The sequence below is a fragment of the Salmo salar genome, chromosome 11, assembly GCF_965601325.2.
Source record: "Salmo salar chromosome 11, fSalSal1, whole genome shotgun sequence".
NCBI lineage: Eukaryota > Metazoa > Chordata > Actinopteri > Salmoniformes > Salmonidae > Salmo > Salmo salar.
Genome location: NC_138301.1, coordinates 93671141 through 93815319, shown reverse-complemented (window position 1 = coordinate 93815319; position 144179 = coordinate 93671141). Strand labels below are relative to the sequence as shown.

The window sequence follows — 144179 nt, the reverse complement described above, 5'->3', positions numbered from 1 at the left end:
CGTGTTGACCAATTTGACCAAAGGTAATTTATCACCTTCACAAGTGCAGTTTTATTATGTTCAACATAGGAGGGCCAAGCACAGGAAGCAGCTCTTTCAGTAGTTTAGTTGGAATAGGGTCCAGTATGCAGCTTGAAGGTTAAGAGGCCATAATTATTTTCATCAACGTGTCAAGAGATAAAGCATTAAAAAACTTGAATGTCTCCCTTGATCCTAGGTCCTGGCAGTGTTGTGCAGACTCAGGACTTTGGAGGAATACGTAGATTTAAAGAGGAGTCCAAAATTTGCTTTCTTATGATCATGATCTTTTCATCAAAGAAGTTCATGAATTTATCCCTGCTGAAGTGAAAGCCATCCTCTCTTGGGGAATGCTGCTTTTTAGTTATCTTTGCGACAGTATTAAAAATAAATTTGGGATTGTTCTTATTTTCCTCAATTAAGTTGGAAAAATAGGATGATCGAGCAGCAGTGAGGGCTCTTCGGTACTGTCTTTCCAAGTTAGTCAGAAGACTTCCAGTTTGGTGTAGCGCCATTTCCGTTCCAATTTTCTGGAAGCTTGCTCTGCTATTTTCTGTATAACAGGGAGCAAGTTTCTTATGACAAATGTTTTTTTGTTTTTAGGGGTGTGACTGCATCTAGGGTATTACGCAAGGTTAAATTGAGTTCCTCAGTTAGGTGGTTAACTGATTTTTGTACTCTGACGTCCTTGGGTAAGTGGAGGGAGTCTGGAAGGGCATCTAGGAATCTTTGGGTTATCCGAGAATTTATAGCACGGCTTTTGATGATCCTTGGTTGGGGTCTGAGCAGGTTTGTTGCGATTGCAAACGTCATAAAATGATGGTCTGATAGTCCAGGAATATGAGGAATAACATTAAGATCCACAACATTTATTCTACGGGACAAAACTAGGTCCAGAGTATGACTGTGGCAGTCAGTAGGTCAGACAAAACCCACTGAGTCGATGATGGCTCCGAAAGCCTTTTGGAGTGGGTCTGTGGACTTTTCCGTGTGAATATTAAAGTCACCAAAAATGTGTCATCTGTAGTCATCTGCCATGACTACAAGGTCCTTTAGGAATTCAGGAAACTCAGTGAGGAACGCTGTATATGGCCCAGGAGGCCTGTAAACAGTAGCTATAAAAAGTGATTGAGTTGGCTGCATAGATTTCATGGCTAAAGCTCAAAAGACGAAAACGCAGTCGTTTTTTTTTTTGTAAATTGAAATTTGCTATCGTAAATGTTAGCAACACCTCCGCCTTTGCGGGATGCGTGGGGGATATGGGCACTAGTGTAACCAGGAGGTGAGGCCTCATATAACAGTACATTCATCAAGAATATGATAAGTGATTAGTTCATTGACTATAACTGCCTGGGAAGTGAGGGATCTAACATTAAGTAGTCCTATTTTGAGATGTGAGATATCACAATCTCTTTCCATAATGACAGGAATGTAGGAGGTTTTTATCCAGTGAGATTGCTAAGGCAAACACCGCCATGTTTAGTTTTGCCCAACCTAGATCGAGACACAGACATGGTCTCAATGGGGATAGGTGAGCTGACTACACTGACTGTGCAAGTGGCAGACTCCACTAAGCTGGCAGGCTGGCTAACGTTATTCTTTAAAAGAGCTTTCCTCACCATCTTAAATAAACATGCCCTATTAAAAAAAAAATGAACCAGGAACAGATATAGCCCTTGGTTCACTCCAGACCTGACTGCCCTTGACCAGCACAAAAACATCCTGTGGCGTACTGCATTAGCATCGTATAGCCCCCGCAATATGCAACTTTTCAGGGAAGTTAGGAACCAATATACACAGGCAGTTAGGAAGGCAAAGGCTAGCTTTTCCAAACAGAAATTTGCATCCTGTACCTCTAACTCCAAAAAGTTCTGGGACACTGTAACGTCCATGGAGAATAAGAGCACCTCCTCCCAGCTGCCCACTGCACTGAGGCTAGGAAACACTGTCACCACCAATAAATCCACAATAATTGAGAATTTCAATAAGCATTTTTTCTACGGCTGGCCATGCTTTCCACCTGGCTACCCCTACCCCGGTAGACAGCCATGCACTCCCCACAGCAACTTGCCCAAACCTCCCCCATTTCTCCTTAACCCAAATCCAGATAGCTGATGTTCTGAAAGAGTTGCAAAATCTGACCCTCTCTTTCTAAAATTATCCACCGCAATTGTTGCAACCCCTATTACTAGCCTGTTCAACCTCTCTTTCGTATCGTCTGAGATCCTCAAAGATTGGAAAGCTGCCACAGTCATCCCCCTCTTCAAAGGGGGAGACACTCTAGACCCAAACTGTTACAGACCTATATCTATTTTACCCTGCCTTTCCAAGGTCTTCGAAAGCCAAGTTAACAAACAGATCACCGACCATTTCGAATCCCACTTCTCCACTATGCAATCTGGATTCCGATCTGGTCATGGGTGCACCTCAGCCACGCTCAAGGTCCTAAATGATATCATAACCGCCATCGATAAAAGACAATACTGTGCAGCTGTATTCATCGACCTGGCCAAGGCTTTCGACTCTGTCAATCACCACATTCTTATCGGCAGACTCAACAGCCTTTGTTTCTCAAATGACCACCTCGCCTAGTTCACCAACTACTTCTCAGACAGAGTTCAGTGTGTCAAATTGGAGGGCCTGTTGTCCGGACCTCTGGCAGTCTCTATGGGGGTGCCACAGGGTTCAATTCTCTGGCCGACCCTTTTAATCTCTATACATCAATGATGTTGCTCTTGCTGCTGGTGATTCTCTGATCCACCTCGACGCAGACGACACCATTCTGTATACTTCTGGCCCTTCTTTGGACACTGTGTTAACTAACCTCCAGACGAGCTTCAATGCCATACAACTCTCTTCCGTGGCCTCCAACTGCTCTTAAATGCAAGTAAAACTAAATGCATGCTCTTCAACCGATCGCTGCCCGCACCTGCCCTCCCGTCCAGCATCACTACTCTGGACGGTTCTGACTTAGAATATGTGGACAATTACAAATACCTAGGCGTCTGGTTAGACTGTAAACTCTCCTTCCAGACTCACATTAAGCATCTCCAATCCAATATTAAATCTAGAATTGGCTTCCTACTTCGCAACAAAGCATCCTTCACTCATGCTGCCAAACATACCCTCGTAAAACTGACTATCCTACCGATCCTCAACTTCAGCGATGTCATTTATAAAATAGCCTCCAACACTCTACTCAGCAAATTGAATGCAGTCTATCACAGTGCCATCTGTTTTGTCACCAAAGCCCCATATACTACCCACCGCTGCGACCTGTATGCTCTCGTTTGCTGGACCACGCTTCATATTTGTCGCCAAACCCACTGGCTCCAGGTCATCTATAAGTCTTTGCTAGGTAATGCCCCGCCTTATCTCAGCTCACTGGTCACCGTAGCAGCACCCACCTGTAGCACACGCTCCAACAGGTATATTTCACTGGTCACCCCCAAAGCTTATTCCTCCTTTGGCCGCCTTTCCATCCAGTTCTCTGCTGCCAATGACTGGAACGAATTGCAAAAATCACTGAAGCTGGAGACTCATATCTCCCTCACTAACTTTAAGCATCAGCTGTCAGAGCAGCTCACAGATCATTGCACCTGTACATAGCTCATATGTAAATAGCCCATCCAACTACCCCATCCCCTTCTTGTTATTTTTTTATTTTCAATTTTTTTTGCTCCTTTGCACACCAGTATCTCTACTTGCACATTCATCTTCTGCACATCTATCACTCCAGTGTTTAATTGCTAAATTGTAATTACTTCGCCATTACGGCCTATTTATTGCCTTCCCTCCCTAATCTTACATAATTTGCAAACACTGTATATAGATTTTTTTTTCTATTGTGTTATTGACTGTACGTTTGTTTATTTCATGTGTAACTCTGTGTTGTTGTTTGTGTCGCACTGCTTTGCTTTATCTTGGCTAGGTGGCAGTTGTAAATGAGAACTTGTTCTCAACTGGCCTACCTGGTTAAAAAAAGGTGAAATAAAAAATGTATTTATAAAATGCTTTAAAATATGAAGAGTGGTACTCAGTGATGTGCTGTGTTGGATTTGCCCCAAACATAAAGTTCATTTCTTTGCAGCATTTTTTGCAATTTACTTTAGTGCCTTATTGCAAACAGGAGGCATGTTTTTGAATATTTTTTTTCTGTACAGGGTTTCTTCTTTTCACACAGTCATTTAGGTTAGTATTGTGGAGTAACTACAATGTTGTTGATCCATCCTCAGTTTTCTCCTATCACAACCATTAAACGCTGTAACTGTTTTAAAGTCACCATTGGCCTCATGGTGAAATCCCTGAACGGTTTCCTTTCTCTCCGGCAACTGAGTTAGGGAGGATGCCTGTATCTTTGTAGTGACTGGGTATATTGATACACCATCCAAAGTGTAATTAATAACTTCACCATGCTCAAAGGGATATTCAATGGCTGCTTTTTTATTTTTACCCATCTACCAATAGGTGCTCTTATTTGCGATTCATTGGAAAACCTCCCTGGTCTTTGTGGTTGAATCTGTGTTTAAAATTCACTGCTCGACTGAGGGACCTTACAATTATATGTATCTGTGGTGTACAGAGATGAGGTAGTCATTCAGAAATCATGTTAAACACTATTATTGCACACAGAATCAGTCCATGCAACTTATTATGTAACTTGTAAAGCAAATATTTACCCCTGAACTTATTTAGACTTGCCATAACAAAGCGGTTGAATAGACTCAAGACATTTCAGCTTTTCATTTTTAAAGGTGCACTAGGCAGAAATCACTCCGACATTTCCAGGTTGCAAAAGTTCTAATAGTTCGCCTAATTTCAGTTTCTGTGACAAAATAAGCAAGTATAATGTAGAGAATCATTGTACCATCCAAACCATTGTGGAAATATATTTTCCTTAAACAAAAATATTGCATGTTCAGCGGTTTGAAGCTTGTGTACAAACTGAAAGTAAAAGATGCAACACCGGTGTCGAGGTAATTGAGGTAATATGTACTGTACATGTAGGTAGAGTTATTAAAGTGACTATGCATAGATAATAACAGAGAGTAGCAGCAGGGTAGAATAGTGTGGGGGGGGGGGGGGGGCAATGCAAATAGTCTGGGTAGCCATATGATTAGCTATTCAGGAGTCTTATGGCTTGGGGGTAAAAGCTGTTGAGAACCCTCTTTGACCTAGACTTGGTGCTCGGTACTGCTCGCCGTGCGGTAGCAGAGAGAACAGTCTATGACTAAGGTGGCTGGAGTCTTTGACAATTTTTATGGCCTTCCTCTAACACGGCCTGGTATAGAGCTGGAAGTTTGGCAGGAAGTTTGGCCCCAGTGATGTACTGGTCCATACGCACTACCCTCTGTAGTGCCTTGCGGTCGGAGGCCGAGCAGTTGCCATACCAGGCAGTGATGCAACCAGTCAGGATGCTCTCGATGGTGCAGCTGTAGAACCTTTTGAGGACCCATGCCAAATATTTTCAGTCTCTTGAGGGGGAATAGGTTTTGTCGTGCCCTCTTCACGACTGTCTTGGTGTGCTTGGACCATGTTAGTTTGTTGCTGATGTGGACACCAATCCAGTCATTACATTTTTGCACCCGTTACTGAAATGGTTGTTCCAGTTTGAATGGCTTAGGTAGTTTCCTCACACTGTTCATTACCCTGGCAGTCATTAGGAATGCAGGTTGCAGGTGAATACAAATGTCAACTGTTGGATAGCGTAATACTGGCTAGATTCCAATAGGAATTATACATCCCTTTGCAAGCCAGCATAATGTGATTTAAAGTTAGGGTTGCAAAATTCTGGTACGTTTTCCAGAAATCCTGGTTGTAAGATTACTGGAACATTTTGGGGGAAAGTTTGTGGAATTTTGCAACCCTACTTGCAGGCCTGATGTTGCCTGTAAACTATGAGTTTCAGGCCACTGTATGAAGCCTTATGATATGTAATGGTGTCTGAGGTCCTGAAGTGCGGCCTACGGTAGCGGCATCTCGCACCGGTGCAGCAATCTTGTGCACGCCACGGTGATGGTAGCTGCCTACTGGGCACACCACGTCATTTCAATGTGGAAATTTGGGTACTTTTTGATCAATGATATTTCAACCTCTATTCACCCATGTTAAAAAGGCAGCCAGAAGTCTCTTGAATTCCCAATGTGTTATTACTATGCCTTCAACCATTTAAAGCACAACCAAATTCCAATGGAAAACAATGTCTGACTTTTGGTTTAGTTGTCATCTAAATGTGTTATCACTGAACTTTCAAACATTCAAAAGCACAACAAAGTTCAAATGGGAATGCAATGTAAAATATTTTGTATTTATGCAACACCTTAATGTGTTATCACTTTGCTTCATCTAATAGCACAACCGAATAACCTGGAATGTAGTTGAGATTACATTAAAAGTACATAGTGCAAGTGATCAATGCTGTTTGAGATTCTGCACAGATATTTAAATTGTAAACTTCTCCACAGACCTGCAACCTTTGCATGCTACTGTATCTTGAACATGCATGCTTCTATGATTAGATAATATTACTTTTGTAGTTACAGTAACCTCAAAATGTGGACGTGGATGTGTTAGGCTTACTTTGAATAAAAACTGTTACCTTTGTTTGTAATATAGCGGGGCAGCAGGAAGCCTGGTGGTTAGATTGTTGGGCCAGTAACCGAAAAGATCTGTCGTTCTGCCCCTGAACAAGGCAGTTAACCCACTGTTCCCCGGTAGGCCGTCATTGTAAATATGAATGTGTTCTTAACTCACTTGCCTAGTTAAATAAAGGTACAAAAATTAAAATAGCCTGAACTTTAGACTATTGACTGTATTACAAAAGCCATGTTGAGTTGAGCAAGGTTTACAACACAACCAAATATCTACATTTAAAGGAGATGTGTCTAATGCTTGGATAGATTCATCTGAGCAACTTGGTTTTGTTGGAGACGTGAATCCAACATATAATTTGTTAACGTGTCGACAAGTTAATAGACTATTTACTGTATTGCAAAAGTGGTATTGAATTGGGTTTGGTTGTCAACGCAACCAAATATCAACATTTGAAGGAGATGCATACATTATTTTGTGCCATTGACTTAGTCTGACTTTAGTTCCAGTTTGTCTACAAATTAATAATTGATATGTTGGATTAACATACCGATCTCAACCAATATTCAAAGTTAAAGAATAAGACTAAATCAAATAAAATGTTCAATGCACTTTATATGAAGTGTGATTTGATTTAGTCCTATTCTTTAACATAGATTTTTGGTTGAATGGAGAATGTTGATGATCAGTTACAAGAGAAAGAGACCAAGTCAAGACGCTGGACCGGGTGGATTCAGTTTATAGTAAGGCAGTTTATTATGAGACAAAGATATTTGGCAAAGCGGCACGGACTCGTTCGTTTAGCTCATAGGGAACTAGCAGAAGAGAGCCCCGAAACATAGTGTGCGTTTAATTTATACAATGAAATAACAGTGTGTTGACGTAGGTTGAGTCTAGTCGGTCCGCTCTCCTGACTGGTCGATGAGTGGAGGGACGGTCCATTCTCCGGGTGATGTCAACTTCCCATTGGCTCTTGGCAATGTCCTCTGTCCTCGGAGTCCAGCACCCATAAATGGGTGTGTGTGTGTGTGTCTTTGTGTTTCTGCTAAGTCGTGTCTGTGTGGTTGCGATAGTCATGGGATGTTGTTTTCGACACCAGTGGTCAGTGCGTGTGTCTAGGGCGCTTCCTTTTTTGACATGTTGTGTGAGTGCTTAAGTCAGCCATCTGTTTCTGGGTGCGCTCGTGATTGGTATCAGTTGGTTGCTCAATGTGTCTCTGGAGTTTTGTTGTGTGCTGTTGTGAAGCATGTTGTGCAAATGCCCTCCTTATATATCATTAGGTAAAACGTTAGATTATCTTTATTACAAATACCAACATAACTTGAAGATTAAATTTGACATCAACCAAAGCTTGAAACCCTAGCGATCCGTGTACAGTTTGTTCAATCAATATCCGAACTTCAACAACTAAGACAGATAATAATTTAGACGCCATGAATTACTTTCTTACGTTGTCCACAAGATTGAATTAATGAACAGAGACAGTGTGGACGTAGAGAAGAGGGGCTGTGTAAGGGGTGCGTACTGGCGGCAGAGAAGTCAGACGCAGGAGAGCAAAAACTGTGTTTCCAAACGGCACAGTTTAATAACAAAAAAAAAACACCGGAAAACAGAACAATCAAATAATGGGTACATAACCCAATGCACACCAGGAACAGACGTGCACAAGCACTTACAATAAACAATCACCGACAAGGACATGAAGGGGAACAGAGGGTTAAATACACAACATGTAATTGATGGGATTGTTACCAGGTGTGATGGAAGACAAGACAAAACCAAAGGAAAATTAAAAGAGGATCAGCGATGGCTAGAAGGTCGGTGACTTCGACCGTCGAACGCCGCCCGAACAAGGAGAGGGACCAACTTCGGCGGAAGTCGTGACAGGCTGCAACAGGATACGTGTTCGATCTGTTTTCAAAGTAAAAGCTGTGTGACTATCTGACGTTACCTGACCATCGTTCCAGCTAGCTTTCACCAGGTTAGTTATAAATAAGGGCCATCAACAAGTAACGTTAGTTAGCTAGCTAACTAGCTATCTGTCTTCCTTCAATGCTTGGTGGCTTTACTCACCGACAAGACAGGGAACTTATATTAAAAGCAGTGGCGGTCAGTGCTGTTTATGATGAGGAGGGACAATACATTTTTTCATGAGCATGGCCTTATTTCTATTACAGCCTGATGGATTACTGTCATTCATATTCCATTCACCCAGTTCAATGTAACATCAATAGGTTTAGGCTACTACATGATACTCAAATTTTCCCTATACCCATCATGAGGTCTCTACAACCTAGCCTGTGAATGAAAGTTTACAACGTAGATGCACACAGGTCGAGAGAGAAATTTGAGATGACAGACAGTGACACATGGACAGAGAGTGACACATTTAATACTGCCTTGCACACTCTTGCCTGCATCTACCTTATCTATGGTGCAATCATTAGTCCAACAGTTACAAACGAGAGTCTCTATTGGACAAATTCAGGTATTTTTATACCCGTTTTGTTTGCTTCGGTTTAAGAAACGTCTTTCAACAGACTTGGAGTAATGAATACACCCCTGATCACCCATAAACACAGTTCACTTTCATACGTAGCAGCTACATTGTATTCATTCTAGCCTATATGTACTCTCCTCTCACCTTTTCCCTTCGGTTGAGGACTCTCTCTCTCTCTCTCTCTCTCTCTCTCTCTCTCTCTCTTGCTTCTCCTTCATTTTTGAAGAAATGAATTTGTTAAAAACTGTTCAGCTATTGTCTTTCTCTTTGAGTCAACTACTCACCACATTTTATGCACTGCAGTGCTAGCTAGCTGTAGTTTACACGTTCAGTACTAGATTCATGATCTGATCCTTTGATTGGGTGGACAACATGTCAGTTCATGCTGCAAGAGCTCTGATAGGTTGGAGGATGTCCTCCGGAAGTAGTTATAATTACTGTGTAAGTCTATGTAAGGGGGTGAGAACCATGAGCCTCCTAGGTTTTGTATTGAAGTTAATGTACCAAGAAGAGGACGGAAGCTAGTTGTCCCCAGGCTACCCCTTGGTGCTACCCTACAGAGTGTTGTTGAGGCTTTAATCAATTATTTGGTGACATGTAAATATAGTTTTATCTAAAAAGGCTAACTTTTTCAGTGATTTAGAATTTTTTTTTTCATGAAATTCACTGAGGAGGATTGTCCTCCACTTCCTCCTCTGAGAAGCCTCCACTGATTAAACGTCACCAAGCATCGAGCTAAAGGCTAAAGCTAGCTAGCAATCATACCAAACAGATGTGTGTGTGTGTCTGTCTGTACACTGTAAAAGGATTGTTCAAGACTATCCAGCCCCAGCTAACACGGCTTGACATACTAAGTTTTGACCATCAACTTCTCTCTGCCATAAGGTGAGTATGCATTTATTATCAACAATTGTCTATATGGTGTAGGTAGCTAGCTATAGGTGGTCATTCCCTCCACCTAATAATGTGAGAGATGAAAGGAATTAAGATGGATCACTCAATTGTTCAATCAGTAAATTATTCTCAATGATATCTGTAGAGAAATAGGTGGGAATACTGAGTATGCCTGCGTATGGCCATCACTACACCTGCATCACTGGGTAAGATTGAAGCTGGCAGTGTTGACAGTGGGACTACACTTCTGCCATTTCCTGCCTTACATGTTATGGCTTTGTATGTACAGTACAATAGCCCTCAAACTTCACTCTAGACCTCGAAGCCAGTTCCACTGCATTTTTTCATTGTTCCCATCTAATCAGGGACTGATTTAGGTGGGTGCAATTAATTTCCAGCAGGCTCCGGACCTAGTAGGGTAGGAGTTGAATACCCCTGTACTAGAGTATAATGACATACAGTATTTCTCTCTGTTTTCTACAGGGATGGGGACAGTATGTAATGTGCAATTAACTAAATTGACTTTGTATTTCACTCTGTGTGTATAATCCTCATTCTCCATAGAGACACTGGATGCAGAATTACAGTCCATTACAATCCCTCACATCCAACAGAAAATCCATAGACATGGAGCTGCTGCAGCAACAAGAACACTTCCTACAAGTAACACACACACACGAATGGATGAGCAGGCACACTCATAATTTCCACATAGAAAGGCTTAAAGTCTGCACCAAGTATCTTATGAGATTTATTTCTGTTTATTTGTGTGTGTGGCATATGTAAGGGGGCATATGTAAGGGGGCAGAGTGAGTGTTTCCCTGTGCTCTGTTAGAATTTATTTAACCTTTATTTAACTAGGCAAGTCAGTTAAGAACAAATTATTATATACAATGACGGCCTACCAAACCCTAACACGGATGACGCTGGGCCAATTGTGCGCCACCCTATGGGGCTCCCGATCCCGGCCGGTTGTGATACAGCCTGGAATCGAACTAGGGTGTCTGTAGTGACGCGTCTAGCACTGAGATGCAGTGCCTGAGACCATGGCACCACTTAGGAGCCTGAAGGAACGCATCTAAAGGCTCTAACCTGTGTCTGTCTGTCTGTCTGTCTGTCTGTCTGTCTGTCTGTCTGTCTGTCTGTCTGTCTGTCTGTCTGTCTGTCTGTCTGTCTGTCTGTCTGTCTGTCTGTCTGTCTGTCTGTCTGTCTGTCTGTGTGTGCTCTCTGTCTGTGTGTCTCTCTGTCTCTCTGTGTGTCAGTTGCTTTAGTCTGCCCTACTTATAAAAGTGTGTTTTTTGTGAGAGTTACTACGAAAACCGAGTGACGTCTTCGCGAGGACTTTATCTCCCTTCGCCAAAGCAAAGTAGCAGTTACTGAAATTATCACACTCGAGGATAAAGTTCTCCACAGAAAAAGCATGGAAAATATACAAGACATGAAATAGATTATTTTATTCACACCAACTGGCATCACTGTAACTCTTGTGATTGACATATCAAAGGAGTTTATTGGAATTTGTTTCAGTGCATCTCATACAAACAAAACAGTAGAACAGTAAAAACTATCACAAAACAGGATATGACATCACACAGGGAGAAAGATGGCAGGAGCAGTTGTCCCCTGTATGTCCCGGGTTCCCCTGGTCTAGGCCGGGTTACTGTAAAAGCACTTCGTGACAACTGCTGATGTAAAAAAAAAAAAAAAAGGCCATATATAATTTTGCTTGATTGATTGATTGTATAAGTGATGTCCACTTACACGTCAGGTAGGAAGTAGCAGTACCGACACTGCCAAGTGTCTGGGATGTCCTCCACTGAGTCAACCGTCCTCTCCCCCCAAACACCTCCACCACTTCCACTCTCACCGTCTGCCGTCAGCCGTCTGCACCCCAGCTCCTTCTGACCACAGTTTGAAGCGTTGGCCCACCAGCCTCCTCACATTTGGGCGGAAGTGTCTGGGAACAAGATTAAATCAAACATCTGAGAACACACATCAACTTCATAGAACAGTGAACACACTCTTATTGCTAAAAAAGCACACACTTTAATCAGTGTTATTAGTAGGGCGGTATAAAACAGCTTTTTTTTGGGACGTTATTCATCAGAGGGAGCAGCATCAGAAGCAGCAGGCTAGAGTCCCCACACTAACCCCTTCAGAGAGGACAGAGGGTATGACACAGTCTCCACATACTCCATTGTGCTGTAGAAGTAAGGATGTACTTTTTAGGCCATTTAATTATTTAATCGAAAAACAGTACTGGCCTAGAGTAGGCTAATAAAGAAAACTCATCACTTATGAAGAGGAGCAGCACAGCTTACCTGCTTTAGTTCATGAATCTGTGGGTCAGCAGGCTGTCACAAGGAATGTTGTTGACACCCCTCCTCCAGCTGACCTTAAAATTCGGAGTTAATTAACTAGTTACAGCAAGCGCCTAATTATGGTTCAGCAGGCAGAGTAAAATGATACCTCCATAAACTAATTAATCATCCTACATGCAAGATCAAAATAGGCATTAGCTAGATCTTTATCATGATCTAAGAAGCCAATAAATGCAGGTAGCCTGTGAAAATGGTTTGTCAATTTGCCAGAACCACTGCATTACCACTAAGGCCTGCTTTTGTTCAGTCTTAAAGATGCACTCTTGAACCAAAACTGGTCCCTATTTTTATGTACTAAAGGCATCTTTAAATATCTGTAGTTGTGCTGCACCAATCTGTGACGTTTGTGCTTGTTTTCAAATATTGCCACCCCTACCTCATCAGGTAAATTGCCGAACCTGGCGTTATGGCTTGGAAATGCCAGTACCCCAGTTTTTACATGATGAAAACGCAAACTAATGTACATTAGCACTTTCTTACCACCAGCTGAAAATATAGCCCTCTATCTCAATGCAACCACTACCATATGACGAATAACACATTATTTGTTATTTCACTTATATTTTTATATTAACTCACCGTATATTTTTGTATTCAGATATCATGTCTGTGTTGTGTGCTGTGTATTATAGGTTTTCTGTCTGTCTGTCAAGCCAAACAATGTTTGCAGTCTAAGCAGTTGACAGACATGATCCCTCAAGGACACAAGCTAAGTGTGCATTCCATAACCAGATGCCATTTTGGCTCAAGAGAAAAAAACACAAGCTTCTATCCACATTTGACTCAAGGACTTTAAGATGTGACGGCATCCTCTGCAGGGAGAGATCGTGGGAGAGGTATTGGCTGAGGCTGAGGTTGTTGACAGGTGCGAAACATTCATCTGGAGCTCAACCCACATTTTCAACACGAGGAACAAAGATATCAATTCACCACATGCTATTCTGTGAAAATCTCCCAGACAATACAGCATTTTCACACACACCTCTCATCTTTTACCTTACAAAGTGGTTTCTGGCTGCTTCAGCCACACAACATGCTAATCCTATGGCTTACAGAGACCTGCATCGGTGCAGCAGGGAAAGATCTTCTCTAAATTGACAGGGTGAATGGATTTAAAACAGCATTTGGGAGAATGGCAGGCTGTAAAATTGGATGTGTCACCTCCCCTCATGGCTTAACTCTGGCTCTGTGAGGAAGTGTAGCAGAGACGAGCAGCAGTTATTCATGCAACTCCAAATCTGGACATAGTGACAGCCTGAACAGGAAAGGTTCAGCTACGTGAAATGTGTGGAGTACAGAGACAGGCAATATACTGACGAGCCAAAACAGAATTAAACTGTTCAGCCAGTTTGGTCCATATGCTTCTCTATAGGGTATCACCGTTAAGCTGATCCATGACATACAGTGCTCACTGTCATAGTCAACAGCTGTTAACTTCAAATACACGATCACACAACAGACCTTAAAGCACCACATTCACGAGTCTCATGACTATTCCAACAAGAACTTAAAAAGATCAAACTCTCGCTAGTATGAGATGGCCTGCAGCCCGGAACCTCCTGAGACGGCCTGCAGCCCGGAACCTCCAGCGGCGGTCTGCAGCATGGAGCCTCCGGCGATGATCTACAGTCCGATTCCTCTGACGACGATCCACGGTCCGGTGGTACTGAAGCAGAGGGATCAGCGGGTGGAGCGGGGGGTTAAGCACCGAACCGGAGCCACCTCCTCTGCTGGAGGATAAGGTTATGTGGACTGCACTATAGCCGCCATAGACAGGAGTTACCCACCCTACCCTCACTTTAGTTTTTTTTGGGGGGGGGGTTTGTTGTTGTGTTTCGGTGCAGTCGGAGTCCGCACCTTTGGGGGGGGGGGGGGGGGGGGGGGGGGGGTGTGTACTGTCACGTCCTGACCATAGTAAGATGTTATTTTCGTTGGTAGAGTAGGTCAGGGCGTGACAGGGGGTGTTTTGTGTTTTTCTACGTTTTCTATTTCTATGTTCTTAGGTTGTAGTTTTTGTATTTCTATGTTGGTTTGTTTGGGTCCTCGTTGTCTCTAATTGGAGATCATACTTAAGTAGGGGTTTTTCTTCCTGGGTTTTGTGGGTGATTATTTTTGAGTAGTGTTTGTTTCTCCTCTGCGTTACGGTTTGTTGTTTTGTCGATTCAGTTTATTTATGTATTGCGAAGTTTCACAGATTAAATAAAATGTGGAACTACACACACGCTGCACTTTGGTCCTCTACTCCTTTCGACAGCCGTGACAGCGATTAACTGAAATGTAGTCTATTTTTTGGTGAGCTCAATACACTCATTGCACAGTTTCTCTCAAGAGATAGATCAGATAAAGCACGAACTATACAAGTACTAGAGAGTTGTAGTTTCCAACAGGTCAATACTCTATATAGTTGAGCACAGAAAACATGGTAATTAACTAAAATGACCATAATCCATTGCGTGCCTATATATCCGGTCTGTGTTTCTTTTATGCTTGCTACGTAAAAGAGAGCAGAATGCGCGAGCGAAAGAGATAGAGAGCAGTTGCTTCTTGAGGTATCTCTACCTGAAAATACATTATCTAAGTGATTCATGGTGATTCATCAGTCATAAAAGTATGCCTTATTTACTTTGAAGAACTAGTAAAATAGTGATTTTGTCAGGCAGCATAGGCAGCAGTTCCATAGAGATGAGATGATGACTTGGAATGAAATATTAAAGTCATCAAATAAAACAAATGTAATAAACACAACTGAAATATTTATTGTGAATAATGTGAATAAATGATGGTTAATAAGTAATAAACAATAATGGCAGTCAATACCATCATGGGACTTTTTAAATGGTTGTATTATGTGTTGTTACAGCATTCAACCCACATAATGCATAATGTCTTTTTTTTTTTCTTTTTTTTTTTTTGCGAAACCGAAATGGAAAACCGTGATAATTATTTTCATAATCTAACCCGAAACCAAACCGACCTCAAAAAGCACTACCTGATACCAGCACTATTTACCTGATACCAGCTATTAACCACCTTTGGGTCCTTGAAAAGCACTATATACAGTAAGTCCCATGTATTATTATTACTACATATTTCATAAAGACAGATCACTCTTTCCCACACAACATGGGAAAACTCCTTGCAGTGCTAGTACTCAGCATTCAGTTGAACAGATTAGCCTTTAAACCCCACGTAATGAAGCGTTAACATTTGCATCCTGACATCCTTTTCATTCTTAAATACCATCACATCCCTGTGAGAACCTGGACATGCAAATTCAGAACATTTTCTGACAGGGTGAAATAGGCTTTGAGTAACCATGGAAACATTGGAGGGAGGGTACATGTCTCCTTAAAAGACATGAAAAGCAACGTTCAGAATCTAGGCTAAGTGGGAGAGAAGAGAGTAATACTGGGATGAGATTACATGTAATATGTAGTTCTAAAGAAACATACAGGTAACTGCCAAAATAATGGAAACACTTGAGTAAATGAGGGATGCAAAGTGTATTGAAAGCAGGTGCTTCCACACAGGTATGCTTTCTGAGTTAATTAAGCAATTACCATCTCATCATGTTTAGGACAATGTATAAAAATGCTGGGCAGGCCATTATTTTGGCTACCATTCCTATGCCCCCATAGGATGGCAATTCCCCCATCCACATGGCACGGGTGATCACTGAAAGGTTTGATGAGCAAGAAAACTATGTAAACCATACGCCATGGCCATCTCAGTTACCAGATCTCAACCCAATTGAACACTTATGGCAGATTCTGCGGTGGCGCCTGAGAGCGTTTTCCACCACCATCAACAAAACACCAAATGATGGAATTTCTGGTGGAAGAATGGTGTCGCATCCCTCAAATAGAGTTCCAGACACTTGTAGAGTCTATGCCAGGGTGCATTGAAGCTGTTCTGGCTCGTGGTGGCCCAACGCCCTATTAAGACACTTTATGTTGGTGTTTCCTTTATTTTGGCACTTATCTGTATGTTAGAAATATTATTAGGCCATTTAAGAGCATTTAACCGTAGGATGGGCTGATGGCTGTGGGTGTGACAGCAACACTGTAGGTGGTATGAATGTGTCAAGACTATAGCCACACAGTCAGCCTAAAGACATAAGCACAGTACTGAGCTACCATAGCTACCATAACAACAAGGTCAGGTACCGTGGTCTCACATGGAAAGGAGACTATGAGAAGCAAGAGCACTGGAGAAAAGGAGCCGGTGCAAGTGAGTGCGATGCATTCAATTGTGCCCTGCGATGTAAAGAGCAACAGCTGGAAAAAACCCTAGAGATGGAAGATGGATCCTGCCCCCAGCAGTCACTTAGGGCTTGCAGCAGACTAGATTACATACATTTACTGACAACCAGGAGAATCTTCACACAGTTAATGACCACTGTAAATCAGTGAACAGAGAGAACCTCCAAATGAACCTGTAAATCTTCAGCACCACAGACAGCACCCACATTGTACTATACATCTCTCAGTGTGGTACGTTCATATAATGACCCAAGTTAGCTTTCCTCATGGATATTGGGCTGCAAGGAGAGAGGAAAATCAGTATACATTGTGTAGGGCTATAACCAAATAGTATGTTTTAACCCTGTAGTATGTTAACCATATAGTCTACCATATAGATTGCACCCTCTGTGCCTTTCTGCCCTTGTGAGTTATCCAGTTTATTGGAAGCACTCCATTCGGCCCTCTGGAAGCGAGGGGCCTTTTTGCCATTGGAGCCTGTTAGCCCCCCCCCCCCCACATAAGACAAGGGATGTCTGGTTAACGTATATGTTGGGGTGATTTATGCTCCTGTTTAGACAAAGATCTCACAGGATGTGAGAGGGAGAGCCTATCCAGAAATATGAAGACAATGTACTGATAAAGGCTAGTTGAACTTGTGCTTGTAAATGCTCTTTTCCACGACTGGTCATTATTAAAGGCCCAGTCAAAAATTGATATATATTTTCACACTATGGAGGTTGGAATAATACTGTGAAATTGGGAAAATTGAAAAGACAACCTGGAATTTCAGCCTGTTTTGGAGGGATGGAGTTTTGGCCTGCCTAATAGACCAATACGAAAGAGAGTTCCAAACCACTTTGCCAATAACAGCTAGGTTTCAGTTTTCCACTCCTCACTCAGACCACTACCAGACAATCCTAGAAAAATTCTTGCTTGAGAAACCGCTCTTTGCTAAGGTGCTATTTTTGTTTATTTTTAACCATTTTAATTGAAAACAATCACAGTAAGGTGCTTAACTGTTACCCAGAAATGATTTGATATTGAGATAAAATGGCTGCATTGAACCTTAAAATATTCTAAACTTGGATTCAAGTCTCTGTAGTTTTGTTTTAAACTAACTTCAAACCATATCAACTGTTAGAACCCTTCAAATCGACAGACAGGCAGATTAAGATCAATTAAAAAGGAAGGTTGATTATGAGGATTCAAGAGGGAGGTTTGACACCTTATTAAGAAATGCTAGATGAATGTCTCATCATCAGGACAGAATAAAGATTGCTATGGAGAGTACAGAGCAAAGCATAAAGTACTCCCTAAAACAATACAATGAAATCAACACGTTGTATAGGATGGATTGACAGCACAACAAAAAATGTATGGCCCCATATTGTCAATTGATCTATCTTTCTTTGTAAATTATAGAGGAAGGAGAGTGTACAACAAAAATGTTAACTGAAACTGTTATATACCTGGAGACTTTCCATTGATCCAAAAGTGCAGTCTGGGGATTGATTCAGAGGCTCATGCGTATTTTGTGGGTTTCTAGATAATATTTCTTTATGTTGGTAGGTGACAGGGTGGAACAGTTTGTTCCTTTGTCTTGTCTGGGAAGATTCTGCAGATGTTTCTGAAAGACAGAGATATGCCATCTCACCACCTCTAGCACTGGTATAATTAACACTCCAAGCTCAAGTTTGGGGGTAATTTTTGTTATTAGTCCAAACACCCCAAAAATACCCTAAAACACCACAGAATACCACAAACTACTTCAAAATGACCCTAACTACCATAAGCTACCTGAAAATGTCCCAGACCAAAAAAAAAAAAAAAAAAAAAAATACATGAATGACTTTGAGTGAGTGACATTCTGTAAGTGGCTGAAAAAGACAAAGTGATATCATTGTGAAATGCTGTCTGTGTCCTGGTGAGGAAAGCGAAACTCATTTTCCCCTGAGATGAGAAAGCAACAAGAGAATGATGACTTATATCTCGTTCATTGTGGTGTAATACAAATTGTTGAAGCTTCAGTGAGCTCTGATGAGTTTGAAGAGCTGCCAGACTGCAATGGCTGCCAGTTGACTGCGATGGCCACAATGGACAGTGATCACTGATGATTCTTGTCAGTCTGATTGCAGTGCTTTTCTGGTGGAACATCCACAGGCACTCACCTACTCTTATCATTACACTGCCTGATAATTAGGCTGTCATCACAACCGACAGCACCTGTCACTGATCTGAGACTGACAATCATTACGCCTGTATCTATACACACACACACACACACACACACACACACACACACACACACACACACACACACACACACACACACACACACACACACACACACCACCAAATTAGTAAAAAAAAAATACAACATAAAAATGACATTTGCATGAATCAGGCTGTGCCTTTTATTAATCTCTCTAAAATGATGAACACTACATATCCCAATAGTATACAGTCACAGTGACTTTGCAAAAACACAGCTGGCAGCTGCAGGCGTTCACTTGTAACACACACACTTCCACCGTATACTCTTCCTCCTCTTCCTCCACCAAAGAGATAGTGCCAAAAGCACCTTTGTCCTCAGACTAAACTCTCACCCCCTGGCTGTCCATCTTGCTGACACATGCCAGCCATCATCTTCAAAACCCTACTGAAAACCCTACTGAAAACCCTACTGAACTAGTGCTGACTTCTCCAGACAACTATCCTTTCTTTACACTTTACTATCATAACATTCTTGTTCTCATTACTTTTATCTTCAGATATGTTATAACAAAACGCAGGAGCAAAGCTGTTTCCGTTAGCAGATAAACCCAGGTAAATGCTCATTTGAGAGATAAGAGTCGGGGAGCTCACCCACACACCACACAGCACTATAGCTGCAATCAGGAGAAGGAGGAAGAGGAGACTGAAGAGGCTGATTGTTGTTTTGGTTATGGCCATTTACTGCTCGCCAACACTGATTGAGTCTACTTGGAAGATACTGAAATGATAGTGTTCTGAGATAATGTGTGTGTGTGTGTGTGTGTGTGTGTGTGTGTGTGTGTGTGTGTGTGTGTGTGTGTGTGTGTGTGTGTGTGTGTGTGTGTGTGTGTGTGGTGTGTGTTTGTGTGTTTGTGTGTGTGTGTGTGTGTGTGTAAGAGTGAGAGAAAGGGGTGGGGGGGTGGGAGCGTGTTTTGTAAACTCATAAAATGTTAAAACAATCCCCCACAGCTTCATCACTGAGCAAATGCGCATTACATCAATACCCAACAGTAACAAATCTACAATCTGTTACCTCAATTAAATCAATGTGTGAAACATCATGCTCCATTTTCACCCAATAATTAGTTTTTATTTGTCCACACCACACTCTCATCTCTGTGACAGTGAGAGACAGAGAGATGGGGAAGCATGTAGACTCATTGTTCTATTTTAGAAAGGCACTGCAGAGCTGGGAAAATATTCTCTTTGACTGCTGACTGAAAGTGGATCATGGTATACACAAGTTGTGACATGCCTTTGGCAGCGGAGCATATTGTGAGAAACTTCTCTGGCATCAGGAGCTGTCAACATGGAGAAGATCGCAAGCACTTCAGCACGCTGCTGGCAAAGCTTCGACGCTGTTAAATATTAATTTGACATGTGAAGAGACTTGATCGGCATTATACTACAATCGTTAGCAGAGTTGCATAATGAAGACTAAAATAAAAAAAATGTGGCTTTGCTAAGCACCTATCAGTATATACAGTATACACTGAGTGTACAAAACATTAAGAACACCTGCTCTTTCCATGACAGACTGACCAGGTGAATCCAGGTGAAAGCTATGATCCCTTATTGATGTAAATTGTTAAATCCACTTCAATCTGTGTAGATGAAGGGGAGGAGACAGGTTAAATAATGATTTTTAAGCCTTGAGACAATTGAGACATGGATTGTGTATGTGTGCCATTGAGAGCGTAAATGGACAAGACAAAATATTTAAGTGTTTGAACGGGGTATGGTAGTAGATGCCAGGCACACCGGTTTGTGTCAAGAACTGCAACACTGCTGGGTTTTTCACACTCAAACAGTTTCCCGTGTGTATCAAGAATGGTCCACCACCCAAAGGACATCCAGCCAACTTGACACAACTGTGGGAAGCATTGGAGTTAACATGGGCCAGCATCCCTGTGGTACGCCTTCGACACATTGTAGAGTCCATGTCCCGACTCTACAATGTTTGGGGTTACCACTCAATATTAGGAAGGTGTTCCTAATGTTTGTTGTTATAAACTGGGTGGTTCGAGCCCTGAATGCTGATTGGCTGACAGCCATGGTAAATCAGACCGTACCACAGGTATGACAAACATTTATTTTTACTGCTCTAATTACGTTGGTAACCAGTTTATTATAGCAATAAGGCACCTCTGGGGCTTGTGGTATATATAGACAATGCAATCTCTTTTCATATTCCTTTCCCAGTGGTAGTGGTCAAAGCAGACTGAACCTGTTCAAACACCCAGACCAAGTTGTCACCAGGCAGATTGTCGATCACCTTGACTTAGACTGACAGACACCTTGAAACATCAGTTCCTAATATTGACCATATTAAAAGTCTAATGAAATGTCTCACCAATGGGTTGTATTGATACTGTTGAATTTATTTGATTTGATTTATTTCACCTTTATTTAACCAGGTAGGCAAGTTGAGAACAAGTTCTCATTTACAATTGCGACCTGGCCAAGATAAAGCAAAGCAGTTTGACACATACAACAACAGAGTTACACATGGAGTAAAACAAACATACAGTCAATAACACAGTACAAAAATAAGTCTATATACAATGTAGGCAAATGAGGTGAGATAAGGGAGGTAAAGGCAAAAAATGCCATGGTGGCGAAGTACATACAATATAGCAAGTAAAACACTGGAATGGTAGATTTGCAGTGGAAGAAAGTGCAAAGTAGAAATAGAAATAATGGGGTGCAAAGGAGCAAAATAAATAAATACAGTAGGGGAAGAGGTAGTTGTTTGGGCTAAATTATAGATGGGCTATGTACAGGTGCAGTAATCTGTGAGCTGCTCTGACAGCTGGTGCTTAAAGCTAGTGAGGGAGGTAAGTGTTTCCAGCTTCAGAGATTTTTGTAGTTCATTCCAGTCATTGGCAGCAGAGAACTGGAAGGAGAGGCGGCCGAAGGAGGAATTGGCTTTGGGGTTGACCAGTGAGATATACCTGCTGGAGCACGTGCTACAGGTGGGTGCTGCTATGGTGACCAGCGAGCTAAGATAAGGGGGGACTTTACCTAGCAGGATCTTGTAGATGACCTGGAGCCAGTGGGTTTGCGACAAGTATAAAGCGAGGGCCAGCCAACGAGAGCGTACAGGTCGCAGTGGTGGGTAGTATATGGGGCTTTGGTGACAAAACAGATGGCACTGTGATAGACTGCATCCAATTTATTGAGTAGGGTATTGGAGGCTATTTTGTAAATGACATCGCCGAAGTCGAGGATCGGTAGGATGGTCAGTTTTACGAGGGTATGTTTGGCAGCATGAGTGAAGGATGCTTTGTTGCGAAATAGGAAGCCAATTCTAGATGTAACTTTAGATTGGAGATGTTTGATGTGAGTCTGGAAGGAGAGTTTACAGTCTAACCAGACACCTAGGTATTTGTAGTTGTCCACATATTCTAAGTCAGAACCGTCCAGAGTAGTGATGCTGGACAGGCAGGCAGGTGCAGGCAGCGATCGGTTGAAGAGCATGCATTTAGTTTTACTTGTATTTAAGAGCAGTTGGAGGCCACGGAAGGAGAGTTGTATGGCGTTGAAGCTCGTCTGGAGGGTTGTTAGCACAGTGTCCAAAGAAGGGCCAGAAGTATACAGAATGATGTCATCTGCGTAGAGGTGGATCAGAGACTCACCAGCAGCAAGAGCGACATCATTGATGTATACAGAGAAGAGAGTCAACCCAAGAATTGAACCCTGTGGCACCCCCATAGAGACTGCCAGTGGTCCGGACAACAGGCCCTCTGATTTGACACACTGAACTCTATCAGAGAAGTAGTTGGTGAACCAGGCGAGGCAATCATTTGAGAAACCAAGACTATTGAGTCTGCCGATGAGAATGTGGTGATTGACAGAGTCGAAAGCCTGGGCCAGGTCAATGAATACGGCTGCACAGTATTGTCTCTTATCGATGGAACCTGCAGATACTGTTGAAATTGCCTTCTTGAAAGATGTCAGCAATCATGGAACACTTAACAATAGTCATATCCTAACTAATTACAGCAAATGGATTTGAGTCGCATTCGATATGTAAGCAATTAACAAAGCCTATGAGGATAGGAATAGAGTACAGACAATCACTTAACTCAGTGAATGGAGATACACAAAGAGAGATATAGCAGGCTCAAGACAGAGTGAATGGGGACATTGGGAACTGTACAGCCGAGCGTCAACCAAACCCAAGGTCAGTGGTTTGTCTGACAGGCAACCGCTAGGATGAGGGACAAAGGCCAACTTTCTTTGAAAGTAGTACTTTTTACATTCAGTGTGTCTAATTCAGATTTTTTTGGGGTCCTCCAGATACATTTGGACAGGACATTTTCTCCACGCTTCCCTCTCAAAGTCGCCCAAGTCACTTGACAGTTCTCCTCTGCTTGGGATATGGAAATGAAGGGGTGTTTGAATAATTGTATACACTCACTAGCAATCCTAAAACATTTTACAGGTCTGTGGAGATAATAATGCATTTAAAACACTGAAAAATACACCAGTTATGTGTGTGCTCATTGCCCACACAACAGCCTCTAGGTCTGTATCCCCACAGTACCTGCCTCTTTTTAACTGCATGTTTTAAGTAATTATTATCAGGCTTGCCATCAATTAGATAAGAAACCCATGAGATGACACAAACAATGAGATGACAATCAAAAATTGAGTGAAAATAATATTTATATCCTCACTCTACTGGAATTGTGTCATGATGTGTTGCCACAGCGGCTGGTCATTGTATTGAGGAACAAAGCTCTATGGGGATCTCACTGTCACACACCCACACACACAACAACGGGGCTGTAGTGGAGCAGGTCGAGAGCTTCAAGTTCCTCAGAATTATCATGGTCCACACATACCAACACAGTCGTGAAGAGGGCACAACAACGCCTCAACGCCTCTTCTCTCTCATGAGCCCTCAGATCCTCAAAATGTTCTACAACTACACTATTAAGAGCATCTGGACTGTCTGCATCATCGCTTGGTATGGCAACTGCTTGGCGTCCGACCGCAAGGCCCTACAGAGGGTAATGGGCACAGCCCAGTACATCACTGGGGCTGAGCTCCGTGCCATCCAGGACCACTATACCGGTGTCAAAGGAAGGCCCTAAAAAGTGTCAATACTCCAGCCACTCAAGTCATAAACTGTTATTTCTCCTACCGCACAGCAAGCGGTACCGATGCTGTCTGGAACCAATAGGACCCTGAACAGCTTCTACCCCCAGGCCATAAGACTGCTAAATAGTTAGTCCAGGTAGCTTATTGGTTAACTATTTAACTATCTGCATTGACCCTCACTGTGATTATTATTATCTGACCCTGCTGGTCATCCATGAACATTTGAACATCTTGGCCATGTTCTGTTATAATCTCCACCCGGCACAGCCAGAAGAGGACTGGCCACCCCTCATAGCCTGGTTCCTCTCTAGGTTTCTTCCTAGGTTCCGGCCTTCTAGGGAGTTTTTCCTAGCCACCATGCTTCTACACCTGCATTGCTTGCTGTTTAGTGTTTTAGGTTGAGTTTCTGTACAGCACTTTGTGACATCAGCTGATGTAAGAAGGGCTATATAAATACGTTTGATTGATTGATTGATTTTTGCACTAACTATTTTGACTCATCACATACGCTGCTGATACTGTTAAGTATCTATCCCGTTGCCTAGCCACTTTATCCCTATCTATATGGAAGACACATTTCAGTTGAATACGTCTAGTTGGACAACTGACTAGGTATCCCCCTTTCTCTTTCCCTTTATATGTACATGTCATCTACCTCCATTACCTCGTACCCCTGCACATCAACTTGGTACTTGTAGCCCGTGTATATTGCCAAGTTATCGTTACTCATTGTGTATTTTTCCCACGCGCTATTATTTTTCTATTATTTCTCTTGTTTTCTCTCTGCATTGTTTGGAAGAGCCTGTAAATAAGCATTTCTCTATTAGTTTACACCTGTTGTTTACGAAGCATGTGACAAATAACATTTGATTTGACACACACACACACATTTGCTGATATGTATTGAAAATGTTCAAAAGGGACTGTTTTTTTTCCCAGACGGAAGTTTCTCCATTTGGGATGGGTAGTGTTGGAATAAAAGGCAGCTATCTTTGATCTTGAAATAGGCTGGGTCCTTTCATCTTTGGAAGCTCGGAGGAAGGTACAACTTTAGTATTATATGTTTGCCCCATCAACACTTCAAATGGCACTCAAACACCTGACATCAGGTGGGAAGTGATGATTCATCTGAACAAAGGAGAAACCCAACAAACATTACACCTGGCTCTCTAGATGTTTCACCTATCCCTCTCACTACAGTCCATTCATGCAGTAGTGTACTTAGTCTTATCTAGCATATACTTTGTGTTTTGAAAAGTACACCATGCATTTGTCTACACTTTAAATGCACTGAACTTGGGTAGTCATCCTTGTCTAACCTAAAAAGATTGTGTAACAGACTTGTCTTGAGACATAACCAAGACTGACATACGGAGAAAAACTTTCAACAACACTTCCAGACATACCCACCAAGGACCCCTTTTCAGCTGGCAGCAAACAATCTTTTTCAACCTTGGTGTGCGAAGTTCCTTGCCCGGAGATCACATACCTATTTGCTTTTTTGAGCGACTGAAAAATAGATGAGTGGAGATAGTGAGATCCTCCATCCTCATCATCGCAAATGTCATAGTGCTGACATTTTTTATTCATGCTCATCTGTCGCCACTTGTCGATGTCTCGAACAAAAAGGCCCGTATCATTGTCAGCCAGTTCTATCAGTTACTAGGAAAGACACCTTGAGGAGTTCAGCAAAGTTCTTCAAGGTGTGGAAAAAGATGAAACATAGAACTAAGATCCTCCTAAAATCACGATGACTCATTGGTCCATACGACACCGTGAACAGCACACAGCGATTGGCAAACTGCTCAAGTGATTCCGGGTTCACGAGAGTCATCTGCAAAGGCCCTGCAGAGAATCAGGAATCAGACAGGACTCACATGGGAGCTCTTATAACTAGAAAGTCAGCTCAGAGAGATTCAAAGAGGGATCCCCAGGGAGTGTGGGTGCTTGTTTACCAGGGTGACTATATAATGTGCTGTCTTAGGTCAGTTAGGATCACCACTTTATTTAAGAATCTGAAATAACTGTAGAGAGAATGATTTACTTCAGCTTTTATTTCCTCAATCACATTCCCAGTGGGTCAGAAGTTTACATACACTCAATTAGTATGTGGTAAAATTGCCTTTAAATTGTTTAACTTGGGTCAAATGTTTCAGGTAGTCTTCCACAAGCTTCCCACAATAAGTTGGGTGAATTTTGGCCAATTCCCCATGGCAGAGCTGGTGTAACTGAGTCAGGTTTTTAGGCCTCCTTGCTTGCACACGCTTTTTCAGTTCTGCCCACACATTTTCTATAGGTTTGAGGTCAGGGCTTTGTGATGGCCACTCCAATACCTTGACTTTGTTGTCCTTAAGCCATTTTGCCACAACTTTGGAAGTATGCTTGGGGTCATTGTCCATTTCGAAGACCCATTTGCGACCAAGCTTTAACTTCCTGACTGATGTCTTGAGATGTTGCTTCAATATATCCACATAATTTTCATTCCTCATGATGCCATCTATTTTGTGAAGTGCACGAGTCCCTCCTACAGCAAAGCGCCCCCCAATATGATGCTGCCACCCCTGTGCTTCACGGTTGGGAGGGTGTTCTTCGGCTTGCAAGTCTCCCCCTTTTTCCTCCAAACATAATGATGGTCATTATGGCCAAACAGTTCTATTTTTGTTTCATCAGACCAGAGGACATTTCTCCAAAAAGTACGGTCTTTGTCCACATGTGCAGTTGCAACCCGTAGTCTGGCTTTTTTATGGCGGTTTTGGAGCAGTGGCTTCTTCCTTGCTGAGCGGCGATATAGGATGTCGATATAGGACTCGTATTACTGTGGATATAGAAACTTTTGTACCTGTTTCCTCCAGCATCTTCACAAGGTCCTGTTGTTCTGGGATTGATTTGTACTTTTCGCACCAAAGTACGTTCATCTCTAGGAGACAGAACACGTCTCCTTCCTGAGTGGTATGACGGCTCCGTGGTCCCATGGTGTTTATAGTTGCATACTATTGTTTGTACAGATGAACGTGGTACCTTCAGGCGTTTGGAAATTTCTCCCAAGGATGAACCAGACTTGTGGAGGTCTAAAAAATATTCTGAGGTCTTGGCTGATTTCTTTTGATATTCCCATGATGTCAAGCAAAGAGGCACTGAGTTTGAATTTAGGCCTTGAAATACATCCACAGGCACACCTCCAATTTTATTTTATTTTTATTACCTTTATTTAAATAGGCCATGGTGGCAAAGTAATTACAATATAGCAATTAAAACACTGGGGTGGTAGGATGTGCAGAAGATGAATGTGCAAGTTGAGATACTGGGGTGCAAAGGACCAAGATAAATAAATAAAGAAATAAATACAGTATGGGGATGAGGTAAATTGGATGGGCTATTTACAGATGAGCTATGTACAGGTGCAGTGATCTGTGAGCTGCTCTGACAGCTGGTGCTTAAAGCTAGTGAGGGAGGTAAGAGTCTCCAGCTTCAGAGATTTTTGCTGTTCATTCCAGTCATTGGAAGCAGAGAACTGGAAGGAGAGGCGGCCAAAAGAAGAATTGGCTTTGGGGGTGACCAGTGAGATATACCTGCTGGAGCGCGTGCTACGGGTGAGTGCTGCTATGGTGACCAGTGAGCTGAGATAAGGCGGGGCTTTACTTTGCAGAGACTTGTAGATGACCTGGAGCCAGTGGGTTTGGCGACGAGTATGAAGCGAGGGCCAGCCAACGAGATCATACAGGTCGCAGTGGTGGGTAGGATATGGGCTTTGGTGCCAAAACGGATGGCACTGTGATAGACTGCATTAGCCTATCAGAAGCTTCTAAAGCCATGACATAATTTTCTGGAATTTTCCAAGCTGTTTAAAGGCACAGTCAACTTAGTATATGTAAACTTCTGACCCGCTGGAATTGTGATACAGTGAATTATAAGTGAAACAATCTGTCTGTAAATAATTGTTGGAAAAATTACTTGTGTCATGGACAAAGTACATGTCCTAACCGACTTGCCAAAACTATAGTTTGTTAACAAGACACTTGTGGAGTGGTTGAAAAACGAGTTTTAATGACTCCAACCTAAGTGTATGTAAACTTTTGACTTCAACTGTATGTAAATAATATGTTTACTGTTTATATGCTCATAATAATTGTAGAATGACATGCACTGAATAATATTATGAAACATATTGAAGATAACAGGCAGACAGTAAATACTGATATGAATATGAAACTATTTTTCTATTTGCAAAGACAAAAAAAATCTATTTCAATATTTCTCCATTGTCCATTATAATTAGCTTTGGCTAAATTGCATTGCTATAATGGGCAACTCAACCGCCTGATATTTTTCAAGTCCCTAAAATTATAATACAACAACATTTTAATCATTTCATCATTCCAAAATGATGTTTTAGAGGTCAACAACATTTAAATTCTCGTAATTTCCCATTTTATACACAATTAGTAGTGACAATGACTTGCTTACGTTCACTTCATGGTTTTCAACCATCCTTGAATGTTTGTTTAAAAAAGTGCGATAATGAAAACCACATGATCATTTTAGTAAATGGCATTAGTTGAGATGTTAGAATATGCCAAACAAAATTCATATGTTTAATTTATTTCAAATTGCTTGTCAAAATTAGCAGCAGCCCAGTTGAGCTGCCTGTTTATTGCAAAACCGGAAGTAGGATGGCTGGTCGGGCTGGATGGGTCGGTGTATAATGTGAATGTCTAGCAACCCAAAGGTTCTGTGTTTGTATCTCACAACTTTAGCCTTTTAGCTAAATAGGAAACTTTTCAACTACTTTTTAGATACACTATATGTACAAAAGTATGTGGACACCCCTTCAAATTAGAGGATTCGCCTATTACATCCACACCCGTTGCTGACAGGTGTATAACATCGAGCACACAGACATGCAATCTCCATAGACAAACATTGGCAGCAGAATGGCCTTACTGAAGAGCTCAGTGACTTTCAACGTGGCACCATCACAGGATGCCACCTTTCCAACAAGTCAGTTCATAAAATGTCTGCCCTGCTAGAGCTGCCCCGGTCAACTGTAAGAGCTGTTAATGTAAAGTGGAAATGTCTAGGAGCAACAACGGCTCAGCAGAAAAGTGGTAGGTCACACAAGATCACAGAATGGGACCGCTGAGTGCTGAAGCGTGTAGCGAGTAAAAATTGTCTGTCCTCGGTTGCAACACTCACTACCGAGTTCCAAACTACCTCTGGAAACAACGTCAGCACAATAACTGTTCGTTGGGAGCTTCATGACATGGGTCACGTTTCATCATCTGACAGTCCGACTGACAAATCCGGGTTAGGCGGATGGCAGGAGAACGCTACCTTCCCCAATGCATAGTGCCAACTGTAAAGTTTGATGGAGGAGGAATAATGGTCTGAGGCTGTTTTTCATGGTTCGGGCTAAGCCCCTTAGTTCCAGTGAAGGGAAATCTTAACGCTACAGCATACAGCATGACATTCTAGACGATTCGGTGCTTCCAACTTTGTGGTAACAGTTTAGGGAAGGCCCTTTCCTGTTTCAGCATGACAATGCCCCCGTGCACAAAGCGAGGTCCATACAGAAATGGTTTGTCAAGATCGGTGTGGAAGAACTTGACTGGCCTGCACAGAGCCCTGACCACAACCTTATCGAACACCTTTGGTATGAATTTGAATGCAAATTGCGAGCCAGGCCTAATCACCCAACATCAGTGCCTGACCTCAGTGCCCTTGTGGCTGTATGGAAGCAAGTCCCCACAGCAATATTCCAACATCTAGTCTACAGCGTTCCCAGAAAAGTGGAGGCTGTTATAGCAGCAAAGGGGGGACCAACTCCATATTAATGCCCATGAATGTGGAATGAGATGTTTGACAAGCAGGTGTCCAGAAACTTTTGGTCATGTAGTGTACTTTGCAACTACTTAGCATGTTAGCTAACCCTTCCCCTAACCTTAACACTTTGACCTAAGTGACCGTACGTACATATCCCAACCAGAAGCCATGGATTACAAGCAACATCCGCACAGAGCTAAAGGCTAGATCTGCCGCTTTCAAGGAGCAGGACACTAATCCGGACGCTATGCCCTCCGACAAACCATCAAACATGCAAAGCTTCAATACAGGACTAAAATAGAATCCTACTACGCCGGCCCTGACGCACGTCGGATGTGGCAGGGCTTGCAAACTATTACAACCTACAAAGGGAAATCAAGCCACGAGCTGCACAGTGACGCGAGCCTGTGACGAGAGCCTACCAGATGAGCTAAATGCCTTTTATGCTCACTTCGAGGCAAGCAATACTGAAGCATACATGAGAGCACCAGCTGTTCCAGACAACTGCGTGATCATGCTCTCCATAGCCAATGCTTTAATTTTAGTTAAGAACAAATTCTTATTTACAAAGACGGCCTACCCCGGGCCAAACACGGATGACGCTGGGCCAATTGTGCGCCGCCCTATGGGACTCCCAATCACAGCCGGATGTGAAACAGCCTGTATTTGAACCAGGGACTGTAGTGACACCTCTTGCACTGAGATGCAGTGTGTCAGGCGGCTCAAGGAAGCAGGAGGGGTGAAGTGAAGCGCAGGAGACACAAGTCCGTGAACACACGTTTAATAGGTATCCACTCTTGTCCAGGGCAGGGCGACAATACAAAAAGCCCAAAATACCAGCCCGCACACAATGTAGGGACGCAGCCCACAATATACTCTGCAAAACCCACAGGCAGAGGGAAACACCTGTTCCCCAGACGAATCGTCCTGACGTAAAATAAGCACACACAAAAAACAAACCTACATAGCAAGACTAAATACCCCCCCCCCCCCCCCCCCCCACTAATGAACTAATACAAAACAGGTGCGTACCTAACCAACAGAAAATGAAACAAAGGATTGGTGGCAGCTAGTAGGCCGACGACCGCCGAGCGCCGCCCGGGGCGAGGAGGGGCGCCACCTTCCGTCGATGTCGTGACACAGTTTCTTAGTCCACTGCGCCACTTGGGAGCCCCAAGGTCTTGTGAGCAAGACCTTTAAACAGGTCAACATTCACAAGGCCGCTGGGACCATACAGATTACCAGGACTTGTACTGAGAGCATGCACGGACCAACTGGCAAGTGTCTTCACTGACATCTTCAACATCCCTGACCAAGTCTGTAATATCTACATGTTTCAAGCATACCACCATAGTCCCTGTGCCAAAGAAAGAGAAAGTAACCTGCCTAAATGACTTCCGCCCCGTAGCACTCACGTTGGTAGCCATGAGGCCCCCATTAACATCAACGGGACTGAAGTGGAGTGGGTCCAAACATACCAAGACAGTTGTGAAGAGGGCACGACAACAACTTTTCCCCCTCAGGAGACTGAAAAGATTTGGCATTGGTCCCCAGATCCTCAAAAAGTTCTACAGCTGAACCATCGAGAGCATCCTGACCGGTTATATTATGGCCTGGTATGGCAACTGCTTGGCATCTGACCGGAAGGCGCTACAGAGAGTAGTGCGTGCGGCCTAGTACATCACTGGGGCCAAGCTTCCTGACATCCGGGACCTATATACTCGGCGGTGTCAGAGTAAGGCCCAAAAAATCTTCAAAGACTCCAGTCACACAAGTCATAGACTGTTCTCTCTGCTACCGCACGGCAAGCGGTACCGGAGCGCAAAATCTAGGAACAAAAGGCTCCTTAACAGCTTCTACCCCCAAGCCATAAGACTCCTGAACAACTAAACTAACCAAATGGCCACCTGGACTATTTACATTGACCCCCTCCCCTTTTGTTTTTACACTGCTGCTACTCGCTGTTTATTATCTATGCATAGTCACTTTACAATTTACCTCGACTAACCTGTACACATTGACCTGTATATAGCCTCGTTATTGTTATGTACATTTATTGTATTACTTTTTGATTGATTAGATTTTTTTTAAACTTTAGTTTAATAAACTTTAGTAAATGTTTTCTTAACTCTATTTCTTGAACTGTATTGTTGGTTAAGTGCTTATAAGTAAGCATTTCACGGTAAGGTGTTGTATTCAGCACATGTGACAAATAACCTTTGATTTGATTTGATTTGAAGTCCAAACCATAATCTTAACCCTGACCCCGAGTCTAGTTAACTTAAGCCACCTAGCTAATGTTTGCATTAGCCACCTAGCCAACATATGCCAAAACAAACTGCAATTTTTAACATATCATATGAATTGTGATTCGCAACATATCATACGAAATGGCTAGTGGACATCCACAAATGAATACATAACATAAGAAACATAACATGATACTAATTGGAGAGTCCCGGATTTACATTTATTATGTTATGTCTACCCTTGAGTCCAGGTTGAAAATGCATTGATCTGCTATGATCAACTTCTAACCAGCAGTAGTTTGGAGAGCAGCATGACATACAAAGGCTAATTTTCATCAATTTTGTATTTTAAATATATTAAAAGAGTACAAAGAAAATAATACCACTGCCTTACAATACCATCTGTCAATACTTGTAATTACCCATACTTATGGTCCATAGGATTCTGGATGTACTGAAGGAGAGGAACACCTACTTCTCATACCTATTATTTCCCTGCAATTTCCTCCCTAAGATTGCCGCATTCCTGCTGTGTTTTCTCAGAACCGTGTTCTCTGTTCTCTATGGAACATAATGGAAAAAATGTATAATGTCCGATCCACCCCTAGACAATTATAAATGTAGCAGAGTTGGGACCAAGTTACTATTATTGTAACGGGCGTCGTAAGGATTGGACCAAGGTGCAGCGGGAACGTGTATACTCATCTTCTTTATTAAATCAAAAGAATGAAAAACAAACAAATCATGTATACAAAACAACGGATGACATTAACAGTCCTGTCATGTGCACAGACACAACAGGAAACAACTACCCACAAACCCCCATAGCACAAACACCCCTATACATAGGACCTTCAATCAGAGGCAACGAGGAACAGCTGCCTCCAATTGAAGGTCAATCAACAAACCCTAAACATAGAAGTAGAAAACTAGACTGAACATAGAACAACTCTAACCTAGAACATAGACCAAAAACCCCGGAACACTCTAAACAAACACCCCTCTACATAATACCATAGCCCAACAAACCCCGAACCACATAAAACAAACACCCCCTGCCACGTCTTGACCAAACTACAATAACAAATAACCCTTTTACTGGTCAGGACGTGACAATTATTCAAGTCACAAGCATGTCTCAAGTCACAAGATCCGAGTCTCAAGTCGAGTCCCAAGTAGAACGGGTCGAGTCCAAGTCGTACATTATAAGAGCAAGTCAAGTTTGGTCCAGTCACAAGTTCTCAAGTTAAGTCACAAGTCAAGTAAAAAAAATGATCTATACCTGCAATGACTTGTTCAACTACACATTTTTGTCTATTTATTGAGGCTACCAGACAACCCTTTTCATTATTTTGTCTACAAAATGTAACTGATGATGTAATTGTAAAATAGGGTCCTTGTAGCAGTCGTAAGGGTGTGACATCAGCAGAAGGCAAGGCAGGATGACGTGCTCAGAGTGTCGATTTATTTACTGGTCTTCGTGATCCATTGTATCAAACATGAAACAGAAATGTCTAAGTGTTGGAATAAATGTTACGTGGATGTAATGATTGACTGCTAGCAATTAGGATTAGATGGTATATATATTTACCATGTAGCCTATGCATTTAAACGTGTGAAAGAAAGCAACAACAAGCATTTAAACAAGAGAACAAATCGCTCTCCATTGGCTGAAGTTTGGAGAGCAAGTGGAGACGCCCACAGTAATAAATCATTCAAACAACATATTCCAAATGCAAACTTCATAAGTAATTATCAATTTCAAGCAATTTTGACATAGGCCTCCTAAAAGACCAGTAGGCCTGTGCTAGTAATTTTTGCTTCATTCTGGCAATCCTCTCTCCCTACAATTTGTGCCTACGATTCTATAGCTCTCCAAAAGAATCAGCAATCTGTTCCAAAACTCATCTGATCTGTGTTGATTGACAGTTTGCTGGTCCAATCAGCAAACTGTGCGCTTCACTAGCCAATCTATTGCACGTTTTTTGTTGTTGCACGTGCGATGTTGCGGCTACAGTCTCGGCCTTCGTGGAGATGAATCCACAGACTGTGCCATAAAATAAGCGACATAACGTTGCAAAACATGGCCATATCATTTAGTCATCAGTCTCAAGTCAAAGTCCCAAGTTTTGAGGCTCTAAATCCAAGTCAAGTCTCAAGTTATTTTATTTTCTATCAAGTCGAGTTTCAAGTCATCAAATGTGTGACTTTGCCCTCAGAACAGCCTCAATTCGTCGGGCAAGTACTCTACAAAGTGACGAAAGTGTTCCACAGGGATGCTGGCACATGTTAACTCCAATGCTTCCCACAGTTGTGTCAAGTTGGCTACATGTCCTTTGGGTGGTGGACCATTCTTGATAAACACGGTGTCATGACGTTGGCCTCTTTTGGTACAATTTTGTGATACTCAGAAGAGACAATATAGCCATATTACCATAAAAATGTTTATATAATAGACTCAGTTTAAGACTTGCCTCATATGGGTGTATGGAATGTATTAATAAGGATAAAGCTTTTGTAAGACATTGAGATGCTATGTACTGATGTAATGTGATAGAATTGTATTTCTGTAACCAATTCTAACTCAGTCATAGGCACGCCCCAGGGACACATACAGGACCAGGCGTCATTTGACCAGCCTGTTTGATGGGCACTATAAAACACTCCCTGATTTACATTTCTCCAGACCAGGCCTACACTCTATGGCCAGAGGTTTGACCATCCAAGTACTCTACTGAAAGTGAACCATACCACGTGGTTAACTTTTAGACTATTGATACCGACAGAATAAGAACAAGTCTTTGATATTAATTATTAGTCTGCAGCTAAGTAAATTATATCATCGAACGCGAAGACCAACGAAACAACCATTCTATGACGACATTAATGAATGTCGCTCTGAAAGATCCATTCTAACCGAGAGAGAGAGAGAGAGAGAACGCGGACAAAACTCCCCAACAGAACTACTCTCCAACAAGAATCAGAACGACACACTGAGCGTAAATATATATATTGATTGCAATTGTTCCCGAATGAGTGAGCCTTCAATTGTCAATTGTTAATGAACTCTGTGTAAACTTCTCAGCTGACCATTTATGACCCATTGTTCAACAGGCCGACCAGCCTGTTTAGCCCACAAGGGCACATTCCGATACCAATCCTTTGTGACAATAATTACTGTTTGTATGTTTTTCTGTTAATTACTTAGTGTAGTAAATAAATGATTTTAAGACAATTGATGTATGGATGATTTTAGTAAAGACTGGGTTCGTGCAGATACAACAATTTACAACGTTTGGAATGAGACTGGACTAGAGGTAAATACACCATTTAAACTAGGAGATAATCGGCCTATACTATAATAGAATATAATATTATAGTATAGGAAAGTTATATTAGGAAAATTATAGCTTTGTAATCTGAATATTCTCCTTGGTGCCCCGACCTCCTAGTTAATTACAATTAAACGATTAATCAGTTTAATCGCGTGATAATAATTACAGGGAGCTAATTGATAAACATATCTTCAGTTTAATGGTACCCCCAAAGACACGACAACGGGAAACTGTTGAGCATGAAAAACCCAGCAGTGTTGCAGTTCTTGACGCAAACCGTTGGGCATGGCACCTACTACCATACCCCGTTCAAACACTTAAATATTATGTCTTGTCCATTCACCCTCTGAATGGCACACACACAATCCATGTCTCAATTGTCCCAAGGCTTAAAAATTATACTACCTGTCCCCTCTCCTTCAACTAAAATGATTAAAGTGGATTCAACATGTGACATCAATAAGGGATCGTAGCTTTCACCTGGATTCTCCTGGTCAGTCTATGTCATGGAAAGAGCAGGTGTCCTTAATGATTTGTACACTCAGTGTATATTATCACCAATCAGGGTTGGGTTCATTTATTTGATCTTACTCAATTCAGAATTAATTCAAATGTCATTCATGACTGGAGATGGTATTGACAAGAACTCTGCCTTGTGGACAAAGAGTCTGTGAGGTCACAGATATGCAGACATAATGTCATACCATTTAACATCTGGTGGCCTGGGTATGACTAAAGTAAGCGTAAATGAGATTGGCATAACTTGACTCATGTCAGACTAGTTTGTTCAGAACACTGTTAGCCTGTCTAGAAAGAGCTACACTAACCACACGGCTGAGGGTGGTTGCTCTAACGGCCGTGAGATTTTCATCAAAAGCCCTCCAAACAGATATAGTGAGAAACACGTTTTGATTCCGACCAGTGTCTCAAAGAAGCACCAGACACTCTAAACACCACTTGTCAGACTTTGGCCAGACTGCAGACACTATCACCTGTGCTACTGCTACAATCATCATATTCCTCCCAGTCCTATACATGTAAATTGTGCATTCTGGGGGCTATAGATTATGGGTTGTATTTTTTATTTCTTTCACCTTTATTTAACCAGGTAGGCCTGTTGAGAACAAGTTCTCATTTACAACTGTGACCTGGCCAAGATAAAGCAAAGCAGTGCGACCCAAACAACAACACAGAGTTACACATGGAATAAACAAACGTACAGTCAATAACACAATAGAAAAAATCTATATACAGTGTATGCAAATGAAGTGAGATTAGGGATGTAAGGCAATAAATAGGCCTTAGTGGGGAAATAATTATGATTTAGCAATTAAACACTGGAGTGATAGACTGTGTCTGATGCCGTAAAAAGTTGTTGAGTCATTAAAACCTCTCTGGGCTAGGTGGGACGAAATCGTCCCACCTACGTAACAGCCAGTGGAATCCTGTGGCGCGTTATTCAAATACCTTAGAAATGCTATTACTTCAATTTCTCAAACATATGACTATTTTACACCATTTTAAAGACAAGACTCTCGTTAATCTAACCACACTGTCCGATTTCAAAAAGGCTTTACAACGAAAGCAAAACATTAGATTATGTCAGCAGAGTACCCTGCCAGAAATAATCAGACACCCATTTTTCAAGCTAGCATATAATGTCACAAAAACCCAGAAGACAGCTAAATGCAGCACCAACCTTTGATGATCTTCATCAGATGACACACCTAGGACATTATGTTATACAATACATGCATGTTTTGTTCAATCAAGTTCATATTTATATAAAAAAACAGCTTTTTACATTAGCATGTGACGTTCAGAACTAGCATACCCCCCGCAAACCTCCGGTGAATTTACTAAATTACTCACGATAAACGTTCACAAAAAACATAACAATTATTTAAAGAATTATAGATACAGAACTCCTTTGTGCAATCGAGGTGTCCGATTTTAAAATAGCTTTTCGGTGAAAGCACATTTTGCAATATTCTGAGTACATAGCCCAGCCATCACGGCTAGCTATTTAGACACCCACCAAGTTTAGCCCTGACCAAACTCCGATTTACTATTACAAAAGTTTGATTACCTTTGGTGTTCTTCGTCAGAATGCACTCCCAGGACTGCTACTTCAATAACAAATGTTGGTTTGGTCCAAAATAATCCATCGTTATATCCAAATAGCGGCATTTTGTTCGTGCGTTCAAGACACTATCCGAAGTGTAAATAAGGGTCACGAGCATGGCGCATTTCGTGACAAAAAAATTCTAAATATTACATTACCGTACTTCGAAGCATGTCAACCGCTGTTTAAAATCCATTTTTATGCCATTTTTCTCGTAAAAAAGCGATAATATTCCGACCGGGAATCTGTGTTTAGGTAAACAGACGAAAGAAAACAAAGCATGAGGTCGACTCGGGCACGCGCCTGAGTCTCACAGTACTGTAACCAGCCACTACCCAAACGCGCTACTTTTTTTCAGCCAGAGCTTGCAAAGCCACGATTCAGCTTTTTGCCACCTTCTGAGAGCCCATGGGAGCCGTAGGAAGTGTCACGTAACAGCAGAGATCCTCTGTAATGGATAGAGATAATCAAGAAGGGCAAGAAATTGTCAGACAGGGCACTTCCTGCATGGAATCTTCTCAGGTTTTGGCCTGCCAAATGAGTTCTGTTATACTCACAGACACCATTCAAACAGTTTTAGAAACTTTGGAGTGTTTTCTATCCAAAGCTAATAATTATATGCATATTCTAGTTTCTGGGCAGGAGTAGTAACCAGATTAAATCGGGTACGTTTTTTATCCGGCCGTGTCAATACTGCCCCCTAGCCCTAACAGGTTGTGAGGGCGATTGGCAGGACGGTTAGGACTGAGAATGGGCACACTGGGCATAGAGGAGAGTGGGTGCTATCTGAGTCACTAAGTAAAGGGAAAAGCCTACAGCACCCTGTTTGCAAACTACATAGAGAGAAATATGTCGCCTTGTAACTGTTCTAAGGCAAAGAAAGACACTATGTTCTCTGGGGTTGAGGACAGACATGTAGTTAAATGTGTCTCAGCTCTTGAATTTCAGCTCTCTCCAGAGTCACGACATGGGGCACCGTGATTGTAGCTCAGTTAATAACTAGAGGAACCATTAGTGACAGTAATGAATATTATATGTCAGTGTCAACGTAAATCTATTACATGAACTATGGGCAATTTGCATTTAGCCTACACATTGACCCTTGACCTTGGACAATTGACCAGAGTAAGTGAACCGTAAATATATCATAGACATTCTGTATTTTAAAACATGCATAATTCTGTCTATTAAATGCATTACGGTGAGCAACATTAACTTAGCAGGGATTATTTTAATAGGACCTAAAGCCTGGGCCTGACACATACACACACACACACACACACACACACACACACACACACACACGGACACACACACACAAATCAAAATCAAATCAAATCAAATGTATTTATATAGCCCTTCGTACATCAGCTGATATCTCAAAGTGCTGTACAGAAACCCAGCCTAAAACCCCAAACAGCAAGCAATGCATGTGAAAGAAGCACAGTGGCTAGGAAAAACTCCCTAGGAAAAACTCCCTAGAAAGGCAAAAACCTAGGAAGAAACCTAGAGAGGAACCAGGCTATGAGGGGTGGCCAGTCCTCTTCTGGTTGTGCCGGGTGGATATTATAACAGAACATGGTCAAGATGTTAAAATGTTCATAAATGACCAGCATGGTAAAATAATAATAATCATAGTAGTTGTCGAGGGTGCAACAAGCACGTCCGGTGAACAGGTCAGGGTTCCATAGCCGCAGGCAGAACAGTTGAAACTGGAGCAGCAGCATGGCCAGGTGGACTGGGGACAGCAAGGAGTCATCATGCCAGGTAGTCCTGAGGCATGGTCCTAGGGCTCAGGTCCTCCGAGAGAAAGAAAGAAAGAGAGAAAGAGAGAATTAGAGAGAGCATATTTAAATTCACACAGGACACCGGATAAGACAAGAGAAATACTCCAGATGTAACAGACTGACCCTAGCCCCCGACACATAAACTACTGCAGCATAAATACTGGAGGCTGAGACAGGAGGGATCAGAAGACACTGTGGCCCCATCCGATGATACCCCCAGACAGGGCCAAACAGGCAGGATATAACCCCACCCACTTTGCCAAAGCACAGCCCCCACACCACTAGAGGGATGTCTCCAACCACCAACTTACCATCCTAAGACAAGGCCGAGTATAGCCCACAAAGATCTCCGCCATGGCACAATCCAAGGGGGGGGGGGGGCGCCAACCCAGACAGGAAGACCACGTCAGTGACTCAACCCACTCAAGTGATGCACCCCTCCCATGGACGGCATGGAAGAACACCAGTAAGCCAGTGACTCAGCCCCTGTAATAGGGTTAGAGGCAGAGAATCCCAGTGGAAAGAGGGGAACCGGCCAGGCAGAGACAGCAAGGTGCGGTTCGTTGCTCCAGCCTTTCCATTCACCTTCACACTCCTGGACCAGACTATACTTAATCATAGGACCTACTGAAGAGATAAGTCTTCAGTAAAGACTTAAAGGTTGAGACTGAGTCTGCGTCTCTCACATGGGTAGGCAGACCATTCCATAAAAATGGAGCTCTATAGGAGAAAGCCCTACCTCCAGCCGTTTGCTTAGAAATTCTAGGGACAATTAGGAGGCCTGCGTCTTGTGACCGTAGCGTACGTGTAGGTATGTACGGCAGGACCAAATCGGAAAGATAGGTAGGAGCAAGCCCATGTAATGCTTTGTAGGTTAGCAGTAAAACCTTGAAATCAGCCCTTGCCTTAACAGGAAGCCAGTGTAGGGAGGCTAGCACTGGAGTAATATGATCAAATTTTTTGGTTCTAGTCTGGATTCTAGCAGCCGTATTTAGCACTAACTGAAGTTTGTGCAATGAACAATTAATATATTTCACAATACATTAGCTATTAACATTATATTAGCTATTGTAATTTGAGCTTCTTTGTGAGAATATATCACAGTATCTATTATTAAATCCAGGTAGCCGGAAAGTAGAGCATTGCAGTAGTCCAGCCTAGAAGTAACAAAAGCATGGATTAATTTTTCTGCGTCATTTTTGGACAGAAAGTTTCAGATTTTTGCAATGTTACGTAGATGGAAAAAAGCTGTCCTTGAAAGAGTCTTGATATGTTCTTCAAAAGAGAGATCAGGGTCCAGAGTAACGCAGAGGTCCTTCACAGTTTTATTTGAGACGACTGTACAACCATCCAGATTAATTGTCAGATTCAACAGAAGATCTCTTTGTTTCTTGGGACCTAGAACAAGCATCTCTGTTTTGTCCGAGTTTAAAAGTAGAAAGTTTGCAGCCATCCACTTCTTTATGTCTGAAACACAGGCTTCTAGCGAGGGCAATTTTGAGGCTTCACCATGTTTCATTGAAATGTACAGCTGTGTGTCGTCCGCATAGCAGTGAAATTTAACACACACACACACGCGGACACACACACACACACACACACGCACGCGGACACACACACACACACACACACGCACGCGGACACACACACACACACGCACGCACGCACGCAGACACACACACACACCGCTCCATTCCAACTGAATCTTAATCAAATAGCAGCCTAACTGAATTTAAGTTCCTATCAAAGGGCCCTGTTTCAATTGGCGGCTCTCCTCCGCACCAGGGATAATTATCTCCATTATTCTATTGACGCAGGGGCCACTGGAAAGCCCTTTAATATTTGACAGCCTCTTTGTTTCCTAGCCGGCTCTAACACAGACACACACGCTTCTTTTCTCCTTAGAAGCACAAAAGTCTGGGCCGGTCCCCCCCCTCCCCCAACACACACTCCCACACCCCCATTTGGGTTTCATTGCTGTTGCTCCGGGCTCATCTATTTTGCTAACTAATTCACAGCGATCAACATCCCTGCCAATTAATTAGGCAATCAGTCTGGAGCTCAAGTCACTGACACAGAATGAGGTGTCCCTCTCTGCGTCACATTGCCTTTACATGTCCAATATGAGCCCTTCATGGAGCTGATGGTAATGGGCTCCTAGAGGCCCCTATACACTGCTGCACACTCACCAACTACAGTACTAATGCTGCACACAATTGGTCCTGTCGATAGCAATCTAACACATTTTAAATAAGTGTTGGTCAGTTCACCAGCGCACATTATGGCACTGTAGCAGTTTTCATAATCCCCCTGAACCCCTCACTACTTCCAATAAACACACACACAGATCTCTTTCTCTCGCGTCATCAGAGAGGATTAATAATGCTTAGTAAAAACTCATCAAGATTCCAATATGAACAAAACAGTTATTTCAGTTTAGCGACTGACTGCTCATTAGATTGTTGATTCTTAGCCACACATTTCCCCCTGCTGGATAGATCCGATAATAAATGGATCCAAAGCCAAACCCGTTCAGATCAGGGTGTTGGCTACATGTGCCGGCCTGTGCATGAGGTGGGCCTATGTTGAAACAATAGGCTCACGGTAGATCTCATAAAACAGCCTAAACATTATTTAATGAGCTAATTGTATCACTTTATTGTAGCCTTGGCTCAGTCCATTCTTGTATCACAATTAGGCCTAAAACCTTGTTTTATTGACCGTGGTTGAATAATTGGTTTCACTTCAATTCGAAATGTCCACTGAACAGTAGCAGCCTATCAACTATTGCAGATTGTTCTTTGCCTGGGAAATATAATTGATTTGATATAGTCCAACACAAGACAAGCTATACAAAATAAATGTGTAATCTTAATTAATGTTTTATCTGGTGTATATGCCAGATGTTAATAAAGAACAACATTTCCATCAAATTAAATAAAATCTGTAGCCTAACAAGCTATTGAATACAATAGCTAATATAATGTTAATAGCTAATGTATTGTGAAATATATTAATTGTTCATTGTTAGTTGTATTGAATACAATAGCTAATATAATGTTAATAGCTAATGTATTGTGAAATATATGAATTGTTCATTGTTAGTTGTATTGAATGCAATAGCTAATGCATTCTGAAATGTATTAATTGTTAATACATTGTCAATAGCTAATACATTGTACTAATACATTGTAAGCTATTGAATACAATTGCTAAAACATTGTTCATTTATGTTTTATCTGGTCTATGTGCCAGATATTAATTAAAAAAAAACACAATTTTCAAAAGGTTACATTTATTTCCATAAAATGCCAATATCGAATATACTTGGTACAAATAGAATATGCAGCTCAACACCCTATTGAAGCCTACTTCTGTTTTCCCAATCAGTGCTGCACAATTAGCATATTATGTAGACTTCTTGCAATTACTTTACTTTCGTTCCAATAAAATACTTTCCATGGGAATAATGAATTTATTGTTTATGGTAGAGTTCAAATATCTTTTGAAGATTACTCTTCAAAGCTTTTAAAAGTGAAAGCTCCACCAAATATCGTGCACCATCATCATAAGCCTTCTTTCACACCTTTTTGTCATCAAATAGTTCCCATCGACCTACTTTGTTGCATCTTTCTTCAGATTCTTCTAAGAAAGACGTAGGCTAGTTAGTAGTCTATGAATCCCTGTATTTTTTATCTATTTTTTATTTAACCTTTATTTAACTGTAGCCTAGCTAGTCCCTCTTCAGAGAATATCTATCATATAGCAAATCATCTCTAGCCTACACCTATAAAGATAATATCCAAGAGATGCTTAACACAAGGAGAGTGCATAGGCCTTCTAAAAATAAATAGGCCAATTCCATTTCGTCACTAGCATGTCATTGCAATGTAAAAGGAACAAACAGAAAGCTGTAATAAATGTGTGTGATTATAAGGTTGATAAGACTGTCTCGTTGTCTTGCGAGAAGGCTCATACAATTATTATCCGTGATGGGATAAAATAAGTGGTTATAAATAATTATCATATTTTAGGCCTATACAATCTGAGCACTAACATTTCATTTTCGTAAAGAGAAGTTGGGTCAGCTTTCTAGATTTCTTACCTAGGTGATAAAGAGATCACTTCCTCTTCTTATGACCCATCTAATAAAAAAGGGCATTGGAGTGATTAATTCGTGTGTTGTTCATTCCTCATTCCCATTCATCAAAGCGCAATGTTCAGCTACTAATCTGCTTAACTAATTTCATCGTGGTTCCTTATCAAAGAGATCTCTGATACATAACATTCAATGCAGTGGTATTCAACTTTTAACACCTTGCCCACTCCAAAGAGCCGTTGGTTTCGATTGCCTACACAACGACCTTGGCCTTTGAACTCTCTGTTCTCCGGTGGATCACACATTCACTTCAAAAGCCCGAGGCACGACAGAACTCTTCAAGAAAGACACAGGGTTGTTATAAGTGTTCTCACTCCAGCAGACAGCATCTCACCTGAGGTATTCACAACGGGACGAGCTGGGAGAAGGAGCTCTACCCTATCTATCTATCTATCTATCTATCTATCTATCTATCTATCTATCTATCTATCTATCTATCTATCTATCTATCTATCTATCTATCTATCTATCTATCTATCTATCTATCTATCTATCTATCTATCTATCTATCTGTCTCGCACAACAAGAGATTCGCTGTCTTGAATTTGACAGGAAAATAATATATTAAATAACTTGGAATTATGGAAGGACTCACTCTGGCTTTCTTCTTGGCGCTTCTGGTGGACTCGATCTGTGTGGTTGGAGCAGAGAATTTCCCAGGGAACCGTGAGGCTTTCTTCCACGGGATTCGTAAATTTCCCCCGCCAAGCGGAGGTCACAGGCACCCTGTTCGTCACTCCAACAGGTTCCCACTCTACATGATGCAGCTCTACCGGACTTTACTCGAGGGAGACACCGCCAGGACGCCAACTGTTAGCGCCGCCCGGACTAACAACGACGACAACCCCCGCCTTCACGACTCTGACTACGTACTCAGTCTGGTTGCTAAAAGTGAGTATTTTTATTTTACAAAACACTTAGTTTATATTGTGGATTTTTTTCTCTTTATAATTAATTATATTATGTTTTGGAGATGTTTGAAAGCACTTTTACGCAACATAGTTGGACACACTAATTCCATGTGAAGTCATATTTGAAATATTATGATTGCATAATTAAATTCACCCTCAGTAAACATAGTAAATAAACAGTGATTTGAATTTAGGCTACATGCCTAGTGCGCGTTTTGATTACTTTGCGCTTCTCAATTATTTTAGCACTTCGAAACCCTTATACAATGTTTATTGTGAAGAGCCTTCTCTATGCATAATTTCAGCGGGTATTATTTAAAAGTGTGTATACTAGCCCCAGGCTGTCTGTTATAACAGTGTCAGGCGCGGAGCAATACACAGTGAGACAGTAACAACATTCTACTTGATCAACTGCTCATCGCATGTCAAAAGAGGACGTGTGAAAGCTGTCTTGTGGCACGCATTTTACTTGCTCGCTGTGGGCAACAATAAAAGGCATGTGACACTATCTGTGATTGTAATGAATGGGACATTGTCTGATAGTCACAGAGGTGAAAGAGAGATGATTGCACACTTTCATAATCCTAGTCTGCCCTCTGCATCATGCATTGCTAACTGATTTTCTATGTTATCTCTCCAGGTTGTCACCAGATCGGTGGGAGGTGGTCTGTCACCTTTGACATGTCCTCCATCTCTGCAAGTGACAAGGTCCAGCGCTCCGAGCTGCGGATCCGCCTGCCTGCATTCTCTGCCTCTGAGCGTGTCACTGTGGACATGTACCACTCCCAGAGATGCTCCTACTCCAGCCCGCCATGCCCAAAGGAGAGCCTCTTCCTGGGCCACCTGAAGGCAGAGCCAAGCTCTCTGACCTCCACATCCAACTGGAGGGTGTTCAACGTCACCGCCCTGCTCCACTACTACTGGCTGCACCAGAGAGGCTCCGCACCTGGCCAGGAAGTGAGCAGGCCAGTGGAGAGAGAGGAGGAGGAGGGCCAGGAGAGGGTCCTGCACCCCACAGCCGACCGGGTCATGGTGGTCGTCTTCTCCAAGCACCAGGCAGAGAAGCGGGCTCCCACCCTCATCCACACCGCTGAGCACTCCAAGTACGTCACTCTGGACTGGGAGCGAGCTGGGGCCGACCCTGCTGTCAGCGTAGAGGTAGAGGGCGGAAAAGGAACCAGTCGCAGGAAAAGGCATGGGCACCACCAGAGAGCAGGAGTGGCTGGGGTGGCCCCTGGTTTGGCCCCCACGGAGGAGAGGAAGGATCCGTTGTGCAGGAAGGTGGACATGTGGGTGGACTTTGACCAGATTGGCTGGAACGAGTGGATTGTTTACCCCAAGCGCTACAATGCCTACCGCTGTGAGGGCAGCTGTCCTACCCCAGTAGACGAGACCTTCACCCCCACCAACCATGCTTACATGCAGGTAAAACTGCCAACATTACATGATCACTGCTGAAAATAATGCTTGAAATAGAGCCTTTGATTTGTTTCATATTACAATATTGCCTTTTCCCCTTAGTTTATGATTTCACTTGCATTAACATCTCTCTCTTCTCTCTCCAGAGTCTGCTGAAACTTCACCACCCAGACAGGGTCCCATGCCCGTTCTGTGTGCCCACCCGCCTGGCCCCTCTGTCCATGCTGTACTACGAGAACAGCGAGGTGGAGACGCGGCACTTTGAGGGCATGGTGGTGGAGGAGTGTGGTTGCCACTGAGCAGCCTGTGTGCCAACATGGACACCCCATAGGCACTTTCCATCCCAGGTAAACACCACTCTGTCCCAACTCCTGCTCTCAATGTGCAGGCCTCAGGAAGAAAGTTGAGGTGCAAAGGTGTGGGCTTACTCTGTGAGTGTAGTCTCAAAGCTCAAGGCTTTTCTACAAGGGCAGCTGCTGCTTTCAGCCATGCTACACTATGGATATACTGGACACTGAAGCAGACTGAACACAAGCACTGAAAAGATCAAGAGAATCATCAAAAAAGGATCAAGTGAATCACTTATAATACCCGTATACATGTATAATGTATAAGGACTAATGATTAAGGCAAAAGCCGATACAAGAACAATGTAGACCCCTAAAGTGCTTTAATTCCTCTGTATGACCCAGTGTTGATACAGTATTATTTTAAAATGTAAATATTTCATATGAGAAATGTATTTTTTTATGTTTAAAATGTCACTTGAACCTTTTGTTTAATAAATCCTCAATTAATTGCAGTCTGCTTCTCTGGTATATTCTCTCAACACTTAATAGTAGAGAAAACACACAAGGATGAAATAAAAATGGATGACAAAGATATTTTATTATTCAGCTTCAGTTCCTCTGGAAAAATATGAAGCAGAATGTAGCCCTAGTTTTTCAATCAACACATTAGCCTACACCAGGGATGGGCAACTGGCCCTTTTGTAGGTCTACGAATACATTTTTAGGAACTAAGTTAGATTCTCAACTTACTGTTGAGAGTTAGAATGGTAGAATACACAAGGTCAAAAACTATCTAAACTTGTAGTACTCATGGTCAAATTACCGACCAGGGGGCCCCCATTGATCATCAGATATCATATTAAAAACTGTAGAAGTTTGTCGCCACCCTATGGCAAAATGTGTAGAATTGCAGGAAATTAGCTGTAAAACTGCAAATTTTTCTCTCTACCCTATGGCAAAATGTATAGAATTGCAGCCAACTTGCTTTAAAACTGAAACAAACCCAAAACATTTTTGGGGGGAGGTTGGAAGGGAGACAACAAATTCTGCTTGGGCCGGCTCTAACTGAATGTGTGGGTATGGATGTGGGTATGCAGACCCATGAGCCACTGCGTGATGAGTCCCGATTTTTGTAGCCCCCTCCCCCATCAAAGTTGACCACCCCTTGCCTACACCAATACTTAACCGCAACAAATTATGAGAATGCCATTGGGGTTTACAAAATTCTATTGGAGAACACTAAAACATAATTCAAAGGCTTCATCCTTCAGACAGGACAATGAGTAAATAACATCAACTCAATGGACGAAGGAGTGAGGAAATATTGCATGTTCGTGTTTTCTTTTCCTGTGCGATTCTTATGACTGCAGATAAATAATGCAGCACTAGGAGGCAGTCTCTTCATCCATTTTATAATGCTGTGTTCATCAAACAAAGGAGACAGCTTAAACACACAGTTAAAACACAAGTTCCTTGTTGTCCTCAAGGCTGCAATACTCCAGCAGACCCATCAAATGGCTAAATGTCCATTTCAAATTGAGCATCCTTCCCTGCAAAAACAAGATGAAAACAGTGCAGTAAAATAGAAAACAGTCATAAAAATGATAGACTAATATATAACACGTGCGTGCACGCGCACACACTCACACACCGGACCTTTGCCTGCACTCTTGTCTGCTGGTGGAATAAGAGAGATCACAAACAGGGTAGATGAAAGCAAATGAGCACCAGATATGAATAATAATAATGATAAAGAATAAACATGTTAAATTTGGCCTATTATTATTATTGTAGCGATCATCCCTATATGAGCTATGTTACAATTTCCAACAAGTGAGTTAATTATTGGCATGATGTGTAGGGTGTTTGCCTTTCACGACAGCAACCCGGGATCGCTACACTGGTGTCAGAAGTGGGATGGCGGCCGTGTGACCATTAGACCGCTGAGTAGTCGAAGCATGGGACATCCCTTCCCATTATATGAGCCACACTGGTTGAATCAACGTTGTTTCCACTTCATTTCAATTAAATTACGTTGGGAATAAAAACATTTCCCAACAAGTGAGTAAACCCTATTGACGCGATGCATATGATATTTGTCTTTCACGCCTTTGACCAGGGTTCACTTCCCTGTCCCGCCATTCACTACCTTGTTACGACGATGACGATTATTAAAATAATATTATGGTATTTACTATAAGGCTATTATTATGATTGAGTTTCACATACCTCCAGGGGTCATACTAAAGTGTCCCTGCTGGTGTTGTAGAATAATCTTGAGGCATGAGGGCCACATCGTTGATGACAGGGCGGGTGGTCGGGATAGCCTGACTAGTCGTTTGACTCCCAGTACCCCTGAAGACATCCTTTAAACTACGAATACAAACTACCAAACAGCTGTAAACCATGCCCTTCGAACAAGACCAAACGTATAGCAGATGATAGACAGCGCGCAAATTTCACATCTAAAGGTCACTGTTTTTCTCCTCATTCCATCTTTTCGGATCACCTTGCCCTCCACGTGCCTCCAATACTACTACAAAATAATTTAGCGTAAGTGCTCCTCAAAACAAAGTTGAAAGTACCACCAGTTTTGATTGGCAGAAAAAAACTGGACGTCAATCCTGCATAAACCAAATAAGGGAGAGTCTACAGGGAGTTGTAGTTTTAGCCTAAATAACTTTAAGTAAACTGAATGATAGAATTATGATTGTTAAAAAAATATGAGGTTTTAAATATTCCTGTGGGAGTACATCGATAGCCTTAATATGTAGGCCTAAATCTTTGAAACAAAGGTTAAGAACCACTCTGCCCGATAACTGGTTTGCACCAATGTACTTACCTTTATACACATACATCTAGATTTACAATTTACATTTACAAACGTACATCAATTTACATTTGATTCTCAAACACATCAAAATGTGTAAGAGAACACATCAGGTATGTTCACATCTTTCTTTATTCATTTCTGTAAATGGTTGGAGCTGGTGTACAGAGTAGATGATCTATACATATCTTCATGTCAGAATGAATCTGATTGAAACAAAGGCTTGAATACATATTCACGTTTGTTTTTCCTCTCTCCGTGACAATAAAAAAGAAAAGAAAACAATTTGAAATACCTACCAAGCCTCCACATTCCCCACGATGTGGCCGTTTGCCTATACTATAGTTAATATGCTTAAAGAACATCCATCACAACTCTATAAGGGTGCATAGCATTCTAATTCAATATATTTTCTCATATATTTATACATATATTTTCATAAAAACATTTTCTGTGCATGTGTGCAGTTGCATTCCTTAGTACAGAGTAATATCATATTGCGTTAATATTGTCACGTTTCCATTCTAAAGGAGTATAGGTGATCTCTATTCTTTGCAACAGTAATTTTAAAATACTCTTTAAAATACATGATCATTTCCATGTCCTCATGTTGTGTCCCTAGTTTTAAAACCATGTCCCTCGCCTCGTCAACCTTTTGAACACCACACGCACACACACACACATGCACACACACACTGGCGGAGTCTACAGTTCTCACAGTGCAAAGGCTTGTGGACCGGCCTAATTTTCAGTTTGATCTTGTCAAACTTCTAAACCCACATACACAGATCCCCTTCATCTGAGATGAATCAAACATGCTGTACATCCATTTTAAATACATTTCAGGACTATGGTCTCTATATCTCATCCATATCAGGTATCAGTGTCTTGTTGTTGTGGAAAACCTGATTGATAGATTGATTGACTTATCAATTGCTGATTGAGAGTTTCACTATTCTTCATCATTAGCCTATTCAGACCCAATGCAGCAACATAAGTCAATCAGCTACACTGCTGTTTAAAGATAGATTAGGTGACCTGGAGAGGTGAGGCTTAAAGACCACAGACTTTTCACCTAGGGAATCCACCAACATCCTAACTAAATGCTACCCTTTTATAATTATACCTCACCTGTTACCAATGACCCCTCCACCACACACACACACACACACACACACACACACACACACACACACACACACACACACACACACACACACACACACACACACACACACACACACACACACACACACACACACACACACACACACACACACACACACACACACACACACACACACACACACACCTCTCCCTACCCAACAACCCCAAACTGATTCCGCAGGACTCATGTTGACACACATGGTTCTCTTTCTATAGAGGGCTCTGAACTCAAAAACAGGGCAAAACTTGGATCCTGCTAGAACTGAAACCTGAGTGGAATAAGAGTGAACGATAAGTGATATGTGATATATGTGGCATAACAGATGAGGTTTTAATGTGCACTGATTGGCAGGGAATACGTGTCGGTGATGTGTCGCTAATCTATTCACGCAATCATTCATAGTCACATTCACTCCAACCACAGTACATACATATATAGTAAATAAGTGCTACCATGAGAGATCCATTCCTAAGATTCAATGTACGAAGTTAGCATATCCTGGGTAATATCTGCTACGTTGAGTGCTGGACCAAATCCTTTTCCCAAACCTTTACTATATTGCCCCCCAGCTGCTGCTGCTCCAATCCAGTTATCTAGTCTGTGATACCTCTTTATAACACCAGGTGGCAGTGCCACCATGCTAATACAACAACATGAAGGTCAGAGGAACAGAGGAGATAGCATTACTGAATGTCAGTCGTGAATGCATTGAAAGGATCACATTTGTGAGGGGAAAACTGTTTGCATACCGTCTTGGATTGTACCTTTTGTATACATGCATGCTTCTGATTTGTCTGCACCAATTTCAGAGAGAGAAATGCTTTAAATGCTACCATAATGTGCAGATACAGAACACCCACCCTCCCACTGTACACATATTATATATATATATATATATATATATATATATATATATATATATATATATATATATATATATATATATATATATATATATCCCTCCTTGTCTGATATTATTGCTGTGGCAGACACCAAAGTACATAATCTGAGTCCGACCAGGCTTCTCATAACAACTAGGGCACAATAAATGAATTACTGTATGTGCGTGTGCATGTGTGTATTAAGGATATGTGACAGTGTGTATGATGTATGCGTGTGTGTATGCATTTATGAGGTGTGTGTGTGTGTGTGTCTCTATAAGTTCACAGTACAGGGTATATGGGCTCAGGGCTCAGGGGTCAGTGTTAAATTGGGCGATCACAGTGCTATCTGTCAGTCTGTCCTTACTTGCTTAGCTATGCTAGTCTCTAGCATCTCATCTAAACCTTCACATTTACCTCCATCTCTTTCCCATAAATATGACTATTCACACTGATCATTAATCCCCTGTCTGCTTCACCCCCTCAAATCAAAAGCACAAGTGAATGTGAACCACCAAAGGACGATGTCGTGAGGTGCTACAGCCACAGCAAACAGAGAGAATGAGAGAGAGAGGGCAATGGATGAAGCTGATTGGGTAGAGATTTAAGTTGGAGCTACAGGAGTTGCTGGAGAGGAGTGTGGTGTCAACATGGCAGAGGGGAGGGGGGTAGGAGGGGAAGGGGACCCCATGCTACCGTAAATCTGGGATGTGTTGGGCATTAATGTCAGAATACACTGGCTGCCACGCAATGCTATCAAGCGACAAACTCTTTTTTGTTCCCATCTGGAAAAACATTCCCATTGTCTGAATAAAGCACACCCTCCTAAAACAGGGGGAGAAAGCTAGTCCCTATCAAAGCCAGACAAAGTGGAACTGGGGTGAACAGAGCTAAAGAAACACGAGAAGCGCGTTCACAAAGGAAAGACGTCACACACAGAGAGACGCTCCCGAGCAGGGGAGCACGGTGGGTGACATCACAGGAGCACTGACCAACCAGGACACGGCTCAGTGCCAAGCCAGAAGCGAGAGAACACATGCTGTAGAAATACACACACAGACACACACAGACACCCATCCACAGAGCATAGTGCATATATCACATAGAATAACAAGGAAATAGGGTCCAAGTGAATGAAGCATTGGTAAGCTCAGCATTGGATTGACTGTATCATAGCAATCTGAAGAGGGAAAAAAATATTATCTTTTTTGGCAGTAGTGTTACCAGACTCAACTTGCTAACACCAACCAATCCTTTTGGGGGGGTGGGGGGTGGGGGGGGGGGTGTCCTTAAGCTCGTCCCTGACCCAGTCAGTCCTGGGTCGGCCCCATAACTTGTACCAATTCAGTTTGTAGATAATGACAGTTCAAAGGTCAATGGTCATGCACCAGCAGTCAATCATGCAATTACAGTTGACAGGAAGCACTTTTTTGTTGCTTTTTTTCTGGTTGGATTTTATGAGGTTTTTATAGAAAAAAATCATGCCCTACTCTAGTTAAGTATCTTTTTTTATGTTACAAAACTACAAGTAGATCTCCTTCTCGTTTCCTCTTGTTGTGGCGATCCAGGGTCATTCTGCAGATGATTTTGTGTTTGTATTTGTTGTTTGCTGATCTTAGTCCTTCTTTCAGTCTTCTCTAGTCTCCTCTCCTCTCCTCTCAATCTTCTCCCTGTTTTCCTCTGTCACCTGGCTTTTTGTTTGTGGAGGATGGTTTGGCAGTGGATGTCCGGTTCTACGGTAAAGAGAAAAAACTGATTTCAGTAAAAAGGGAATTATTTTGAACTATTACAATCTCATCACATTTAAAGAAAGGGACAGAGGAAGCCAGTCAAGATGAGGAAGAAACAATATATGAAACCATTTTTTTTCTGTTGACTAAATTAAAAAATGAACAACACTTAAAGATAACCAGAGGTGTATTCCCATTCAAAAAGTGATGAAATGTAATGTTCGCCATCCATGCTCTGATGAGAGCTGGCAAACAAAGATTCTTTCATCTTTCACTTCATAACATTATTGCAAGGGGAGTAGTGTGCAGGGGTTTGTCATTTACAATAGCCAGTTTAACTTCAACCTTCTCTGGTTCTGAGGGGTTTGATAGATACTTCTAAAAGCATCTATCCAAGCACTGCAATATATACACAAGTGCTTATGTGTCCCGTACCTTGAGGACTGGGTATGTGTGTTTCAGTGTTTAACTCTCCGCAGACTGGTGCGCTTCACTGACTGAGTACCCTTCCTCACATCCACCCCCACCTAGAGTACAGCAAGGAGGGAGGGAGCAGGGAAGGAGAAAATACACAGAGGAGTTAACACTGATCTACGCAATGTGCATTTGTGAGCACGCGCGTGTGTGTGCATGTGTGCTTGCATGTATCTATTTGTGAGCGTGTGAGTCTATTTTGGGGAGAAATAGTCGTGCAGAAGAGAACAAAACTAACCTTCCTAGTGACAACGTTTCCATGTTCGTCCACCAGCTGCTCCTCAGCCAGAAACTCAACAGCATAGTCCTCTTTATCGGCATCAATCTGTGTCAAAACATCAGGATATAACACATAAAATAACCACATGACATTAGTACACAGGTTTACAAACCACACAACACAACTTTGCCCCATTAAGCCAATTTCAGATAATGACGTGGCATAACGTCAAAATGTGGGTTTTGATGGTTGGAATTTTCATGATTGAAACCCAATTAAAATATTGTCCGATCTATCGCAGGTATGGACAGGAAGTCCCTCCTCCAGGCAGAGGAAGCGGCAGGTGGTCGGTCGGCATGACAACCTGGAGCCCTGCCTCTTGTTGTGAGAAGCCCAACACCTTGTCGAAGGGCTGTGTCCCAAACAGGTGCCTGCACAGCACCTCCGAGTGCCCCCATGTCACACACCGGTGTCAGCAGAGCCTCTTGGGGTACACGAGACCTTGGTGACATCATCAGCGTCTCCACACTCTGCCGGGGCAGCCTGGGTGCCTGCGACCCTGCCCAGCCGCGCAGGGAGTCCTTGTTGGGGAGGTACGGCTGGAACGCACCGCCCCCAACCACCCTGAGAGGGAGGGGAGAGGGAGACAGGGACAAGGAGACAAAGAAGAAAGAGGAGCAGACAGACAGAGCGACAGAGACGAGTAGGAAAGAGAACAAGACAGACAGATAAAAGACACAAAAAGAGAATGCCACAATGGATTGAGTTTTGAGTATGGATTCTGTACACACATACAGAGAATAAGGTCTGTCTGGCTAGACCAGTCTGAACCCCTGACCGAGTCTTACCTGTCTCCATTGTGCTCCATGGCTCGGCTCAGTCCTGACATCTCACACAGCTGGGCGTAAACCTGCTGCCCTGCAACAACAGAAAGCCCTTCCTCTGAACTCTGTCTTAGTCCTCCTCCTCCCCTCGCTCCTCCTCCAGTCACACTGCTGCCCGCCACTGATGCTGCTCCCTCCCCCCTCCTGCCCTCCGACCTCTGACCTCCCAGCTGGCCATTCAGGTTGACCTTTGGCACGGCGCCGCTGGCCCTCACCCTGTCCCTGTCCGCCAGCTCCTGCCGCGCCTCCTCCTCCTCCTCTACTTCCCCTTCCTCCTCCTCCTCTTCCTCCTCCTCCAGCTCCATGATGGAGCCACTGGCCCCACTGCTGGGGCGCCCCAGGCTGCAGGGCAGGGACAGGGTGGCCCCCTCTGAGTCATCCGCCCGGCTGCTGCCATCCAGGGACGAGTCCTCCACTGTGACCAGGGAGGGGCTGACCCCCGAGGGCCACACCTGCACGTCTGACATCTCCATCAGGGTGTCTTCTTCGGTGGTGGCGATGGGGGCACACTCCAGGCTGGAGACCTCCTGCCAGTAGGGCTCAGCTCCCAGCGGAGAGGGCAGACTGTACTGCATGGAGGCTGGGGAGAGCAGCTCTTCCTGCACAAGTCCGTAACCTGGGAAGGAAGCGAGATAAAAGAGAGAGGGAGACTAACACCACGCAGGTGCAGGGGTGGGGGAGTTAGGGGAGGGTTAGACAGGGATGTGGGTGTAGTGGGACTGTTTCTCTGCAGGAAACAGAGCGGCTCTATCCAGTGTCAAAATATGCTGGGAAAGAGAAAGTGACAATATTTGTTTTCACTACTTTCAGTTCCAAGGAGGCACACACACTCACTGGCACCTTCTTGGAATCGGTAGTAGTGAAAACATCTAGTCACTTTCCCAGGGTTTAGTTATGCATTGTCTGACTTTCCATGAAAAACACTGATTTTGATGAACACTGATCTATTGGTGATCCATCAGTGGTTCTGTTGGAGAGAATGTGTGGAAAGGAAGCAGTTTTACGTTCCCCTAAGAGCAGCATGTGTTACGTTAGGGAACAGGGGGTTGGAAATGGAGTCGTGTCCATTTTCTGTGGGAAAGGGGTAGTGTTAGAAGGTTGAAAATGTCATCCAAGATAGGAAGAAAGTGGGGTGCTTGGGGTCAATTGGGTTGGCACGATAATCAATACTACCAATTTACCATGATAAACGTGTTCAACGATACCTATGATATTGAATTTCATTATGTCCATGTTATCGCAATATAATTTTTAATTGCTCTAAATTGGCTGTTGGCAACAACATTTAGATTAAAAACCTGTCCACTTTCCTCAAAAAGGGTTTATTGTCTGATAAAGTGTCCTTTCGATGACTATTATCGTGATAAAAACGGATTATCGTGATACTATTATCATTGAGATATCAGGATACAAATTCCATTATCGTTCCAAACCAGATCACAAGTGAGAGGGTCAGGAGGCTGCCAATTCTGCTGAGGAAAATTGGAAGTTGCTTGCACTTGCACTCACCTCCACACAAACATATGCACAAGCGCACACACACACGCACACATTACATACTCAAACAGGACACACAAATTCAACACACACTCACAGAACTCACACACACACGCCCACACACACACACACACACACACACACACACACACACACACACACACACACACACACACACACACACACACACACACACACACACCACACACACACACACACACACAAACACAATATTACTTCCAAAAATAGGTTTATGTTGTGAAATTGATTGGATTTATTGATCTATATTTCAGTGTAAATATGCTTTTATGTGCGTTTCTAATTCTAGGCAAAGCTGTAAATAGAGCCTGCATTTCTGCTTGTAAGTTCCTGTCTGTCTGTCTGTCTGTCTGTCTGTCTGTCTGTCTGTCTGTCTGTCTGTCTGTCTGTCTGTCTGTCTGTCTGTCTGTCTGTCTGTCTGTCTGTCTGTCTGTCTGTCTGTCTGTCTGTCTGTCTGTCTGTCTGTCTGTCTGTCTGTCTGTCTGTCTGTCTGTCTGTCTGTCTGTCTGTCTGTCTGTCTGTCCAGCCATCTGTCCATCCATCCGTCCGTCTGTCTCCCATCATCATGCGTGTCTTTCTCTGTTCTGTCTATCTTAAAGGTAGACTCAGCGATATGGCATAGTGGGTCAATTTCCGTAACAACTGAGATGTTGACGCGCAAGGCTCAACTTCTCTGCTGTTTTGGTCACGTGGCTACCACGCTGTAACAGTGTGAAGCGAACCCGTGCACATGCGCAGATACTGTGTGTGACTGTGTGAGAGCAAAGTCTTGCATCTCGCTCATCTCAATATCTGCGGTGCTGCTCGTGGCGACATCAGTTCACTGTGTCTACCTTTAAAACGCCTTCCACTGTCTCTCCTTTGTATATCTCTCTCTTGAGAGTCTGTCTGTGTTGTAGGTGGTAATAAGGTGAAGAAGGAACTCAAGTGTTCATGGACACTGGAATATTGAATGAAGTGTGGCTTCATTTCTTTCAGTGTTTATGCCTACGGACAATAGTATAACTGTAAAAGTGTGTCAGTCTGTGTGTGTGTGTGTGTGTGTTTCTGGGATGGTATAGAGATGGTACAGTATAGAGACGGTAGAGGTGAGGATAATGAGGGGTAGAGATGCACTTTGAATGAGGTGGATGATGGAGAAATGAGTCTGAATGATGATGGTTTATCTGGGTTAGTCCTTAATGTACCTCCCAATTTAAAGACACTTACGCTACAACACATAGTGAAGCACAGCAACTCCACATAGATTGTACATCTACACACACACACACACACACACACACACACACACACACACACACACACACACACACACACACACACACACACACACACACACACACACACACACACACACACACACACACACACACACACACACACACACACACACACAACACTATCCACTTATGTACAACACACACGCAAACATACTGAGACACATGAAAACACACCCACAGTTCACAGGGTCACTGTACATGGGAACACACACACACACCCAGGCTCACACACTCCACCACACCACACCACAGAACACACCAGCGAGCACATAACATTCTAACAATGTATCTGTAACATTATGACAACGTTGTCTTAAGGACAAAGCTGTCATGTCCCAGCTACATTATTTTGAGAACATTATGTGCTGTGCAGTCAACCATGGGTGTCACCCTAGCATACAACCAACACCATAGAGTTAACAGAAAACGACTGAGATCGAAGGTGTTAATACAGCATTTAAAACAAGTTTGACAAAACAGAGAAACAAGAGAAAGTAAAATACACATAGAGAAATAGTCATAGAGAAAGCATGCCATGCAAATACACAGTTCTTATACCAAAACAGCAAACCTTTATTTGGACAGCAATGCCTTTATTTTGATACCCCTCCACCCCACCCGACATCAACACTGACCCTCCCAGACCTAGAGAAAGACACTTTCCCTGATGCGAGCCACAGAGAGAGGTACAGCGAGGCAGGCAGCATGCACATGCATAGACACAGAGCTACTTCGAGAGAGGAGGTGAGGGTCCCGCTGGACTGAACACGGGAACGCGGGAAAATAAGATGACAGGAGAGAGGAGAGGCCCAGGAGGTCAACATGAGGTCGATATGAGGTCAGAGGTCGAAGAGGAAGAGCTGTGAGGAGGAAGAGGAGGGCGGCTGGGCAGCAGAGATGACATGTCACAGACACAGAGAGAAAGAGCGAGAGGGGGACAGATCTAGGAGAGACAGAGGGGAGTAACAAAGGAACAAGGTATGGAGGCTCAGAGCACACAAACTGTGTACTAGTGCCACTTAGGAGGGGAGTGTTCATCCCAGACACACACACACACACACACACACACACACACACACACACACACACATCCACGCATAACCAACTCATCCATATACCAGACTTAAACCCAAACACAGTTAAGATGTATATTTTAGCCTATCCTCATTAACTCAATGTGAAGGACTGTGCAAATTCAAAAACATCCGTCTTCAAGTATAATGTCATGTGAGACCCTTATGTTCAGGTCTAAAGCATGAGGTGTCAGAACAGTAAAACTGAAACAATGGCTGTCAACAAAATGCAGTAAGGAAATGCTTACATGCTGACATATCACTGGGTTATGATGGAAATTGCATCATTTCTCAGACTTTAATCAAAATCCCTTGAGAATCATCCGCAGCAATCAACCATGCAGCCCAATTACCACTTACCCCTTCTGAAAATTGGATGCCTAATAACTTGTGGCTTGTAGACTACAGGTGGACGACCTGTGTCCGTGATCTCTTGTAGAGCAACAGAGATATGGTTCAATCTGTGTTACCCATACACTTGGGAAGAGTAATGGTCTTCTCATTGATCTTGTTTTAACCCCTGACATTACTAGGGGCAAGTGTGGTATATACATACTATTGATTCCATTGATTGGTGGAATAAAAAAAATGTCCCCCCCATTTCTAAAACCAAAGTTGCGCCCCTGTGTGTATGTGTGTGTGTGTGTATGTGTACACACACCTCTCTGTATGTGTCTCTTACCATTGATAATACTGGGGGAGAGCAGGGTGGAGTCGTGGTCAACCAGTCTGCAGGCCCCCTCCTCTGAGGCCCCGGCCCCTGCCTGTGGCTGGCCCTCCACGGAACTCACAATGTCTGAACGGTCAATGTTCTTCAAAGCTACATATATACTCTCCACTGACAGAGGGAAAGCGGAAGGAGAGAAGAGAGAGAGAGGAGAGAGAGATGGGTCAGAAAATAAGTTAAGGAATGAAGAGGTGGGGGACTGTAGTAACACAGACAGACAGAGAGAGAGACAGAGAGATAGAGAGAGAGAGAGGGAGAGAGACGGATAGACAGACTCACTCTTGGCCCTCTTGCCCTCCCGGCCAGCCCACAGGTTGAGCAGGGCTGAACTCTGGTCCAGGAGGGAGTTAGGATTCTCCACCCTGATTCTGTTAATGTCATCCACACCAAAATGCAGCTCCCGCGCCAACTCTGAGAGAGAAAAATGTATTCAGTATGTCATATACATAACTAAGTTTATCTTACCACACATAGTAAACTGTACATACATTACTACATTTGAGTCATTTAGCCAACACTCTTTTCCAGAGCGACTTCATACATTGTCATACTTTTTCGTAATGATCCCCCGTGGGAATCAAACCCTCAACCCTAGCGTTGGAAGCGGCATGGTCTACCAACTGAGCCACACGGGAGTAACAGCCATGTACAGGAGCACTGACCTGCCCAGCTCAATCCGAGCTGTTCAGATATGAGGGAGATCTTGAGCTCGGTCCTCTCCATAGCATTCACTGTAGCTGAGGAAAAAAAGATAACTTCAGAACATCTACTTTAAATGTAGGACTCAATCACAACTACACGACTGAACACTGCGTAAGGGGTGCAAACAGTGCGGCACAAAAAAAGGTATAATTTTTACAGATTTGATCAAGTTACTCAATACAGGATATTATCCAATATGTCAAACCCACTAAAATCAGTTGCTATTAAAAGAGATAATAGCTAACTTACCTTGACAAAAAGCACTGGTCTGTTGAAGGGAATATGTATTACCCACAGAGTATTGTGTTTTTGCCCATACAATCCTTATGTGTTAGCAAACTACAGGCAGGGTAGGTTAGAGGTAGGCAGAGAAGAATTCATTCAGACACCAGTCCCTTCTGTTAGAACAACAAAACCATAGGGAACTGAGGTGCAAGGTAGCAGCGCCGTGCTCAGATAGACAGAAAAGGCCCAGCTCTCATCTTCACCATGTAACCAATGAGCACTCCTTCCTATCTTTGCTCATCTACCATGGGCCAATCAGAGGGCTCCTCTGTCTGGCTCCACTGCAAGGACCTGCCCATTCCCAGCGCTAATGTAAATGCTAAATATCCGCCATGCTAACAGGACTCGCAGTGGAGCGACCAGCGCCAGCGCCATGCAAACCATAACAGGTAATTCAGTACTAATGTATATGAGGGAGAGGGCTTCTGGAGAGGCATGGCAAGACTTACCCAGACCGGGCTCGTTCAGCGCGTTGTAGCGCTCCCTCAGGGCCAACGGGGTCAGAGTTCGCCTCCGTTCCTCACTCCCAACAACCTGGACCACACACAATGGACACAGTAACAAAAACACACATCACTGACTAGATATGGGTACTGCTATCTCTGAAACATACTGAACAAAAATATGAACGCAACATGTAGTGTTGGTCCCATGTTTCATGAGCTGAAATAAAAGATCCCCAAAAAATTCCATACGCACAAAAATATTATTTCTCAGAAATGTTGTGCTGAAATTTGTTTACATCCCTGGTATTGAGCATTTCTCCTTTGACAAGATAATCCAACTGACAGGTGTGGCATATCAAGAAGCTGATTAAACAGCATGATCATTACACATGTGCACCTTGTGCTGGGGAAAATAAAAGGCCACCCTAAAAGGTGTTGTTTTGTCACACAATGCCACAGATGTCTCAAGTTTTGAGAGAACATGCAATTAGCATGTTGACTGCAGGAATGTACACTAGAGCTGTTGCCAGAGAATTGAATGTTCCTTTCTCTACCATAAGCCGCGTCCAATGTCTTTTTAGAGATTTTGGCAGCAAGTCCAACCGGCCTCACAACCGCAGATCACATGTAACCACACCAGCCCAGGACCGCCACAATCCAGCTTCACCTGCGGGATGTCTAAGACCAGCCACCCGGACAGTTGATGAAACTGTGGGTTTGCACAACCAAAAATATTCTGCAAAAACTGTCAGAAACCTTCTCAGGGAAGATCATCTGGGTGCTCATTGTCCTCACCAGGCTCTTGACCTGACTGTAGTTTGGTGTCGTAACCAACTTCAGTGGGTAAATGTTCACGTTTGATGGCCACTGGCACGCTGGAGAAGTGTGCTCTTCACGAATGAATCCTGGTTTCAACTGTACCGGGCAGATGGTGAGTGGTTTTCTGATGTCAACATTGTGAACAGAGTGCCCCATGTTGGCCGTGGGGTTATGGTATGGGACAACGAACACAATTGCATTTTTTTTCGATGCCAATTTCAGAGATACCGTGACAAGATCCTGTGGTCCATTGTCGTCCCATTCATCCGCCACCTCATGTTTCAGCATGCTAATGCACGGCCCCATGTCGAAAGGATCTGTACACAATTCCTGGAAGCTGAAAATGTTCCAGTTCTTCCATTGCCTGCATTCTCACCAGATATGTCACCCATTGAGCATGTTTGGGATGCTCTGGATCAACGTGTAAGACAGCGTGTTCCAGTTCCCGTCAATATCCAGCAACTTCGCACAGCTATTGAAGAGGAGTGGGACAACATTCCACAGGCCACAATCAACATCCTGATCAACTCTATGTGAAGGAGATGTGTTGTGCTGCATGAGGAAAATGGTGGTCACACCAGATACTGAGTGGTTTTCTGATCCACGTACCCCTAACTTTTTTTAAAGGAATCTATAACCAACACATCTGTATCCTCAGTCGTGTGAAATCCATAAATTAGGGCCTAATTAATTTATTTCAATTAACTGATTTCCTTATACAAACTATAACTCAGTTAAATCTTAGAAATTGTTGCATGTTTATTTTTGTTCTGTGTACATGCATTTCTCCCAAGGTTGTCTAAGGAAATGTTTCCATATGGTTTCTTGTGCTGCTTTTGTGACTATTACATTAGTGGAAACAAAACTGTACTTGAGATCAAACAATTGTTTTGCTTAAATTAGCAATGGGACATAAAAATATTCAGTTCATCTTTGCTTTTGAACCGCCAATCAATAGTCTGACTAGTCTCTTTTTAGATACAGTATCTTTTACAGTCTGTATTTAATGTTGGTCTTTTTTAAGCCTTCAAAGTTTAACTGATCATGCATCAGCTGAGGAAGATGCAGACATAGCTTCCCAGGAGATATTGCAACACCCTTTGTCGACTGAGAACCAATCAATCAACAGCAACATTAAAGCAGAAAAACAACCCATTCATAATTTCCATAAAATGAATGACTCTACACTCTTAGATAAAGCGGTATGGTCAGGGTATATCGCATTGTTCCCAGTGGTACAAAAATATAAAAAACCTTCAGAGGTACACATATGATTTCAAATGGTATTGTTTGGTACCTTTTAGGGTATAATGGTACAATTCTGTACCCAATATTCTGAATATAAAGGTACAATAATCACACACTCTCAAAAACCAAATATTATCATATTTTCCTGCATGCTTTTTGGAGGTAGATTTTATGCTACACAAAGATAAATAACATACATTTTTCTAAACAAATCCAATCTGTTAGCAGTTAGACTTATTGCACCCGTTACTGAGATGGCTGTTCCGGTTTAGGTCAGTGGTTCTCAAACCTCTCCTCGGGGACCCCCAGATGTTTCACAATTTTGTTTTAGCCCTGAACTAGTTCACCTGATTCCCCCAGTCAAGGGCTTGATGATTAGTTGACAAGTTGAATCAGGTGTGCTAATTCTGGAATAGATCAAACACATGAACCGGCTGGGGGTCTCAGAGAAGAGGTTTGAGAACCACTGGTTTATGTAGTCTCATTTGTAATTTTTCTGTACCTTGGTAGTCCTACCCATACAAAACAACATGACAACCAGGACCAACCTTGCTTAGCTTCAGAGGCAAAACAGCAGTGGGATACAGGGTGCTATGTTTCTGGAATGAATGTGCCAAAACGTGCAACTGTAAAAAAGGCAGCGAAAGCAAAGGCCAGGGTAACATAATCAAACAAAATTGCAGGAATTTAATTGCGTCCATTTGCAATTTGCTCTCGCATTTATAAATTATTTCCTTGCAATATTTATTTTTCATATCAATACTTTGGGATTTATGTTTTGCTTTCAACATCATTCTTTTTGTTTGCAATAGTTTTGCTTGATATAAATGGCACCAAAGTAACTCATTCACTAGAGGATTGTACCATATAATAACACTATTGCCCTATTAAAGGTGCTTAAAGCGGAAATTGTTAATTCAGTGTTTATTAGGACCACAAGGGGTGCTTGTTTTTTTTGTTGTTGTCCTAACGCTACACAGCTGATTCAAATAATCAACTAATCATCAAGCTTTCATTATTTGAATCAGCTGTGTAGCGTTAGGACAACAAAAAAAAAACGAGCACCCCTTGTGGTCCTGAGTTTGGGAAACATTGCCTTAACTGAAACATTAACAAAGTGTTTTCCCAGCCACAGCTTTGGTAAAAAGCTGAGGGATGGGGCTGGTGAAATGCAACCAATCTCAAATCCATATACTATGTTATGGATGCAAGGACTGACCATCCATGATATCAAAATTACATTTTAGGCTATACAGCGTTTATTTACATTTACCTTGTTTACATACATTGGAGTAAATGTGGAGTTTTCTTATATGTGAAACTGCAAATTTGATATCACTAAATGTGGAGTTTTCGTTTGTCCATTTATGCTTTGAGGTTGGACTTTAGCACGTATTGCCCATTAGCATGTAGGGCGCACCGATTGGTGTCACCTCGTTAGTCAGTATGTGTTACACCTGTGCTGGTTGCCATCTCGTTAATGGGAAGGCGTTTCACCTATGCTAGCCCAGGCGCTATTTAAGAGTGGCTGGCCCAGTGTTCCAGTGGTCTTGATAGATACAGAGGGTTAACACCTTTAGTTGGCGTGCCCCATTTTGAGTTCTAGACAAGCAATCCTTTGTCTGATCTTCCCTGCTTTCATTTTGATCTACTTATTGGTTTTCTCCTGTCTTTGAGTTTGGTGTGGGTTTTGATTTTGTTTGCCTCTTCTTCAGAGCTGGAGAAAGTACCCAATTGTCATACTTGAGTAAAAGTAAAGGTACGTTAATAGAAAATGACTCAAGTAAAATTGAAAGTCACCCAGTAAAATACTACTTGAGTAAAAGTCTAAAGGTATTTGGTTTTAAACATACTTTATAAAAAGTAAATGTAATTGCAAAAATATACTTGTATCAATTGTAATAGTAAAAGTTTAAATAATTTCATATTCCTTATATTAAGCAAACCAGATGGCACCATTTTAGTGTTTTTTTAATTTGCCAGGGGCACACCAACACTCGAACATAGTTTACAAACGAATCCTTGTGTTTAGTGAGTCCGACAAATCAGAGGCAGAAGAGAAGACCAGGGATGTTCTCTTGATAAGTGTGTGAATTGGACCATTTTCCTGTCCCGAGTACTTTTGGGTGATAGGGAAAACGTATTGAGTAAAAAGTACATTTTCTTTAGGAATGTAGTGAAGAAAAAGTTGTCCAAAATATAAATAGTAAAGTAAAGTACAGATACCCCAAAAAACAACTTCAATAAAAATACTTTGAAGTATTTCTTAAGTACTTTACACCACTCTTCTTGGGCAAATTTAGTGACCGCTCATGGTGGGTGTCTTTTAGGTTCCAGTTGTTGTTGTTAGTTAACTTACAGTGGACTTGTGTCTTTCAGAACCACTCCTAAAACCCCACCTGTTTTGTTTTGGTTGGTCAGTGACGCTTTGTTAGTTCCCCCTTCTGTTTGAGTGACATTTTGGGTTTTCTAGCTGGGGAATGTAATATTTCTTACATGTGAAACGCAAATGTGATTTTCATGTGAATGTTTTTCACATGTGAAACTGCAATTCCATATGTGAAAGTGAGATTTTCACATGTTTATTACATGTGAACCTGCAAATTTTGAACAATTCCACAAGTGATATTTTGTGAAACTGCACATCTGATTTTCACATTAACGTTTTAACATGTGAAACAGCAAATTTCACATGTAAAACTGCAATTCACATGTGAGGTGAAAACATGTTATTCTCCTCACATGTGAAAAGGTGGTGTAAACATGTGAACTCTAAAGTTAATACATGTGAAAATATGGTTTCACTATGTGGGAGTTCTGAATATGAGAGAGTGGGTTGGAGTGTGTGTGCGTGTGTGTTTGTGTGTGAGCATTCATGAGTGTGTACCTTGACACAGGGTGGCATGGTGATGTTGAGGTTACACAGCACGTGCTGTGCATCCTCATACTTGGTAGACTTCCGCAGGAAAGAAAGGAACCCAGAGGCTTCCTTATTGCTGTCTCTGACCTGATAGACACAGAGAGAGATAGAGCGAGAGGAGATACAAGGGAAAGAAATAGAGGAAGACAGCCAAAAAAGAGGAACAGGAAGACCAGAAGAGGTGGACTCGAGGAAGAGAGACACAAGAGAATGACAAAGGTAAGAAGAGGTAAGCAGAACAGATATGAAGGATAAAGAGGATAGGGTGAAAAGTAATGAAAAAGAGAGAGGGAAGAAGAAGAAGAAGAGAGAAAAGGGGGAATTAGACAACCTGCAGAGTGGTGGTCTGTCGAGCAGAAACACAGAGGGAAGAGATGGAAGCAGTCCATAGGCAGGCGAGAGAGAGAGAGAGATTTACCTGCACAATTACCTGGGCGTCTGTCAGATCAGACAGTAACAGAGTGACCGTGAGAGAGAGAAAGAGAGACAGTGAGACAGACATACAGACAGGCAGGCCACAAGATTGGCAGGCAGGCAAGAAGGTGAAAGAGCTAAAGGACGTGCACACAGTTACAGCTAGGTAGAGTCGGCAGGTACACCACAATGGAGAATACTTCACAAGGCACTCGTCTGAGACTGACTAAGACGGAAGCGCACGTCACACACACTCAAAGCCACACAGACAGACATAACACACAGACAGATATGGGTAGACAAACAGACAGACATATGGGTAGGCAGACAAGATGTATAGACAGACAGACACGCACGCACAGACACACACACACACAGACAGATAGACAGGTGGTCTGTGAAAGAGAAGTGATGTCTGCCACTCAGGTATGCACACACAGGTAAAGAAAGATAGAAAGACAGGCTGAACAGATATACAAAAAAATTGCAAGATTTGAAACAGATGGAGAGATGGAGTGATAGAGATGGGAGAAGATACACAACAATTGTAATGAACATATATAAAGGTAAAGAGATAGATGGACGGATAGATGGACACACAAACATGTCTGAAAGACAATGACAGACACACACCGACATATCAGAAACACCAATAGTCCGTCAGACACACAGACATGTAGACCGGATCGAAAGACCAACCGACTGTCAACTGACCGGGTGTCAATTCAACGCAAAACCTGCCTGAATAACATGTCAAATACACCAACAGACAGTTTGATAGACTGACACTTCAATTAAATCGACTGAATCACAATTCAGTGCAAAAATAGAGATAGACAATGAGAGGGAGACAGACCTTGACAGAAACGGGCAGTCTGTTATCTCTGAAGGCTTGGAAGCTGAAGCTGCGTGGCTGCTGAGTGGCCTTCCTCACAGGCACCAGGTTACCAGAGCACTCCAGGTGCAGCGGCATGCCCTCCATCACCTGAGGGGGGCGACAGAGAGTCACGAGAGAAAAACAAATCCTCCATTGACTTCCATGGATTATTCACACAAATGTCTGAGTTATGTGAACATATTTAAAGACAGTAGAATGTACTGACACACACACTAAACCCCTCGCCCACTGACCCCTGCTGACCTCTATATCCCTGCTCCGGGCCACCTCGCTGAAGTTCTCGTGCAGCTCCAGGGTTTTGTCCATCTTGTCGTCGGTCATGCAGTAGCAGCGTAGGCGGCCCTCGCGCGCCTCGTTCATTTTGGCAAATATTACAAACTTGGCCATGTAGGGCACGGCCATCAGCTCCCGGTACAGCAGGTTGGCGAAGGTCACCACCTCAGCTGTGCGGGGGCAGTCTGCCAGCCAGAACCTGGGGAGAGGACGAGAGGAGAGGGGGAGAGATGACGCACAGAGAAGGTTGAGGGATAGTCGATAGAGATTGTGGCTGTTTGTGTGTGTGCATCTGTTTTATGTGTCGAAGTGTACAGTTAATGGATTAATGGCTGTTGCATAGTGTAAGCGGATGGAACTCAATATGGCTTGGCACAGGATGAGGTTGCAAATGGTTATTATGCACAGGGTAAAGTAGTATACTGGTGTTCTTCCTCATACATTTGGTATAACATCTAAAGGAGGGTGTGAATTAGGACTCACCTTGCAGAGACGTTGGTGGTGAAGTTGGCGCAGTTGTTGGTGTACAACAGCTTGGTGGTGCCAGTGATGTCCTCCCACTGGGCAGGTGCTGTTCCACCTGGGAGACAAGGGGCTGTTTCATCTCTCTCTTTTTATACACTTCCACTTTCTCAATCTCTCTCTTTCCCCTGGGAGGCCTGTTACTTTTCCCAACTCTCTTTCATAAAAGATTGTCTGGGCTCGTGATGCTATTGCCCCGTAGCACTCACTTCGGTCATCATGAAGTGCTTTGAGAGGCTAGTCCAGGGACATGTCACCTCCACCTTACCCGACACGGTAGACACCCGACAATTTACATACCGCCCCAACAGATACACGGACAATGAATCGCCATTGCACTACACACTGTGGTATCCCACTTGGGCAAGAGGAATATTTATGTGAGAATCCGTGTTGGGGAGTAGTGAACTACATGTAGTTCAACTAGAAATTGAACTACATTCTGCAGTAGCTTGGCGGTAGTTAAACAAAATTCAAATCTAAGTAGTGTTTTCAGTAGTTAATTACTTTTTAGCCATGTAGTGGTGTAGCTAATTACTGGAACTACACACACATTTTTTGCTCAAAAACATTTGGGTGTAGGTAATAATTTCCTTTATTTTTCGGTATCAATTCTCACTTGAAACATAATTTTTGTGTTTAATAGGCTAAATTACACACAGTGGCTGACTTACCATTAGGCAGTTGCCTCAGGCCTCACATCATCAAGTGGCCTCATGAGCTGGGCATAATTAAACAATTATAATTCTAGTAATAATTTCACTGCTTGAGACCCCCCCCATGCTCCGGTCGAGGCCGGTGAGGGTAGGGAACAACACCTCCGCCACGCTGATCCTGAACACCCCAGGGGTGTGTGATTAGCCCCCTTCTGTACTACCTGTTTACCCACTACTGTGTGGAGCTTTCAGCACTAGTTCTGTCCCCTTCACCCCTGTCCTAACACTCACTTATGTTGACAATTAATGCTATTTGCCATGAACCAGATGTCAAGGACATAAAGTAAACTCCATGCATGACTGTACCAATGACACTGCAGAGGAGGCGCAGGCTGGTGGTGTCCCCCTCCCCAGCGTCACGTGGACTCTCCCTCCAAGATGGGGGCAGCGGGATGCGTAATCCTATTGGCCGGTGGAACTTGCGTCGTCGTGGCTCGACCGTGACCACTGGGCTGAAGGTTGCTTGGTTACCAAGCTGTCGAGTCAGAAGCTCGTCTGGGATAGGCTGAGCCTGAAAAGGGAGAGGAAAGACGGGAGATGAGAAAGAGTGAGAGAAAAGAAAGGACAAGTGATGTATAACAATAACGTAAGGTAAGAATACAACAGAAAACACTTAAAACTTTCTGTCTCACATTACTCACCCTCTGGAACAGAGTCAACAAACTATTATTAAGACAAACGCATATTATTACAACATAATACATAGGCCTACCTGAACATACATCTAACCGATGGATAAACAATCATACACGTAACACCAAACCAAGTGCCATGCACATTTGAATATCAGTTCATTTAGCTCTGGGAAATGAAGTATGATGAAAAGCTGGATAAAGGAAAAAGGAAAAAGACAATAATGAACCAAAGCAAACACATTCATACATGCAAAAAGTCAATATCACAAATACAGTACACAAAACATCTAAATCAAAGGACAACAGACACAAAATTATAATTAGGAGATATGGGACAAATGGACGCAGTAAGAAGTAAAACAACACAATCTTTGCTCGTGGAAAAATAAAAGGAATCCAGCTTCAGTATATGGAGGTAGTCAGCACTCCTGACTGCCAGTTTCTATATGCTGTAGTCAGTGTTATGCATTAGCCAGCTCCATTGTTGCTGTGGTGCCAAACTTGCTTGATTGGCAGGACAGACAGCACTGATTGAGTGAGCTGAACAGAGCAGCTACCTGACAAGATGTCTCATTCAATCAAAGTTGACTGAATACAGCCCTAGGTCTTTGGAAGAGCAGTGCAGAAAGCAAGACATAGTCTATTCACTCCTAGGGAGCCAACATGAAAAACTGCCTTTCTATTCACATAACCCAGTGGGTAAGGTAAGGCATCGCTCTGCATGCATCTCCCCCTCTCTTCCTCGTCCTTCTCCTCTTCCTCACCTGCAGCCCCAGTCGAACTTTCTTGGTGACCGCTGTCTCAGGGAAGATGGCTTGGACATGAGGGACCAGCATGCTGGCCAGCTGACCGCCCTCTGGGCCAATCAGGTCGCTCTCCTGCTGGACGCGGGACACCACAGCGAAGTAGAGGGGGAAGTCCGTGGAGATGATGCGGCGGATTCTCTTCTTCTCCAAGTCCTCGTGACTCTCCAGGTCTGAGGAAGGAGAGGGGCGGCAGAGAGAAAGGGGTATGGATTATGTTAATGAGCTACATATATTTTTGTGTGTATAACATCGTTGTCACAGTAAAATTATATACTGTCGCTTACATACGAGGGCTTAGACATAACAGTACATAAACATGGCTCTACTGTAGAGGGGTGACATTTATCATCGTTACACTGACCTTCATCCATGCCATTCAAAATGGTCTCCAGCACCTCATCGCCATAGCGATTGCGATGCTCCTTCCAGACAGAGCCGTTCTCACTGCGCAGAACAACCAGCTCCCGGTCCCCTCGACCCAGAGAAGCGAAGTGGGGAATCTCCACTATCACTGGCCTATAGAGATAACACCACTCTACATCAGAATGCTATACATGCTATTACTATTGGAATCTATTACGATTACTGTACGATTGGTCCTACACTGTTACAATCACCACTATCACTGCCACTGGGTAATAAGAGAAATGCAAGGTCCTCACTGCCCAATCAAATACAGGTTGACAAACAAGCAGACATACAGAGATACAGACACACACATGCAAGCACGCAAGCGGGCACACGCCCGTACTCACCCTAGGAACTGCATACTGGAGGGCCCCAGGGAGATGATACGGCTGGCCAGGCCCTCTCCCTCTACCAGCGGGGGTGGGGTGTTGAGTTTCTGGGGTTTGACCAGACGACAGGTGATGCGGGTGGGGGCAGCACAGGTCCGAGGGGGGATGATGACACGCAGCCCGTGGTGTCTGCTGCCACGCATGGAGCCCCCCCGGGCATCCACCATGAAACTGACCAGGAACCTGACCAGCAACCAATGAGAACCACCATTAATTATTGAGAGAATAACTATCCGACCGTGCTTCATTCAAGTTCATCCTGGTCAAATTAAATCATGAACGGTCATAGTGACCTCGTTAAAGGAATGTAATCACACTGAATGGAAGAAATAGAAAATAAGCTGCAGATTCATTATGTAATGTGTTGGTATTGTGTATAATAGGGTGTGTAGGTATTGTAGTGCGTAAGCATTTTTGAGCAGGGCTCTCCAACCCTGTTCCTGGAGAGCTACAGTCCTGTAGGTTTTCACTCCAACCCTAACCTAGCTCACCTGATTCTAATAATTAGCTGGTTGATAAGCTGAACCAGGTTAGTTAAAACTGGGGTTGGAGCAAAAACCTACAGGAGGGTAGCTCTCCAGGAACAGGGTTGTAGCGGTAGTAAACTGACCCTGTGTGTATGGGGCTGGCCACTGGGCTAACATTGTCGGAGGTCTCTGTAGCAGGACTGCTGGGGATCAGAGAGTCCTCATCATACTCCTTAGGCAAGGGGACAGGGGTGTGCTGTGGAGGGAGAGGGAGAAAGAGAGAGCACAATCTAATCATCTGCATTAACAATTGCATTTGATGAGATAAATGAATAAATCCTTTAATCTTACCCCCTCAAGCAGGACAGTTTCAGGGGACACGCATGGGATTCTGGGAATAGCAGGAGAGTAGGGCCTGCGGCAAAAAAAAATAAAGAGAAAACAGTGACTGGGCCAAAGAGTAATGTGGTGGAAAATCATTTCCCTCACATTATCCTCAGATGACTGGACTCTGACACACAAAGTGTTCAGTTCGACCCTGGCGCTGTCACTTACGTGGTGCCCAGGCCGCCCTCAAAGTCTCTCAGGGTCTTCTTAGGGGACAGGAAATCATCATCCTGGTCCTTGAGGTCGTCAAGCTTTAGGTAGCGAGCACCATCCATCCCCAGCAACTCATCACCTGCAGAGCACAGAGAGACGACAGAGGAATGGAGAGAGAGAGAGAGAGAGAGATGGAACAAAAAACAAAGGCGCAGAATGGAGAGAGAAAGAGAGAGAGAATAGAGAAAAATGACTTGATAGGTCTAAACCAGGGGTGTCAAACTCATTCCATGAAGGGGCTAGTGTCTGCTGGTTTTTGGCTTTTCCTTTCAGGCAACCAGGTGATGAGAGTTCCTTACCCATCAGTGACCTTAATTCTTCAATCGAGTCCAAGGGACGAGTGAAAGCCCGCAGACAATCAGCCCTCCGTAGAATGAGTTTGACACATGTGGTCTAGACTGTTCCATTTTCCACTGCCAGCCACCATCCTACCATTACCATATATAGTCACATTGCCAAGCAGTTTTGGATCGGAATGGAGTCAAACCGACAACAACCACAGCCAATGGAGACCAATGGGAAAAAACACTACGATTGACAACACAGAATAAAACACTCATTGCATGGCACCTGGTTACAGCATAGTGAGCATGCCCGTTAGAGAGTTCTGTATGGGAGAGAATGCCTTGGTTACTGGAAAAGGTTAACTACAAGCAGTTACATATGGGTGTACACAGTCACTGTGTTTGCGCTGATCCTTGAGTGCTTCTCAGCTGGAGTTGTATCTGTGTAATTAGTCTGTTGATCAATTAAGCACTGCAGGACTGGATCCCTCAGTGGCAGAACGGTTTTTTTTCTTCTATTTTTCTCTTGTTCTACAGTATTTCTACTTTCTAAATTCGGATGTAGTCCAGTCAATGAAGAATCCATGGACAGGTGTTGTTAACACTGGTAAAGGAAAATGTCATGACCACATCACATGCCAATGAAACACTGACATGGTCGTTTACATTGAGCATAGAGGGAGAGAGAGAGAGAGAGAGAGAGAGAGAGAGAGAGAGAGAGAGAGAGAGAGAGAGGAGAGAGAGAGAGAGAGAGAGAGAGAGAGAGAGAGAGAGAGAGAGAGAGAGAGAGAGAGAGAGGAAGATAGCTACTGGGTGGATGTTGAGAAGAGGATAGCAGGAAACATTATTGAGTGAGAGAGACGGTTATAAAGGGAGACTGATAGGGATTAGAGAATGAGAAAGTTCTTGCAATGGAGGCGCAATTTTACGAGCCACCGAACGACCGGACAAAGCAGAGATAAAGACACAGTCCTACCTAACGTTAGCGCTGCAACGCCTACAAAAACAAATGGAAAAGGCATTGTTTAGGCTAGTCATCTAGGTTCAAACAGAGATAGACTTCAGTCCTCTTCCATGACACTGAACCTGGGCTGACTATCACAACCAAATAGGTACTACTGCCAGTCTTGTGGGCAGTAGTATTATTTTTTACAGAAAGCCTTACACGCTAACAATGAACACGTCTCGAGAGCCCCAACCTACCCTCATCCTCTGAAACATCCAATATCTCATCTACTGTCTCAGGGAAACTCATCCGATGTTTCTCTGTGGTGATCTGTGAAAAACATCAAGAGAAGGCGAGAGAAATGAGTGATATCAACTGACATGCTCAAATATGTCATTCCAGTCAACATGGTACTGTTCTGTAGCTCAGAGTTTCACACCACACGCAAATATACTAGTAACCATGTGAACCAGAAGTGCTGCTCACCACGGAAACGGCCTCCTCGGTGACCAACTTCAGCACATCAATGACAGAGATGTAACCCAGTCGTTTGGCAATGCCCAGAGGAGAGGTCCCATTCTACCACAGAGAACAGAGACAGACAGGAGATACACAGATCAGACGCCAGACGAAGGCTGTAGATGCAAGCATGATGGAAGAAATGAGTCGAGGAAAGCAAATAAGGGGAAAAGATGAAGAACAGGTGAAGAGAAGATGAAGAGAATAGAGTAAGGGAAGAGCAGAACGAGAGGAGAAGGGTGTACTGGAAGGATGAGGAGAGAGGAGGAAGGATGTACTTACGGTGGTGATCTCGTTGGGCTGGGCTCCGTGTTTGAGCAGCAGGGTGACTATGTCAGTATGACCCTGCTGGGCGGCCTGGTGCAGGGGAGTGTAGCCCACCTAGAGAGCGGGGTGGAGAGAGAGAGAGACAGAGAGAGAGAGAGAGAGAGAGAGAGAGAGAGAGAGAGAGAGAGACAGAGAGAGAGAGAGAGAGAGAGAGAGGGAGGGAAAAAGGGTGTTCAAGTAAATGCAACCCTCTTACCAAGACTGCTGACATTGACAAGCCATTATTCAATAGGAATTCCATGTCCAATCTAATGTAATGGGAGTGATGTGACAGCAGCCTGAAGGCGTCGGTGACGTGAGATAGGGCAGAGCCACACTAATAGAGGCCACGTGTAAGGAGGAGACTAGCAGCAGCAGCTTCTCACTCTGGTCTTGCTGTTCACATGAGCCTGCTGCTGCAGGAGGAACTTCACCATCTTGATGTTGCCATAGTGACAGGCCACATGAAGCGCTGTGTAGCCCATCTGAAAGAGAGATGGAGAGGGGGGGCTGTGTTTCAGTGGCCTCATTATAAACAGCTTGGTGGCTCTGTTGTACCTTGAACAGTCCTGCCAGTAAAATATTATATATTATTGGAATTTGAGAGAGTGTGGATGCTGTATGAAAGTATTGGAAATCGCATGTCGTCATAGCATGTGGTGCATTGTACTGCTTATTCTGAACCCCACTCTACTGAATATAACAAAAAAGTGTACATTACACTTTTCTGTTTTGTACACTGTATTCCGAGGTTTTTGGTTGATATCATGCAGCATGTCTTACCCGTGAGGCTGTGTAGACTGATGCCCCCTGTTTGACCAGGGTGTCTGCTATCCCTACGTGACCTTCCTGGGCCACCAGGTGCAGAGGGGTCAGTCCATTCTGAGAGACACGGGGGGAACAGGATGAATACAGTAGGCTGCTGGTCAGTCTGTTCACTAACCAGCTCTGAGTCAGTCTGAGTCACAGTGCACCGTCAAAACACGCATGCCATACTAGTAGGTAATTCCGGTAACCGGTTTGACCCAGCGATCGAAACATCATGCCCTGTAGCCCTCAACACTTTATCTTACCATGGGTCTATCAAACCCTGTACAACTCAGCTAGCTATCCCTGAAAGCTTGCCTCAAACCCTGTACGACTCAGCTAGCGTTCCCTGAAAGCTTGCCTCAAACCCTGTACAACTCAGCTAGCTATCCCTGAAAGCTTGCCTCAAACCCTGTACAACTCAGCTAGCTATCCCTGAAAGCTTGCCTCAAACCCTGTACAACTCAGCTAGCTATCCCTGAAAGCTTGCCTCAAACCCTGTACAACTCAGCTAGCTATCTCTGAAAGCTTGCCTCAAACCCTGTACAACTCAGCTAGCCATCCCTGAAAGCTTGCCTCAAACCCTGTACAACTCAGCTAGCTATCCCTGAAAGCTTGCCTCAAACCCTGTACAAGTCAGCTAGCTATCCCCGAAAGCTTGCCTCAAACCCTGTACAACTCAGCTAGCTATCCCTGAAAGCTTGCCTCAAACCCTCCTGAGATGTATTGTTCCTCTCTCCAGTCCACTACCTTGTTCCCCAGGTTGACGTTGCCCTGTTTGGAGATGAGCAGGGCCACCATGTCTGGCTGGCCCTCCTGTGAGGCCAGGTGGAGGGGCGTGACCCCCTGGAGGGACTCAGCGTTGGCAGAGGCTCCATACTGCAGCAGGCAGCCGGCCGCCTCCATCTGGTTCTGCTTGGCTGCAATGTGCAGAGGAGTGTAGCCGTTCTATAGACAGACATAGGGAGTCAGCAGGGTTGGGGGTAATACACTGGATCATCAATTGGTGGGTCATATTCATCATAGTGTACACTAGTTACCAATGAACCTGAAAGGGGGGGATATACTAGTACCGCCCTGTGTGAGCGGCGTGTGTGTTACATCGTTCCTCTTACCCGGGCAGTGCTGTGTGCGTTGCCTCCCTTGCTGACCAGCAGCTTGACCACGTCCAGGTTGTTGTGATGGACGGCCACGTGTAGAGGAGTCAGGCCGTTCTGCTTGGACACACACACACACTTACTGTCACTAGCTATCTAAACCACAGAATATCAGTCTGCCTTTGTGGGTGCATGTTTAAAATGAAAAATGATGTCTAAAATGGTGGGACATGCTGATTCCTTTTGGGCTGTGATAAATGACGGTCAGTACTTAGAATACAGGGTTTATTTGTTAGTCGGGTCACAGGAGAGTTCCATAAGCTTTAGGTGGGTCACGGCACTGAGAAGTATGCTTAGCACTGATAAAAAAGCACAGGACAGTCCGTGTTGTGTTGCAGTGTGTTTTTCTACCTTTCCAGCCGCGTTGGGGTTGGCTCCTCTCTCCAGCAGCAGCTCGACCACGTCCACCTTGCCGTACTTACAGGCCACATGGAGAGGAGTGAAGCCTTTCTGCTTGGACACACAAACACACACACTCACAGATTCAGCATGAGCAGAAGAACTAAAAGAGGAGAGGTGTGAAGGGATTAGGAGTGAGAGGAACGAGCTTGAGAGAAAAATTGGGTTAGAGAGAGATAGAGATAGAAAGAGAGAGAGGGTGAGGGAAAGAGAGAGAGAGAGAAAGAGAGAAAAAGAAAAGTTGGTAAATTAAAGGAGAACCTTTGTCATCTTGGTTTGTTGGGCCGCCCCGTCCAGGAGAATGCGGGTGGTGTGGGCGTGTCCCTCACGGGCGGCGATGTGTAAGGGGGTGTGGCCAGCGGTGGTAGCCGAGTCAGGATTGGCTTTGTGCTCCAGGAGCAGCTTGACCAGCTCCTTATGTCCCATACGGGCCGCACAGTGCAGAGGGGTCTGGTCATCCTAGGGAGAGAGAGAGAGAGATGGAGAGAGAGAGTGAGGAGAAACAGAGGTTGGAATGATATACGTGTAGGCAATTGTATTTATCTAGCAGTAACATTAAGGTATTTGTGCAGCGTATGCTGTTGTAAAGACAGTAACTGAAGAATATATATATTCTTCTCTTCAGTTACTATCTTTACAACAGCATATATATATATATATGTATGTTCCAGGAGCACAACTTTCACTGGGGAGGGGGGGACATGTCCCACCCACATTCTGAAATTGCATTTTTGTCCCCCCCATGTGGACACCTCTGACAAGTCGGGTAGGCTGTTTGGAGTGTTTATCCAACTTATATTATGTCCCCCCCACTTCTAAAACCAAATATGCTCCCCTGATATGTACCATGTGCTGGTGGTTTTGAATGTGTATTCCAACCAGGACAGAGTTCGTAGTAAACCATTATGAATGCTCATAGATGTGTATGGCTACATGAGAGTGTGTACAGTACCTTCGCCTTGGCGTCCACCTGGGCTGTGTTCTGCAGCAGGAACTGAGCCACCTCACAGTGGCCTGCCCTGGACGCCATGTGGAGGGGCGTCTCCACTTTCTGTCACACAAACACAGGTCAGAGGTCACATAGCCTGTCACAACCACTCTGACATTAAAACACATGACTAGGCATGACTAGGCCATGCAATATCATTAACACACACACATCAACTAAAATATCACATTATACACACAGAGAATAGGCTTTAGTCATCCAATCCGTATTAATGCATGGACCAGATACCAATTCATCTATCATAACCTTTTCTGGTGTTCATTTCAACATAAGAATAAGATAAGTTATTACTAGTCCATCAGAGAGGGCTGGATATTTCACCCCGGAGTCAATAATAAAGGTTATAAAGGGGTGGCCTCTCACCACATTGGAGGCATTGGGAGAAGCACCTCTGTGGAGCAGGTTCTTCACAATGTTCAGGTGGCCCATGAAGGCTGCTACATGCAGGGGGGTCAGACCAGACTATGTAAGGGGGGGCATATGAAGAGAGAGAATGGTTAAGGCCGACATTAGGCCGACATTCTCACTTTCAGACATTTTGTAATGGCATAACTGGCACCAAACTATTACAACAATTACAAACAGTAGAACACCAAATCCATTGCTCTTCAAAAGAGTGTTATCTCACCTCTGTGACGGCCTCCAGGGAGGCCGAGTGTTTCAGAAGCAGGTCCATGGAGCGCATGTGGTTCTTCTTACAGGCAATGTGGAGGGGAGTGAACCCATTCTGAACAAATTCACAACATTTTAATAATTCAGCATAGGGTTACGCTCGGTACGCACAAAATGGGAGAAAGCATTTTGAAATGGAGACGGTCCTGCCTGAACTTGTCCAATAACAACCCTCATTCATATTTCATAATGTTTTCTACTGTTTGTGCCTACTGAACGTGACCCAGTTCAAAAAGCTCAGTATACCTGACCAACGGACAGCAACAGTACACCTCACCCTTAACACCAGTATAGAGAAATAGAAGGACACTTAAGAGCTGCTAACCAGTGCACGTGCGTTGGCCTTGGCCCCCTTGTCCAGCAGCACTTTGGCCATGCGGTGGTGACCACAGTGGGCCGCCACGTGTAGAGGGGTCAGGTGGTCCAGCGTGATGTCATCGATCTCAGCGTTATACTGAAGGAGCTGCCTCACACAGTCCATGTGGTCTCCCTGGGCCGCCATGTGAATGGGGGACAGGCCATTCTGGAGGGGAGAGAGGGAGGACCGGGAGATAGAAAGGAGAAGTGCAGTGTAAGACCTTTGAGAGGGAAAAAAATTGATAAATGAATAATACTGACATAAGTCACGCCTCAGTGTTGCTGACAGAGAATCATTTGGCATTGGTTACTGCTGAAAATGCAAGTGTGTGTGATATTGTGCCAAAGTGGCGTTAATGGTGTGATATTGTGCCACAGTGCACGTAAAGTAGGGCCCTTTATTTTCCCCATAGTGGACCCCAAGAGGCCCGTGGCTGACCTTGGTCTTGGCCTGGATGGGAGCCCCCTGGTCAAGCAGGAGATCGATGATCCTCACGTGACCGTTCCTGGCCGCACAGTGCAAAGGGGTCAGCTCATCCTAAAGTGAGTGAAGAAGCCAGGTAGGGTTAAACAGTGTTCACGTCAAATGGCAGAAAGGGGAGGAGGAGGAAGAGGATGAGGAAGAAGAGAAAGGGTGGGTTACAGTACCTTGGTCATTGCGTCTATCTGGGCCCCTCTGTCCAGCAAAAGCCGAACCATGATCGCATTACCCCTCCTAGAAGCTATGTGCAGGGGGGTGATCCCATTCTGAGAAAGCGGGAGAACAATTTCTAAATCAATTGAATCAAAGACTCTTCTGTTAGGAAATGGGGTCTTTGAGGGACTATGATATCTACGATATCTATATCACGATTAAGGCAGATACAGTAGGTACAGTAGAGGTTTAGTAGAGGTTTAATGGACTGACCTTGGGAGTATAGTTGACATTGGCTCCTCTGTTAATTAGCAGTTGGGCCACACTCAGGTTCTCATAGTGAGCCGCGATGTGGAGAGGAGTGAAGCCAGTCTACAGACAGAGCGAGAGAGAGAGAGAGAGAGAAAAGAGTAACATCTTATTTTCATCATCCATGTTTGCAGGCGGCTTTTGTCAAAAGCTTTTTTGTTTATTGGAAGCTTTTTTGTTTATCATTCAAATGTATTTATAAAGCCCTTTTTACATCAGCAGATGTCACAAAGTGCTATACAGAAACCCAGCCTAAAACCCTGAACAGCAAGCAATGCAGATAATCACCTTTGTTGCTATTGCTTTTCTGCAAGTCAACACAACAGTGTTTTGACTAATGACATCAGCTAATGACATCAGCATATTAAGGCTTAATAAGTCATCATTCACACACACGCGCGCACACACACACACACACACACACACACACACACACACACACACACACACACACACACACACACACACACACACACACACACACACACACACACACACACACACACACACACACACACACACACACACACACACACACACACACACACTGAGTAGTACCTTGCTGAGGACGTCAGGGTTAGGGTCATTCTGCAATAGCACTGCGGCAGTGCGTGTGTCGTCGTTGCGTGCAGCGATGTGCAAAGCGGGAAGACGGACTTTGCCCTTGGTGCCGTAGTTGATGAGCAGGGCCACCATGTTCTCATGACCCTGCTGGAGAGCCACCGCCAGCGGCGTGAACCCATCCTGACAGACAGGGGAAGAGAGATGGAGGTAGAATGTTGGATAGAGGGAGAGGTAGCGAGGGAGAAAGAGGAGGAGAGGAGGGAGAAGGAGGTAAGGAATGTCAACGATAGGGTGCAAGGGAGTGGGAGGAAAAGGGAGACAAGCCAAGTGATAATGGAAGGGTTGAGAGAAGGGTAAGTAGAGGGAGAGGAAGAGAGAGCGGAAGAAAATGAAGATGGGGCGGAGGACAAGAGGAAAGGAAAATGTGATACATTGTAAATTGAGATTACTGTAATGGAAAGAGGAGAGAAAGTTAATGTAACATTTGTCTAGTGGACTAAAGCCAATACAAATCTGAGAAGGCCTGACTCTGTAGACCTTTACTCACCTCTGTTGGAAGGCTCTGATTGGCTCCATTCTCTAACAGGAACTTAACTACCTCTAAGTGGTTCTCTTGTGCCGCCATGTAGAGGGGACTGAAGCCTTTCTGTAAAGAAGAGGTACATGATGCATGGTTACCAGTAGGGCTTTGGCGGTCATGAAATTTTGTCAGCTGGCGATTGTCAAGAAAATAACTGCCAGCCTCACAGTAATTGACCGTTAATTAACATAAACAAGTTCAGCATCTCCTGGTTTCCATGCATATCCTACAAGCCACTGGTGGTGGAAAAAGTACCCAATTGTCATACTTGAGTAAAGTAAAGATACCTTAATAGAAAGTGAAAGTCACCCAGTAAAATACCACTTGAGTAAAAGTATAAATGTATTTGGTTTCAAATATACTTAAGTATCAAAAGTAAGTTGAATTGCTAAAATGTACTTAAGTTTCAAAAGTAAAAGTCTAAATAATTTTTAATTCCTTATATTAAGCAAACCAGACGGCAAATGTTTTGTATTTTTTATTCACTGATAGCTAGGGTGTCACGTCCTGACCAGTATAGAGGATTATTTGTTATTGTAGTTTGGTCAGGACGTGGCAGAGGGTATTAGTTTATGTATTCCGGGGTTTTGGGTTTCTTTTCTATGTTTGTGTTTCTATGGGTTTTCTATCTGTTCTGTTTCTATGTTACTTAATTGGGGTATGGACTCTCAATTGAAGGCAGGTCTTTTCTAGTTGCCTTTGATTGGGAGTCCTATATATTAGGGTGTGTTTGGTCTGGTTGTTTGTGGGTAGTTGTTTTAGCACTGCTATACGTGTGTTCCTGTCGGTCATTGTTTTCTTGTTTTGTTCGTGGTGTTCACATTATAATAAATTATGATGAGCACGCAATCCGCTGCATATTGGTCCACTTTGTCCGACAGCGATTTCAACATATCTTCTGACGAAGAGGAACGTGACACAGGGGCACACTCCAACACTTAGACATAATTTACAAACAAAGCTTGTGCTTAGTGAGTTCGCCAGATCAGAGGCAGTAGGGATGACCAGGGATGTTCTCTGTTTAGTGAGTCTGCCAGATCAGAGGCAGTAGGGATGACCAGGGATGTTCTCTGTTTAGTGAGTTCGCCAGATCGGAGGCAGTAGGGATGACCAGGGATGTTCTCTGTTTAGTGAGTCCGCCAGATCAGAGGCAGTAGGGATGACCAGGGATGTTCTCTGTTTAGTAAGTCCGCCAGATCAGAGGCAGTAGGGATGACCAGGGATGTTCTCTGTTTAGTGAGTCTGCCAGATCAGAGGCAGTAGATGATCAGGGATGTTCTCTGTTTAGTGAGTCCGCCAAATCAGAGGCAGTAGGGATGACCAGGGATGTTCTCTGTTTAGTGAGTCTGCCAGTTCAGAGGCAGTAGAGATGACCAGGGATGTTCTCTGTTTAGTGAGTCTGCCAGATCAGAGGCATTAGGGATGACCAGGGATGTTCTCTTGATAAGTGTGTGAATTAGACAATGTTCCTGTCCTGCTAAGCATTCAAAATGTAGCAAGTACTTTTGGGCGTCAGGGAAAATGTATGGAGTAAAAAGTACATTATTTTCTTGGGGAATGTAGTGAAGTAAAATAAATACATTATTTATTTTAGACAGGTCTAAAGGAACATGTTATGAAGAAAATGTATTCTATTTCAGAAGAATATAATAGCATACTCTGAGATGTCCTTATGTTAGGCCCTGATCTGGATATGCCATATGGCTGTGGGCTACACTAGTTCAATTAGCAGACAAGATTTGCTTATAATTCTGTGGCATTATTTTATAGTATGAAGAATACAATTGAACAAAGCTGAATAAAATAGAAAGCTGCACAAGCAGCTACTCTGTGTTGAGTGGTTAACAAAGAAACAGGTCCTCCTATATGCTTAATTTAGAACTATTTATGCAACTTTAGTTGTGATAGAAACTTTGGGCTATATTTTATTTGTAATATATTCTAAGGCTGGCTGCATGATGCGACTCTAATGGTGATTTGAAAAAAGTCGCATGAAAGGCATGAGCTCTGCTTTGTTTCTTGTACAGGCTGCACACACTTCATCAGGCTCTCATTCACAATTTGACAAGCGCTTCATAATATTCTCATCAGGCCTCAAATTTCCCGGTGGTCGTAATGCCCCCTATAAAATTCATGCCTTTTGCGGCCAAAGTGGCCGTTGTGCCCTTGGGCTGAATGTAATAATTATAATTCCCTTCTCCCGGCTGCCAATCGGCGTGCTCTGAAGCACATTTCACTCACATGGCTCTCTCAGATATCTCAATTCTTATTAGCCAATGCCCCTCATGTGATCGGGTTCTTCTCACAGGCATCTCAGCTCCGAAGTAGGCTACAAGTGAAGACAGACACATCGGGGACGCAACTGCTCGCGTCCCTCTTAGTGAATTCTGAGGCTCATAGCGAAGATGTTAGAGGAACTGTCCACACTTACTTTTCATCAACCAACATGAGTAGATGAGTAGGCCTAACAAACAGCAAAAGCACTAGCCTATGTCAAACTACTATCCCCCATAGTACAAAGGTTGACTTATTCTATTGGGGAACTTGTCTTTCTGTGTGAGAAAATAATATTCCAAACATACTCGCAAAAAACCTTTCAATAGCAATGAGGTTGATGCAATAGATCAGAAACTTTAGCTTAAAATGATAATAAACTATTAGGCTATTTATTACATTCTAAGCGCAGAAATGCGCACCATTCTGCAAAATGCAATCAGGTAGCGGGAAAACACTACTCTCAAAAAGGACTGCAAATGAGATTATGCAAGTAATGCTTTATTATAAAGGTGCATTTGTATGGTGAAAATGATATTCCCCAAACTTGAAACTCACTCGCTGCTTACCGTAAATTCCGGACTATAAGCCGCAACTTTTTTCCCACACTTTGAACTTCGCGGCTTAAACAATGACGAGGCTAATATATGGATTTTTCCCGCTTTCAAATTTGTGGGTCCTGACAGCGTGGAGCATTGTCAAAAAATCCACTATCATCAACGGGTTTCGAAAGGCTGGACTGCTGCGTGTTGAAGAGGGCTCAGCGGGGGATTTGCCTCCGGATGAAAGTGATGAGAGCGACATTGAAAACGATCCAATATCGGATGAAGCAATTCTGAGGCTATTCAACTCCGACACCAAAGGAGATGGTTTCAGTGCACAGGAGGAGGAAGATAGTGACCAATGACTTTTTTGGTAGGCTACTGTTTACTGCAAATTTTTTATTTTTTGTTACAAGCCGTGTTTCGTTAAAGCCTAAATATTTTTGTTACAAACTGTGTTTCGTTAAAGCCTATTTATTTTTGTTACAAACCATGTTTCGTTAAAGTCTATTTATTTTTGTTACAAACCATGTTTCATTAAAGCCTATTTATTTTTGTTACAAACCGTGTTTCGTTAAAGCCTATTTATTTTTGTTACAAGCCGTGTTTCGTTAAAGCCTGTGTAAAGTTCATTTGTTTCAATGTACCGGTAGGCACCTGTGGCTTATAGACATGTGCGGCTTATTTATGTTCAAAAATAAAAAAAAATAAAAAAATTCAAAAAAATTCAGTGCGCTTAATAGTCCGGAAATTACGGTATGTATGCCAGTTAGGCTCTACACCGGTTGTAAAAACAATTAATGTGATTCATTTTAAGAAGTTATTTGGCTACTTTAGTTGTGATACAAACCTTATCAAAATATATAGGCCTATGGGCTAAGCTACATGAGGTGTGTGACTATGATTTGAAAAAGTTGCACACAAAAAAGGCATGCGCTGTTTATTTTCTTACTGCACATGCTGGGCATCATTTACAAATAATAATAAAGATATCACAAGTGATAGACCAATATGGTCACCCATCAGACTATTCTTAATGTAATCTTGTATTTACATATACTAAATCATATGTCTGAAATTAGTTTTGATTTAGAATCGACCATTATCACCTGTCTTGGAACAGGGGGAAAGAAAATACATGTCATCTGTAGCGAATGGAGGACACTTTTCCCATGGTTCATTTTTATGCCAGCCAGGTAGGATATACTCCTGTTGTAAAGCGAAGCAATGTGCTTAATATTTGGAAAGTTGAGAATGAAATATAGTAGTCCTAGTCTATAGAAAGCTGATGGGACCCTCCTCTTTTTAATAGAGGCCATCAAAACTGTGTTTTCTCACGCAATTGTATAGCCTATAGAAATGTTGCGCAACATGAGCTCATGGGCTCTCTTGAAGTGTTTGATTAGATTTTCGATACATTTGCATTGATGTCAGAGTGATTAGAGGGACAATAGAGTTCTGAGTACCAGGCTATTTGCAAGTTTGGTAGGCTACTAATGACCATCAGCAGCATCAGAGCTTGTAGAAGACTAATTTCCATGACTAAACGGTCGCGTGGAATTTGCGGTGGTCATGACTCGTGACCGCCAGTGTGGCAGCCCTAGATACCATCAACACACGCACGCACGCACGCACGCACGCACACGCACACACACACACACACACACACACACACACACACACACACACACACACACACACACACACACACACACACACACACACACACACACACACACAGCCACAGAGAGATGCCCACACTACACTCACCCCCCCGGATAACAGTAAGAAGCAGTATAATGTCACTGATGACTCACCTGGGACTGGGAATTGACATTGGCTCCATAGTTGACGAGCTCAGCCACCACTTTCTCTTGGCCTGCCAACGCAGCGATATGGAGGGCAGTGTTCCCTTTCTGGAGGTGACACACAAACACACACAGAGAGAGAGACGGAGCAGAGAGCAGTCTGAGTTCAGCCTTATGACCCAAATCTCTACTTAAAAAGCTTTGATAAGGATACAGTGCTCAGAAATAATGAGTTATGACTTATCAGTCCCTCCAGGAGTTTGTGGGGATTTTTTGGGATATTTGCAGTGAAAGGCTTGATTTTGCTGCGGCATTTCTGACATTTTGTTGTGAAAATGCGCTGACAAAGGAAAAAGTTTGTTGACGTGTTGACTGATTCAACCATATTATGCGGTAAATCTGCGGTGATTAGTTGAAGTTGCAAGCCCTCTTTTTGTACTGCGGTGATGGGTCCTATGATTAAGTATAGTCTGGCCCAGGAGTGTGAAGGTGAACGGAAAGGCTGGAGCAACGAACCGCCCTTGCTGTCTCTGCCTTGCCGGTTCCCCTCTCTCCACTGAGATTCTCTGCCTCTAACCCTATTACAGGGGCTGAGTCACTGGCTTACTGGTGTTCTTCCTTGCCGTCCATGGGAGGGGTGCGTCACTTGAGTGGGTTGAGTCACTGACGTGGTCTTCCTGTCTGGGTTGGCCCCCCCCCCCCCCTTGGGTTGTGCCGTGGCGGAGATCTTTGTGGGCTATACTCGGCCTTGTCTTAGGACGGTAAGTTGGTGGTTGGAGACATCCCTCTAGTGGCTGTGCTTTGGCAAAGTGGGTGGGGTTATATCCTGCCTGTTTGGCCCTGTCCGGGGGTATCATCGGATGGGGCCACAGTGTCTTCTGATCCCTCCTGTCTCAGCCTCCAGTATTTATGCTGAAGTAGTTTATGTGTCGGGGGGCTAGGGTCAGTCTGTTACATCTGGAGTATTTCTCTTGTCTTATCCGGTGTCCTGTGTGAATTTAAATATGCTCTCTCTAATTCTCTCTTTCTCTCTTTCTTTCTTTCTCTCGGAGGACCTGAGCCCTAGGACCATGCCTCAGGACTACCTGGCATGATGACTCCTTGCTGTCCCCAGTCCACCTGGCCGTGCTGCTGCTCCAGTTTCAACTGTTCTGCCTGCAGCTATGGAACCCTGACCTGTTCACCGGACGTGCTTATTGCACCCTCGACAACTACTATGATTATTATTATTTGACCATGCTGGTCATTTATGAACATTTTAACATCTTGACCATGTTCTGTTATAATATCCACCCTGCACAGCCAGAAGAGGACTGGCCACCCCTCATAGCCTGGTTTCTCTCTAGGTTTCTTCCTAGGTTTTTGGCCTTTCTAGGGAGTTTTTCCTAGGGAGTTTTTCCTAGCCACCGTGCTTCACCGTACAGCACTTTGAGATATCAGCTGATGTACGAAGGGCTATATAAATAAATTTGATTTGATTTGATGGGTCAGTTTTATTCGATAATATTACAATGATTTGACTGTTTTATGCGGAAAAAGTGCGGTAATTTGTCAAATTTGCAAGCCCTCGCATAATATGCAGAGATTTGTTGATTTTGCAAAAATATTGGGATCGCAGAATCGCTGAATTCTGGAGGGACTGACTTATGACTTAATAGATTGATATTGAATAGATTAAATTAGATACATATGTTTATAGGCCTATCAAATGAGCCACTTGATATTCCCACATTTTTAAAAATTGATTAAAATTGATTGATTTGTCCTTTTTTTGTCAACAATCTACACAAAATACTCTGTAATATTTAAAGAGGAAGAAAAATGCTAACATCTGTAAAAAAATTCATGAAAAATAAACCCCCTGATTCAATACATGTTATAATCACATTTAGCAGCGATTACGGCTGTGAGTCTTTATGGGTGAGTCTCTAAGAGCTTTCCAAACCTGGATTGTGCAACATTTCACCTTTATTCTTAAAAAAATTCTACAAGCTCTGAAATTGGTTGCTGATCATTGCTAGACAACCAGTTTCAGGTTTTGCCATAGATTTTCAAGCAGATTTAAGTCAAAACTGTAACTCGGCCACTCTGGAACATTTGGTAAGCAACTCTTGGCCTTATGTTTTAGGTTATTGTGCTGCTGAAAGGTGAATTCATCTCCCAGTGTCTGGTGGAAAACAGACTGAACCAGGTTTTCCTCTAGGATTTTGCCTGTGGTTTGCTCCATTCCGTTTATTTTTTATCCTGAAAAACTCCCCAGTCCTTAACGATTACATGCAATACCCATAACATGATGCAGCCACCACTATGCTTGAAAATATGCAGTGGTAGTTAGTAACGTGTTGGATTTTCCCCCAACACAACACTTTGTATACAAAACAAAAAGTTAATTGCTTTGCCACATTTTTTTGCAGTATTTCTTCAGTGCCTTGTTGCAAACAGGATGCATCTTTTGGAATATTTGTATTCTGTACAGGCTTACTTCTTTTCACTCTGCCAATTCAGTTAGTATTGTGGAGTAACTACAATGTTGTTGATCCATCCAACTCTGTAACTGTTTAAAAGTCACCATTGGCCTCATGTTGAAATCGCTGACCGGTTTCCTTCCTCTCCGGCAAATGAGTTAGGAAGGATGCCTGTATCTTTGTAGTGACTGGGTGTATTGATACACCATCCAAAGTGTAATTAATAACTTCACCATGCTCAAAGGGATATTCAATGCAGACATTGTGGTTGAATCTGTGTTTGAAATTCACTACTCGACTCAGGGACCTTACAGATAATTGTGTGTGGGGTACAGAGTTGAACTAGTCATTCAAAAAACATGTTAAACACTATTATTGCACACAGAGAAAGTCCATGCAACTTATTATGTGACTTGCTAAGCACAGTTTTACTCCGGAACTTATTTAGACTTGCCTTAACAAAGGGGGTTGAATACTTTTTCATGAATTTATAAAAAAAATATGTAAACATAATTCCACATTGTGTGTAGGACAGTGAACACAAAATCTCAATTTAATTCATTTTAAATTCAGGCTGTAACACAACAAAATGTGGAAAAAGTCAAGGGGTGTGAATACTTTTTGAAGACACTGTATATAGTGGATTCTGTCTGTAAACAGTCTGTCATAGCTGGTGAATAACTCAAGCATAAGGCAGAGGTAGGTCTTATGCATCTGTGGTATGTGAGTAGAGTCATGGTAAGCAGTGAGCAGTGTGTGAGTAGTACCTTAGTGGTGGTCTCCAAGACAATGCCAGCGTGTAGTAGCCCCAGGACCATCTTGACGTGGCCTTCTTTCGAGGCCAGATGCAAACCGTTGAGCCCATTCTGCAGAGACAGCAGTGAAGATCAGTATTGACCACACAGAACCATCAGAGCCCCAATAGAATCTGTCTGCCTTTTAGTCCATCCATCACATGGATTCCTAAAAAGTAGTTCTACTAAAAATAACAAGCAGAGAAACTCAAAACCCACAGTGGTAACGAAGCAGAACAAAAAGATTTCTGAACATAAACAAACTTAAGACTGAAACAGTCGGGTCTCAAAGGAAGCAGAGAGCATGGATTTGTCTCAGGCTGTCAGGGCCTGTCTCTGCTCTGCCAGCCTGCAGTACCGTGACTGGCCACAGGGAGACTCTGTAAACCACACTGGTCCCGCCCTCATACTGCAGTGTCACCCAATTCACATGAATAACGTACTACATCTGCAGTGCATGCACACACTGAGGGGAGACACAGATACACACACACACGGGGGCAACACACGTGCATGCACCCGCACATACGCACGTACACACAAACGTGTATGTGTGAGCTGACAGGAGTCTGCTGGTTTGTAGATTATCAAAGCTATTTGCTATACTTCAATCCCAATCCTAACTTGAACACATATAGAAAACACGTTTTACAACGTCACATCCCCACATATACACACATGCAGCCTGTGCATTGAAGGCACACTGAAGCATGCATCCTCATTTGTATCATAGCTCTACCTCTGATCCTTAGCCAGTAGTGGCATTACTATAGTGGTTGTATTACTTGGTGTAGAGATAGTGGTATTAGTTTCACAACATTGACAGCTTGGTGCCATGGTTGTTTCTGTGAATGGTGCTGAGGGGTTGCAGTAGCAGATTGTAGGCTTACAGAGTGGGTGTGCATTCCCCGAGCTGTCCAGAGCATGGGCTCCCTGCCATTGCTTGTGTACAAACTGAGCTACCTTCCATTCACCAAACTACTAATGAAAAATACAACAACTGAGTCCCTTCCACTCATAAATAGGCTGGCATACATATTGATATGTCCTGTATATGTTACAAAACTTACATTTACATTTTAGTCATTTAGCAGATGCTCTTATCCAGAGCGACTTACAGTAGTGAATGCATACGTTTCATACATTTTTTTGTATCCGTACTGGTCCCTGGTGGGAATCGAACCCAAAACCCTGGCGTTGCAAACACAATGCTCTACCAACTGAGCCACACGGGACCCCACTTGCCACTTGAGATGAGTCAGAAACAAAAGAATGCATGCACCTCAGCTATTTTTACATGTGAATTTTACGTTATTTAAAACTACAATATGTAACTTTTTCGGCCACCTGACCAAAGTTACATAGAACTTTTTGTTATAGATCTGTCATTCTCTTTGAAAGCAAGTCTAGGAAGCGGTAGATCTATTCTCTTTGCACTATTTCTATGCTTCCCCTTCTTAAGTTTCATTTTTGTGTCTTTTACTTTCGGTTATGTACACCAGCTTCAAACAGCTGAAAATGCATGTGTTTCGGTTGAGGAAAGTATATTTCACAGCGGTTTAGATGGTACAATGATTCTCTATATTATACTTGCTTGTTTTGTCACATAAACGGAAATTAGGCGAACTATTAGAATTTTAGCAACCAGGAAATGGCAAAGTGATTTCTGCATAGCACACCTTTAAGCGTTGGGCTTCTGTCATGATGCAACAAGGTGCAATGGAACAGATAAAGGGTAGGATAGGAGAGGAGCAGGGAGGAATCGAGAGAGGGTCTGGCTGTATGGCTAATTATTAACATTTTCTAATTAAGGTTGTGAATGACTGGCATTAGCGCACAGTAAACACAGCTAGAGTGGCAGGACACAGGAACACAGGGGATAATGTGGGAACATGGTTATGCATCCACATGCGTACACACACACACACACACACACACACACACACACACACACACACACACACACACACACACACACACACACACACACACACACACACACACACAGATCCTTGAAACTACAGTTTATCTAGGCTAGACTTGACTGTTAATAGAGCTGATTGGCCAAAACCAAATACTGCAATCTATAAAAAAGACATCTATAATTTAATCTTAATGAAGTCTGATGTAATAAATGTTTTACGAGACACAAACTCTGTGGTCCAGAGGCAGTGTACCAGACTGTGACCTTGGGCAGTGTGAGGACTCTCTGACGTACCTGATTTGATGTGTTGATGTCTATTCCATTCTTGATGTGGTCAAGAGCCTTGTCAAGGTTCCCTGAACGGGCCGCACGGAGGAAACTGGTGACAGCATCCGCCTGGAGGGAAGGAGAGCACAGACAGAGACAGAGATAGAGACAAAGACAAACAGTAAGAGAAAGAGAGAGAGAAAGAGAGAGAGAGATATAGAGAGAGAAGCGAGAGGGACAGAAATCATTTTTTTTTCTTCATTTAGAATAGATCCCACTGAAATGTCTATTACAGTCTGGTTGTCATTCTTCAAAATCAGCATATTCTACTAAACTACTCACTATTCCACTGTCTGATAGTCAAAAAATGTCTGACAGCACAAACTGGTGAGCCTCCCCCTCACTAAGAGTTTGGTAGCTATCCATAGCAGAGCACACGTGGCTCCATCCCTGCATGCTGACTGACTGACTTCTGAGGCCTCTGTGAAAGCGATGTGTTCACCTCTGCCACCATGATCAGACAGAAAGGGAGATTGTAACATGGCTGCCTAGTACTGTAGTCCAGCATGAAATCTCTGCCTTGAGGACAGATATTATAATGATTCCATACAGTATGCCTACTCACCTCCACCCACACACTAGTCATATGCAATGATACATATTCTGTAGGAAGTGAATTCTCAAGTAAGATTGCTATATTAAACTGATACAGTATGTCCTTTTTCTTACAGTACGGGATGTCTTGTACAATTTAGACTCGACAGACCTGCGGGTTTATCTTCTCCCATTTCCTTTTTGTATGGTGTATTCTCACAAATTAATGTCCCTCAGATTTGATCAGACAGGCCTAGATCTCTTATATTTGCTTCCCACATAGAATACATTTTCCTCTGCTCTCTACTTCTCTTTCCAATCAATATTCCCCAACGACCTAAATGTACTGTGCCCTTTGCATACCCCGTCTTTCTCTACCTCTATACCACTCCCCTCTCTCTCTCTCTCTCTCTCTCTCTCTCTCTCTCTCTACCTCTCTCTATATACATCTCTACCTCTATACCACTCCCCCCTCTCTCTCTCTCTTTCTCTCTACCTCTTTACATCTCTCTATATACATCTCTCTCTACCTCTATACCACTCCCTCTCTCTCTCTCTCTCTCTCTCTCGCTCTCTCTCTCTACCTCTATACCACTCCCCCATCTCTTTCTCTCTCTCTACCTCTACATCTCTATATACATCTCTCTCTACCTCTATACCACTCTCCCCTCTCTCTTTCGCTCTCTCTACCTCGATACCACTCCTCTCTCTCTCTCTCTCTCTCTCTCTCTCTCTCTGCCTCTATACCACTCCCCTCTCTCTCTCTCTCTCTACCTCTAAATCTCTATATACATCTCTCTCTACCTCTATACCACTCCCCCTCTCTCTTTATCTCTTTCTACATCTTTCTATATGCATCTCTCTCTATATATACAGGTGAATTTGGAACTTAAAATTCACCTTAGCCAAATACATTTAAACTCAGTTTTCACAATTCCTGACATTTAATCCTAGTAAAAATTCCCTGTTTTAGGTCAGTTAGGATCACCAATTTATTTTAGAATGTGAAATGTCAGAATGATAGTAGAGAGAATGATTTATTTCAGCTTTTGTTTCTTTCATCACATTCCCAGTGGGTCAGAAGTTTACATACACTCAATTAGTATTTGGTAGCATTGCCTTTAAATTGTTTAACTTGAGTCAAACGTTTCGGGTAGCCTTCCACAAGCTTCCCACAATAAGTCGGGTGAATTTTGGCCCATTCCTCCTGACAGAGCTGGTGTAACTGAGTCAGGTTTGTAGGCCTCCTTGCTCGCACACATGCTTTTCCAGTTCTGCCCACAAATATTGTATAGGATTGAGGTCAGGGCTTTGTGATGGCCACTCCAATACCATGACTTTGTTGTCCTTAAGCCATTTTGCCACAACTTTGGAACTACGCTTGGGGTCATTGTCCATTTGGAAGACCCATTTATGACCAAGCTTTAACTTCCTGACTGTTGTCTTGAGATGTTGCTACAATATATTCACATCATTTTAATTCCTCAGGATGCCATCTATTTTGTGAAGTGCACCAGTCCCTCCTGCAGCAAAGCACCCCCACAACATGATGCTGCCACCCCTGTGCTTCACGGTTGGGATGGTGTTCTTCGGCTTGCAAACATCCCCCTTTTTCCTCCAAACATAACGATGGTCGATATGGACAAACAGTTCTATTTTTGTTTCATCAGACCAGAGGACATTTCTCCAAAAAGTACAATCTTTGTCCCAATTTGCAGTTGCAAACCGTAGTCTGGCTTTTTTATGGTGGTTTTGGAGCAGTGGCATCTTCCTTGCTAAGCGGCCTTTCAGGTTATGTCGATATAGGACTCCTTTTACTGTGAATATAGATATTGTTGTACCTGTTTCCTCCAGCATCTTCACAAGGTCCTTTGCTGTTGCTCTGGGATTGATTTGCACTTTTTGCACCAAAATATGTTCATCTCTAGGAGACAGAATGCATCTCCTTCCTGAGCAGTATGATGGCTGCGTGGTCCCATGGTATTTACAGTTGTGTACTATTGTTTGTACAGATGAACATGGTACCTTCAGGCATTGGGAAATTGCTCCCAAGGATGTACCAGACTTGTGGAGGTCTATAATATTTTTTCTGAGGTCTTGGCTGATTTCTTTAGATTTTTCCATGATGTCAAGCAAAGAGGCACTGAGTTTGAAGGGAGGCCTTGAAATACATTACATTTTATACATTCTTTTCTCCGTACTGGTCCCCTGTGGGAATCGAACCCACAACCCTGGCATTGCAAACACCATGCTCTACCAACTGAGCAACACGGGACCGTTTGGAAATACATCCACAGGTACACCTACAATTGACTCAAATGTTGTCAATTAGCCTATCAGAAGCTTCTAATGCCATGAGATCATTTTCTGGAATTTTCCAAGCTGTTTAAAGGCACAGTCAACTTAGTGTATGTAAACTTCTGACCCACTGGAATTGTGATACAGTGAATTATAAGTGAAATAATCTGTCTGTAAACAATTGTTTGAACAATTATTTGTGTCATGCACAAAGTAGGTGTCCTAACCGACTTGCCAAAACTACAGTTTGTTAACAAGACATTTGCGGAGTGGTTGAAAAACGAGTTTTTATGACTCCAACCTAAGTGTATGTAAACTTCCGACTTCAACTGTACCTCTCTCTCTATACCTGTCTCTTTCTCTACCTTTCTCTCTATATACCTCTCTCTTTCTATACCTCTCTCTCTACCTCTCTCTCACCTTGCGGTCTTAACTCTATATTTCTCTCCCTCTCTCCTTTGATCTCCTGCTGTGTGTGATCACAGTGGGAAGCGGTGTAAGCTGCTCTTTTTCCCCGCTCCCTCTCTCCCTCAGCAATGTATGGCTGATGTATCCAGGCTGAGGTCTCGCCAGCCTAATGCTAACACCGTGTGTGTATTTGTATTCAGTCTCAGGATATGTGTTAGATAAGCTGTTAATACCGAGATATCATTCCTCTCCCTCACACAAAAGCTATGCATCACGCACACGAGTGCTGAAAAAAATCTCTGATTCATGTCAAACAGGAAGTATAAATATATATTGGATTCATATCTAATACACATGAACAGCACCAGTTCCACCTTTGTAGGGATCCCTGTAATATTTCTATATTATTTCATTTTGACCCACAGTAACTAAGGGATATCCTGAGAGGTATATGATCGATGTATTTTTCACCTTGTCTGTCTCAGTTGCCTTCTCATGTTAGACCCCACCCTCTTTTCTGTGAGTTGACGGAGGACATTTGGAAGACTGTCGTCATGGAGTCAATGTTCCCCTGTAAGAAACCAATATTATACTACTTGTATGATGTTTTCACGTGCGAAGCCTCATGCTGCAGCTCTGAGTTCCTGCGCCAACTTGTCAGCGAGTGTTGAGCATGTTTATGCTCCTATTCTCGTTCTGCGGCCTTCGGCCATTTTGTTCTAGGATTTCACAGCTGTTTGTTGACACGTTGGATACAGTGGGCCATATGTGAGCAGAATACTGAGGAAAAGGGCTCCAGCCACCTCCTCCCCCTCAGTCAGTCTCGGAAATGGATTGATAAGTGCATCTATGATCTTCAATGTGTGTTTCTTAACTTGATTGTCTGAGGATAGAGGTGGTCGATCAACATTCTTGATTGTGCTTGATTGTGCGCGCGTGTGTGTGTGTGTGTGTGTGTGTGTGTGTGTGTGTGTGTGTGTGTGTGTGTGTGTGTGTGTGTGTGTGTGTGTGTGTGTGTGTGTGTGTGTCCTATCCTATGTTTTCATATCTTCCAAGAAATGGAAATGACTGCAGAACATCTTTGAAATGACATTTTATGTCAGCTTGTCCTCCCTCTCTCTCCATCCCCCATTCCATCCCTCTCTCCCTCTGTCTGTAATATGTGGTCAATTTAAAGCAATGCATCCCAGCTCTGTCTATTCATTTGTAATCGTCATGTGAAGTCAATGCGTCAATTGTATCCAGTAATCAGATCCTCAAGCCAAACATGGTGATTTACACTCAGCATGCCCCCTTCCCATCACTCACGTTCCCCCCGCCCTCTTTCTCTTTATCTCATTATCCTTCTTGCACTCTCTCTCTTCCTCCCTCTCCAGATCCCCTCTTCTCCCCTTGCATGGCCGGCTCCCCGCCTCATTCTCTCACACCCTCCGTCTGGTGCGTGTTCATCTCGCTCTTCCCTCCCTCCTTCTCCCCCTTCCTTCCCTCATATCAGTGTGTGTATCTGTCCCTCTCGAGTCATATTGATGTCATGCTGTGTAATCATGGCATGCTGCAGTATGGTGTGACATACATGTGTCACAAGCATTCCTTCATTGACACGGCCAGTGGAAGAGAGGAGGGTTGAGAGATCAGAGAGAGAAGAAATGAAAGCCTTTAATCTCATATCTGTGGAGGAATCTAATACTGTATCATATCGCTGTGTTTATCTGCTTGCTTCTCTCCAGATTACTAAACTCCTAGAGGACAGGCGCACTCAGCGCTATCACAGTGCTCTGTAGTGTATGGCTGAGGCTGTGTGTGTGCATGTGTAGGCTATACACGTGCAGTACATAAAACCTGTCTACTCTCCCAAGGCCATTTCTTCTAAAAGCTACATTTGTTTCCAGAGGGTGTGTGCATATACAGGCCTCTACTGGATTGTAATGGATTACGTCCATTTGGAAGGGGAAAAAATGATGTGATTCAAGGTGAGTGGATGGAAAGACGTGTACACTGCAGTGAGTGGGGTTCTTAAAAGAAATAAAGATATCTTACCCTAAAAGGACCAGTCAATGTCAGATATTGATACATTCTTCACTTTTACTCAAACACACTCATACATATTATAGACAGACATAAAAACACACAGAGTGGTAGACAGGACAGCACACACTCATAAACAGTTCATAAACAGTTCATAAACAGTTCATAAACAGTTCATAAACAGTTCATTAACAGACATCCAGAGTTGCCACGTACGGTGAAGAATGCACACATGTGCACCAATAAAGACACCACGTTACTCTTGCAAACTCACAGTCACAAATATTGTCCACCAAACACACAAAGACAAAAATGTACTACATACAAGTAGGTAAAGAGAGGAAAGCGGTGAAAATAGATACACGGTATTGCAAAACACCACCAAACCTAATTTCACTGACTTGCCACATCACAACGACGACAGCACAGAAGTCGTACAGAGAGCTCAAGAAGCCACGAGGGGAAGATCCCCAAGGATATGCAAGGACATAAACCACGGCTATATAGAGCTGCCATAGAGACATGTAGAGAGAAAGTGTTGAAGTACACGGCATGTGTTTCAGATGATATTTACTCTGTAGTCATAGTACCATATTCCCAGGGCTCGACTGGTCGACCTCTCAGAGCTCACACTACTGTCCTGATGGCCAAGCCGGCGCTGAACCACATGATCCTAGAAGACACATCAACACGAAGACAAGGCCTGTTAATGTGACACAGATACGGTATGCAGACGCACACATGCAGACCGCACGGCAGACTACATATTAGTCTTGAAGTCAGTAGACGAGGTCAAAGCCTGTTACTGTAATGTGATTTACTGACAAACACAAACACACACGCATAAGAACTAACACACCCATAAACCCAAGTTTAAAGTACAAATGCACCATACTGGCCGACACAATGGAGTCTGAGGACATATAGACGAAGCGTGTATGGAAAGATAAATAAACACACACATACATCCTTGTGCATCTAAATCTAAAGGATGAAAGTGCGTACTCTTTGTACTCAAATTGTGTGGATATAAAAGGCAAACGCTTCCAAATACAGTGTAAAGTACACACACACACACACACACACACACACACACACACACACACACACACACACACACACACACACACACACACACACACACACACACACACACACACACACACACACACACACACACAATCCTAGAACAAGACCACCTGTTACATAACACAAACACAAATAAAGACACGTATACACAATTCCTAAGCTTGGAAGACTCCCTACAACAAGGCACAAAGCCTGCTAACGTAATCCATCCACCTTAGCAAAGAAAAAAACGCACAACCGAAACAGTCCCAAATACAAATATGCAGCCACATAAAGGGTGGCTTTAGAAGGAAATTCATGCACAGAAAGGCAAGTAGCCTAAGATGAGCATGAAAATAAGCAAACACTGGGATACCCCTGATGCGGCATATCCAATGGACTAGGACTACAACAGCACACACATATGACACACACCATCAAAACAGGACGGTTACTAATAAGAGGAAAATGGCGGCTCCAGCTCCAATATGGAGCTGGAGCAGACACCACAGACACCACAGACACCACAGACACCACAGACACCACAGACAAGGAAGACCGGAGCTCTGCTCTACTATGCCACAGCCAACCAAGTGAAAACCGAGCCAAACACACAAGGAGACTGCACGCTAACACTCATTTCAACTAAAAGACTAAACACTAAACACACACAGCCACATTTGAGCCAAAACACACGAATGCAAAAACAAAGTGCTATATCCAAATAAAAGCTATGCTACAATAAATCAACAGAAAGTATGCCTTCCGCAAAACACACCATGGCAAAAAAAAGACAACTGCAATTCCACACTTATTAAACACATTACATTCAAAGACAAATTAAACACATTACATTCAAAGACAAAATATTCGAAAAAACGTAAATATAGACATTATGAGCAATAAGCTCCATGACATATAATCACAGGTGGGTAACTGAAGAAGAGGAGAGGATGGAAAATGAGATGATACAGAAACTGGAATACGATTTTGTATACTGTAAATACATTTGGTAATTGTAGCTGTTTCTATAACGTAAGTGTCATTATTTATTTTTCTAAAAGTGAGAGTCATGCGTTTCCTTGGCCAGTCGTTGGAGCCGGTCCAGTGTGGAGCGTCCCCACTGCTATACAAGATCCCCTGGGGGAGTCAAAACTATCCATTCAGCAAGCTTAGCCCACTAATCATAACAGTCAAGTTTATAGGGAAAGTTCAGCAATTTGATAGCGGGAAACACTGTCTCGGTCTGGGATGACAAAACTCATTGACTGAAGAGTGGTCAGAAGTCATTACTGTAGTGACAGCCCCTGTCACTGGTGATTTACATCCAGAAACGTGTCCTCACGTCACTTAGAAATAATTATTTAATTCAACTTAGAGCTCCACTTTATATTTAAAATTCAGGTACTGTACACTCTCAGAACAAAGGGTACAGTTAGGGCACAGTATTGTTCCCTGGGGTACTAACATATCAAAATACCTATAATGTACCTTCAGAGGTACACATGATTTCACATGGCATAGTTCGGTACCTTTTAGGGTAAATGTGCAAATCATTTACTATAACGGTACATTTTTGTACCCAATATTTTGAAAGGTACAATCATTGGAGGCATAGCTCAGTGGGGGTGTGGCTTTCAGTTAGTTCTGTACCAGTTTAAGTGGTCTATGGTTATTTTTGTTCAAGTTTGAGCATTTACGCTGCCAGTTCTGAAGTCTTTATAAAAGCTTACATAAGAGCATGTGACAATAAAGTGCTGTAATTAATATTGTAGCGACCCAAATCTGAGCGACCTTGTCAAGAGGTATGGACCTCTTGGCGTAATGGTTAAGCTGTTAGCTTGGGTCTAAGTTCGAGTCCTGGTCGGGGCTGCCCCTGAATTGGGAAGAAGAAGTGGGAAGGTGAAGAGGCGTGTACACGAGGGACTTGGTATAGAGAAGAGGTACATTTTTGCCACATAAAAGGAAAAAACTGCTTTGTCAATGTGGTAGTACCCTAAAAAGGAAAATGTGTACATTTTGGCTCAAACTGCAAGGGCACAATTATATACCTATAACAAATGGTACAATGGACGTGCCTTACAGGGCAAGCGTAATAAGCGCTTGTACCTCTTTAAGTACAATTCCATACCTTTATTTCTGAGAGTGTAGAATTAGTTAAGAAAAGGTATGAGATAAATAGATTGACTTACAGGATCTCAGACAGATCTTTTATATGTATTTCTATCACAGCTGACATGTTGTCAGCAAATTTTCAACTGGAGAAAAAAAACGGAAACTGAGAGCAGCCTTCTAGGATCACATGGTTTAGAGAAGATCACAGACAGCAGTGAACATGTCTTTGGAATGGAGTAACACAGAGGTAAATGCCTGGTTATCAGGTCAAGAATTCGGATAGCGTTGAATAGATGGACATACTTCAGCTTCTCTCAGCTCAGTTCCACTTACACAGCAGAGAGAGTGGGACAGGCAGGCAGAGAGACAAAGCATTTAGGGCAGAGGCCACTGCACCTCAATCTCCACAGAAAAGAGCAGAGTGGAGAGGGCAAGCCAATTAGAGAATCAACCAAACCCATAATTATTTAAGGATGAGAGGCTTGTAGCTGGAGGTACTGTACTGTTCTTGACTGGGATTTGTTACAGTTTATGATTGATGTATAGTAGTAGTAGGTTGTCCCTGCTCCAACCCAGGTCTGGCACATTTGGCAGAAACTGTGAAAGCTGTGAATGTTCTGACATGTAGTAACATGCATGCACACATTCACACACAAAGACCTTCCCCTGAAGACACCTACTGTATACCAACACAGGCACACATAAAAACACAACAAATAGCCACACAGACGTCCATCGGATCACAGTAATGAACCCTCCTGGGTTTACTTAAAGACACACACACACACACACACACACACACACACACACACACACACACACACACACACACACACACACACACACACACACACACACACACACACACACACACACACACACACACACACACACACACACACACACACACACACACACACACACACACACAGTATGCTGAGGCTCAGTTAGCAGTAGACTGGGCAATGGGGTTTTGAGTGGTGGCAGTCTCACAGGTCCCTGGACAGTCAGGATTAGCTACAGCACAGAAGCCAATTGGAGCTCAGCAGTAGGAGGAAACAGAGATACACTCTGCTAAAACAATTGCTGGATCTGGAAGGTCATTGTGCACCGTTATAAATACACTAGACTCCATCTATAATTATCAGCACTATTCTTATCATCTCTGGTCTGGTTCCTCCAGTCATTCTTCACTCCTTCCATTCAGCACATTTCTATTTCCTTTCATCATGAGACTTCTAATTGAAAAGCATCCCCTAGGAGGTAATAGTTTCCTTTCTACATCTCTCTCCATCCCTATGCTGGTAAATCTGGCGTTGAGATGAGTATTTTCTGCAAATGGTGTGCTATGTTGTGTAGAGATAGATTAACCTCTGATTTGTTACTTCCTACATTTTTTGTTTTGGGAGCAAATTTTCCTGAAAGCATTGCATCCCATCTGCATGACTGGCAAGATGGAGTCATGGCCTAGAGAATGAGAAATCAATAACTAGCCCAGGAGGCGCTCAAGAGTGGGAGTTGATCAAATATTGATAGACAGCAAGAGTATCAGAGGGCACGTACGTGTGTTGGAATGAGGCACTCGAACACACAGACACACACACACACACGGTCATACATATGCACTTACACGGACGGACACACTCACACGCTGTACACACACAGACTTCCATATGTTCCCTTTCCGTATTCCAACTATTTGAACATGAAGAGGAGCATGCCAAAAAGCCACAAAATGACTCCCTTCTCATGAATAAGTAATGAGCCACATCCAAATAAGGAGCTTCCTGTTGTCTCTTCTCCCTCGTGCTAAAACGGCGGCCCTGAAATATTTATAGTCTCTGTCAGGCCACTGCCTCTGCACACCATTACAATCAAAGCATAGTTACTTTTTTTAATCTCTCACTCTATTTCTCTCTCTGTCTTAACACACTCAAATGCATGCACATAGTGTGTACTACTGTTCACATATTACATGGTGCCTATAAAGACATATATACAGATGAATAATGCCAATAGACACACACAAATACACAAGCATTTCTCACAGCAGGAAAATAGTCCTGCAGCTACAGGAAATGTGAATTATTAGAGGAAATGTGAATTGTTATGTGAATTATAATTAATGAAAATGTTTGTAGGGGTTGATATATTTTTAGTGAGGGCAAATCAAATCTGACATTTTAAAATGTACAAAAAATTGATCGACCCCTACATTAATTATAATCCACATAATAATTCACATTTCCTGTTGATGCAGGATTATTTTCCTGCTGTAGCAAACTGGCTCAAATTAAGATCCTACATCTGTACCCATGTCTAGTTACTGTGCACTGTATAAATCAAAACCATTGTTTTCTCTCAGCTCCCCTAACTTCCACTCAGACTGTATCAGATTCCCTCTCCCTCTTTAACCATCCCATATTCCCCTAATGGCTTCATGGAAGAAACCTGCAGATCACATTCCTTCTCTCTCCGCTTTATCACTCTGTCTCCTTCCATCTCTCTCCCTCTCTCTATGAGGGGCTGCAGCTGTCATTCAAGACCCTAGAACTGGGGGAGTTCATGACAGTTTGGAAGAAGGCGATGCACACAGCATGTGTCTAGGTGTCGCAAGTGCGCTCTCTGGAAGGGGCGAAGTCAACGAGGTGGGCCGAGTTGCTTCCCCAAAAGACTTCTGGTGGTCTCTGTACAAGCTGCCAATTGATAAACGGACAGGTGACCTCCAATGGAGGATCATACATAGGGCGATAGCCACCAATAGTCATCCGGTCCACCTGGATCCTAGCATTGTCCTAGCTCATCTCTTAATGCAATGTCCAAGACTGATAGGGCTGTTTACGCTACCAACCAGCTGGTTTTCGGCCTTGGGGTTGGGTTTCTCTTCCAGGCTTTTCATTGTAGGGCCGAAATATAGTTTCAGTAATAGCGACCTGGTACTTTGTATTTGTTATGGATGCCTATTAGCTGTTGCCAAGGAACCATCTACTCTTCCTGGGGTCCAGCAAAATTAAGGTGGTTATACAATTTTTTAAACATTACGAGACATTCACAACAGCTTCCACAACACATTAAGTGTGTGCCCTCAGGCCCCTACTCTACTACCACATATCTACAACACAAAATCCATGTGTACGTGTGTGTATAGTGTTTATGTTATCGTGTGTGTGTGTATGCATGTGTCTGTGCCTATGTTTGTATTGCTTCACAGTCCCCACTGTTCCATAAGGTGTATTTTTATCTGTTTTCAATTCTGATTCTACTGCTTGCATCAGTTACCTTTTACATTTACATTTACGTCATTTAGCAGACGCTCTTATCCAGAGCGACTTACAAATTGGTGCATTCACCTTATGATATCTAGTGGAACAACCACTTTACAATAGTACATCTATATATATTTTTTGGGGGGGGTTAGAATGATTACCTGATGTGGAATATAGTTCTATGTAGTCATGGCTCTATGTAATGTAATGTAATAATTCTGCTTTGAAAGTTGATAAACTTGTAATCTCGCTTTTGAGAAAATGGCCTTTGAATGTTTTAGTACCTACTGGAGAGCTCTTCTTTGTCTACAACCATTCAGTATCGTTCACACCCTCTAAAGCTTTATCCCCACCCATCTCTTTAAGGGTTGATCCGAGCGGTCTGTCCTAACAACAGCAGTTAAGCACCCAAGTTAACGCTGGCTAGCTACTTCCAGACACAAATGAGAGAACAGCTCACTGACCATTGTTTTTATGTTATCCAGAGCGTTGGTTACTGCAACTGTGCTGCTGGCAACAATTTACGCTTTTTTGGCAACGTTTACTGACACCGGCCCTATTGAGCGTTTGTAAATTCGTCAGTTATTCTGTGCTCCGGCACACTCAGACGAGAGTGCTCTGAAATTGGAGTAGATAGACGTAGCTGGTAAACTCGCTCTGGCTATCAACAGTTGTCGCAGTGACATTCTATTGAAATGGTTACTTGCATAGTGTAGTCTTTTGTTGAGACATGTAGCTAGCTAACAGTAGCTAGGTAAATAATGAACCATAATCCGAACTCATGACATTAATACCCTGCATGAATCTGCAGGTAGCTAACCAACCAGGTTCAACGTTCGCTAGCTAACATTAGGCTATATATAGCAAAGCGTTGTGCTCTGTTAATGATGAGGGGGATCTGGAGCTTTCCTTTTAACCTGTTGGGGGTAGGGGGCAGTATTTGCACGGCCGGATAAAAAACGTACCCGATTTAATCTGGTTATTACTACTGCCCAGAAACTAGAATATGCATATAATTATTGGCTTTGGATAGAAAACAACCTAAAGTTTCTAAAACTGTTTGAATGGTGTCTGTGAGTATAACAGAACTCATATGGCAGGCAAAAACCTGAGAAGATTCCTTACAGGAAGTGACCTGTCTGACAAGTTCTTGTTCTTCTTGGCTCTGTTTATTGAAAACTGAGGATCTTTGCTGTAACGTGACACTTCCTACGGCTCCCATAGGCTCTCAGAAGGCGGGAAAAAGCTGAATGATGTAATTCCAGCCACTGGCTGAAAAACATTAGCGCTTTTGGTAAGTGCTCTATCAGAGGACAATGGGACGGAGGCGCGTGCACGAGTCGACCCCATGTTTTTATTTTCTCTCTCTTTGAACGTAAACACGCTTTCCCGGTTGGAATATTATCGCTTTTTTACGAGAAAAATGGCATAAAAATTTATTTTAAACAGCGGTTGACATGCTTCGAAGTACGGTAATGGAATATTTAGAAATGTTTTGTCACGAAATGCGTCGTGCGCGTCACCCTTCTTTACCATTCGGATAGTGTCTTGAACGCACAAACAAAACAGAGGATATTTGAACATAACCATGGATTATTTTGAACCAAACCAACATTTGTTGTTGAAGTAGAAGTCCTGGGAGTGCATTCTGACGAAGAACAGCAAAGGTAATAACATTTTTCTTATAGTAAATCTGACTTTGGTAAGGGCTAAACTTGGTGGGTGTCTAAATAGCTAGCCCTGTGATGCCGGGCTATCTACTTAGAATATTGCAAAATGTGCTTTCACCGAAAAGCTATTTTAAAATCGGACATAGCGAGTGCATAGAGGAGTTCTGTATCTATAATTCTTAAAATAATTGTTATGTTTTTTGTGAACGTTTATCATGAGTAATTTAGTAAATTCACCGGAAGTATGCTAGTTCTGAATGTCACATGCTAATGTAAAAAGCTGGTTTTTGATATAAATATGAACTTGATTGAACAAAACATGCATGTATTGTATAACATAATGTCCTAGGGTTGTCATCTGATGAAGATCATCAAAGGTTAGTGCTGCATTTAGCTGTGGTTTGGGTTTACGTGACATTATATGCTAGCTTGAAAAATGGGTGTCTGATTATTTCTGGCTGGGTACTCTGCTGACATAATCTAATGTTTTGCTTTCGTTGTAAAGCCTTTTTGAAATCGGACAGTGTGGTTAGATTAACGAGAGTCTTGTCTTTAAAATGGTGTAAAATAGTCATATGTTTGAGAAATTGAAGTAATAGCATTTCTAAGGTATTTGAATAACGCGCCACGGATTCAACTGGCTGTTGAGTAGGTGGGACGATTTCGTCCCGCCGACCCTAGAGAGGTTAAACCCTTTTAACCTTGTTTTTCTTAAAGGCTGGTACACATGAGCTCGACGTCTGAGGGCTGAATGTTGATGTGATGTCCTGCAGTGTTTTCCATTAGAGCCGGCCATTGGCTAATCAGGCGGTTACAGACTCATTTTCAGCCGGCTACTTTTTCCACTTCATATTAACGAGGCAACTTTTAATTTAAAAGTTTCAATTTGCTAGTCTGTCATGCCCTCTACCTCTAGAATGAACGATATGCATCTTACAGCAATCCATTGATAGGATAGGTGCCAGACAAAGCGAGTGATGACAGGGAAATGCAGTCTGCCGTCTGTCCCGCCTCCTGGTACAAATTAATAAAAGTTAAAATGTCTTTAGTCAATAAGTATTCAACCCCTTTGTTATGGCAGGCATAAATAACTTCAGGAGTAAAAATGTGGCAAAAATTGCATAATAAGTTGCATGGATTCATTCAGTGTTCAATAATAGTGGTTAACATGATTTTTGAATAACTACCCCATCTCTATACCCCCCCCCCCCCCCACCCACACACACACACACACACACACACACACACACACACACACACACACACACACACACACACACACACACACACACACACACACACACGTCCATCTGTATAATAAGGTCCCTCAATAGAGTAGTGAATTTCAAGCAGATTTAACCACAAAGACCAGGGAGGTTTTTCCATGCCTTTCAAAGAACGGCACCAATTGGTAGATGTGTTTGGACCCACTACTCATTCAAGGGGTTTTCACATTGTAGAATAATAGTGAAGACATCACAACTATGAAATAACACATATGGAATGATGTAGTAACCAAAAAAAGTGTTAAACAAATCAAAATATATTTAAGATTTTAGATTCTTCAAAGTAGCCATCCCTTGCCTTGATGACAGCTTTGTACACTCTTGACATTCTCAACCAGCTTCACCTGGAATGCTTTTCCAACAGTCTTGAAGGTGTACCCACATATGCTGAGCACTTGTTGGCTGCTTTTCCTTCACTCTGCGGTCCAACTCATCCCAAACCATCTCAATTGGGTTGAGATTGGTTTTTGTGGAGGCCAGGTAATCTGATGCAGCACTCCATCTCTCTCCTTCTTGGTCAAATAGCCCTTACAAAGCCTGGAGGTATGTTGGGTCATTGTCCTGTTGAAAAACAAATTATAGTCCCACTAAGCTCAAACCAGATGGGATGGCGTATCGCTGCAGAATCCTGTGATAGTCATGCTGGTTAAGTGTGCTTTGAACTCTAAACAAATCACCAACAGTGTCACCAGCAAAGCACCCACACACCATCACACCTCCTCCTCCATGCTTCACGGTGGGAACCACACACGCGGAGATCATCCGTTCACCTACTCTGCGTCTCACAAAGACACAGAGGTTGGAACCAAAAATCTAACATTTGGACTCATCAGACCAAAGGACAGATTTCCATCGGTCTAATGTCCATTGCTCGTAATTCACACAGTCTCCTCTGAAAAGTTGATGTTGAGATGTGTCTGTTATTTCAACTCTCTGAAGCATTTATTTGGTCTGCAATTTCTGAGGCTGGTAACTCTCATGAAGTTATCCTCTGCAGCAGAAGTAACTCTGGGTCTTCCTTTCCTGTGGAGGTCCTCATGAGAGCCAGTTTTATCATAACGCTTGATGGTTTTTGCGACTGCACAAGAAAAGTTCAAAGACCTTCATGTAATGATGGACTGTCATTTCTAGTTGCTTATTTGAGCTGTTCTTGCCATAATATGGACTTGGTCTTTTAGCAAATAGGGATATCTTCTTTATACCACCCCTACCTTGTCACAACACAACTGACTGGCTAAAATGCATTGAGAAGGAAAGAAATTCTACAAAATAACTTTTAACTAGGCACACCTGTTAATTGAAATGCATTCCAGGTGACTACCTCATGAAGCTGGTTGAGAGAATGCTAAAAGTGTGCAAAGCTGTCATCAAGGCAAAGGGTGGCTACTTTGAAGAATCTCAAATATATTTTGATTTGTTTAACACTTTTTTGGTTGCTACATGTGTTATTTCATAGTTTTGATGTCTTTACTATTATTCTACAATGTAGAAAATAGTCAAAATAAAGAAAAACCCTTGAATGAGTAGGTGTGTCCAAAACTTTGACTGGTACTGTATATATTTAATTTAAAAAAGCAGACACTGATCCCTTTGAGCATGGTGCTACTGTAGGTGCACACGTGAATTAAACGGTTTCTAATTTCTCAGATTGTTTCCCAGATTTCAAAAGTGGTCTCCTTATGTGTTAAAGCATTGTTGTGGACTTCCAATTTAGTTGTATTTCTATTAAAAAAAGAGGGTTTTTTAAAGTAAAAACCTGAAAAAAACTGGGATAAACCGAAACCTTCAAAAACAAAATGGACAAAACGGAATTTGGGAAAGAACAAAACAGAATCAGACAAAAAAATGTTCTGTATTTTATAAGGCCATACCTAATGATAATTTTTTATTAAAATCAGAAAGATATAATACTTAAGACTGACTTATCTTTCAAGATAATGTAGGTAATTTACTTAAATGTTCTGTTTTAATAAAATATCTAAATTGTGACAATTGAGATCTTGCAGTAAAACTGTAAATAAGATTAATCTCAAGAGAAGACAGGTTAAATGTTCAAAAAGGTTTTATGTTCTCTTACTTAAAAAAAGTCCTGATAATATATCCCTGGAACTAGATGTTATCCAAAACAAGTAACAATACACTGTCATACATTTTCAGTCATTTAAATTGTAAAGTCATGTCTTTCTACACAATAACACACAAAAAAAAATCCAATCTGGGAGGTAAACTCGATCAAGTATTTAATAATTTCGCTGTGTATTTCAGATGGAACCAAGTCATTAGAATGTACTAGAGGCCACCACAATAGAGCTCCTTCAGCAAAAACATGATATCCCCCCACTCCAGGGGCACCTGGCTGGCTACTTTTCTATTTGGCTGGCTACTCTTATGTTCTTGTGGAAAACACTGGTACTGCAGTATGGGGTGTTGATCAAATAAAAGGGATTTTAAAATTCAACTTCTCTCTGCTCTTCTCCTGGTGAGCAGCGCCAGTGCTTCTCATTCTCACTACATTACAGCAGTCTGAGTTCCACATCAACGTTCATATTTTTTGTGACCCCTTCTCTCCCTCTACCTCAGTCTATGCCACTCCCTGTCTCTCTCCCTTTCACTCTCTATATTTCCTTCTTCTCTCTCCCCATTTTTCCTTTCCCCCTCCTATTCTCCTCTACCCCACCCCCCGTTTCTCCCCCTCCCTGACTCTTTCTGACCCTACCCATCTCCCTTACTCTCCATATCTCTCTCTCTCTTCCCCTATCTCCCCGCTCCTTCTCTCTCCATTTCCTTTCAATATTCATGAGTACTGCAGGAGCTTCGGTCGCTGAGCATGCTGGGTAGAGCTCCTTTGAGTCTCTTTATGACATCACTCTATGTCGATGCTTGGCTCCCTCACCTCTCTGGCGATTAGTGCAGGGCATGATCCAGCATTTCAGTACATAGCTTATCTTCGCTGACAGATACTACACAAACCCTGGGCTTTGTCTCCTTTATAATGGCTACATGTGAAATTCTGGCAATTCAACAAATATCTTAGAATCCTCCTCTGTTTATAGGCAAAGGTAAAATAACACAAGGCCATAAAAAAATGTGATATTGTGTGCAGCTGTGTATATACTCTGGCGCACTGTAATAGAAAAACACTATAAAATGTAATGTGCATGTAGTCTGTCGGCTCTAAAGTAAGACTGGTTAAGCTGTGCTGGAGCAGGTGCTAGGAGTAGAGGAGATGGAGTCTGTGTCGCCTCTAAAGTAAGACTGGTTAAGCTGTGCTGGAGCAGGTGCTAGGAGTAGAGGAGATGGAGTCTGTGTGTCTGAGAGTCGCGTGGCAGCAGGTCCTACGGAGCACTCAGCACCACACGGTCAATGACTCCACCAGCTCCCACAGGGTCAACACATCATCACCGTGACAGGCAGAAGAGAGAGAGTGAGAGAGGGAGGTAAAGAGAAAATATATGAAGGGGGAGTTATACAGTTGGAGATGGGGGAGAATGGGAAAGAGAGAGGTAGAGGTTAGGTGCAATAGCTAACGACAGAAGAGGAAACTAAAGGAGAGGAAAATAGGAGAGGGAGAGGGCAGAAAGAAAATAAATAGATGGAAGGTAGCCTAGCGGTTAAGAGCATTGGGATAGTAACTGAAAGGTCGCTGGTTTGAGTCCCCAAGCCGACTAGGTGAGACGTTTGTTGATGTGCTTTTGAGCAAGGCACTTAACCCTAATTGCTCCCGTAAATCGCTCTGGATTAGAGTGTTTTATTTTATAATTTTTTTTGTGTTGGATCAGCTTAATATTGCGGAAAGATTTTTGCTTCCATCAATGTAATTGTCTGCATCATTTCCAATCACCCATTTCTTTTTTGGGTTAATATATATCCATATACATACACGTACATACCCATACATATACATATTCATACATAAACATTCATACATATACACATATATACATACATACACACACATACCTATATACATAAACATTCATACATATACACATATATACATACATACACACACACTCACATACCTATATACATACTTTTTTTTAGAATATACCTTTATTATTCCCAGAAAACCCTACCACCCATCCCAAATTGGAGTAAACTAATAAACAATAACACTTAGGCTTCTATAAGAGTGTTTGCTAAATGGCTAAAATGTAGAGAGGAACTTTTGATGTGTAGATGAAAGGGGCAGAGGACGCAAGGTCATTTCTTAAATACAAACTAAAGAGGACAGCCAGGGCCAATTGTGACTTTCCTTATATAAATGAAATTGGGACAAGTTATAATAAGGTTTCTTTCTTTGCCATCATTGGGAGTGGGAACAACTACACTCACTTATCTCTGCCAGTTTGGCCTGGTGAGGAGGCATTAACAGCACTTTGCCTGACATAAGGTCATTAATAATGAAGAGGTCATGGTAACATCTGTGCCCCCCCATTCTCTCTCCTGTCCTCTCGAGTCTATTCCCTTCACACACACTCACACACACGTCTGCAGCAGTTATGCGCCGGTCTCCCCACAGACAATTCTGTCACACTACTCTTTTCAGAGGTGTTAGGTCATCATCCCCTCCTCTATCTGCAGCATACCACCCTCATCCCACTGTTGGCTTTCTTCTGAAGCTAAGCAGGGTTGATCCCTGGATGGGAAACCAGATGCTGCTGGAAGTGGTGTTGGAGGGCCAGTAGGAGGCACCCTTTCCTCTGGTCTAAAAATATATCCCAGGGCAGTGACTGGGGACATTGCCCTGTGTAGGGTGCTGTCTTTCAGATGGAATGTTAAATGGGTGTCCTAACTCTCTGTGGTCACTAATGATCCCATGGCACTTATTGTAAGAGGGGTGTTAATCCTGGCTAATTCCCCAATCAGGCCCTCATACCATCATGGTCACCTGATTATCCCCAACATACAATTGGCTCATTCATCTTACCTGTAACTATTCCCCAGGTTGTTGCTGTAATTGAGTTTTCAGTCATCCATGCAAAATCTAAGTTCTGTGAAATACCATGAGAACATTTTGTTTAGTCACCAATACATCAGATATTAGGCTCACTATTGTATAAGCTTGGCACACCTGTATTTTGGGGAGTTTCTCTTATTCCTCTATGCAGATCCTCTCAAGCTCTGTCAGGTTGGATGGGGAGCGTTACTGCACAGCTATTTTCAGGTCTCCAGAGATGTTCGATGGGGTTCATGTCCGGGCTCTGGCTGGGCCACTCAAGGACATTCAGAGACTTGTCCCGAAGCCACTCCTGCATTGTCTTGGCTGTGTGCTTAGGGTCGTTGTCTTGTTGGAAAGTGAACCTTCACCCCAGTCTGAGTTCATGAGCGCACTGGAACAGGTTTTCATCAAGGAGCTCTCTGTACTATGCTCCATTCATCTTTCCCTTGGTCCTGACTAGTCTCCCAGTCTCTGCCGCTGAAAAACATCCCTACAGCATAATGCTGCCACCACCATGTTTCCCCGTAGGGATGGAGCCAGGTTTCCTCCAGATGTGACGCTTGGCATTCAGTTCAAAGAGTTGAATCATGGTTTCATCAGACCAGAGAATCTTGTTTCTCATGGTCTGGAAGTCTTTTAGGTGCTTTTGGCAAACTCCAAGCAGGCTGTCATGTGCCTTTTACTGAGGAATGGCTTCAGTCTGGCCACTCTACATAAAAGCCTGATTGGTAGAGTGCCGCAGAGATGGTTGTCCTTCTGGAAGGTTCTCCCATCTCCACAGAGGAACTCTAGATCTCTTTCAGAGTGACCATTGGGTTCTTGGTCACCTCCCTGACCAAGGCCCTTCTCCCTTGATTGCTCAGTTTGGCTGGGCAGCCAGCTCTAGGAAGAGTCTTGGTGGTTCCGAACTTCTTCCATTTAAGAATGATGGAGGCCACTGTGTTCTTGGGGACCTTCAATGCAGCAGACATTTTTTGGTACACTTCCCCAGATCTGTGCCTCAACACAATCCTGTCTCGGAGTTCTACGGGCAATTACTTCAATCATATGGCTTGGTTTTTGCTCTGACATGCACTGTGAACTGTGGGACCTTATATAGACAGGTGTGTGCCTTTTCAAATCATGTCCAATCAATTGAATTTAACAGAGGCGGACTCCGAACAAGTTGTAGATACATCTCAAGGACGAGAAATGGAAACAGGATGTACCTGAGCTCAATTCCGTGTCTCATAGCAAAGGGTCTGAATAACTATGTAAATAAGGTATTTCAGTTTTTTTTTATACATTTGCAAAATATTCTAAAAACCTGTTTTCGCTTTGTCATTATGGGGTATTGTGTGTAGATTGCTGTGGATCTTTTATATTTTTTATCCATTTTATAATATGGCTGTAACATAACAAAATGTGGAAAAAGTCAAGGTGTCTGAATACTGTACTTTGTTGGTAAGGTCACTGTGGGATGTTACATGTCATACGTAATTTTGGTACAAGTCGAGGGGAAAGAGGCAGAACAGTGGGGCACGCGCTCCTGTACTGTCCTGTTCTGACGTTGACTGACTGAGTACCAAATCATCCCAGTCAGAAGTCAAGACCGCAGAGTGCTCTAAAGCTGACAGACACACACATACCCACACAATACACACACACACACACACACACACACACATTCAAAGACAGACAACACACACATATCACACAGTCAGCAGCACACACTACACTACATCATCTTAGCCCTGCTGCCAACAGGCACTCTCAGGACATGACACATGTTCTTCACTGCAGGAAATACGGACTTCCAATCACACACCTGCATGTGTCATCCCACCACCAACACTAGACCTATACAACACACTACACATATACCACATACAACAAATCGCTCACACAATCGCTTATAGGCGCATCACGCACACAAAGTACACACTACCCATCCTCCCTTCCTCTACACACATTGTCTTTCCCCCTCCCTTAACCCCCATCTTCCCGAAGGAGGAAGGAATAGCCTTGTTAACGCCTTCACAAACCAGGTGGAAGAAGGGATCGCAGGGAGGCGTGATCGATGGAGCACAAATGGGGGCACGGCAGGAGGAGTGAGGGTGTGTGGAAAAGACAGAGGAGAGGAAAAGAAGTGCAGGGAAATGAGTTGGCCAACCTGCTGGGTATAGAGAGAAACACAGTGTCATATTAAAGAGAGGAATAAGAGCCAGGGGGTGGAATGAGAAGAGGGTGAGAGGGAAAGAAGGAGCGAGGGAGTGACAGATGTGTAATGAGAACCCTGCACAGTAAATATTCACTCACTGAGACCAAGGCTCTGAAAGCTTTGATCACATATGACAGCAAGAGACTGGAGCACTCCTGGGAATATGCCTGTGGTTTGTGTGTGTGTGTGTGTGTGTGTGTGTGTGTGTGTGTGTGTGTGTGTGTGTGTGTGTGTGTGTGTGTGGGGGGGAGCTGATCCCACTACATCTGTCTGTGTTTGTGACAGCAGGTCATCGCTAATCACTCAGTGGGTATTGTCTTACAGCTCAAGGCCACGCTGAGAGAGGAAAAGGGGAGGTAGGGGTTGGGGTGAAGGAGAGGGGAGACCGCAAAGTGGGAGAGGACAAGATCAGTACAGCAAGCCAACCTCCACCCCACCCCCACAATCTGCAACCCCCTCCCAAATGACACTACAAAAGCATACAAACCAGTAAGTAAACCATGTCACTTTCAAAGTAGAATGATGTCTTATCTACAGCCCAAATCCCTCCTGCTTTGTGGAATTCCAGCAGACTTTTAATAAGATGATGACCCCTCCCTGTTGCCCGTCGATAGCCGTTCTGAGTCAGCATTATTCTCAGGGGGTGGGGGGGGGGGGTTAAGGTCCCATTCATCAGATAGATTGCTGATGACAGGGTCAGCGATAAGCCTCTAGGCCCAAAGGGTTAACATATACTCTGCGTCACTTTTCTAAACTGCCGTAAAATATCACTAGTGGTCTTTCTCTGGGGCTGAATGGGGCAATTTCCATAAATGTGGTCTAGCAGCAGTGAGTCAGAGAGGCACAGTGGAATACTAAATAAGGGGTTTGATCTAAACTCATTAAACTAGTGTTTAAAGCAGCCAAACATCCCCAGGCCTAACCAGCCACTGAGACAATCACAGTGACACGCAGATTATTATAATCCAGCCAAAAATGTTTATGGTAATCCAACTCGTCTCTCGCTGTAGTCTGCAGTATAGCAGACACAGAATCACAGCCAAGACATCGGTAATATTTGTGTATGACAAAAATCATGCAACTCATTTAACAAGAGCAACATTATTGTGACATATACAGTATCATATGATGGCATGTTGAGAACTCAGCACTCCCACCCTCCATGACACATGCTGTAATAAAATGGATACACAAGGGAGTCCTAAGAATATAGGCCAGACAGACATGCTGACATATCATGCCGCAAAATGTATCTGTCACGACTTCCGCTGAAGTCGGTTCCTCTCCTTGTTCGGGCGGCGTTCGGCGGTCGACGTCACCGGCCTTCTAGCCATCGCCGATCCACTTTTGATTTTCCATTTGTTTTGTCTTTGTCTTACACACCTGGTTTCAATCCCCCAATTACCTGTTCATTATTTAACCCTCTGTTCCCCCATGTTTGTTTGTGAGTGATTGTTTCTATGTAGGTAGGTCCATTATTGTGGGCTCTGTTTTTGTATTGCATTTATTATATGTTGAGTAAAATACGTTTATTTACTCTTATCTGCTGTCCTGTGCCTGACTCCTATACACCAGCTACACATAGACCTCCTGACAGAATCACTCACCCAAAAGAGTGGAGTCAGCAGGAGCAGACGCCCTCCCTTCAGAGATAGAGGAGCGCGTCCAGCAGCACGCGACCATATTGGGCACCGCCATGGATCGCGTGCTGCCGAAGATGGATCGTTGGGAGAGAGGAAGAGGTCGTCCAGCGCCTCCACCAGCCCCACTACAGCAGGTCCCACTGTCCACCCCTCCTTCACCCGGTTCCAGCGGGATTCGCGCTCCCGAGGGAGTATGATGGCGCGGCTGCCGGATGCCAGGGGTTCCTACTCCCAGCTGGAGCTCTACCTGGCAACCGTCCACCCGGCTCCTTCGGGACGTGAGAGCGTGTCCGCCCTCATCTCCTGCCTCTCAGGCAAAGCCCTGGAGTGGGCCAACGCCGTATGGAGTGAGGGACCATTACGCAGCATTCACCCGCCGCTTTCAGGCAGTGTTCGACCACCCGCCTGAGGGTCGAGCGGCGTGTGAACGACTGTTCCACCTAAGGCAGGGGACGAGGAGCGCACAGGATTTTGCATTGGACTTCCGTACCCTGGCTGCCAGCGTGGGATGGCACAACAGGGCCCTGATCGATCACTACCGGTGCAGACTACGCGAGGACGTCCGTCGGGAGTTGGCCTGCCGACAGTATCCTTCTCATTCAGTCGCCATAAATCATTGAATACATCAACATCAACCAGCTACTGACACTGATATACTGTACAGAATTAAACATATTTTTGTGATTTGCAGATGCTGAAACTACACTTAAAACGTGTAGAATCATATATCTTTCCTGTCAGTTTGTTCGCTCTCATGCACCGCTAGCCGGTGGGCACTGCTAGTCAGTGGACAGGTGTGGTGTCATGTTGGGAAAGGACAGCCAATTTGTTGTGTTTGTTCCGCTCACCTTGCTCCCACCTCCTCAAGGGCTACTGGTGCCGAGCCAACACTGCCCTGTCACTGACCCAAACCAACTGAGTCAGACACCATGATTCACTATTACAGTATGTGTCCATCTACGAAATTAAATTCATGTGCGTCCACATGTGTTAGTGGGAAAAACATTGAAACTGAGCAAGAGCCAGATTCTTCCAGTTGTTTGTCATAATGACTGTAACGAGACGAGGTCCAAGACAAGGTCCTTCTTGGGCTACGCGAGCGCGATGTTAACATAGAGAGAGAGGGGAGCTGGGGCAGATAGCTGTCATGAGATGCTGCCCTATGGGCTGTGTGGGGACTCTATGGTGTGGTGACTCTATGGTGTGGGGACTGTTGGTCCTCTGTGGCCTGGAGCAGGGTGGCTAACCCAGGTCCCATCAGTAAACAGCCCGCTGAGGGAGATGAGAGCTGAGAGAGGGCTGGGGCAGCTGGGACAGGGAGTGTGTTCCCACTGTTAGTCACACTGCATAACAGAGTCTGCCACACACATTAACAATGATTAATACACACAGCAGTGAGACAGGGAGAGAGAAGAACGAGATGAAGATGCAGAGGGCGGGGGAGGAGAGAGAGGCAGAGAAAGCGAGATACAGAGGGAGGGAGATGGTGAGGAACTGAGATGGTTGAAATCACGGTGTCACACGAGAGAGGAGACGTTCACCTTAGTGGGAAGGGATGGCACATCAACACTGACAGCCCGGGATATACTACCCCTCCACCTCCGAAACCCCCAGTACCTTCCCCACTCCTCCTTCACACAGTCTCTTTCCTGACCCAACCTCCCCTACGCTTCACACTACCAAGTTTTCAGATTTTGTATTTCTACCACCTCTAAATTCAACCCCCTCTAGCCTGCTGACTCACTCATTTTGTCTATCCTCTCAGAGATCCAGACACTACTTTTAATGTTACAAAAAAAATGATCATCTTTACCCTACACAAAACCCAGCCCTCTCTTTCACTCTGCCTCTCCCATTCTCCTTCACCAGTTGGCGTATCTCTCTCAGACAGCAGATATGCATGGGCATGTGCAAGGAAAGACTGATGAATGGGGATACACTCACGGTGCATGGGAAGGTCGCTTGACTCACTAGCTAGTCCCTTTAGTTCAAATCAGACACACCTCGTTCAAAAGATGATGGTCCTGAGAATGACCAGCGAATGAGGTAAACATTAACCTTGGACAACAGTCGATGTCATTATCAAATGCAGGAGCAGAGGCAGGGGAGGGGAGAGGTAGCATACTTAGCCTTCCACTGAGAAACATCTCCACATCAATTAATGAGGCAGAATGTGCACACCACGCTGAAATGAACATTTGGTACAGTGTAGTGCACGCGTACAACTTAACCAGTTGATAACAACACATTGGCACAACCTCAGAGTCACACACAATTACAATAGCCTACACACACATACACACACGAACAGCAACCCCCTGGCAAACATATTAACATAATATGTACATTTCTTATCAATATCGACATCCATGGTCAGACTGTCTTCCTACATTTGCATTGGGAATCACTCAGAAATTGGCGATTCCACGCCAGCATGCCCCCCCCCCCCCAAAAAAAAAAATTGTATTTGAGATTGTTCGGGCAATTCTCACATAAAAACTTTATTGGGAGGAAGGATGTTTTACATGCTTTTTACAATTGTATGGCAAACCATTATTTTAAACCATGTTGAAAGTGGCCAATTTAGGCCCTTTTTAGACCTATACAGTGCATATGGAAAGTATTAAGACCCCTTGACTATTTCCACATTTTGTTACGTTACAGCCTTATTCTAACATTAATTAAATCCAAAAAAATCCTCATTAATCTACAGACAATACCCCATAATGACAAAGCAAAAACAGGTTTTAAGAAATGTTTGCAAATGTATCAAATATAAAAACAGAAGTACGTTATTTACATAAGTATTCAGACTCTTTGCTATGAGACTCGAAATTGAGCTCAGGTGCATCCTGTTTCCATTGATCATCCTTGAGATGTTTCTACAACTTGATTGGAGTCCACCTGTGGTAAATTCAGTTGATTGGACATGATTTGGAAAGGCACACACCTGTCTATAAAAGGTCCGACAGTTCACAGTGCATGTCAGAGCAAAAACCAAGCCATGAGGTCAAAGTGATTGTCCATAGAGCTTCGAGACAGGATTGTGTCGAGGCACAGATCTGGTGAAGTGTACAAAAACACTTCTGCAACATTGAAGGTCCCCATGAACACAGTGGCCGTCATCATTCTTAAATGGAAGAGTTTTGGAACCACCAAGACTCTTCCTAGAGCTAGCCGCCTGGCAAAACTGAGCAATCGGGGGAGAAGGGCCTCGGTCAGTGAGGTGAACAAAAACCCGATGGTCACCCTGACAGAGCTCCAGAGTTCCTCTGTGGAGATTGGAGAACCTTCCAGAAGGACAACCATCTCTGCAGCACTCTACCAATCAGGTCTTTATGGTAGAGTAGCCAGACGGAAGCCACTCTTCAGTAAAGGGCACCTGATAGCCCACTTGGAGTTTGCCAAAAGGCACCTAAAGGACTTCCAGACCATGAGAAACAAGATTCTCTGGTCTGATGAAACCAAGATTGAACTCTTTGGCCTGAATGCCAAGCGTCAGGTCTGGAGGAAACCAGGCACCATCCCTACGGTGAAGCATGGTGGTGGCAGCATCATGCTGTGGAGATGTTTTTCAATGGCAGGGACTGGGAGATTAGTCAGGATCGAGGGAAAGATGAACGAAGCAAAGTACAGAGAGCTCCTTGATGAAAACCCGCTCCAGGTGCACTCAGGACATCCAGGTGCACTCAGGACCTCAGACTGGGGCGAAGGTTCACCTTTCCACAGGACAACAACCCTAAGCACACAGCCAAGATAATGCAGGAGTGGCTTCGGAACAAGTCTCTGAATGTCCTTGAGAGGCCCAGACAGATTCCGGACATGAACCTGATCAGACATCTCTGGAAAGACCTGAAAATAGCTGTGCAGCGACGCTCCCCATCTAACCTGACAGAGCTTGAGAGGAACTGCAGAGAATCATGAGATAAACTCCGCAAATACAGGTGTGCCAAGCTTTTAGCGTCATACCCAAGAAGGCTCAAGGATGTAATCGCTGCCAAAGGTGCTTGAACAAAGTACTGAGTAAAGGGTCTGAATACTTATGTAAATGTGATATTTTTGTACATTTGCAAAAGTTTCAAAAAACCTGTTTTGCTTTGTCATTATGGGGTATTGTGTGTAGATTGATGACAATTTAATTCATTTTAGAATAAGGCTGTAACGTAACAAATTGTGGAAAAAGTGAAGGGGTCTGAATACTTTCGGAATGCACTGCATGCCCACTGTAATACCGTATGATCCGTGAACCGTACATGATACAGACAACAACTAAGCTCATGAGGCATTTATAAGTTATATTCTTAAAGAAATACCATTCATTTCTAAGTCCAAAACTGGATGTAGCAACTGCTGATTGCCCATTTTACAAGTAGCAGAGAAACCACTGGAAATGTGATGTAATTGTAGAGTATATTGTTTAAAATGATATATATATATACATAAAATACTAAATCAAAAAGGGTACTTGAGATAATAGTTTTAATGTTGAATAAATTAATGTGTAAATGGGAGGCATGGGGGGCATGAACAGTCCTAAAAAAGTCCTAAAACGTCCAATTCATCATGATTTCAAAAAAATGGTTTGTGTTACAAATGAATAAAGCATATCAAACAAAAACTTCCTCCCAATGAAGTTTCTAAGTAAGAATTGCAAGAACAAATATATATTTTTGGATCAAGCCAAGCAAATGGTGGAGAAGACCCAGCTTCCTGCCAGAGGAGTGCCAACTTGATTTACATATAAACTCAGCAAAAAAGAAACATCCCTTTTTCAGGACCCTGTCTTTAAAAGATAATTCGTAAAAATCCAAATAACTCCACATATCTTCATTGTAAAGGGTTTAAACACTGTTTTCCATGCTTCTTCAATGAATCATAAACAATTAATGAACATGCACTTGTGGAACGGTCATTAAGACACTAACAGCTTACAGACGGTAGGCAATTAGGTCACAGTTATGAAACCTTAGGACACTAAAGAGGCCTTTCTACTGACTCTGAAAAACACTAAAAGAAAGATGCCCAAGGTTCCTGCTCATCTGTGTGAACGTGCCTTAGGAATGCTGCAAGGAGGCATGAGGACTGCAGATGTGGCCAGGGCAATAAATTGCAATAAATTGCAATGTCCGTACTGTGAGACGCCTAAGACAGCGCAAAAGAGAGAAAGGACGGACAGCTGATCGTCCTTGCAGTGGCAGACCACGTGTAACAACACCTGTACAGGATTGGTATATCCGAACATCACACCTACGGGACAGGTACAGGATGGCAACAACAACTGCCCAAGTTACACCAGGAAGGCACAATCCCTCCATCAGTGCTCAGACTGTCCGCAATAGGCTGAGAGAGGCTGGACTGAGGGCTTGTAGGCCTGTTGTAAGGCAGATCCTCACCAAACACAACATTGCCTATGGGCCCAAACCCACCGCCGCTGGACCAGACAGGACTGACAAAAAGTGCTCTTCACTGACGAGTCGTGGTTTTGTCTCACCAGGGGTGATGGTCGGATTTGCGTTTATCGTCGAAGGAATGAGCGTTACACCGAGGCCTGTACTCTGGAGCGGGATCGATTTGGAGGTGGAGGGTCCGTCATGGTCTGGGGCGGTGTGTCACAGCATCAACGGACTGAGCTTGTTGTCATTGCAGGCAATCTCAACATTGTGCGTTACAGGGAAGACATCCTCCTCCCTCATGTGGTACCCTTCTTGCAGGCTCATCTTGACATGACCCTCCAGCATGACAATGCCACCAGCCATACTGCTCGTTCTGTGCGTGATTTCCTGCAAGACAGGAATGTCAGTGTTCTGCCATGGCCATCGAAGAGCCTGGATCTTAATCCCATTGAGCACGTCTGGGACCTGTTGGATCGGAGGGTGAGCGCTAGGGCCATTCCCCCCCAGAAATGTCTGGGAACTTGTAGGTGCCTTGGTGGAAGAGTGAGGTAACATCTCACAGCAAGAACTGGCAAATCTGGTGCAGTCCATGAGGAGGAGATGCACTTCAGTACTTAATGCAGCTGGTGGCCACACCAGATACTGACTGTTACTTTTGATTTTGACCCCCCCCCCTTTGTTCAGGGACACATTAATCCATTTCTGTTAGTCACATGTCTGTGGAACTTGTTCAGTTTATGTCTCAGTTGTTGAATCTTATGTTCATACAAATTTTTACACATGTTAAGTTTGCTGAAAATAACGCAGTTGACAGTGAGAGGACGTTTATTTTTTTGCTGAGTTTAGTTCCCACCAAGCATGGCAATTGTTATATAGTCATCATCTCACTTCCCGTTGGCTGGTACGGTAGAGTGTTAATCAGCATTCCCCACAGGTACCTAAACTGGAATGGCAAAGGTACGCTGCTGGGGAGACAGACTGCCTATCAGTCTGTCCATAGTCTCACTCATTTCTCACTCCCTTCCCCTCTTTTGTTTCTCTCCCTCTCTTTTTCTCTGTGCCTATGAGTGTTTCCAGTCTGTGTGCTTGTGTGTGTTATTGCGCCTGTAGCACATAAACAAAGAAGAATGAAAAGAGAGCAACCAACTGTTCTACATCCCAGATATGTCACTCTGTCAGCCCCTACTCTCTCTCTCGTTCCCTCTTCTTCTCTCATTCCCTCTTCCTCTCTCTCTCTCTCTCTCTCTCTCAGCAGTATAGAGGACTGAAAAATGCACACTGCACCCATATAAATACGTCACCCCTAATTCAATTTGAAACTGTGGAAGGGAAGGGAAAAAAGAAAAGCAGACCAAGGGGCTGTGCATCCACCATCCTTTCACCCCTTTCTCCATTAGCCCTTCCTCTCTCTCTCACTCTCGCACGCGCTGATGTACGTGGAGGAGCGAGGGATAACGTTTGATACTTTAGCTTGACTATCGCTATAAATGCTTATTGTGTTGTTGTTGACTCCACCATTAGGTCATTGATTACCATAATGTATGGTCATATGCCTGTTTATATCCCTGTGTATAATTGCAGTTCATTTGAATGGTATTGACACTGACCTACTTTGATTGCAAAGGACTGGAACACACAGATGGGGCTTTTCTGTATTTACCAGAGGTGCCAGGCAGCTGTGTGTGTGTGTGTGTGTGTGTGTGTGTGTGTGTGTGTGTGTGTGTGTGTGTGTGTGTGTGTGTGTGTGTGTGTGTGTGTGTGTGTGTGTGTGTGTGTGTGTGTGTGTGTGTGTGTGTGTGTGTGTGTGTGTGTGTGTGTGTGTGTGTGTGTGTTGCTAGGTGTGCAAGAGGTTTCCCTCAGTGTCTGTGAGGGGGGCCTGCAGGAGTCCATGTAACTCCCTTAGAGGATAGATCAAATGTCCAATTAATGGTGGCCAATATTGAGAGATATCGTCAGGCTACCCTCACACATCTCAAATGACATGACCAGTAGATGTTTACTGATCATGAAAGCAGTTACTCGTTGTATAATTCCGATGATAGAGCTAAATGTAAGCAATTATTTTGCATGGAATAATCTGAAATGTGTAGTTCTGACTGTGTAGTTCTTCAAGAGGTGATGATGATACTACAACCAAATAGTTAACATTCATTGGAGTGAAAATGGATTTTATAGGGCCCTAATCACAGTACTCTTAGCCAGAGAGCAGAGCTAGGGTCATGGGGAGGAGAGAGGAACGGGGGAGAGGGGATTGAGGAAAAGGGGCTGGAGAGGCGAAGAGGTTGAGGGAGAAGCGAGGAGAGGGGATTAATGAGAGAAATTGAAGAGGGAATGATGCGGAAGGAGGAAGGAGAGAGGGATGGGGAGTTGGTTGGCAGAAGAGGGTAAGGGAAGAGAGGGATGTTAGAGGGTTGGGCAATAAGGATGAGGAGGGCAGGGAATGAAAGGAACGAGTGACAGATGGGAGTCAAGGACCGACAGAGAGTTGTGTGAAGGTGTGGGCGCGTGCGTGTAAAACTCGTCCCTGGGCCCTGCTCTAACACGGAGCCAGCTGATGGATCTACCCCACCCTGATCAAAACACATCAATCAATAACACAGCAGCAACACTGCGGAGCACCACAGCGATGCAGACATGATCACTTAAAGTGCACTGCACACATACCCTCTACTACCACTGCAAGGACATTACTGTATACACACACCTCTATGCCTCAGCTATTATCTCCACTTCAACATTGCTACAGCGTATCAGCCCTAAACCATCTCCCATATGCCTTTGCTACAGTATGTTTTGCCCCTCAACAATATTTCCTGCTAGAGCAGCCATCTCCTCTTAACGATCTTCCCGAATGTATAGGCCCTTTCTAAGGATACCAATTGAATCCCCCTCCCAAGGGCAATTGTTCCCAACTGTTGCAGTGGCCTCCAGGCCACTTGCCCCCAGCAGCACATACATAGAGTCCAGTATGAGTGGTACAGGAAGTGTCAGTGATGGGGGCAGGGTGTGCCCAAGGGCAGTGCTTCAGCACATTAGCAGGCTCCCAGGGCCACATGATACAAACTGACCTTGAGGAGCTCTGATTCCATTACATAACCACGGCTCCCTGTCTCTGTGTCATAATGAGGGTTAGGCTGTGTAGCACAGGTCTTATTAGGGATTGGGGACACAATCGATACAGTTACATATCGGGATATTATTTTTGACAATATATTGTATCATATCGTTTTGACAATATTGCAATATTATTTTGTACTAGTTGGCTGTACCGGCACCAAAAGTTCAGTATTTTTCCATCTTCTGTTTAAATAGGGAGACCATTCTTTTTGAGAACATTTGATTCCATGACTGATCAAAACTCATTTTTCGCATGCTTCTCTCTTGTCCCTCTGCAGCAGACATTATGGAGAGCAATATGTTTGGAACATTGAATCGAAATAAAATCACAGCATCGAATCACAATACATATAGGATCGTGAGAATGGCAATACATATATCGGCACCAAAGTATCGTGATAATATGGTATCGTGAGGTCCCTGGTACATTTCCAGCCTTAGGTCTAATGGCCAGCTCCTACAGCAGACTGGAGGAATGGTAATTGAGACAAACACTGTGTGTGATCAGATGAAAACAGCCCCAATCTGTGAGGAGATCATTTATCTTGTAGTAGCAGTATGTTAGATGAAATGAAAGTCAATTAAAAGACTATGGAACCGCTGTCACCAGTTGCAGCCACTATGTGTTTTTGTGCAAACTGTCTGCACCCAATCTCTGTATGGTTGGTACATTGCATTTGTGTCTTGGTGTGTCACATGTTATGTCATCATGTGTCTTCATCACCCCCCCCCCCCCGATACTTCAGGAGGGTGAGAGCACATAAGTCACTTCAGATGCCTGCCTCTTGACCCAAGGTCAAAATAGAATGTGCAGATAAAATGTACTGCCATTACCCCTCCCCTGCACTAGAGTGGCTCTGATTGGCTTGTTCCTCTAGAGAGGCGATGTTCTGATTAACGGGCGGGCTGATAGAAGAGCTATTTGATTGGTGGGTTTTCAGACAGGAACATCTCTATTAGAGGCCGACCGATTATGATTTTTAAACGCCGATACCGATACCGATTATTGGAGGGCCGAAAACCCGGATGCCGATTAATCGGGCGATTAAAAAAAAAATAATTGTAATAATGACAATTACAACAATACTGAATGAACACTTATTTTAACTTAATATAATATATCAATAAAATCAATGTAGCCTGAAATAAATAATGAAACATGTTCAATTTGGTTTAAATAATGCAAAAACAAAGTGTTGGAGAAGAAAGTAAAAGGGCATTATGTGCCATGTAAGAAAGCTAACATTTAAGTTCCTTGCTCAGAACATGAGAACATATGAAAGCTGGTGGTTCCTTTTAACATGAGTCTTCAATATTCCCAGGTAAGAAGTTTTAGGTTGTAGTTATTATAGGAATTATAGGACTATTTCTCTCTATACGACTTGTATTTTATCTACTTTTGACTATTGGATGTTATTATAGGCACTTTAGTTCTGCCAGTGTAACAGTATAGCTTCCGTCCCTCTCCTCGCTCCTACCTGGGCTCAAACCAGGAACACATCGACAACACCCACCCTCGAAGCAGCGTTACCCATGTAGAGCAAGGGAAACAACTACTCCAAGTCTCAGCGCGAGTGACGTTTGAAACGCTATTAGCGCACACCCGCTAACTAGCTAGCCATTTCATATTGGTTACACCAGACTAATCTTGGGAGTTGACAGGCTTGAAGTCATAAACAGCGCAATGCATTGCGAAGGGCTGCTGGCAAAACGCACTAAAGTGCTGTTTTGAATGAACGCTTACGAGCCTGCTGGTGCCTACCATCGCTCAGTCAGACTGCTCTATCAAATCATAGACTTAATTATAACATGTTAACACACAGAAACACGAGCCATAGGTCATTAATATGGTTGAATCCGGAAACTATCACGTTTATTCTTTCAGTGAAATACGGAACCGTTCCGTATTTTATCTAACGGATGGCATCCATAAGTCTAAATATTCCTGTTACATTGCACAACCTTCAATGTTATGTCATAATTATGTAAAATTCTGGCAAATTAGTTCGCAACGAGCCAGGCGGCCCAAACTGTTGCATATACCCTGACTCTAAGTGCAATGAACGGAAGAGATGTGACAAAATTTCACCAGGTTAATATTGCCTGATTTCTTTTAGCTAAATATGCAGGTTTAAAAATATATACTTCTGTGTATTGATTTTAAGAAAGGCATTGATGTTTATGGTTAGGTACAGTCGTGCAATGATTGTGCTTTTTTCCGCAAATGCGCTTTTGTTAAATCATCCCCCATTTGGTGAAGTTGGCTGTCTTTGTTAGGAAGAAATAGTCTTCACAGTTCGCAAGGAGCCAGGCTGTCCAAACTGCTGCATATACCCTGACTCTGTTGCAGAGGTGACACATTTTCCCTAGTTAAAAGAAATTCATGTTAGCAGGCAATATTAACTAAATATGCAGGTTTAAAAATATATACTTGTGTATTGATTTTAAGAAAGACATTGATGTTTATGGTTAGGTACAAGTTGGAGCAACGACCGTCCTTTTTCGCGAATGCGCACCGCATCGATTATATGCAACGCAGGACAGGCTAGATAAACTAGTAATATCATCAACCATGTGTAGTTAACTAGTGATTATGATTGATTGATTGATTGTTTTTTATAAGATAAGTTTAATGCTAGCTAGCAACTTACCTTGGCTTCTTACTGCATTCGCGTAACAGGCAGGCTCCTCGTGGAGTGCAATGTAAAGCAGGTGGTTAGAGCGTTGGACTAGTTAACCGTAAGGTTGCAAGATTGAATCCCCAAGCTGACAAGGTAAAAATCTGTCGTTCTGCCCTTGAACAAGACAGTTAACCCACCGTTCCTAGGCCATCATTGGAAATAAGAATGTGTTCTTAACTGACTTGCCTAGTTAAAAAAATATTTATAAAAAAAAGAAAAAAATTACAAATTTAAACATTTAAAAAACGGCAAATCGGTGGCCAAAAATACCGATTACCGATTGTTATGAAATATTGAAATTGGCCCTAATTAATCGGCCATTACGATTAATCGGTCGACCTCTAATCCCTATCTGTATCACATTGGCAGTTTGGCTCCCTGATTTCACACATGGAAAACACAAGAGCTAGGGCCCACGTCCCAACAGTGTTAAATAATCCCTGGTATTCTCCTCTGCCTCCTTCCTCCAGGTAGATATTTCCCATCCCAGTGCTCTCACTCCATCCAGTCCCTTTCAGACCAGTGGGCTGGAGAGATGGCCACGGAGGGGCCAATAGTCCCTAAAATACTACAGTGAGGTGGAAGTGAGTGGGGAGAGGAAACCTTGAGACAAACAGATGCTGTGGAGGACACCAGCCCCCCTTCCCCAGCCTCACCCCCTTACCTCTGGGCCTCGGGTTGGCAGTGTGTCTGCTGGCAGCTAGCCACAGTTTGGGCAGAGGTATAACATTTGCTTAGACAAAGTTCCTGAAGTTCTAATGAAGCTATTGATTTTTGATGAGCCAATACAGAGCGCTTTGGTCTTTATTTAGGAGCTGCAGTGGATCTCCTTTCGTCACTTCATCACATTACCCAGCACTGAGACAAGCCAGAGACATGACGTCTATCCAAAACAGGACTGGTCCCAGACACATAGAAACCATTCCAGACAATTCACGCAAAAACACAATGTTATGTCACCACAAACAGACCAACATGTTATGTCACTACAAACAGACACACATCATGTAGACATGTTTTGAGATTCACATAGACACACACACACACACACACACACACACACACACACACACACACACACACACACACACACACACACACACACACACACACACACACACACACACACACACACACACTCTCTCTCTCTCTCTCTCTCTCTCTCTCTCTCTCTCTCTCTCTCTCTCTATGCAGTGAGAACTCTGGGGTTGCGACAGCTGTGAGTCCAGCTGAAGATGAAAACATGTGGAAGAGGTCCCTAGGCTGGGCATCCACCCTTCTCACCTCTCATCTGCCCTCCACACCACTCCCCCCACCATCCCCCTTTCTCTCTCTCTATTTCTCCCTCTCCACAGTAACTTGTGTAAATCAGTATATTTTTCCATCACATGAATTCTTAACTACGCCACATACAGTATGTTGAGTATGCCTTTCAGAGGAGACTACAGCACAGATATAGCACCATCAAGTCAACCTACTTTTTCAGCTGAGTCACAGTGCCATGATCAGAAGTACAGCTTCAGTTTTCAACTTCTTAAAAGTACTCTTTCATAAAGGGCCCCCTCTCCATTACTTTATTACTAATCCAGCCAGTTAAGCTCTTGGCACTTCCTGAAGGTAAAGAGGACCCTCTAAGACCTTATAATCATGGATCTCCAGTTGAAGTGTTATGGTAACTGTACACCTAAGGAGATGTAAGAGATGTCATCCTTTGGCCCACCCACATCTACTGTATGTGCCGGGAAAACACCAAAAATACTGACTTTACAGTGCCCAAAACACCTTTCCATAACATCAAATGTAAATGCATTTTGTAACATTTTTTAACATTGTACTACGGAGTTAATCTGTTAATTTGACATGCAATAGTTTATTAGCCTGTTTGCAGATCTGTATGTGCTTTAGCCAATCATTTTTTACACGTTGTCAAGCCATACATAATGTTAAGCATGACAAAGAACACAACAGGGAAGTTAGCTCAATTTCTAATTCATCTGCTACCAGACCAGTAGTTTATATTCCATTCGATTCATCTATACACATCGTGTGCTTAGGACTAGGTGCATTTTTGTCAACATTTTGTTCTTGACATAGCCTTGTTCTGTTAAATTTTCTCTACCTATATAGCACTTTTAATACCCTAATTAATGTTGTTAAGTTCAAAAGAATCAGTAGCACTACAACCTGCCCAGCAAGACTTGGCAGATCAATCCTCTGTTTCTATCTGTCCTTCATACCTTCAGTTAGTGTTGCACGGAATACCGAAAACTGAAACTTCGGTACTTTTTCGAAACACATTTTTTTTTTACGTTCGGTACTTCTGTCAAATGTGTCTCATGAGATTGAGAGGATGAAGTCTGTCTATCAGCGCAGCCCCTTTATAGTGGAAAGAGCAAATTGCATGCTCCACTTACTCAATCATTGGTACAGCTGTCTGGGCTGCATTGTTAGCTCCCCACTCATGCTGCACAGAAGTTAACACACTTGAATAATGCAAAACGGCATGTAGAAATGTTGAAATGCAAAACAATGACAATACAGGCTAGAACACTTTTACAATGCAAAACGATACCGGTAGCTTCCAGATTTAATTGTGGCTAACTTTCCTTGCTAGCTTAAAGCTGAAGAAAACTTCAATTCATTACCCTAGCACTTTGTTTGTGATAATATGCTAAGCATAACTAAAAATATTCTGATTTCAAAGCTGACTGACACCAAAGATTTTCTTAATTCACTTCATCTCCCTCGTCACCAAAAACGGATTCCCTTCATCGCCTCCCGTCTGGTTTCCACAAGATTCCATACCCACACAAAGTCCGGTTGCACAGCCAAGTTCTGCCGTGTGAATGATGTCATTACTTTCTTAATAATCCTTGGAGTCTATTGACCCGTGTGTCAATCTAAGTAACATAATAAAAATCCCCATCAAAATTTGTCAGTTTAAGATAAAGATATGGGCTGTGTCCCAATCCACCTCATCCGCCTATGTCGGCCTTCCGCATTTGCGGTGGAAGCTGGCCGAGCTACAGCGGTGTTTGTCAGACCATGACACATGCTGAAAATCGGTCTTCCCACGAAATTGTCGAACGCTATGGAAAGGGGAGAATCTCACGGACATGATGGTGTTCTCCGTTTTGCTCTACAATCCCCACTAGTGTCACGGGACTAGTCTAATGGTAACCATAACAAATGAATGGAAGTATGGAGGTAGTTTTTTTCCAAAAACCAGCCTAGTTCCTTAAATGATTTCCAATGCTTTTTAGGGTCATTTTTGTTTTCAGTGATTTTATCAGCAAAGTAACCACTCTTAGCTTCATCCATCATGCTCTGTGCTTCATTTCTGTGACGTTTATATAGGAGAAAATCAGGCTGTGCTTGTGAGTTCTTAACATTTCTTAAAGGCCTTATTCCTTGTTTTGATACTGTAGATTCTAGAATCTCATGATTAAACCAAGGGCTAGATCTCTGCTTTACTCTGACCCTTCTAATGGGAGCCATCACATTCATCACATCCAGGAATCTACATTGAAAGGCTTCCCAGGCACTGTCTACCCCTACACTATCGAACACAGGTGACCAGTCAATTTGAACCACTTGCTCCCTAAATATTTCTACACAGTATTTTTTTGTCCTCTGATTCTAACAGATTTTTGAAAGTTAAATATATATTTAACATCCTTCCTTGTGCAAAATGTAATAAAATGATCACTGAGACTATTACTCCACTTTGCGATATTTTAGATTTATCAGACACCAATATTAAGTCAATCGCACTTTGCACTGTTTCACATACCCCGGTGGGATCTTTTATCATTTGGGTCAGAGCAAGTGAAATCCAAGTATTGAAATCCCTTAGCAAAATGATTTCCTTCACCAGGGAATCATTACAGTTTGACAACACAATTTTGAGACCTTCATAGAATGCATTCTGATTGGGCAGCCTGTAACACCCCCCCAACAAAATTGGTTTTGGGAAGGCATATATCCAGCCAGACAATCTCCAGATCATCGATTAAATCCGAAGTTGGTATCGAAGTCAAAATTCTGGTATCGCAAACAGCACCACCTTCAGTTGCCATGGGGAACCACATCCAAGGACTGACATCAGGGATGCTGGGCCAGCTACTGTTTGTGTGCAAGCACAAACTCACGCACATGCAGTACGGATATACAGTACACACCAACACACAGTCACACAGACCAATGCACATCGACACATACATTGGCCCAAAAACAGCAGTGCGATCTAGAATATTTTTTTTTGTCAGCTATGCTTTTTTTATATCTTTAAATGTCAGTCTTCACAACAACAATTAGAGCAAAAATAATTCTGACTGCAGCTGGAAATTAGCCTAGCCCTCCGTCGGCAGGACAAGATCTTGATAGATTTGGCACCGGTTCCCAGTAAACATCATCTTCCTCTACCATGAGGGTTGCAGGTAAAAGTACAATAGGTGAGATGGACTAGGTCCTTAATCCACATTGAGAACAATGGTCTGTGTTCAGTGACATGTTAGGCCATGTTAAGGCCCAGATGCCTTTGAACAAGCTGGTACTTAAGATCGTAATGGAATTTTCGGGCAATGCATTGGCTGGCACTGAGAATAACCTCTTACTGTAATATTTCATACAACCCTCTGAACTCTCATTTCAGCCCTAGCTCTCTCTCTCTCTCTCTGACTGCTGCCTCTAGTGGCATCTGCTTTACACAGCAGGTACCTGCCATAACGACAGCAGACTGTACATGTCCCTGTTCCAGAACGTTCCTCCAGCATGGCTCTGGTGCAGTGAGTATGGTGGCTGGGATGAGAGGTGCTTACACGTCAGCCCGACCTCGCCTCCTCCTGCCTGCTCCTCTGAGACGCGCGCACACACACACACACACGCAAGCCAACACACGCACATACAGGTCCCTCGGAATCTGGGACACTTCTGTTTGCGCCCCACACATACGTAGGCGCAAGTAAACATACTCACGTACATACGTTGACACTCTTTCAATACCTCATCTTTAGCAGGAAGACTGAATCTAGGGCAGCGTTTTTACACACAGCCTCTGCAGTACCAACCGGTCTAGGTTAAATAGCCCAATGCGTGGTTATTAGTAAGTGAGCCTTGTGGATTACAACTACCAGCTCTGTAGTGAGTGATACATTTCTTTTATCAGCGCTCCATGCTACAGCCCAAAGGCTAATTGGTACACGCAGACATAGCACAGTCGAATGCAAGCAGCTCATCGCAGTTTCAGCAAGGCTTCTTGAAAGGATGTTTAGAATCCCACTCACAGGTCTAAGACATATGTGCACATCCCTGACCACTGAATCATTCATTTGGTAATTCGTAGTCGTGCCTCCACCTCTGACAGAAGAGCTCATCCTCAAGGCCAAAGCAATACTAGAGAAAGTGAATGCCTCTGAGCTCACATTGTAATGGTTTTATCATTAGAGGTCTGCAACCAGGAGGTTACACAAAAGAGGAATGAGATACCCTGAAGCCAAATCATTTCACGCACGGACGCACACGGACACACGCACACACACACACGCACGCACGCACGCACCCACACACACACACACACACACACACACACACACACACACACACACACACACACACACACACACACAAAGCATCCCTAGTAGAAAACATAGATGATCATTTTTCTGTATCATGCAATTTTATAGGATACATCAAATTCATTCATGTTTATGGACAGTATAAAATCATATCAAAGATCATTGCAAAAATAGCAGGCGTATGTTACAGGATTGATGCTAGTTCAAAAATAAAACCAAATATAGTGTAGTGCGTGACCTTTGTCTTGGGGGACGAGAGGGGAGTAGTATTTTACACGCTGGGCAGCTGGGCATGATTTATATCCAATGGAACCAATAAACATTTCATGAACATCATGGCCCTCTCTTCCTCTTGATAGCAGGGTTCACACAATGGCATGGAAAGCCTCAGTCCAACGGAATGGGAGAGGAGAGACAGTGTAATATGTCTAAGAAGCGCGGGAGCAGAAAAGCAGTTGCTTGACACAACTTATGGAAATGCATCTGGCCCATTATCATCCATGAAACCGTATTTGATCATATTTTCACCACTATTCTGAGCCGACCTCAAACCCTCGCTCACGTTCATAGAGCACTAAATTGTGACGATTAGAAAGATATGCATGAAGATATTGCTGTGCAGATACCTTTTCTTTTACACATACCAACTAGTGACAGGGGAGTTCATCACAAGCGTAATCATTAATTCATTACGCCGCTGTCTCAACCTTATTCCAATGCCAACCTTGGCATACAGCAAGCAACATGATGTTTTCAAATGTGTGTGTGGTATTGAAATGAGAGCAGCCAACAGTTGCTGTTAATTGGTATTGCAGATGCATCCTCCTTCTCTGTCTCACGCTCTCTCCCTCTCTCTCTGTCTCTCATTCCGATGGCGTTGATACGGAGGTCAGAGATAAAAGCTGGCATACGACAGATGTTATGAACAGGATATCCTTCCTGGGAGACGTCATGGCCACCCCTGACATTACTGGGCCTGTTTTCCACGGTGATAACAACAGTCACATGGAGCTAAGGGGCTCTCTCCTCTCCTTATTCCATCTCTCCCTTCCTCCATTTCTCTCTCTCTGTTCCCTCTCTTTCTCTCACCGTCTTCTGACTGCACCAAGATCCCCCCCACCCCCCCACCACTCTATACACGGACCCTCACGTTGTCTTATGATAGACACAAGCCGTCGACGGGGAGGTGTCACCATCATTACCCAGGGAAATGAACCGAATGAGCCATGGAAATGCAAGGAGCAGGTGAAAATACCGCTGTAGCCTACAGCACAGAACACTCAAGAGATACAGGCAGCTGCAGTGCACCCTACTGGAGAACATCCCTTTAACCCTCAATCCCACAGGTAGAGCTGGGAGGCTAACATTAAAACAGGCTGTTCTCTATAGCAGGAATATTGAGCTTAGCCCATAGGGAAAGGAGAGCAGAGATCACTCACTCCCTCGCAGCAGATCATTGATGAACACTGTCTCCCACACTTATCTAGTAGAGTGACTGCAAAAGCCAGCCTCTCAGAGATGTGTGGCACGTACTACCGCAGGTCCACAGGAGGGGAAAACAATGGAGCCTGAAAGGGCAACCGATTAAACCCAGCCAGCAGCAGCCGGACACTTAACGACACAGCCAGGAGATTAGGAGAAGGGAGGGGTGGAGGGAGATGGAGGAGAGGATGCCTGACTGCCTGCCTCCCCAAACCGCCCCCGCCACTCCGTGACCCTCCTCTTAAGAGAAATGGGGAAAAGACCAGAGTAAAGAGCATAACACTCTCCCCAGGAGAAGCGGGCAGGGCAGGTTAATCAGTGGCTCCTTTTAGACCAGACCCCCAACCACCCCCACACTCATCTACACGACCAGCAATACCACCCTCCATCCCCCACAGCTAATTGTCTGACTGAACGAACACAACCTGTGTATGAGCATCTGTGCATAACTGGTTAACACGCGGCGGCTGTGTGTGCCTCTGACTGTGTGTGTAATTGTACATGTGTTAAGCATCCCAAACCCAATCCTGCACAAAGGAGGGAAGGAGACAGGTCGATAGAAGGAGAAAATGATATAGAGAGACAGAGACAACAGAGACAGCGGGAACAGAGACGGAGAGAAATCGACACCATCCTCAGACAGCCATACCTTGCGTCTGCGGTCCCTTGATCGATTCCTCTTCTTGTTCTTCTCCTCCTCCTTATCCTTCAGCTCCTGAGCGGCGAGCTCTGCTAGGTCCTTGTTCTTGCGGAGCTGCTTGGCGGCTTGCGCCATGGTGCCGCAGCTGCTGTCGCCGTAGCTCCAGTCGTCAAGGTAGCGGTCCCTGTCCCTGCCCCAGCCCCGGCTCTGACGACGACTGCCACTGCCACTACGTGTGTGTGACGGTGGCGCTGGGAGCGCCTGTGTGTCTGTGAGCGGGAGCGCGGTGCTCTAGTGACCGAGCCCCCCAGCAAGCCACAAAGGAGATGCTGCTAGTGCTATTGCTGCTGCTGCTGTTGCTACTCATCCAGTCAGGCTGTGTTGCACTGAGCTGCCTCCCCTCCCCCCGCACGAGCTGCAGATTCCTTCAAATTATTCTTTGTCACATCTTGCTTCTTCTTGCCACTTCCACGATTCCACAATTCCCTCAAAGGCAAAGGACAGCAAGTCTGCAATAGAGCAGACATTGAGTTATTCTACATATACTGTATGTACAGATTTGTATTGCTCTTTAGGCTATTCTATATACCTATATCTTGGGGTATTCAATATGATGGCAATCTTTTCTCTGTATTTCTCTCAGTGATTTATTGACATTAACTAGTACACACGCAGTGAGATGAGGCTGTATTCACCATAGATAAATCATCTGTCTCTGTTATGTTTCAGTCAGCAACAGACAAGAACGAAATGCATCAAAAACATGCATGATTCCCTCTGTCTTTGTCGGTAGAGCTAAAAGCAACAGAGCATGAGAAAGGAGGAGAGCGAGAAAGAGCGAGAGAGAGACAGAGAGAGAAAGAAACGAGCAACCAACCACTCCTGCTCACTGCAATAGGTGTCTCTCCCTTCTACACTACACGGCCAAAGGTATGTGGACACCCCTTCAAATTAGTGGATTTGGCTACTTCAGCCACACCCGTTGCTGACAGGTGTATAACATCGAGCACACAGCCATGCAATCTCCATAGACAAACGTTAGCAGCAGAATGGCCTTACTGAAGAGCTCAGTGACTTTCAATGTGGCACCGTCATAGGATGCCACCTTTCCAACAAGTTAGTTCATAACATTTCTGCCCTGCTAGAGCTGCTCCAGTCAACTGTAAGTGCAGTTATTGTGAAGTGGAAATGTCTAGGAGCAACTACGGTTCAGCCGTGAAGTGGTAGGCCACACAAGCTCACAGAACGGGACCCCCGACTTGCTGAAGCGAGTAGCGCGTAAAAATCGCCTGACCTCGGTTGCAACGTCAGCACAAGAACTGTTCGTTGGTAGCTTCATGAAATGGGTTTCCATGGCCGAGCAGCCGCACACAAGCCTAAGATCATCGTGCGCAATGCCAACCGTCGGCTGGAGTGGTGGAAAGCTCGCCATCATTGGATTCTGGAGCAGTGGAAACATGTTCTCTGGAGTGACGAATCACTCCAGACCATCTGGCAGTCTGACAGACAAATCTGGGTTTGGCGGATGAAAGGAGAACAGTACCTGTCCCAATGCATAGTGCCAACTGTAAAGTTTGGTGGAGGAGGATGAATGGTCTGAGGCTGTTTTCATTGTTCTAGCTAGGCCCCTTAGCACTACAGCATACAATGACATTCAAGATGATTCTGTGCTTTCAACTTTGTGGCAACAGTTTGGGGTAGTTCCTTTCCTGTTTCACCATGACAATAACCCCATGCTTTACAGAAATGGCACAGAGCCCTGATCTCAACCCCATTGAACACCTTTGGGATGTATTGGAACACCGACTGCGAGCCAGGCCTAACCTCTCAACATCAGTGCCCAACCTCACTAATGCTCTTGTGGCTGAATGGAAGCAAGTCCCCTCATCAATGTTCCAACATCTAGTGGAAAGCCATCATAGAATAGTGGAGGCTGTTACAGCAGCAAGGGGGGACCAACTCCGTATTAATGCGCATGATTTTGGAATGAGATTGTTCATGTAGTGTATCTTCCTGTCTCTCATTCTCTCATTCCCTCCGCAAACGACAAAGGAGATATCCAGTAAGATCTACCTCCTATCATGCCTCCCTGTCTTCTCCCGCTCCTTTTCACTGTAGAACAAATGCTGAATCACTCCAGAACATATAAGAAACACACACAAGCGTCAAGGGAAAAGAGAGGAAGTGCAAAAATGGATATGACAGGAGTATTCTAGTCGCTCCATTAATTTCTATTTTAGTCACTTCATCTCAGTCCTATAAGTGGGATCCTTCTCAATGTCAGAGACATAGAGACAAAGGAATTACACTTACATAATGATAGGTGTCTCTCTCTACTATTCCTACAGAAATGTGATATTGTGGTGCAAGGTGTGTAGCCTTAAGACAGCGGCCACGTGATTGGAAACACATCAGTCATATTTATTTACGGTTGCCATGAGCCAATACAGTGCATTCGGAAAGTATTCAGACCCCTTGACTTTTTCTACATTTTGTTACGTTACAGCCTTACAGCATTATTCTGACTCTCCACTCAATACCCCATAATAACAAAGCAAAAACAGGTTAGAAATTTTTGCAAATGTATTAAAAATAAAAAGGGGAGATACCTCATTTACATAGGTATTCAGACCCTTTGCTATGAGACTTGAAATTGAGCTCAGGTACATCCTGTTTCCATTGACCATCCTTGAGATGCTTCTACAACTTGATTGGAGTCCACCTGTGGTAAATTAAATTGATTGGACATGATTTGGAAAGCCACACACCTGTCTATATAATGTCGCACAGTTGACAGTGCATGTCAGAGCAGAAACCAAGTCATGAAGTCAAAGGAATTGTCCATTGAGCTCAGAGACAGAACTGTTTCACAGATCTGGGGAAGGCTTCCGAAAAAGTTCTGCAGCATTGAAGGTCCCCAAAAACACAGTGGCCTCCATCATTCTTAAAAGTAAGAAGTTAGGAACAACCAAGACTCTTCCTAGAGCTGGCCGCTCAGTCAAAGTGAGCAATCGGGGGAGAATAGCTTTGGTCAGGGAGGTGACCAAGAACCCGATGGTCACTCTGACAGAACTCCAGAGATCCTCTGTGGAGATGGGAGAACCTTCCAGAAGGACAACCATCTCTGCAGCACCCCACCAATCAGGCCTTTATGGTTGACTGGCCAGACGGAAGCCACTCCTCAGTAAAAGGCACATGACAGCCCACTTAGAGTTTGCCCGAAAGGCACCTAAAGACTCTCAGACCACGAGAAACAAGATTCTCTGTTCTAATTAAACCCAGATTGAACTCTTTGGCCTGAATGCCAAGCATCACGTCTGGAGGAAACCTGGCACCATCCCTACGGTGAAGCATGGTGGTGGTAGCATATTGCTGTTGGGATGTTCTTCAGTGGCAGGGACTGGGAGACTAGTCAGGATCGAGGGAAAGATGAACAGAAGAAAGTTCAGAGAGATCCTCAATGAAAACCTGTTCCAGAGCGCTCAGGACCTCAGACTGGGGGCGAAGGTTCACCTTCCAACAGGACAACGACCCTAAGCACACAGCCAAGATAACGCAGGAGTGGCATCGGGACAAGTCTCTGAATTTCCTTCAGTGGCCCAGCCAGAGCCCGGACTTGAACCCGATCAAACATCTCTGGAGAGACCTGAAAATAGCTGTGCAGCAACGCTCTCCCTCCAACCTGACAGAGCTAGAGGATCTGCAGAGAAGGATGGGAGAAACTCCCCAAATACAGGTGTGCCAAGCTTGTAGTGTCATACCCAAGAAGACTTGAGGCTGTAATCACTGCCAAAGGTGCTTCAACAAAGTACTGAGTAAAGGGTCGGAATACTTAGGTATAAGTCATATTGAAGTTTTTTATTTTTAATACATTTGCAAAAATTGTGTGTAGATTGATGAGGGGAAAAAACTATTTAATCCATTTAAGAAATAGGCTGTAACGTAACAAAATGTGGAAAAAGTCAAGGGGTCTGAATACTTTCCAAATGCACTGTAAATATCATTCCTCTCTGTAACTTTAACGGTCTGTAACTTTGGGGGTATGATCTTTGTTCATCTGTAACAATGAATTCATGATTATCCATAATCATTGGAGCATCCACATTAATGTAGTGTTCAGAGCCGCTAGGATTCAGAAACATGTTCTATTCTTAATTGCAATAAAAGTGACTCCATTATGACAATACATTATTTACCATTCATTTCTATTGGGAAAAACATAATCTGAAACACAATCAAAACAAACTGCAAACAGTTTTTTTAGAGTCTCAAGCTTTATGTAGTCATTGCATGTTAGGAATTATGTTGTTGGTAAAGGGCTTGTAAGTAAGCATTTCACGGTCTACATCTGTTGTATTCGGCGCATGTGACAAATAAAAATACTTAAATACACAAGTGAATTTGTTTGAATACTCATGACACCTTCAAACACATCACGGACAAACTGAAATGGTCCACCCACACATACAGCGTGGTGAAGTAGGTGCAACAGCGCCTCTTCAACCTCAGGAGGTTGAAGAAATGTGCCTTGTTCTCGAAAACACTCACAAACCTTTACAGATGCACAATCGAGAGCATCCTGTCGGGCTGTATCACCGCCTGGTACGGCAACTGCTCTGCCCACAAGCGCAAGTCTCTCCAGAGGGTAGTGAGGTCTGCACAACGCATCACCGGGGGCAAACTACCTGCCCTCCAAGACACCTACCCCACCCGATGTCACAAGAAGGCCAAAAAGATCATCAAGGACAACAACCACCCGAGCAGCTGCCTGTTCACCCCACTATCATCCAGAAGGCGAGGTCAGTACAGGTGCATCAAAGCTGGGACCGAGAGACTGAAAAACAGCTTCTATCTCAAGGCCATCAGACTGTTAAACAGCCATCACTAACATATAGTGGCTGCTGCCAACATACTGACTCAAATCTCTAGCCACTTTAATAATTACAATTTGGACATAATAAATGTATCACTATTCACTTTAAACAATGACACTTTATATAATGTTTACATACCCTACATTACTCATCTCATATTTATATACTGTACTCTATACCATCTACTGCATCTTGCCTATGCCGTTCGGCCATCGCTCTTCCATATATTTATATGTACATATTCTTATTCATTCCTTTACACTTGTGTGCATACGGTAGTTGTGTGATTTTACTGCACGGTCGGAACTAGAAGCACACGCATTTCGCTACACTCACATTAACATCTGCTAACCACGTGTATGTGACCAATTTCATTTGATTTGAAATTGGGGGACTGGATGCATAAAGTGATTTCATTTCTAAACGGTAAAACAGATATGTATGAAAAACCATCAAATAAAAGTTGACATTATGTACTGTCGCCTCATACTGTCGCCTCATTTTGATGTCAGATCCAAAATGCTGGAGTATAGAGCCAAATAAAAAATGTAGCTTCACTGTCCAAATCAATACGTTGGGGAGTGTATGTGTATCACTTCTTTATGTGTCAATCAATACAATACCAACTCCACCTGCCACTACTGGCACTGAATAGGGAAGGGAAATGGCTTTGGTGTGATTGACAGCTTTGGATTTTGTTTTGACTGATGGTAATGGTCCCTCTTCAACTGGAGGCAATAAACACAAAAAAAATAGTCCATCCTTCAATATGGTTTCGATCGCCCCAGGAATATATGGGCATTATTCCGTGTTTATTTCAAATGTCAAGTCCTGTGGGCTCAGTCTATGGAGCATTGCATTTGCAATGTCAAGGCCTGTGGGTTCGATTCCCACTGGGGGGACTGGATTGTATAAATTAAAAGTGTCGACTAAATGGCATAAATGGGAAATTACAAACAAGGCACATAGACCTAAGTAGACAATATTCCATTGTTACTGATGGGGCTGGTTCCAATTCATTTGGTTTCCCTCCCATGTGTTAAACATGTCAATACCACTATGTGAATATATAATATATTTGCAAATACTGTACCTGGTTTTCTAAAATATGGTATGTATAATACTGCCACCTACTGAAATGTTGGTGAATGCTATATCAATTGTTGTTGATGACATGGTGCATTTTAATCTAAGACAATAAGACTACTGAATTTTCAGGCTACTTCATTAGTGCAGACTGCAGACAAAGAACATTTTGTCAGATCTCCGTGACAAAAACTATAGTAGTCCTGACTGAGTGAAAACAGAACTCATAGACGTCGTCCTCGCTGAATATGTAGTCCACAATAAAACTTACAGTAAAAACACAAGATAAGGCCAGGCCAGCTACACCAAACCGCTGGCTGGCAGGTGGAATCCAAATCAAAACGGCATAGGTAGCCTACAACTCACGATTATTGCAGAAAAATCAACGCACGAGGAGCTCTTACAATTGTTCCAAAACATGATTCAACATTGCCATCCAGTGGTATAAAAGTGTCTTCTACTTCTAAGGCGAGGTAATGAAGTCTGTAACAGTCACACAGAAAACAAACGTTGCCACTTTACCCACCATGGAGCTGTAGACCTAAACTCGTGACGATGATAAACTCAGCTGCAACATGCTTCTTTAATTTAGTTATAAAAAATGTGTTAAGATACGAGAGAGTAAATTGGCTTACATCATTTTATTGTTAAATGGCTTACCTTTCAAGCATTCAGCATGTAGGAAAAAGGTGAGTGCCTGCTTGGGCAGCAAAAATTGTTGTGTGCTACAGTATGTTAGTTTCCCGCCAGTAGCCTGGGATTGACAGGTCTGCACAACACAAACAGCAGGTAAGCAGATGGTGGAATAGAACAACTTTATTTTGACAAATTGGCTGATCACAAGACCATTAGAAATGTATTCATGTGACGTATTACTTGGGAAGAAAATAGGGATGTTTAAAGAATATAGACACTCTATCCATTAAACAAGATATCCTTTCATGTCTGGTCCGTGTATGACCACAGTGGCATACTCATGTCCTTGCTCAAACTTGACCAAGTGGGATGAAGGAGCACCAGCATGGGACGGAGTGGCATAGCACAATTCATCTTCACTTTTCTGTTATTGAAACATAGGGAGGAAGGCACATCATCATTTAAATGGAAACATCAAATAATCAGATCCTTGCAAGAAAGCACAATTCTTACTGTCTTCAATTTATAATGTAGTTATACACTGACTGCTCAAAACATTAAAGACCCCTGCTCTTTCCATAACACAGACTCTCCAGGTGGATCAAGGTGAAAGACAATTGTGACATGGATTATGTATGTGTGCCATTCAGCGGGTGAATGGGCAAGACAAAATATTTAAGTGCCTTTGAACGGGGTTTGGTAGTAGGTGACAGGCGCACCGGTTTGTGTCAAGAACTACAACGCTGCTGGGTTTTTCATGTGCAACAGTTTCCCGTGTGTCTCAAGAATGGTCCACCACCCAAAGGACATCCAGCCAACTTGACACAACTGTTGGAAGCATTGGAGTCAACATGAGCCAGCATCCCTGTGGAACGCCTTCGACACCTTGTAGAGTCCATGCCCCGATGAATTGAGGCTCTTCTGAGGGAAAAAGGGGGAGATGCAACTCAATCATTAGGAAGGTGTGCCAGCTCCCTGTACTGTATACACAACGCACAGTTTTGGTTTACCTCTACTGTCCTCTTTTCCTCTTGAGATTCTGCAGGATTTGTTGTGTCACTGGCTGTAAAGACAGAATCACAGAAATGTTATGTTAACATGGATTGTAGTAAACATCTCACCATATACAGTGCCCTCCGTAATTATTGGGACAGTGAAGCATTTTGTCTTCTTTTGCCTTTATACTTTTTGGATAATCCTAAATGAATCATGAATAATGATGAGTGAGAAAGTTAGACACATAAATGCTAGCCTACCCTGTTATTATAATGGTGAGAGGTTAGCATGTCTTGGAGGTATGATATTTGTGCATCTGTAACTTTCTCACTCATGATTATTCACAATTCATTCAGGATGATCCATAATCATGGTAGCATCCACATTAATGTAGAAGTGTTTTGACACATATTCTATTCTTATTTATAATGAAAGTGACTGCAAAATGACACAATTACACAACATTATTTACCATAAATTTCTATTCATCTGAAACACAACCAGGACAAACAGCAAATGCATCCAACAAATTTGTAGTCACAAGCTTGATGTAGTGATTGCGAGCTAGGAATATTGGACCAAACACGTACACGGTGCATTCGGAATGTATTCAGACCCCTTGACTTTTTAGTTATGTTACAGCCTTATTCTAAAATGGATTAAATGAGACATTTTCCTCATCGGGGCGGGCGGCAGTTAACCTAGTGTTTAGAGCTTTGGGCCAGTAACCAAAAGGTTGCTAGATCAAATCCCCGAGCTGACAAGGTACAAATCTGTCGTTCTGCCCCTGAACAAGGTAGTTTATTTATTTTATTTTTTATTTCACCTTTATTTAACCAGGTAGGCAAGTTGAGAACAAGTTCTCATTTACAATTGCGACCTGGCCAAGATAAAGCAAAGCAGTTCGACAACATACAACAACACAGAGTTACACATGGAGTAAAACAAACATACAGTCAATAATACAGTAGAAAAATAAGTCTATATACAATGTGAGCAAATGAGGTGAGATAAGGGAGGTAAAGGCAAAAAGGCCATGGTGGCAAAGTAAATACAATATAGCAAGTAAAACATTGGAATGGTTGATTTGTAGTAGAAGAAAGTGCAAAGTAGAAATAATGGGGTGCAAAGGAGCAAAATAAATAAATACAGTAGGGGAAGAGGTAGTTGTTTGGGCTAAACTATAGATGGGCTATGTACAGGTGCAGTGATCTGTGAGCTGCTCTGACAGCTGGTGCTTAAAGCTAGTGAGGGAGATAAGTGTTTCCAGTTTCTGAGATTTTTGTAGTTCGTTCCAGTCATTGGCAGCAGAGAACTGGAAGGAGAGATGTTAACCCACTGTTCCTAGGCCGTCATTGTAAATAAGAATTTGTTCTTAACTGACTTGCCTAGTTAAATTAATAAAATCAATCTACACATAATGACAAAGGGAAAACAGGTTTTTAGAAGTGTTTGCAAATTTATAAAATAAAAACAGAAATACCTTATTTGCTATGAGTCGAAATTGAGCTCAGGTGCACACTGTTTCCGTTGATCATCCTTGAAATGTTTCTACAACTTGATTGGAATCCACCTGTGATAAATTAAATTCATTGGACATGATTTGGAAAGACACACACCTGTCTATGTGTCACGGAGGCTCTCCGCACTGCTAAAGCTAACTCTCTCTCCTCTGCTCTCATCCTTCTAGACCTATCTGCTGCCTTTGATACCGTGAACCATCAGATCCTCCTCTCCACCCTCTCCGAGCTGGGCATCTCCGGCACCGCGCACGCTTGGATTGCATCCTACCTGACAGGTCGCTCCTACCAGGTGGCGTGGCGAGAATCTGTCTCCGCACCACGTGCTCTCACCACTGGTGTCCCCCAGGGCTCTGTTCTTGGCCCACTCCTATTCTCGCTATACACCAAGTCACTTGGCTCTGTCATATCCTCACATGGTCTCTCATATCATTGCTATGCAGATGACACACAATTAATCTTCTCCTTTCCCCCTTCTGACAACCAGGTGGCGAATCGCATCTCTGCATGTCTGGCAGACATATCAGTGTGGATGACGGATCACCACCTCAAGCTGAACCTCGGCAAGACGGAGCTGCTCTTCCTCCCGGGGAAGGACTGCCCGTTCCATGATCTCGCCATCACGGTTGACAACTCCCTTGTGTCCTCCTCCCAGAGTGCTAAGAGCCTTGGCGTGACCCTGGACAACACCCTGTCGTTCTCCACCAACATCAAGGCGGTGACCCGATCCTGTAGGTTCATGCTCTACAACATTCGCAGAGTACGACCCTGCCTCACACAGGAAGCGGCGCAGGTCCTAATCCAGGCACTTGTCATCTCCCGTCTGGATTATTGCAACTCGCTGTTGGCTGGGCTCCCTGCCTATGCCATTAAACCCCTACAACTCATCCAGAACGCCGCAGCCCGTCTGGTGTTCAACCTTCCCAAGTTCTCTCACGTCACCCCGCTCCTCCGCTCTCTCCACTGGCTTCCAGTCGAAGCTCGCATCCGCTACAAGACCATGGTGCTTGCCTACGGAGCTGTGAGGGGAACGGCACCTCCGTACCTTCAGGCTCTGATCAGGCCCTACACCCAAACAAGGGCGCTCCGTTCATCCACCTCTGGCCTGCTCGCCTCCCTACCTCTGAGGAAGCACAGTTCCCGCTCAGCCCAGTCAAAACTGTTCGCTGCTCTGGCACCCCAATGGTGGAACAAGCTCCCTCACGACGCCAGGACAGCGGAGTTAATCACCACCTTCCGGAGACACCTGAAACCCCACCTCTTCAAGGAATACCTGGGATAGGATAAAGTAATCCTTCTAACCCCCCCTTAAAAGATTTAGATGCACTATTGTAAAGTGGTTGTTCCACTGGATATTATAAGGTGAATGCACCAATTTGTAAGTCGCTCTGGATAAGAGCATCTGCTAAATGACTAAAATGTAAATGTAAATGTATATAAGGTCCCGCAGTTGACAGTGCATGTCAGAGCAAAAACCAAGCCATGAGGTCGAAGGAATTGTCCGTAGAGCTCCGAGACAGGATTGGGTCGAGGAACAGATCTGGGGAAGGGTGGCAGCATCATGAAAAAAATATTTTATCCATTTTAGAATAAGCCTGTAACATAACAAAATGTGGAAAAGTCAAGGGGTCTGAATACTTTCCGAATACACTAAGTGAATTTGTCCCAATACTTTGGGTCCCCTAAAATGGGGGGACTATTTTCCAAAAGTGCTGTAATTTCTAAACGGTTCTCCCGATATGGATGAAAATATCTTCAAATTAAAGATGACAGTCTGCATGTTAACCTCGTCATCACTGTTTGATTTCAAATCCAAACTTTTGAAGTATAGTCCCAAGAAATACAGAGGGCACTGTACAGTATATCTCACAACATAATTATAGGCCTGCCTTACATATACTTCTCTGTGGCTTCATACATACAGGTTATGGTAGGATCTCCTTGCATTGTCTGGTCACTGGGCCATCTGTTAGACATAGTTAGGTGAGATAAGCATTCACATTTGAACAGTATGTAGTCTACTGTGTTGTGTCATTTTACTCATAATGTACAACACTACTAACCTTGTTGCGATGAGATGCCTGTTCCCTATGACAGTAACATAATGATGTACATTAATGAATCTGTCTGATCAGTCCTGATTATGTGGTATCTATTACATAAGCATGTTTTATATAGGTTCACATACTCTTTGCTTTCAGAGAGAGGAGACAGGTGATACAGCATATGAACACTACAAGTAGAATTATGGACCCGATCACGGCCATCCATATGATGATGTACTCAGTCACCATATCTGTGACAGGAGAAGTAAAGAGTGTTTGACCAAATGGATGAATGATCTCAATGAGAAATGTATAGAACATTTCTCCTGTAATCTTTCTTAATTAACTGTGTTCCACAACACCACCATGACATTTGCTGGGGTTCGAGAGTATATAAATGAAAGTATCACAATGAGGAAACAATGTTTTGTGTCCATTCCAAATGTATTCAAATTGCAAAACGTGCAGCATTTAGATCTGGGGAAAATATTTCCCTTATGTGCTTAATACTCAGTCTTTTATTACCGGTGCCTATTCAAATCACACAGAAAGCATCCCTAATGCT

The 144179-nt window shown here is 43.3% G+C and overlaps 2 protein-coding genes across 7 annotated transcripts; one reads left to right on the top strand and one right to left on the bottom strand.

The window, feature by feature from the left end:
- Positions 1–43529: 43529 nt before the first annotated feature.
- Positions 43530–46569, top strand: ndr1 (nodal-related 1). Its single transcript, XM_014128857.3, has 3 exons — positions 43530–44356; positions 45017–45801; positions 45942–46569. The coding sequence occupies exons 1-3, from the start codon at positions 44047–44049 to the stop codon at positions 46092–46094; spliced, it is 1248 nt and encodes a 415-aa protein (XP_013984332.1). The 5' UTR covers positions 43530–44046; the 3' UTR covers positions 46095–46569.
- Positions 46570–51040: 4471 nt separating this feature from the next.
- Positions 51041–133055, bottom strand: ank1b (ankyrin 1, erythrocytic b). 6 transcript variants are annotated; one of them, XM_014128845.3, is made up of 43 exons: positions 132467–133055; positions 90081–90182; positions 87836–87934; positions 84613–84711; positions 79947–80045; positions 79394–79579; positions 78800–78898; positions 78541–78639; positions 78332–78430; positions 77861–78058; positions 77492–77590; positions 77227–77325; positions 76807–76905; positions 76116–76313; positions 75807–75908; positions 75414–75515; positions 75049–75246; positions 74275–74373; positions 73878–73976; positions 73468–73566; positions 73153–73245; positions 72924–72996; positions 72697–72717; positions 71392–71515; positions 71188–71251; positions 70980–71092; positions 70328–70552; positions 69934–70088; positions 69531–69742; positions 68438–68642; positions 67377–67473; positions 66864–67092; positions 66579–66707; positions 65276–65395; positions 60325–60409; positions 59551–59625; positions 59168–59299; positions 58844–58999; positions 54237–54888; positions 53856–54012; positions 53407–53493; positions 53130–53221; positions 51041–52697 (listed from the first exon to the last, which is right to left on the bottom strand). In XM_014128845.3, exons 1-42 carry the CDS (start codon positions 132590–132592, stop codon positions 53153–53155), a joined length of 5673 nt encoding a protein of 1890 aa, XP_013984320.1. In that variant the 5' UTR covers positions 132593–133055; the 3' UTR covers positions 51041–52697; positions 53130–53152. The 6 variants fall into 6 exon arrangements, with proteins under 6 accessions (XP_013984320.1, XP_082814276.1, XP_082814275.1 ...); XM_082958150.1 differs by having other exon boundaries at positions 75414–75512; XM_082958149.1 differs by having other exon boundaries at positions 75807–75905.
- Positions 133056–144179: the final 11124 nt, after the last annotated feature.

Excerpts from the sequence above, each read along its gene's own strand:
- ndr1 (XM_014128857.3), top strand. The coding sequence starts at position 44,047 with ATGGAAGGACTCACTCTGGCTTTCTTCTTGGCGCTTCTGGTGGACTCG. Across the intron at positions 44,357-45,016 it reads ACTCAGTCTGGTTGCTAAAA|GTTGTCACCAGATCGGTGGG; the intron begins GTGAGTATTTTT and ends TTATCTCTCCAG. Across the intron at positions 45,802-45,941 it reads CCAACCATGCTTACATGCAG|AGTCTGCTGAAACTTCACCA; the intron begins GTAAAACTGCCA and ends TTCTCTCTCCAG.
- ank1b (XM_014128845.3), bottom strand. The coding sequence starts at position 132,592 with ATGGCGCAAGCCGCCAAGCAGCTCCGCAAGAACAAGGACCTAGCAGAG. Across the intron at positions 90,183-132,466 it reads CAAGGGACCGCAGACGCAAG|GCGGATGCTGTCACCAGTTT; the intron begins GTATGGCTGTCT and ends CCTTCCCTCCAG. Across the intron at positions 75,247-75,413 it reads ACGCACACAGCACTGCCCGG|AACGGCTACACTCCTCTGCA; the intron begins GTAAGAGGAACG and ends GTCTGTCTATAG.